At 38.6% G+C, this 144179-nt stretch overlaps 2 protein-coding genes and 1 pseudogene across 3 annotated transcripts; 2 read left to right on the top strand and 1 right to left on the bottom strand.

The window, feature by feature from the left end:
* Positions 1-38131: 38131 nt before the first annotated feature.
* ATP6V0D2 (ATPase H+ transporting V0 subunit d2) lies at positions 38132-85290 on the bottom strand. 2 transcript variants are annotated; one of them, XM_068525573.1, is made up of 9 exons: positions 85042-85290; positions 73041-73212; positions 50841-51019; positions 49559-49638; positions 47995-48072; positions 41979-42155; positions 40697-40774; positions 38909-39074; positions 38132-38296 (listed from the first exon to the last, which is right to left on the bottom strand). In XM_068525573.1, exons 1-8 carry the CDS (start codon positions 85169-85171, stop codon positions 38913-38915), a joined length of 1056 nt encoding a protein of 351 aa, XP_068381674.1. In that variant the 5' UTR covers positions 85172-85290; the 3' UTR covers positions 38132-38296; positions 38909-38912. The 2 variants fall into 2 exon arrangements, with proteins under 2 accessions (XP_068381674.1, XP_068381673.1); XM_068525572.1 differs by lacking the exon at positions 38132-38296 and having other exon boundaries at positions 38324-39074.
* A 2810-nt stretch (positions 85291-88100) lies between these two features.
* Positions 88101-95103, top strand: LOC137751032 (D-dopachrome decarboxylase-like; annotated as a pseudogene).
* Positions 95104-104337: 9234 nt separating this feature from the next.
* PSKH2 (protein serine kinase H2) lies at positions 104338-129528 on the top strand. Its single transcript, XM_068525482.1, is given in 7 exon segments — positions 104338-104468; positions 108557-108729; positions 108732-108892; positions 108894-109115; positions 109118-109225; positions 129233-129263; positions 129266-129528. Coding segments are annotated over 7 exon segments (1089 nt in total).
* Positions 129529-144179: the final 14651 nt, after the last annotated feature.

Below are 144179 nucleotides of genomic sequence, written 5' to 3'. Positions count from 1 at the left end.
ATTCCTCCTTTCTCTTATGAGGAGACCAGTCATTGGATTTAGGACCCATCTTAAATCCAGGACGATTTCATCTTGAGAACCTTAGCTTAATTACATCTGCACAGAATTTTATTCCAAATAAGGTCTCATTATGATGTTCCAGGTCTGTATGTCTTTAGGGGGCCACGGTTCAACCCACTAAGACAGGTCTTCTTAGTTATAAAATTCAACTCCCAGTTTGTGTGGTAATCTCTTCCAGCCACAGATGCTTATTCCTGAAGACCACCTTGATTTGCCATCTTTCTGTGGGTACCAACTCATGTGCATGCTAGAGTTGGAACTAAGTATGCAATCTGGAAGGATCTCAAACACTACCCCAGGAAGTAATGTGTGAGCTTCCATATTAGCAATGTCTCCTGAAAGGATGGGACCAGAACTTCAAAAGAAACTATAAATTAGACTTGAAGATAATAGCCAGGTAATCTCTAGAGCTGGATTATTATGATCCTGATGTCAGGGCGCTCCACCAGACAAAAAGAGCCCTGAGAAATCTTGACAAGCAAGAATCTTGATGTTGTTATTTACACCATGTTTTGTTGTGTTGACTAATGATGTGTCTGTGAAGGAAATAATTGTGCTTGAGTGGCCCTGCTGGTGTTTTTCCATTAGGCCTAGAAGATGGACTGGGAATCTCAGAGAGAACGTTGCTTTGGAGTTGCTGCAGATTGCAGCTTTGTTCAATTTCTTGTACATGAAGCCAATAGGAAGAAAAGAAAAATCACTTTGCTTAAGTGTCAGCTCTATGACAGTGGGTTAGGCCTGCTGGGATATTTCCCAGAATATAGAGTATCTGCTCACTTAGAAGCATGAGAAACAAACTGCCTGAATGTAGAGAAGTCACACAGTAATTTCTGCAAGGAGCAAAGTTTCAGGATTATATTTCTAAGTGCAATGTCAAAAGAACTCAATTTAGTTCTTTTAGACCATTTGAGGGCCCATTATGCTCATTCAAACTATTCTAGATAAGAGTCTAATCTCTCCATCTATTTTCACTTTTACTGACATAGCATTGATTGGACAACCCTCTTTTCTCATTTCTATATCTGAAAGTCTCTTAATTCAGTGACTCCAAAACCTGACCTATTGTTCAAATCATGAAGATTTTGAAGAACATAGATTCAAAGCCCCTGGAAAATTTAATTTAGTAGGTCTGGAGTGAACCCCACAACCTTATTAGTATCTTTTCTTAAAATTTAAATTTATTGAAAAAGTAATATATTCTTGTTGTAAAAGATCCAATTATAAATAAATGTCTACAACAAAATGAGTAAGGAATTAGGAAGTCCTCTTCTATCCAGAGGTAAAATTGGTGAAAATATGTGGCATATAAACTTATAGTTCTGTTTCTATAATTAGGCATATCTCTACATTTTTACACATATATTCAATTTTTTAAATAAAAAGGACCATATTATTTGCAATACTTTGAAACTACTTTCTAATCTAATAGTATGTTATAACATAGACATTATTTAGTGATTTGTTTGTTTTTCCTCAATTCTGAATTTTGGAGATACTTCCTTGTCTTCATATGCCACTATGCTTTATTCTTTTTAGTGGCTGCTTAATATTCTGAACTATAGTTTTTTCATTATTTTTTAATAATTTTAATTATTAAAAATAATGCTAAAATCAGCAGCATTGTACACATGTATTAGCAATTTTTGTGGTGGGATAGATTTTTAGAAGTGATGTTGCTCAAAGTATAATATTAATATTGAGATACTGCCTAATCAACTTGTAATAAGACTTTACCTACCCACTTAACTCTCATACTGATGTGCAGGTGTCTTTTTTACTCTAAAATTTAGCTACTCTGGAAATAATAAACTATCTGAATTTTGCCAAGCTAATGGCTCATATATATTTTGCATTTCTTTGTTTATTAGGGAGGATGACTATTACATATGTATACACTGCAAAGATTTCCTGCAAGTCTGTGGCTTTTTGTTTTCTTTTGTTTGGTTTTAGTTCATTGTTTGAAAAGTCTTTTCTTTATATGAATTGCTTACATTAAGTTCCTAATATTTTATGGGTCTGTTTCTGAATGATTTATTCTGTTCTATTGATCTATTGATCCATTTGCCTATTCTGTAATAGTATGCAGTTTCTAAAAATTACAAAGTTTTAGTTTCTGTACTAGGTTGAATACTGTCTCCCAAAATTCGTGTCCTTCCCTGAACCACAGAATGAGAACTTATTTGGAAATCATGTCTATGCAGATGTAGTTAGTTAAGATGAGGTCATACTAGGTATAGGATGGGCCCTTAATCCAACATGATGATGTCCTTGAAAGCAGATGAGCAGAGCCGTGCAGAGGGAAGGTGTGTGATGGCACAGAGAGAATGTCATTTAACTACCGAGGCAGCGGTTAGAGTAATGCATCTGCAAGTTGGGGAATGCCAAGGGTGGCCAGAAGCTTGAGCCTTCAGAGAAGGCATGGCCCAGCTGGACTTCTAGTCCACAGAACTGTGGGAGAATAAATTTCTGTTTTTTTAAGTCACCCAGTTTCTTGTACGTTATGGCAGTCCTAGGGAACTTACACAGTTTTTAATGCTCTTAAACAAAAACAGTGTTTGGTTATATGGTAGGGCATGTCAATTTTCATTGGTCTCATAAAAAATATGTCTTAGTTGTTATGCTTTTCATACACCATAGCAAATTCTGTTGGAATTTTTATTTTCATTACTTGGTTGTACTGATTAGTTCAGGAAGTACTCACATCTTTCCAATATTGAGCATTTCTCTTCAAGAAAATTATATTGCCATTAGGTCATCTTTATGTCTTCAAAGAAGTTTTATAATTTTCTTTATAAAGATCTTACACAGTTCTTGTTTATTCCTGTATATTTCATGTTTTCTTTCTTTTTTTGGACAGCAATTATGAATGGGATACTTTAATCCCTCATTATTTTTTCCAACTGGTCATTGTTGGCATTTAGGAAAGCCATTTTTATTGTATATTGATCTTGTATTTGGTTACTTAGTTGAATTCTCTCGTTATTCCAATTATTTTTTAGATGAACATTTCTCATTTACTAGGAAGATAATTGTCATCTTCCGAAAAAGAATTTTGTTTCTTCTACTTTAGTTTTTAGATATCATTTATATGTTTTACCTTGTGGCAATGACCAATACCTCCAGAACAAGGTTTAAAATTGTTGTGTTAGTTGCATCCTTGTTCTGATCTTAACTTCAGTGGAAATAATTCTAATGTTTTAAAACTAAAAGTGACAAATATAAGTTTATACATGTATAAAAGCACATAGGAGAATTCTTATTCTAGCATATTTTTCTTCTGCATTGCAGTTTACAGTGATCAGCTTTTGTTAAGTTGTTGGTTAAAAGAGAGACATGAGGCTTTAGTGTAACCCTTAATAGTAGGAATACATTTCTTCACTATATCATCTTTCTATCTCAAGCATTCCCATCATCACTGTGGACTCATCGAAAGAGATTATGGTTCCAGTGACTTTCACTGTGGTTATCTGTTCACTCTGGAGGATAAGATGGCTACAGATATGGGCCATTTCACTTTTCCAAAATATTTTCTAACATGATCCACCTGGGATTTCCTTTGCCAGTATTCTGGGGATTCGCTTTACCTCCCCCTGTTTCTTTTGTCCCATGTATTTCTCTTTTTCAGCTTATTCTTTTGTTTTGGAAGGGCATATTATTTTGTAACTTCATGAAAAAGGTAATGGGAGGCAAATATCATGAGTTATTGTAAGTATGTAAATGTTTATTTTATTTCCTCACTTAAATAGTTTTCAAGTAATAGAATTCTTTGGAAATAATTTTCCTTCAGAATTTTGGAGGTATTTTTCCACTGAATTCTAACTTTCAATGTTGCTGTTGAGAATTTCAAAATCATTCTCATTTTTAAAATTTATTTTTCTTGTCTAATTGCTCTGGCTAGACATTGTAGTATGTTCTAATTCCTAATCCTATATATGTGGTCAAAGACCTGTTTTTCCTCCCATCCTGAAAATTTTTAGGTTACTTTTTTGGTCTCCAGTATTTTAAAAATTTAATGGTAGTGCATTTTTATGTGTCTCTATTTTCACCTACTGTGTTGGTCCTTCAGTGAGTCCTTTCAAAATGGAAAATATTCTCATTTGGTTTGAGGAAATTTTCTTGGATCATTTCATTGATAAATTCCCCCTTTCTATTTCTGTTGCTTTTTCTGGAATTTTCATTATTTTTGTGTTGAACCTCCTGAACTCGCCTTTCGATTTTCTTATCTCTTCTCTCCTATCTTTAATCTCTATTTATTTGTTTGTTTGTTTTTACTTTTACTCACTGGAGATTTCCTTATGCCTCCCTCCTCCTTTATTTTAATTATCATGTTTTTAATTTCTAAGGCCTTATTTGTATTAATTTTTAGTACTGTATTGTTTTTGGCTCACAAATGCAATATCTTCAAGGCTATTTCTATTTTCCATGTAGGATTAGAGGCTTTCCTCAGATGTCTTGTAAGCCTTAACTGTCTGCTCATAATTAATAATAAGGGACCAAAAAGTTGATGGGAAACTCCAAATGTATGCATGAGGTTTACAGACTCTAAAATTGACTACTATATATATGGTGATGTGGGTGAACCAATTGTTAAGGAACCCTCAAAGTCAGAACCTGTAGATCTTTCATCTTGGGCTAGTCAGGTTCCCCAGAGAAGTCTTCTAAATCTCCTTAAAGGGCAGGACTCTGACTGCTGGGTACTGAGAGCTGAGCTGGGGACTGGGACTAGAGTGTGCAGTCTCGGCATTTAGTTATCAGTGTATATAAACTCATTAAATCTCTTATTTTCACATGGTACCTAGAACTTCAACTGTGTTGGTGTCTCCCAGAAATTAACCTGCAGTCTTTTGCTATGGTAGCACAGGAGCAGTTCCCTAGGGGTTAAGGGTAGAACTGGGAATCTAGAAAACATTTCCACTTATGGAGTAAAGTAATCCTCTTTACTCAAGTGCTGTAACTGCCCCTGCCCCAAATGTGCTTAATTCCATTAATTTATATGATGCTTTTGAGCATTCTGTGGAGTAAATCATCTTGCTTCTCAGCTTCTTCTACTTTTAGTTCAGAGACCCACATCTGCAATGCATCTTTAATGCATTTGCTTTCCAGTTTCCAATATTTTGTGGCTCTCCTCTTCTCCCCTTCCTCATGAGGTTATTTATTTTAAAATTTTCTTTGGTGTAATTTTACTGGGATTCCAGAAGTGGGGCTTAAATAGACATTTCTTCAGTGTGACATCTTAACCTAAGAATTTAAAAAAATGTGTTGCAAAGATTTGTTTTTACAAATATGTCAGTCAAGAAATCTGAATTGATAAGACAAATGCTGAATAAAGTTTAAAGGAAAGGCATTGAAAGAGATTTGACTTAAAAATCTTTGTCTCAGTGATTGTTTTAAAACAAAAATATAATTAGTCTACATTGTCTTGTTTCATGGTGTAGTGCAATATTTTCTTCCCTTTTAATGGCTGGCCTCATTCTCCGGCTAAATTTGGTGTCAGTAAATTTACATATGGCAGACAAGGCAAAAATCTCACAAGATGTCCTATAGTTTTATCGCTCTCCAGGTCCACATATTTAGGTTAATGGCACATTCAAAATTTCTATCTTGGTTAAAGTCTTATGGAGAATGATGTGTCTAGTGGCAAGCTAGAAAATTCTTTGTTACCTGGAATCTATGAACACTTTAATGTACAAGGGAGATCTGATAGGTTGCCCCTTTCTCCCTTGCTAATGAAAAGCTAATTTTATTCACTTAAAAGGCAAAATCATACTCATCTTCAGGGAATGAATCATAATTGATCTTGGCCAATCCCTGTAATTTCATGCTTCTTGCCTGTGATTTGTTTAGGGATGGGTGTGAGACCCTGTTTTTGCCAATGAAATGTAACGGAGAGTCTGATGGAGTTTATGAGAAAGATTGTTCTCCCTGATTAAAAAACAGAAACCAGAACAAGTTCTCTGTCCTTTCCTTTCTTGGATTTTGTCATGTAAATGTGGGATGCTTGAAGCTGTGCTGGCCATCTTGTAACCCTGAAGTGAAAGTCAGAACATGGAGAAATGGAACACTCATATGGTGAAGCTGAAAAATTAACCAGTTCTAGAACTGCTTGTCTCCAGACTTCTTTTTATGTGACTTAATTTAATACACTTATGATTTAAGACAGTTTTACCCAGTTATTCTACTTTAAGACAAAAATATTTTAACTGGCAAAAGTGGTAAAATGCAGGGTGTTTGGTGGTCATCAAATGATGAGGTGGTAATCAATATCTTTAAACCTGTTTTGTCATTTACAAATTGGAGTTAATACCCACGACTTAGGTTTTTTTATGAGAATTAAATGAGGTAGTACATTTAAAATGAGATAAGGTGATTTTTCTCGGTTACTGGCACCTGGTAAACTCTAAATAAATAGTAGTTAACATTATTTTAAATTAATTAAGACCTTTACCTCCTTTCATTTTAATAACTTTCTTAATAATACTCATTATTTGGCCTAATGAGACTATATGCTTTGGAGGCAAGCACAACCATATATGTATTTTTTCACGTCCAGTATAAGGCACATGATAAATGCTCCAAAAAATTAATAAAACAAGTGAACATAGTAGGCATATGATACATTCATTAAATTAATGAATAATTCATTAAATTAATGAATAAAAGAATAAATGGGAGTGAGTAAACTGGTGAGTGTCAATTGTTTCTAGTGACTATTGGTTGCCCTAAAATGTTAGAAGAAATGGTGACATGGTATCCAAATAAATTCTGTGAAAAATTTGATAGATACATTTCCTCTAGAGAACTTAGGATAGCACGATAATGTGAACTCTTCATAGAACACTGTGTCGTGTCTCTTACCACTGATAAAGTAGTTCATTGCATCATGGGAAATTATCCGGGAGCTCCTCATGGGAAATCTCTTTGAATTGTGTTAAGGACAGACCTTGTCTCTCACTCTATCTGGAATTTTATCAGAGAATCTTACAGGCTTATGTAGCATCAAATTTCAATTTATATAATACACATTTAGCATTTTGCCATAAACAGAACTCCTTAAAACAAATGGAATGTACCAGAGAGGTTTCCACAGAACAAGGTGTTCCTCATAAAAGCCTGTGACCTCTGTAATTCTCCTCCCTTTCTGAACTAATGGGCTCATTCTGGGCACCAAGCAGAGTTCCAACTCCAATGTCATCATCTGCTGGTCCCAATCTTATCACAACAGTTTGTATTTTTAAAGGAAATACATAAAATTGAAAGATAATATTCTTTTCTTTTGCTCACAGGAAACATGTATTGTGTTTTTCACTGAAAAATTCTGGCTCACATAATTCTTGACATCACAACTGATCTCAAAGCCCATTCTTGTTTTGGAATTTTTAAAAAGCTTGATTGCAAGTTCTGCAGAAATCATAATGTAAAAAGCAAGAACTCAAAACTTCATGATGTTTTTGATGCTGGTTCAACAGAATCCAAGGTACCACAGGTCAAAATAAAGGAAATGACTTAAACCAATGATTAAATTTGTGTAAAGTCTTCTGGAAAGAAGTAAATGATTTATGTCTAAATATTTTATGAACCTAAAGGCTGAATCTGAGAGAAATACCTTTGAAAAACCGAAGTCATCGAAGAATTAATGCTGTAGTTTCTTTGGTTGCTCTTCTGGAAAGCCATTGAAAGATTATGGGCATACATCTGTGGTTAAGGGGAAAACGCCACTAATGGGACAGTGCCATACGATTTCTTCATCTTGTAGATGAGCTGAAAGATGGCACTTGTTGAGTCTTTAAGCCCCAGTCGTTGGAAGACTCATCTTGTGGTCTGATAAGGACAAATGTCTATTCACAAACTTGTGAATCAGTAATGACAGAAAGGAGAGTGTGGTTGATTTAGGTAGAACCTGATTGCATTGAGGAAATTTTCAGCTGTGGTAAAACTAGTACAATGAGGGTTTAAACTCTAGTGTGAGAGAATATTCAGCTAAAGAGTTTGTGAAGCAGGGTATGCAAAACGTATGAGAATGACAGTTTCACTCTCTGTACTGTAGTTGGAGATTTTGTTTGCATGTTCATGATGGAGGTGTGCATGACAATATCTTATCCTCCTAAAATTATTGCAAAGATTTAAGTGAAATTATGTCTATCATAAAGACTCAGTAATTATCATTATATGTGCAGCAAAAATAGTTATTCTACAGAGGCAGTTATTTAGATTATCTTTGGATCAGACAGCTATGAAAGGAGTAATTCAGCCATTCTATCTCAGACATCGCTGATTTACTGATTCTGATTTTTATAACAAGATAGAGTGATGAAGGAATGCTGACATTTAAAGAGAGAATTATCTTTCATTCCACATCTATCAAGGCTTCTTTAAAAGCACTAGAAAATGTTCAGCAAAGTTGAAGACAATGCTGATCATTAGACTTAGAGTTCATTGCCATATAGTGTGTCTGAGATTGTGCAGAAGTTACCTGGTGGCCTAGTCTGTCTCAAAAACTCTCCCTTCCACTCTTCTCCTCCCCATTACATCTTGCCAACTTTAAATTGCATTCTTTCAAAATTTCCAACAAGGATTAGGTATGGTTGGCTACTTGAGAAAAAGTTGAATATATTAAAGGACATATTATTTTCAAAATTTGAAGGGGTGCATTTTAGACAGAACACAGAAAAACAGAAAGAAAAGAAAGTCTTTCAAAGTTGCATGGAGGGGCACAGGAAGATATGAACCCATCTTCAGAAACAGGAATATAATTAACATAGCACAAAGACAAAAGCATCGTCTGGGTCCCAAAGTCAAAAATAATACATTTTCTGAAAAAATATAAAGGTAAGTCTTTCAGGGACTCATTTAAAATTTATATTTTCTTCTTATCTTGGGAATGACTATTTTCTCAACTTGCTTTCTTAGTGGTGAAAATTAATTCCAAATGCTTGACTTTCTTTTAAAAGTTATCTATCTGATGGAGAGGACAAAATGTCAATGTGTCCCAAAGTTTTATTTTGTTTGAGCCAATCCCAAGAAGCAATTCTTTCAATCAGTATAAAATTCTCACCTGATTGTACCCTAATATTTCCATCTTCCTATCTGAGCTGTTGCATTTGGATTTTTTTACTGGTATTTCAAACTCAGCACGTACAAGATTGAACATCTTCTGTATCAAATCTTCTCTACTTTTACCTCTCAGTAAGTGGCATCAATATCTTTCCAGCAATGTAGATTCACACTTAAGAGCCATCTTTGAGCCCTTCCCCTTCCCTCCCGCATATTCAATTGGTTATCTAAATTCTATTAATTCTACCTTGACAGTGTTTCTCACATTGCTTCTTTCTTTTCCGTTGCCACATCTACTTTCCTAGTACAAGTCCTTAACTTCTGACCACCAATTCTAGGGTGTTTTCCAATAACAAATTCTTTTTTTTTTTTTTAGCAGTTGCTGCAATACGCTCTTGTGGTATAATAGACAGATATTTGGTCGTTGGCCCCCATCCCTGGCACAGAGCTCCTAAAACCCTTGGAGTTTCCTGAGTGATAAGAGTAAAAAGAAACTTCTTTTGTTCTAATGAGGTGACTCTTAGGGATTCCTAGATACCTTCAGGATGGAGTTTGGTCATCAGAAAGACCAAGCCATGATTAGAAGCTTAGAACTTTCAGCCCCACTTTCCTAGCCTCCAGGGAAGGAAGGGTCTGGAGATTGAGTTAATCACCAATGGCCGATTTTTAAATCAATCATGCTTATGTAATGAAACCCCTAATTGATGGGGTTGGGAGAACATCTGGGTTGGTGAACATATCCATATGCCAGAAGGGTGCACACTCCAACTCTAAGGTGACAGAAGCTCCTGCACTCAGGACCCTTCTGAACCTTGCTCTGTGTGCCTCTTCATCTGGCTGGTCATTTGTATCTTTATAATATCTTTTATAATAAACCAGTAAACATAAGTAAAGTGTGTTTATTTATGAATGGCAAATAATTGAACCTAAGAAGGGGGTCATGGGAAGCCCTAATTTATAGCTAGTTGGTCAGAAGTATGAGAGACCCAGAATTTGCGACTGGCATCTGAAGTGGGAGTGGTCTTGTGGGTCTTGTGGGTCATATGGATCTTCCTGCTAACACTCAGGACCCGAATGAAAGGGCACCCAATAGGGTCTACTGACCATTTCCAAATCTTTGACAAATTTTCCACATATTATCCATCTTCATTTCACATAAAATGCCAAGAACCAGCACCCTGTTAATATCAGACTGGAAAACGATATACCATTGAATATGTATTATTGCTGCTATACAGAAACAATAAAATAAATTAGAAATCTGGAAAAAAGCCATAATTAGATAACCCCTAAAAGTGTATTTATTATATATTCTACTAAATCTAGGCCATATATTGAATTCTAAGCTTGTCTGGCCTTTAACTTTTTTAGTAGCATTATTTGAAAATCCTTTTGGTTCCCTGGAATAGGCAAACTAAGATCATCTGGTTTTAATTAGCTTAGCCAAGACATAGTGAGTTAAGGTGGTCAGTGAAAATTAATACCAATTTTTAGGGAATAAAATAAATCATATTCTGGTCCTTTCCAAAATACCTTGTTTTGATAGTTATGACCCCAAACAAGCTAGTTCTCCTAAATGATTCAGTAAATAAACTTGATCTTACTCAAAGCTTCTCAAAAAATTTTAACCATGGAAATCCTTTTAATTGTACTGCTTATTAAAACAAATGATATAGAATTTGGAAACCCTACACATAAAACAATAAGTGAAAAATTTTGTCTTATAAAGTAAAGAAGAGACGGATGATTTTTTTATTCAAGGAATGTTTATATGCCCACTATTTGCCAGGCAAAAACTTTTCAGGACTTCAAATGTAATCTAAGGATGGAAATGGGAAATAATCTGATAAATAGGAAGCTACAGCATCAGAGCCCATTCAACATGATTAATCCTGTCTACACAGTGTTGCTTTCCTTGTACCTGGAGGAAATACCATGAATCAGTGTAAACTTTACATGATACAGTTTCAGTTGAGATTAAAGACAGAACTACCAAAGAGACCAGGTCAGCATTGTACATGTCATCATGTACAATGTCATGATGGTCCCATGTCATCATGTAGGACCAAACTTATCTCTATAATTGGCCCAGTTAAAAATTACTTAATCAATGAATATACTTAATATATTTATAAAAAGAGAATCCAAGGTTATTGACTTTAAGCTTAAGAGGAAAACTCAGATTAACTGGTTTTAGGTTCAAGAAACTTTTCACAACTGACTTCCTGCCAAATTGTTAATGAATATGCAGACCTGATCAGATACAAAAGTAGTGATTTTTCTGTGCAACTTGGTTTGCATTTCCCTGAATGTTAACAATGATGACATTGCACTGATTCATCTATCTTAACTAACCATTTTTTGGGCCAGAGAGCTTTTCAAGGGATGGGACCACATGTCACCTTCACAAGCAAGAGTCTTGGGAACTGTTCCTAACTGATGTTGGTGGTGGGGTTGCAGAGGTGCTCCAGCCTTGCTAGCAATCCACTTCCAAACAGCAGCTGAGGAGCTGCAGGCAGGGCCCTCCTTACAGCCCCTTATGCTGATTGGAGGAAGCTGTGGGAGAAAGCTTGGAGCAAAAGGAAGAAATGTGTAGGCTGATGAGGGGCAAATTCGACTTTGGAAGCCTTGAGATCTCATCATTGCCACTGGAATTCTGCCGTGGGGGGAAAATACATCCCTGCTGGATAAAAGAAAATGTTGAATTTAACTCATCTTAAATCCTACATTACCATTAGCATGGTCCTCATCAATGTGTAATCATTCAGTGCCTACTGGGTGCATGCCCTTTAACTAGGGAATATGCAGCTCTTATAAACCATGGAAAAATGATGGAGAATTTTTAGGAGACTTAACAGAGAAATGAGTAGTCACATATTAAGCATAAAAATTATATGTAAATACACACATCCATGTAAAATGAATGAATATTGATAGCCAAATGGCTATTTTGGCTTTGAATTAGTGTCCAGATTTGAAATGACACGTTCAAATTGAGAACAAGTAATCATCAGTTTATAGTTAAAGCAATACAATATTTTTTAAAAATTTAGTAATCTTTTTCAATAATTACTGAACTAATTACTGTTACATTAAGCTTAAGAAATAAATGCTATTTAATAAAGATGAGTTTTGAAGCTATTTTATGTCCTCATAGTGCTATGTTCTTTAAGTCCAGAGCATTATTATGACACTTTCTTCCCACCAGTGGTCCCATGAATCTCTGAGACCACTCTGATAACAGTGACAAACACAGTTGGTTAATATCTGTAGGCTCTCTGGCCTCTTACTTACAGGTAAACTCTTTGGAAATGGAAATATTAAGGGCAAAGTGAACTATACTTATGGTCCCCTCAGAATTCTGGTTCTCTAAACTTCTCGGCAATTTAACTCAAATAAGATTCAAACAAGGAGGAGGTTAGAGAAAAATTATATGCCTTTTGGGGAAGAGGAGCTGCTTTCTTTAATTTGAAATCTTGCCTCCCCTCTGTCTGGGAGTTGTCCCCTTGTAACACCCCTGCCCTCCTCTGGCTCTATCCTAGGCCTGGTTAAAGGCCGTGGGCCTCTGCCTATGGTCACCAAGGTAGGTAAGTTTAACTAAGTGCAGGCTCACTCTTCTTTACTGCCACCCACCATTCAATATAGCGAATAGTTTTCTCAAACCTTGTTACACAGCTTGGTGTAATTTAAGAATGTTGCCAAATATACACCAAATATGACTTTTCCCAAGGTCCAGAGAGATAGCACATAAGAAGCTAAAGCATTCCTGAAAGAACCCCTCTTGGACACATTCATGTTCCTCATCTGGCTCCTTCCATTCCATGTTTCATTCTTCTGACTTGTGCTTTGCAAATATATACCCTCCTTTTAGGAACCATGCCTCTTAACCACAGAGGTCGATCTCCTCCCGCAATCCATTCTTCTCTTCCACAGAAGTACATTTTTTTCAAATTTGAGACATTCATTTCAAAGTAACATTCTTGGTGGGTTGGGAGACAGAGTCAATGGTCTGTGCTGACATTTACTAAGTAGCTTGGCAACAGCCAGGATGGGCGTGAGTCCTCCAGGACCAGTCAACCTGAGAGAGCACTGTGAGTCCACGGAATGGAAGCTCCTTTTCCCAACTGTGCAGTGAAGAATATTTAAAACACTTACACACACACACACACACACACACACAACCTGCCAAAGCACATCTCAATTCTGATAGATAGTGAATTTCAATTCTACAATAAAATAAAGAAATATTTTTCTCATTCATGACCATACTTCACATTTTTTTAGGCTAAGCAAAAAATACTATTTCCCTTCTTCCATTGTTTTAATGACTAATGCCTTTTCTTCACAAAGACCCTACCAAAGCTCAGAGACTTCTTCAGATTTTCCTGGGGGTAGAGAGGAGGTTTTACTCTTCAAGTTACCTTTTATTTTTCCAGTTACATTTTTAGCACAATAACTTAGGAGATTCATTAATTCCTCACTTATTCATTGATTCATTCAACAGACATTTGTTGAGTGCCACTATGAGCTACTTGGTACTTGGGGGAAATATAAACATAAACAAGATATGCTTTCAGTCCACAAATAGCTCACAATGTAATTAACTATAATACCATGTGGAAAGTGCCAAAGAAGGTGCTAGGTGGGCATGGAGAAAGTTCCAATTAAATTTTCCTTGGAGAGTCATGGCCCTATTTCACATTTATTTTCATTTGATAATGGGAAGTAGCAATTCAGTTGTGAGAGAAACATTTCTTTTTTCATTATTATATATTCGTACTGCACTATCTCTCAGAGTTCATATCTGGATTTTGGAGAGGTATGTGTGTTCCCTTCAACAATCCTCTGTGTTCAATTGGAAGAGGAAATTGCCATGCCTTCAACTTAGAGTGATGGGTGATGCTGCAAAGGATGACTAGACTCGAAAGACCCCAGTCACCTGGGTATATTCTGAAACTTTTTCATTTCATCTTAAGGATTAATGATTCTTACATCATAAGTATCAGTTAATTTCATCAACTTCACGCTTGCAAAAAAGCTGCTTCCTGTGGTGCACATACGACCACTCTCTCATTACTGTAACTCTCCTAGGCCTCCTGCTTTTCTTCTGGATCCACAGCTTTCTCAGGTTGGGAGAGAGGAAAGGATCAAATATGGGGAAAGGTCAGTGATGGTGTGAATGTAAAATCCATTCATCCATTTATCCTTTGAATATTTGTTAAGTACTTGCTATGGAGTGGGCACGGTGGTAGGCTCTGAAGATATAATGTTCAGTAATAACAAACACAGATAATGTGGCGCACTGCTAGTTGTCCCCCTAGATTTAATCTCCCCTTCTTTCCTAGTACAGGTGGTTGCTAGCTAAAGCCTACATTTCTCAGATTCTTTTTCAATTAGTAGTGACCATGTGACTAAGTTGTGGTTGATAGGTTGTGAGCAGAAGCAAAGTCTTCTTCTTTAGGGAATCTCACCCATTAAAGTACTATTGAATGTGTGCTGCTCTGGTTCTTTTCCTCTTCTAATTGACAGAGAGATAGTAAGAAATTGGCAGCCCTTGAGTCAGAGATGGAGGCCTTGTGTTGAGGAAAGCAGAGCTATCCCACCAACTCTGGATTGCCTTCGTCTGGAATGTTATACAAAAGAGAAATAGACTTGCAACCTGTATAAGTTGCATTATTTGTGATTCTCTTTGTTAAAGCATTTTAGTCTTTTCCTTAATTAACACCATCTCTGCCTTCATGGAGTTTACAAACTACAAGGAAACTTAGACGTTAATCAAGTAATCTCAAAATAAACATATACTTACAAACTGAGATAAAAATTATGAAAGAAAAGAAAGTAGTATATAAGAGCACATAATGAGGAGATTTGACAGTCTGAGGGGGTCAGGGAAGATGCGAGAAAGATCAAGAATGGAGTGAACACAGTCTGAATATTTAAAAAATAGTGATTTTACATTAAACCAGCTTTTGAAGGTCATAACCTAAATACTTTTCTGCATGAATTTTTCTGCCTGATGTGGTCTTTGGATTTGAGGGAGCAATTACAAATGTATATAGAATAGTTAAGTAAAGTAATGCAATAAAATGAAAAATTTTTAGCGTCTTCTAAGATACTAAATTAAGATGAATTATCAAACAACAGTGTATAGGTAAGTTGTATAAGCTATGTCTTATGAAAAGGAAAAAAATTCTGAATTCTGAACAGAAAAACATTATTAGTATTTAAATTACAATGCTCCGCTTAAAAAGAAAAAGCAGAGTAAAATGTTTCTATAAGGTAAATCTACATGGGCAAACATATGAGGATGCCTGAAGTACACAGAAAATCCAATAAAAAAAACTACAAGTATTTCTCTTATTAAGGAAGAGAATGAGGTTATTTTTGGTCTAAGTTTTTGGCTTATTGTCTACAATGATCAAATGCACTGACAAACTGTGCAACTTTCTGTTCCTTTTGTGCAGACTTAGAGCCAGAGACTAATTACAACTCATAGTGTGTACAGACAGGGAAGCTGGCATCAAATTAGGACACTGCTTCATGGGAGAACAGGAAACACTTTTTGAATGACAGACACACAAACGACTTTAGTAAGGTAATGCACAGTTATGCAGTTTTACAACCAAGGGATATTGTATTGCTGGATGACATCAGACACAAAAATGAGAAAACCAGTGACCAACTCATTGATTAAGAGTTGAGCTTATCTGATTTTTCTAGTTTAATTCCATTGTGGTCTGAGAGCAGACACTGTATGATTTCTGTTCTTTTAAATTTGTTAAGATGTGTTTTATGGCCCAGAATGTGTTTTATCTTGGTAAATGTTCCATGTGAGCTTGAGATGATTATTCTATACAGATTTTTGTTTCTGTTATATCTAACATGTGGATAATTTGGACTTGGAAACAGAGGGAATTCACTAGATCCTCAATATTAATCTAGAACATGTCTGCTTAATCACATTTGGTCCCAAAATTTAAAAAAAACCACTAGTCATTATGATAAAGAGTAGCTATTTACCCTGTATTACTTTTACATATTAAACTGTTTTCCCATTTTACTCCATGATGGAGCATCTTTGTTTCACCGGATTAAGAGGTAATTGTGTAGAAGAAATAGATATGTCAAGTAAAACTGACTTTTGTAAAAGTATTGCCTTGGCTAATTAGTTCACATGCTAAATTAAATATGATTTTCCTTTAATGCTCCTGGGACAAAAGAAAATATTCATTGGGAGGAAGAGAGAAGCATGAAAAATATATGAATAGTTAAAAGTATTGATGTCGAAATAGCAATGAACATATTTATTTTCTATATAAATGGAAAATTCTACCAGTGAATATAATCTTAATAATTATGATGATGATGCAATTTTCACTTTATTAGAAGTTACTGGAAGTGTTTTCCAAGAGAGTTCTGGTCATTTAAACAAATTTCTTTTGAGAAGAAATAGTTTAACAGTAATGTTAACTAACATAAGTTTTAACTACTCCATCGTAAAAGGAGGAAGAATATGTGTTTCTGGAAAGCTAACTTTTAAAATAAGAAAGAAGAAATTTCAAAGAATTCATTGTAAATATCACCCTCATCTGTTCTGCCATAATTTTTTTATGATAGCAAAAGTCATATCAAATTCAAGTTAAGTAACATTAATATCACAGTTCAGTTATGACTATTTCATAGAAATAAAAATTCATCATTTTGAAAATGAATTGGGATACTATCTCAAGTGGAAAATAGAAAAAACTAATAAAAATAGAAAGAAATACATTTGTTCAAGAAGCAAAACATATTTTTATACACTCAGTCATATTGACATATTGTTTTATCATTTTTGAGGCATCCTTATAGACATCACATTGTTTTGAGACTTATAAAATCCATGTGAAAGCAGGTGTTTATTCAGTGGATGCTTATGGAGCACCTACTCTGTGCCAGGCACTGCTAAGCATTGAAAATATGATGTTGGGTCAACAGAGTCACTGATATCTTGGAGTTTGTAGGAAGGAAGAAGAGCCAATATATTTGCTAGTTCTTAAATCGGAGGAAGTATGACTTATTAGAGGAGCTTAAAGTTGGTCAGTGTGGTTGAAGCACAGAGTGCAGGAGGGAGTCTGAGGCTGGAGAGAGGTATAGGCAGTGGTTTGCTGGTAAACTTGTTCTCTCAGAAAAAAAAAAAAAAAGCTCTGCTTTGTAACATTAGCCAATTTCCATAGGTTACTTGTTCCTACCACATGCAACTTTAAAATACCAGTGGTTCAACAATCGGTTTGCAAAATTCCAGAAAATTTAACCATCTGCATGCTAGTGCCAGCCAGTATGAGCCAGCTCCAACACACCCCTTTTCTCATACAGGGGCAGATCTTTGAGGTCCTTGTATGCCATGATAAGGAGTTTATTGTCTTAAAAAACACATAAAGCCATAGAAGGAATTGTATTTTTTAAATGTAACTTTGGCAATAGTATGAAGAAAAGATTGGCGAGAAATAGGATAAGATGTAATGAAATAAGTTCTGAGGCTGTTGTTGCAGGGGCCCAAGTGACAGAGGATGATGGCTTGGACACGGGTGATCAGGTGATGGAAATGGAGAAAGAGAAATAGGGAAACTCAAAAATGTTTTGAAGGTAAAATCAACAGGACTTAGTGATAGATTAGGGTAGTAAAGAAGAGGATGGTGTTTAGTATAACATATAGGCTTCTGACTTGCAAAATTGGATGGGTGGTTTGGTGGTGAAATCAAGACAGAAAACCCTGGGGTAAAAGATCATGAAATCAATTTTGGATCTGTAGGTTTTGAGTTGCCTTTCAGATCTCCAAGTAAAATGTTGAGTGGGCAGTAAGATATGCATATTTGGAGATTAAGGAGAGGTGTGGGCTAAAGATAACCTTTTGGGAGTCAAGGGTTCAGTTAGATGATAATTGATACCACGTGCTTTTATTATTGCCTAGGAAGAAAATATAGAGTGAGAAAAATGAGGGCATCTAGGAATAAGCCTTGAGGACTTACAGCATTTGAAGATCAGGCAGAAGAGACTGAGCCAGCATGAGGGACCCCCATGGCCAGCAGAGTAGGAGAAAGGCAGGAGAGTGCGGTGTCACAGAAGCTGAGATAGAGACAAGGCTTCAGGATGAACGGAGGGAGCAATATTGCTGAATGTTGACTGAGGGAAAAACTTGTCCAAACTCACCCTGGGGAGTGGGAGCCAAGCATTCTCACTCTGTGTTAGCCAGGAACAAAATCTCAGTATAGTTAGGCCAAATAGAAAGAAAGATTATTACAAAGATACATAGGTTTCATTAAGAAATAAAGACAGAATCTGGAGGATTGTTGGGAAATGAAACTGGAAGCTCAACTTTTATTATATGTCATTTTATCTTATTAGAAATGTTAAATTATATTTAATATATTACATATAATTATATTAACATTAATTGTTAGTTTACTATGGGTCAGACACTGTTCCATTTTACAGATGAGAAAATTGAGTTTTAAAGAGGTAAAGTAACTTGTGCAACGTCACGCTAGTTGATAAAGAGCTAGGGCTTGAGCTTAGGTTTAAATGATTCTGAAGCTCATACTCTTGAAGAGTATACAGGTTGGCATGAATCAAGGTAGCTACTCACTCCATTGCCCTCTCTTTCAGGGGTCCACAGTCACTTCTGCTTCTCTCTGTAGGAGTCCTCCAATCTCTTCTTTTTGATGGCTGGCTTCCTCAGCATTAGCTAGCACATCACCCATCATAGTCTCAGGCCTGACTCTTCATGAACTCAGTCTCTGCACAACTAAATTACAAACCCCACAAAAGAATAAGATCAGACCAGCTCATCTAGGATATAGAAGGAAGCCAGGTGCCCTTTCATGAACCAAGCAGTGTGGCCAGGGATTGAGGTCACAGAACAGTAGGGATTTTAGGCAGGGACTGTTCCTTCAGAAGAGAGCCATGGGCAAATAGAAACAAGATTGTCATCGGAGATACATTCTCAAGTTCTCAGTCTTTTGGTATCTTCAACCTTTCTTTTGGCTTTCTTCCTGAAACATATAAGCATGATGCTCTCAGTATTAATTGAACACTTTTGATGGTAAATGACAGAAACCCAGCTAGAATTTACTTAAGCAGGAAGGGGATTTTTATTATAAGGATCTTGATAATCTCACAGATCTCAAGGGAAAGAATGTTGCTGGGTCTCAGGAACAACCAGAAGCAAGAATCTGAATGTTGCTGGTACACTGACCTTCTTTCCTTTCTTTCTGTCAATCTTTAATCTCTATATTCCTCTTAATCCTAACTTCATTTGTCTTTCTTATTGCAGGTTGCTTTTCAACGCATGATGAAAAACGTGGCTGCCAACTTATTTTACAGCTTATAGTTTCAACCGCTGGAATGAAACTGACTTGCTATTTCTCTGGTAGGAAACCTAAACCTCCCATGGTAGGGATACTGTGGCTCACTTTAGTAAATTAGCCACTCCTCATTCATACAAATGATTTGTGGGGTTGAGTTCTTTGGATCAAATTGGATTAGATTTACCCTTGACCAATTAACTCTGACCATGAAATGGGTTATATAAGAACATGACATCTCAAAAAACCCCCATAAAAACCAAACTGCTTTGGGAGGAGATGGGAAGAGGGAACAGTTTTCAGGAGAAGAAGTTTTCTCCATTGTCATGTTTCTGATGGGTGCCTCCCTCTGCTGCAGCTTGCACATGGCCCATCAAAGTCTGAGCCCTGACCCTTCATGAGCTCCATTCCCATGACAGTGCTGAGCTGACTGATTTCACCTCTCACCTTCACTTTCACAGCCCAGCTTGTTGAAAGCAAAATCTATATTCATATTCATTTCCCTTATCTAAAATCAGTTTTCTATCTACTGTAATTGGACTTATATTTTCATCACTCCAAGAAACTACGTTTGCCAAGGTTGTCACTGACTAATTCAATGAATACTTTTCAGCCCATATCTCACAAGAACTCTCTTTAGTTCATGTCATTGTTCACCAACTCCTGTGTGGCAGAAATTTCCAGTTTGCTTTCAGGATCTGTTTTCCCCTTCTTAGTAAAATAGGGCTCTATTTTCAGCTGGACTCATGGTTGCCCAGAATTTGATGTACATTTCCCAGCTTCCTTTAAAGGCAGATGTGGCCATATGGCAAAATTCTGCCAATAGATGGAAGAAGTGTAAAGTGTAGAGTAATGTCTTTCAAGGGAGTGGTGCTCCCTTCTTCAATGTGTCCTCCTTCCCCTGAGATGAATCTTGAGGAACCAAGTTGGACCATCAAGATGCTGGGCAGAATGCAGAAAGAGCTGGATTATAATGGAGCCTCCATACTGGTACCAGCTGCTTAGCTCCACACCTAGTTTATGTAAGAGAGAACTGTAACCTGCAGCTAAGTCTCTTCCTAACCAATATGTACTCTTCCTTGAAACTCTCTTCTCTTTCCTCTGTTTATTTTCTGTTATATCTGCTCTTTACTGGTCTTCCTCCTATTCTTTTTTTTTTTTTTGAATTTTAGAATTTTATTTTATTTACTTTTTTATACAGCAAGTTCTTATTAGTTATCCATCTTATACATTCCTCCCATTATTCTTGATTTTCCAATTCAGTCTTCTTTTCCTTAGTCCATCCCTTAATTATAGTCTCCAGGGTTCCATTCTGAGGTCTGTGCTTATTTGAAATATTCTATGTATGAAACCTCATCAATACCCACACTCTGAATGGCTATCTTATGCTGTTGACTCAGAAATATCAATGTCTCTCTTCTGACTCCAGACTCATGTATGCACTTGGCCTCTGAATGGCTTCAACATTCTCTTCAGTTCCTCCTCCCAGTTAGTGACCCCACCATTTAGTCTGCTGCTTGAGAAAGAAGACTGAATTTCCCTGGACCTCCCTTTTCTGCTCTATTGCAGCTTCCATGTAGCAGATCTTCTTCTCTTGTTCATACTCTTTTCCACCTACTGGAAAAGACCAAAGTGGTCATTCTGAAAACAACATTGACATGTCACTCCCCCAAATCACAACTCCTTTACTGACTCTCTGTTGCTTAAAGCATCTGGTACATAGACCTTAATATTATATAATAGGAACTTCAGGGACGTGCCTTTTCCTCCAGACTTATTTTCAGCAACTTCCCCTTCAGATTCTCAAACTCCAACAATACTGAATTATTCACATCTCCCCAGTGAGCCACACTGTCTCTTACTTCTACCCTTTGTAAGTATTGTATGCTTCAAAAATGCACTTTTTCTGTAGGGCATGCCTCTCATCTCCATTTCATAATGAATTCCCACTTATCCTTCAAGACTCAACTCATAACCTATAATGGAAAATAATCTGAAAAAAATTTATACATATAACTGAATCACTTTGCTATAAATTTGAAACTAACACAAGTAAATCAACTATACTTCAACTTTAAAAAAAAGACAACTCAAAGATTCTTTCCTCTGAAAATCTTTCCCTGACATCTTCAGGTATATGTAGATTGATACTTTTCTTCAAAGCTTCTAATAATTTCCTAAATATGCACAAGCCTGAATTATATCTGTTATGATGCTAATCATTACTTACACATCTGCAGCTCTTACTGGAGAACTTACCTTTTTATTTTTTATTTATTTTTTAATAAATTTATTTATTTATTTATTTTTGGCTGCGTTGGGTCTTTGTTGCTGTGAGCGGGCTTCTCATTTCAGTGGCTTCTCTTTGTTGTGGAGCCCGGGCTCTAGGCACATGGGCTTCAGTAATTGTGGTACGCAGGCTCAGTAGTTGTGGTTAGTTGCTTAGTTGCTCTGCGGCATGCGGGATCTTCCTGGACCAGGGCTAGAACCTGTGTCTCCTGAATTGGCAGGCGGATTCTTAACCACTGTGCCACCAGGGAAGTCCCAGAACTTATCTTTTTATACCTGGAGTTTTGTCTTCTCCCTGGCACACTGTAGGTATTTAATAAAGTGTTGAAATTATTCATTAATTTAAAAAGATAAAAATATAGGAAAACCAATTGTCTGTTTATAGCTCCATGAATGTAGAGCCTGATTATGACATCACCAATAACAGTAGATGGAATGGGGTTGCTGCTCAGTGCACAATGATTCTCTGAGTGACCTTGACCATATTCCCTTCCCTTTCACTCTCTACCCTTTATCCTTGGCAGTGGCTGTTAATCCAAGGGTAGAGATGCTAACTGTGCCTGGGCCAGTAGGATGTTCCTTCCCCAGACATTTGACAGTGAATGGAGATCTGCAGACACTGAAGCTTCTCAGAGTAGAGTCACCTGATGTGAGTCCTAAGAGAGGAATTTCGTGAGCAACCAACCTCGGTGATTTCCCTGGATCTGCTCTGATTTCTGTCCTCTGCAAGGTCTGCACTGCCCTTCCTTTGATTTTGTGAGCACCCCTTTAACACACTCTCCTAATTCATTTGGATTAGCTAGAGTAGGTTTCTTTTGCTTGAAAACGAAAGAATCTTAACCGAAGTGCCAATTATACAAGTACTGAAGGACGGCAAACATGATTGGCAGGTCCTCTGTTCCGTGGGTTAATGATTAGGTTCTTACAAACCCACACAGTGAAGCTCTTTGAGCAGACAGATTTTATAGCCCTCTAAGAGATTAGATTTAGCAGAAACAAAAGGGGATAAATACCCAATAATCTTTTCCACAAACCATAATCAACTCAATTTAAATCATTTTTTCCTTTTCAGGTGTCCTATTCTCAAGTTTTTCATAAAAAGAATATATCTTTTCCCCTTCAAGAAGCTGACTTTTCACTTCAAATTTAAAACGTCGCATCAAGTTAGTAAAGAATTTTGGCTTAAATTGTTCCTAGAGATTAGGTCTACTTTCCCTCAGTGCCAGTTAAAATGACATAGTCTGACAGAATGTAGTATCTGATGTTTCCATAGCAGCTGGCACTAAGCAGCTTTGCTTACTAATTAGCCTCACAGTACAGTCTGAAATACCCTCTACCCAAAGACCAGAGGTTAGAAGATACAGCCTTTTTGTAAACATAACTTTATATGACAGGAAACCAAAAAAACAAAATTTATCCGGACAAAACAGAAAGGGGAAATGTGCTCAGCCAAAGTGTTAAATTCAAGTGGAGAGTTGGCAGAACACTGGGAAGAAAATATCCTCTCCTGATTTGTTATCACACACATACTCAGTGGAATACTTAATAATCAGAAGGAATTAAAGGCTTGTTTTTGTAATGTAGTTTGGCAGTTGGCATCCCCAATACCCGAGGTCTTTAAATTTTGTCACAAGACATGATTTAACACTGATTTAGAGGACGTATCCGTCTGCTGGTTCAGCGACACCACTTCCTGTCAACAAGAACACTAATATTATAAAACTCTTCATGTACCCAGTGGTTATTTAACAAAGTAAGCTCAGCTCTCAGGAAATAGAAAATAATCCATCAAGCCAAAGAGCTTAGTGAGAATTCAAAGCTGCATCATAACACCCAGGTACTTAAGCTTACCCTGAGCTCTATTACATATCTTTTGGACCCAATTCTAATTGGTATAAAAGTATAGTTTTATTGCTCCCCTTAGGTGAGCAGCAAATCAGATATGATAGAAGGAAGCTAGAGAAAAGTAATAAAAAATAATTTCTATTGCACTGACAGTGAGAGAAGGGGCAAGAAAATTATAGAAAAAGCAATCATAAGACTACAAAACATGGACTTGTCTGGAGTCATTTCAAAGAAAGGCAAATGGGCTTATTCAGCTTAGTAGCTCCCAAGGCAACTCTGTATTATTATTGTTTTTGGCCTTTTTTTTTTACCCCTTTTCATATTCTGAAATTATAAGGAAAGATACTTTCTAACAATAATAATTTTAGAATGGCAGCTGTAAATTTAACTCCTGGGCATAAGTACATACTGTGCACTGAAAAAAAAAAAAAAAAAAGCAACAGCACCCAAAGAGAGGGCTATGGAGAGAATAATTGCACTTGGGTGGGCTCTGGTGTGAGGATGTGCCTATAAATATCAGGTGAGAGGGTTGGGGCACAGCAGAGCACATTCCAAATGCTGGCTGCTCTGTGGATGCCCTCACCCTTCCTGGTACAAGGAGGTGTTCTATGTCCTTGGAAACTAAGCAAGGGCAGGACTCCAGATGTCCAGGTGCCCTGGGACCTCTCTTCATCTCAGACTTTGTGACCCCACAGATACTTTCTAAAAAAGGTAAATCATTAAAATATAAATTGTGAAGACAAGACAACAAAAAAAATGGAGAAGCAGGTGGTGGAAGGAAGGATCTCAAGTCACTGAGAAGAGTTTCTATCCAGTGTGGAGGCTTCTACTTAAGAACGTAGGGACATATTTATGTAACTTTCTATTAGAATTTATTGTAAGACTGAGTTGAGGCCTGGGGAGGGAAGGAGACTAAAAAAAGAAGAGCGATGAGTCCCAGGAAACATAATAGGTGACATGACTACGGGCTAACTGGTATTGCAGCAGACATGCAGTGAAGGACTTGGAGAGCGAAGTGCAAGGAGAGCTGGAAGCAGTAACTGGAATTGCAAGACCAGAACACGAACTGCTGTAGGATTTTGGGGAAGGGAGTCCATGGACTGGAACCAGAAGAAATTACTGTACACGAGAGACCATATAGTGTTGTGCAGGTTGATATGGACGGTGACGGTCCTCACTTATTAAAATTAATTAATCTGGGCTTCGCTGGTGGCGCAGTGATTGAGAATCTGCCTGCCAATGCAGGGGACACGAGTTCGAGCCCTGGTCTGGGAAGATCCCACATGCCACGGAGCAACTAGGTCCGTGAGCCACAATTACTGAGCCTGCGCATCTGGAGTCTGTGCTCCGCAACAAGAGAGGCTGCAATAACGAGAGGCCCGCGCACCGCGATGAAGAGTGGCCCCCACTTGCTGCAACTAGAGAAAGCCCTCGCACAGAAACGAAGACCCAACACAGCCATAAATAAATAAATAAATAAATAAATAAATAAACCCAAAGTTTAAAAAAAAAATTAATTAATCCGCAGCCAACCTGGGAATTAAGTAAAATTATTTTGGTCATATATCTGTATATGTCAATATCCAGTAGCAAAGTTTGATTTTATTTAAAAGCATGTATGATTGATTTTAAGCAAACATTGTGTCGTGAACTAATGGAGACACAAAAGCAATTAAGAGATAGATGGTGTTTTCAACCTGGTGACTGGGACAGTCACATGCACAAGTCATTCAAATGCAGGTCTGTCCAAAGGAGGTACGAATAGGACATTCACTGAGCTCCTACTTTTTGCCAGGTTGTGTACTAAACATTTAAACATATTATTTAATCTAAATTCCGTAGCAATCTTAAGAAGTAGTTATAATTCTGTCACTTTCACAGATGGGGAAACAATCTTAAAAGTTCAGTAACTTGACTAAGGCCAAGAAGTTCTGGAAGCTAGGGAAGATATATTCAAATTCATGAATCTCATACTCGTTTACTCAAAGGTTTTTCTGCTCTAACCAATTAATTTCTTAGAGTCTAAGTGTGTTTGTTTGATGCCTAACAAGATTGAGACATGTATTTATGAGACTCTTGCCTGCTGTGCTCTGTCTAGCAGAGTAAAGATCTCTGTTTTGGAGGATGGCGCAATGATATAAAGAGGGAAGGACCTCCATGGAGGACAGGCCCCTCTCTGTTATCCTCAAGGGTGACTATAGAGGATGAAGCTCACCTCTGAAATCATTTAAAACTTTGGTTTTTTAAACGCTCACTGCTTGCTGCCAGAAAACTACTAGAGCTCATCACTGAATTCAGTAAAGTTGTAGGATACAAAATTAATACACAGAAACCTGTTGTATTTCTATACACTGACAATGAACTATCAGAAAAAGAATCTAAGGAAACAATCCCATTTACCATTGCATCAAAAAAGAATAAAATGCCTAGGAATAAACCTCCCTAAGGAGGCAAAAGACCTGTACTCTGTATACTATAAGACACTGATGAAAGAAATTGAAGTAACACAAAGAGATGGAAAGATATACCATGTTCTTGGATTAGAAGAATCAATATTTTTAAAATGACAATACTACCCAAGGCAATCTACAGATTCAATGCAACCCCTATCAAAATACCAATGGTATTTTCACAGAACTAGAAAAAATAATTTTAAAATCTGTATGGGAACACAAAAGACCCTGAATAACCAAACCAACCTTGAGAAAGAAGAATGGAGCTGGAGAAATCATGCTCCCTGACTTCAGACTATACTACAAGGCTACAGTAATCAAAACAGTATGGTACTGACACAAAAACAGACACATAGATCAATGGAACAGAATAGAGAGCTCAGAAATAAACCCACACACTTATGGTCAATTAATCTATGACAAAGGAGGCAAGATTATATAATGGAGAAAAGACAGCCTCTTCAACAAGTGGAGCTGGGAAAACTGGACAGCTACATATAAAAGAATGAAATTAAAATATTCTTTAACACCATGTACAAAAAAAAAACCTCAAAATGGATTAAAGATCTACTTGTAAGAACAAATACTATAAAACTCCCAAAGGAAAACACAGGTAGAACACTCTGACATAAATTGCAGCAATATTTCCTTGGATCTGTCTCCTAGAGTAACGGATATAAAAACAAAAATAAACAATTGACTTAATTAAACTTAAAAGCTTTTGCACAGCAAAGGAAACCATCAACAAAACAAAAAGGCAAGCTACAGACTGGGAGAAAATATTTGTAATGATGCTACCGACAAGGGATTGATCTCCAAAATATACAGATAGCTCATACAGCTCAATATCAAAAAAGGCAAACAATACAATCAAAAAATGGGCAGACGATCTAAAGAGACATTTCTCCAAAAAAGACATATAGTTGGCCAAAAAGCACATGAAAATATACTCAACATCACTAATTATTAGAAAAATGCAAATCCAAACTGCAATGAGATATCACCTCACACTGGTCAGAACGGCCATCATTAAAGAGTCTACAAATAACAAATGCTGGCGAGGGTGTGGAGAAAAGGGAACCCTCCTACACTGTTGGTGGGAATGTAAATTGGTACAACCACTATGGAGAACAGTATGGAAGTTCCTTAAAAAGCTAAAAATAGAGCTACCATATGATCCAGCAATCCCGTTCCTGGGCGTGTATCTGGAGAAAACCATAATTCAAAAAGATACATGCACCACAATGTTCAATGCAGCACTATTTACAATAGCCAAGACATGGAAGCAACCTAAATGTCCATCAACAGAGGAATGGATAAAGAAGATGTGGTACATATACACAATGGAATATTACCCAGCCATAAGAAAGAATGAAATGATGTCATTTGCAGCAACATGGATGGACCTAGAGATGATCATACTAAGTGAAGTAAGTCAACAGAGAAAGACAAATATCATATGATATCACTTATATATGGAATCTAAAAAAAAACCAATGTTACATATGAACTTATTTACAAAACAGAAATAGACTCACAGACATAAAAAACAAGCTTATGGTTACAAAAAGGGAAGGCGGGAGGAGGGATAAATTAAGAGTTTGAGGTTAACATATACATACTACTACATATAAAATAGATAACCAACAAGGACCTACTGTATAGCACAGGAAACTATACTCAGTATTTTGTAATAACCTATAAGGGAAAAGAAACTGAAAAAAATAGATATATATGTATGTATAACAGAATCATTTTGCTGTACACCTGAAACTAACACAATATTGTAAATCAACTATACTCCAATAAAAAATTGTTTGTTTTGAAAAAAAAAAAACCACTCCCACATAGTATCAAAGCAAATAATGCTCTTTGAGGTATCCTTGTCTTAAAATAGTTCTCCATAACGGTGAAGTAAGTTCCGGAGAAAGGACTTCAGACAGATGGTCAGAAAAGCAACTAAATAATGAACAGGATGTGCAAAATATCTTCATCTTGATTACTTTCCTTCAACTAGGGCTGTATTTCATGTCTTCCTAAGTTTCACTAAGTTCAAGTATTAGGACTGTTGAACTGGTTTATTTGGGGAGTGTCTCTTTTGGAATGACGCATTTGGGAAACATTGGCAGATCAGATTTATTGTTTAAGCACCTAGGAGGAGCAGGTGTCATTGAGGAAACACAATGCTATTCCTCAGTGAGTGCATTTTCAGCATTCCTCACCTCGAAAAAGAATTGCATAAGGACAGAGGTTTCATGAGGTTTCATAAGGTCTCACGAGATCATGCGGCTTTTAATCTGTGTTTGGGCATCGTTTACCTAACTTACACCTGAAGAAGACTGCTGTGGAACAGCCCTCCTTCTCTCCCCAAAGGTTCCACATTTAAGGAAAGAAAATTGTTTGTTTGGAACAGATGCCTAAATACCACCTAATATCAGGAAACTATACTAAGAGTATGTAATAAATGTGAACCCCCCAAAACAATTATTTCCAAAATCTCAGCTACTCCTTTAGTTGAAAGTAGCCTTCTCCGAGTGTCTTTCTGTTCTTGATGGGATGAATGGGGTGTGGCTTTGTGCCTGGTGGACAGAGAGACACTCAGTAACGTTTCAGTCATGTCGGGACTTTGCAATTAACCTTAAATTCCACCTGCAGTTGTTTGAGATAATTTCCATTCCTCTCCTTTTTCTAAATATCATTCATCTTTTTCCCTCTTAATATACCCATTAATTTTCATCACTAAAGTGGAATATTCTATGCTTTTGCTGTTATCTACATGCCTTGAACCCTTTGAAGGAGAGAGATAACATAATTAGTTGAATAAACACACAGTGCATGGCAGAGTAAACCTCGTTTGATAATTCAGTCTAATTGTTTTCTCTTTTAATATGCTGCATGAATGAGGGAAATAACCAGTTCTTTATGTATTGTAAACCCCTGTGAGTTTCAAGTTAGATGTTAAGGGTAAGAGCAGGCAGGCAAATTGGACTGAGAGTAATTACCCACATTTACCTCAGTGTTCAGGGAACACCAGGGAGCAATTTTGGTTAATTTCCCTGTTCCTCTGGTTTGTCCTTTGTGGACACCTGTGTTTGTAAGCCACAGGAGGTAGGCTCCATTTAGTTAAGCAGTTCTTGGCTGAAGTGTATTTCTGTGATTGAACTGCATTGGTTTCTGCTGTGGTTGCGCCAAATGTGACTGCAGGCAAAGATGGCAATCTGGCTGCTCTGGCTCTCAGCGCATGCTGTGCTTGGTATGGATCCTGGGTCAGTTTCTCCCCTTTTGTTGCAAGGGTCAGGGGTGGATACTGATGCAATACCTGCCCCGCATATGGGTTTATTCATCAACAAATATGTGTTAGATGCCTGCTATGTACTGAAGATCTCACTTTGGTCCAGAGGAGCCAGCAGGGTCACCACCTTCGAGTGTGTTTCTGTTTTCACTGATTGAGGAGGTGACAGTCTTTCAGACTCAGTTGTTTTGGCTTTTCTATCTTCCTGGGCACTGAAAATATCTGTGCCCCAAAGGAAATTTATGGATCCCTGGCCTAGTTATATTGTGGCTTTTCCTACTATTAAATTAAGTACACAAGGAGGACATTAGACTGAGATGGTCCTAATACCTTAGCAGCCTTTGTAAGCAAACCAAAATTTAGACGTGTAAATGCCTCATGGTTAAGAAATGAAAACCTGAGGGCAACGCATCACAAACAGCCAAATAAGCCTTCCCAAACAAGGCAGACACATAAGCTATAGCCATTCGAATAATTTCCTTCCTTTGCGTCAGCCTTTTCTCTATAAGTCTTTCTCCTTAGCTGCTGTCAGTGGAGCATGCCTAATTACTTCCAGTTTGGAGCTGCCCAAGTGAAATCGATTTTGCTTAAATAAACTCTTAAAATTTTTAATATGGCTCAGTTCGTCTTTTAGCAGTTCTTGCTTCAAATCTATGAATTTTGCAGGTGGAAGAATTCATTCATTCATTCATTAAACAAATATCTATTAAGGGCTGCCATATGCCAGCCTCTGTGCCAAATACTGAGTATACAGCAGTGATCAAAAAAATAAATATCCTGCTCTCACAGAGCACAGTTGGGTGGGGGGGGGGCCAACATTACAAAACAAACAAATACATTTATGGTTACAAATTGTGGTAAGATTTAAAGGTAATGAACAGGGTGTTTTCACAGGGACAATACAAGGTACCTCCTTAAGATTGAAAGAAGTCTTTGAGAAGCTGAATATGCATGATGGTTGTGTACTGGTGGTTTTCACAATTCCAAAGATATGAAAGGTGCCCACTGGAGCTGGGCAACATGGAAAAATATGATGCTAAAACCTGAAGGAAAGGAGCAAGCCATGTGAGAATCCAGTGGAAAAAGATTCTATGTAGAGAGAAGAACATGGTAACCCCCAAATGAGGACAAGTTCAGGGTATTGGAAATCTGAAAGAAGGCCAGTGAGCGTGGGATAGTGGACAGAAGGAAGTCAATGGGAGAAGAGAATGGTAAAGCAGCAAACGCCTGACCATTCTGGGCCTTGTAGGTCGTAGTAAAGTTTTGATTTTATTTCAAGTGCAATGAGAAACAATGGAAGAGTTTTTTGTTTGTTTCTTTGTTTGTTTTTTAAAAAGGGTGATAAGGTCTTAGGTCTCTCAGTTGTAGTGGGGATAATGACAGACTAGAGACAGTTAGAGGTTTATGGACCTAATCTATACAAAAGATGATGAGGGATTAGATTTAGGTGGTGGATTAAAGAAATATTTTTCTTAGTAGAATTGGGAGAATTTACTTACGGGCTGTATATGATGGGCGAGGGAGATTAAGATGTCATGATATAACTTAATTATTAACATTTTTATTTATTTTCTTTAATTTTTTGGCTGCATTGGGTCTTAGTTGAGGCATGCAAGATCTTCCGTTGTGGCACAGGCTCTTCATTGCAGCACGTGGGCTTCTCTCTAGTTGTGGTGCGTGGGCTCCTGAGTGCATGGGCTCTGTAGTTTGCAGTATGCAGGCTCTCTCTTTGAGGCACGTGAGCTCAGTAGTTGTGGCACTTGGGCTTAGTTGCCCCGTGACATGTGGGATCTTAGTTCCCTGACCAGGGATCGAACCCGTGTCCCCTGCATTGGAAAGCAGATTCTTTACAGCTGGACCACCAGAGAAGTCCCAATTATTAACATTTTAAATTTAAAACCTTAATAAACCAAAGCTTTCATAACTAGCATTCCAAATAATTTTACGTATTTGGCACTTAGTGTTGAACGATGGCAAAATTATTTCCAAAATTACCCTGGGCATGATATGGCCTGGTACTCAGTAAAGGCTCAGTGCTTAAACGATTAAATGATTAGATAAAATAGGTAGTGTTTCTACTATTCTAATAATTTATAAAAGTAAATAAACACATTTTAAAAAAATGCTTCCTCTTTTCTCAAATATTAGTAGAATAACAAAAATTATAATTTCAAACGTTTATGTGAAATGCCTTGGCAGGTCAGTTGCTGTCAAATCCAGAACATTTGTTGCTATTGGACTAGAGGAACAGTTTCCGCTAGGCTGGGTAGCTGGTGCAATGTGACCCAGGGCTGCTGCTGGTCACCTCTGACCCCACATGGGGAAGAGAGAGAAACAATTTTTAATGAAGTCTTTGAAGCCCTGGGTCCAGTTCCATGAGCTCTTCAAATTCCCAAAGGCATGAGATGGTAAGTTTCCTTTTTGTATTTTAAGCTAGTTTGACAGGATTTCTGTCATTTTTCACAGAACATATTTGGACCAAACAGGAACCTCAGTCTTAAACTGGAGGCTGTAACTTAAAGAGAAAATAAAAAATGAAACCACCATGAAGAAATACATATATATTTATATTAAAAATATATTTATAAGATGGAAGAGACAGGACACTTGAGACCTAGTTTTGGCTCCTCTACTCTTAGCTCTTCTGACTACACTTTCCTTACCTGGAAAACTAGTGTCCATTCTAGTTCAGTTGACTATACTTATAGGTCAGCAATTATTTTCAACCAACCTGCAGAGTTTTCACCTACTTTACTTGCAAAAACCCCAGTAGCATTATTTAATGTATTTGATGGATATGAACATCAATAGTTTTAAGTAGGGTTAGATGCTTTAGCCTATAATGAGAGCAAACTGACTGTGACCCCTGTCCCTCCGTCATCTCCACGATTGCCTTGACTGAACTTGCTGGCCAAGAGGGGAGCCCTTTCCACCACAGCACCAGTTTCCATCCCAAAGTTACTTGCTCAGCTGAACAAGATGCCCTTCTAAGAGATGAGAGGTGTACATGAGTATCTATATTTTATTCATCAAATTAAAATCCTTTCCCATCTATTACTTTCTAACCTGTCATTTTCATTCCTCAGCCTATGCAATGGAGGTTTCTAATCTGAGTTTATAGACTTCTAGGTTGCTCATGAGTGAATTTTACAGGATCCATAGTCTTTTCATATACTATGCAAATTTTTAGGTGAATGTGTAATGTCTATTATTCTAATGGAAGGCATCCACAGTGTTCATCAGATTCTTAAAGGGTTATTTGAACCCAAATGATTAAAGCCACTGTTAACAACTCATGTTAAATTCAGTGGCTCAGATAATCCTGGTGTTTCACAGAATTACCTCCAGCACAGGGAACAGTTGAACTGTGAACTGCTAATTCCTTATGATATGATTTATGTTTATTTATTTGTATGTGTGGATCTTGCATGACTTTCCTCTGATCTTTCTACTGAAAAGCCTTTCAGGCTCTGAAAGCTTTATTCAATATAAACCACTCATCACACCACCAGGGTGAATCCTTGCACACCACAATGTGATCTGGACCCTGGGAGCTGGAATTGATGGTCACCCACCCTTCCATGCCTCCACACATCTTAAGAAATATATTATTTTTTAATAGATCTTTATTGGAGTATAATTGCTTCACAATACTGTGTTAGTTTCTGTTGTACACCAAAGTGAATCAGCCATATGCATACATATGTCCCCATATCCCCTTCCTCTTGAGCCTCCCTCCCACCCTCCCTATCCCACCCCTCTAGGTCATTGCAAAGCACTGAGCTGATCTCCCTGTGCTATGCTGCTGCTTCCCACTAGCTAACTATTTTACATTCAGTAGTGTATATGTCGATGCTACTCTCACTTCGCCCTAGCTTCCCCCTGCCACCCCTTGTCTTCAAGTCCATTCTCTATGTCTATGTCTTTATTCCTGCCCTGCAACTAGGTTCATCAGTACCGTTTTTTAAAATATCTAATCATGAAGATCACTAAAATATTAGCCATACATTTCCTTTTAATTTTCACTTACATTTGGAATCTAAAGAAAAAAAAAAGTCAATCTCACTAGAAGCAGAGAGTAGAAAGTGATTACCAAGTGCAGGGAGTGGTACAAATAGGGAGAGGTTGGTAAAAAGATACAAACCGTCAGCTGTAAGATGAATAAGGTCTTAGAATCTAATGCATTACATGGTGGATATAGTTGATAACACTGTATTGTATAACTGAAGTTTGCTAAGAGAGTAAAACTTAAATGTTCTCGCACACATAAGAAAAATGGTGTTAACCTGATGGGGGAGAATCCTTTCACAATGTCTATGTCTATGTATGTCAAATCATCATATTGTACACTTTAAATATCTTACAATTTTATTTGTCATTTATACCTAAAGGAAGCTGAAAAAATAAAAGTTCCTGATGTTGCAGAAATAAACTGTAATATATTACTATTTCACTCATATTTAAATAAAAACCAGAAAATTAAAAATAAAACCCAAACTGAAACAAAGCAAAAATTTTAGAATGGTGAACATCTTACACAATGAAATATGCATCTCAGCATTAACAGTTAAATAGAGAATGAACTGCTTTAATTTAAAAAAATCCTACAAAAGAAGAATGTATAAATGATTTAAAATCTAAAACTGCTGTTTGTTCAAAAAACGACAAATGTTATAATGGCTGTCACCTCTGAAGAGCTAGATTCAGTGTCAGTGAACCTGTTGCTGCCAAATCTTATTGGAAAACAAGATGCCACATTGTCACCTGGAGTCGCTTGTTCATATCTGGCCCTGAGGATGTCATTTCTGTCTCCGAATGGCATAGAGGTAGTCCCTCCAGGCCAGAGTCAAGACTCGTTTGTAGGTGATATGTGCAGAAAACCACACCTGCCCTGACCACCTGCAAAGATGGCTGGAGAGTGGATGACTTAGGCAGGCCTTAGAAAGGACTTCAGAGAGGCCACAAAACCCTGTAGGACACATGCAATGGATGACTGCTGAGCACCATTGTTCCATTTGTACTACTGCATGAAAGTATCCCAAACTCAGTGGTTCAAAACAACTCTTTTATCAAGCTCAAGGATTCCATGGGTCAGTAATTAAGAAGGACTTGTCTAGATAGTTCTCACCTGGGATTTCTCATGCAGTTGTGGTCAGGTATTGGGCTTGGGCTTTAGTATCTGAAGGATTGACTGGGCCAGACATGGCTGCTAGTTGATACTATTGGTTGGAGCTCTCCTGGGACTGTCATATTTGTCTATACCTGGCCTCTCCATGTGGTTTGAGTGTCTAAACTTGGCCTCTCTATGTGGCTTGGCTTCCTCACAGAATGGGAGCCTCAGGGAAGCTGGACTACTTACGTTGTAGCTCAGGACTCCAAAATCCAGTAAGCAAAGGAAACTGCATTGCCTTGGAAGTCATACAGCACTGCTTTTCTGGATTTGGTTGGTTGTGAGTTAAGTCACTAAGGCCAGTTCACATTCAAGGAGGAGGGACAAAGACCCCATCTCTTGGTGGGGGAGTTTTAAAGAATGTGTAGACATGTAAAGCCACTGCAACCAGTCTCAATGATAGCCCTCTCTATTGATTGGGAGCCTAGTTCTTGCTACCTGAAATGGAGACCTAATACTTTCTTATTTCTTTATTTAGTTATTCATTTTAAAAACTTGTTTCCAACTTTGTCAATAAAGGAGCCACACTGGCTGGAATGTTAACGACATTCCCAGGGATATCAGAAGTCTGCAGAGAGCTACTGATATACTTTTACAGCCTGTCAATGATCCTAGTCTTTAAATGACATTTTGTGGATCTGGTCAGAGTGATAATTCTCTGGGGACAATTCCTTTCTAATACATTGATTGACACTAGTTTCAATGTGCATCTTCTTAACGTATCTCTTTTCTTTCCAAAGAGAATTCCAACTTGACCAGCTGGATTTCAATTAGTGATCAAGCTGGTGGTGGAAGTGGAAAATTGCAGCACAAAGTGACTGAGGAGAAAGTGGGAGGAGGGTGGAAAAGTAATTGATGGGAGGCTAGATAGAATAATGAAGATGTAAAAGAGGAAAAACAGGATGGGAAATTGCTCAGGGCAGGTGGTTTGGCCTTTATGATAGTTTCTGCATCCTATTTTCATATTTATAAAGCTTATAGATTTTGTGACTATGCAGCAATCCAAAATGTCATCAAAACTCCTAACATCAGCTCTTGTGAGACATAAGGGATGAAATCACTAAGAATGATATGGTCTGCGGAACCAGCACCTCAGGATGAGTAAGGGAGCAAACTGCAGAGCCTATGTCTGCACTGGCCTAGGCCTGGGGTTTCAAGAGGGTATTTGGGTCCATTAACAGCAGATTCAGGCAAACTAAAAGAGAGAAACTCAACACTACTACAGCCAACGCTTTCCTCCCCAAGTTCCCCACTATATCCGCTGGTGTGAGTACCAGTGAAATTTTTAATTTGCACCATTTAGCAAGATGTGGACTTCGCAGGAATGAAGCCCCTTCTCTTGTTTACCTAGGAACGATGGGCAGGAGAGGAATATTATCTTGTCAGAGTTATTTTTAGGGATTTTGAATGACCTATCAATGATGTATGAAATTTCATATTTTTAATGAGGACTTCATGGGGCAAAGGAGAGGAAGGAAATATAACAAATGAGAGAATTTCATCAGGACATTGAGGATATGTCGGTCTCTGATTTTCTATGAAATTTTATTTCACGTTGATACCCTGTTCTGATTTTGACATGGAATAAGATACCAATATTAATTTTGTACTTATTATTCTTATCTATCAAAATATTAATAAAGTTAGGAATTGGTTAATTTAAAAAAAAAAAAAGAATGATATGGTCTGATAATGTCACATATATTCCTCAGCAATTCTATTCCCCACATATTAGTATTAATGCCTCCATTTGTGGAAGGGAAGAGAAAATGACTCAAAATGACTGAAATGAATCAAACAATAAGGAGAATTTTGTCTGCTGCTGAAACTAAGACAAAACAAGGTGAAACTGCAGTCGTATCCTTCTCATATAGCTACGTCTTACCTGTGAGATCTGACATTGACAGCATTTTTCAAGTGGTAGGCTAAAAGTTACTACTAATGAAACCCCTCAAATCTGATCATCACCAAGTCTTTCTTCACTCCAAAGATGTATTTCCCTTTCTCAATGTCTTATTACATTGCTGCCATGCCAATGGTTAACTCAACTCCTCCACTATCCAGCAAGTTAGGCTTAGTCCAAACTCACCCAGATTCAAAATGGTCATTTCCACTTACTCTCAGCGTTCCTAAAGCATTGCAACAAATAAAAGGACGGCATTTTTTTTTCTCAGATATTCGCCAAATATCCTGAGAACTGCAATTGCTAATTTTGAATCCCCTAGCACCGCAAATTCTCCTGACTGCAAAACTTTCTTAGAGATTTAACGGGTTCCTGCCCACGGAGAGACTGATAAAGTACTTTCGAACCTTTGAGAATGAAGCTAAAGGGAGCTGGGTGAAGGGGAGGGCGTGGCCGGAAGTCGGCACCAGCGCACAGGCAGGATTGGCTGCAGACTGACAGCAATTTTGGGTATAGAATTCACTGGAATACAATGTTCCAAGACCAACTGCAGAAAATTATACAGGTGGAAATAGGACAGATTGATGAAATACTGCTGGGAGGAGGGTGGGAAAGGGATGGTAAGGAGCCTCAACTTCGATCACTTAGAAAAAGAAATACATTTTTGTCTCATTGTTTTCTATGTTGCTTTATGTACCTGATTTGTTGGCCTCGTTTTCTAGCATATGTAATGTTTTTCAAATGTCCATATTCTCCAGTGTGGACCAGTTGCCTGAGGTAAGACAGAGAAGTCAGATCTCAGCAACACTTAAAAGCTGTAAGTTCAAGGAAAGTTCTTCAAATTGCAGAGCGTGTATCCCCTTCTCTAATAGGGGCATATTCTGCAGTATTTGCCTCATGAGGTTATAGGAAATTCGTCTCTATTCACACAATGGTTACACTTGGTGGCTAGGGAAAGGGTTTGGGGGATTGGTGGCTTCATTACTTATATGGAGGGAACAAGAGAAGTATCATCAGCCTGTGGCCTTGTGGCACATGAAGGGCCCCCACGCATGTCATGCAGAGGTGGGTGGGAAGGGCTTAGTCTGAGAATCAACTTTCTCTAAGCTGCCTCTTTCCTATCAACATCTTTGCTCTCAACCCTTAAAGAAGCCCAGGATTTTACCCCCATACTCACCCACCCCCACTGTAGACACCATGGGTGAAAATGTAAAATGTAGATATCTTCCGGCATCCAGGCCTCAGAGTGGAAGACAGCAGCTGCATGCAGGGGCAGGAACAAGTCAGGGAGGATACTTTCCAGACCAGAGGCTGCACATGGGAAGCAGGCTCCCTGGGTCCAGCTGATGGATCTGCACCGGAGCCCTGCGCCAGCTGCGGCCTCCCTGCCATCAGAACTGGGGTGTGGCCTAGGCTTCTCGCACAGCTGAGAGGCTAGGCACTTGGCTTTCTTTCTGGCGGTATGAGCCGCTGTTTTTCCTTATGCTTAAACATTCCTATCACTAAAATTATGAAAATGTTCTACAAAAAAATTTCTGAAATTTTTCAGAAAAATTGATTTACTTCTTGGTCTTTGTGCCTCATTCTAGTTACCAGTATATGTATATTCTCTGTAAATATTCTCACTTGAAGAACTTTAAAATATGTATATATGTTTAATTTTTAAACTATAGCAAATACAGACTTTTCTATTTAGGAATTTTTTATTTTTGAAGAAAGCACTAGAGCAGTGTTTGTCACTTTTTCTTTTTCTGGGTAGCTCTCTGCACCAGTTCTACTGAAGTTTTATAGAGAATCCATATCCTGTAAACCGAACCTGTGATTTATGCTTCTGAATGAATAAAATACAACTAATGGAGTTACTTTCTTCTCAGGCAAGGTATGAAGAAACTGCAAGAAAGAGAGGTATACCTTTTATTTAAAGAAAGTTGTGAGAAAATTAGTTATAAGTGGTAGCCTTAATAACAAATTTAACACTACCTGCATCTATGGAATATGATTTGGAATTATGTAGCTTTCCCAAGCCTACCAGGTCAAAGTGTATTAGAAAAAAATAAGGTATTTTCCACCATATGTGGTCCATGCTGGCTACGTACAGCTCTGGATTTTTGTGGACCTAGGGAAGGGATGGACAGTTAAAAAATAAAGCAGACACTCAGTATTTGGGCCTGTGGAGAATCATGGGAAAGCAAAACACTTTTAAAAGATTTGATTTTTAAAAGAACAAAAATAAGAATAGGAAAAGTACCATAGGGTTAATTAAAATTAATGTCTAAAGCAAGGTGAAGAATGAGACATAAATGTGGAAGCAAGATTTAAGGCTTCTGGAAGAAAAAGAAATGCTTTGTTTCAGGGTTGGCTTGCTGCGTTTCCGGTTGGTCTGCAATTCATGAAGTGCAGTGTGGCTTAGTTTTGTGTGATCTAGATAATATAACACGACTCCTATTTCCCTCAGTAACTTCCTCTTAGCATTTATGATTTTCTGCATTTCAGGCCCCTCACCGGGTTATAAGATTGGAATGTAACTGTTAATTTTAGTTCGATGTCTTTGTGAAATGCATTCGGCTATCCACACGACATTTCTCATTTCTTGTTCCTTCAGCTTGGTGTACGCATAAAACACACCATAGTGGAATTGCCGGTTGAATGCCAGCACGTTCATCTGTACCTGGGGAAGGAAAAAAAAAACATGGACCATCAACTCTTCTGGAACATACTACTTTAATGAAATAATATTAAGCTACAGACTGATTTGTGCTTGTGTAGTGCTTATCTGTATTTAAATAGACAATTTCTAAATTGTGTCAAAGAAAGGAAAACAGTAGGAAATTCAGCAAGTCTAAAGGGAGAGCGTCACTCTGCAGAGAAAGGCAGACAACAGTAGTTTAAAAAGTAAGTTTGTAAAATCATAAGACAAGCTCCAAATCTCAGCAGCACTGCTAGCACCAAGATTCCTAGGAGGACTTTGTGGTGTGTGTGTGTGTGTGTGTGTGTGTGTGTAACTTTGTAGTGATATTTATTTGGCTTCTAGCTAGTAGGCTTGTCTCATTTAGATGAAGTATTTTTCCTTGGCCACAATTTTTAAAATTTTAAGGTGGTTTTTAGGCTATTGAACTGCATTTCAGGGTAATGTCACAGGCCTCTGGAATTTGGACCAGGTGATATTATGAGTTTCCTTAGGATGCTCTGCAGCAACTTGACATACAGTTGAATAGTTTTTTTCTGCAGAAGGCAGATCAGTAAAAGAAAATTTTCAAAAACATTTTTTTAACTGGGGTACAGTCTGAAATGGAACAATTCCTTTATTCTTTTCCATTTAGAAGAAAGGAGAAGAGGTACTGAGTCCCACATGTAATTCTGAAAACCTCAAGCAAAGCAGTCAGGAAGGGGAGGCCCCCGGCTCTTAGAAACAGGCACACATTTTTCCTGCCAAGGGCAGCTCCTTTAACAGCCGTCTTTGCAGCAGAAGGGCAATAGTGTGGAATTTTAAAACATCCCTAATATATGGGAATACTTGCATTGTTTTTACTTCTTTCTAGAGAATCGTTGGAAAATGTCTAGAGTAGGACTTACAGGAAGACCCCCCATACTGCTTTCTCAAGCCAGTCTAACCCTAAAGTGTGGGTGAATTTCAGGGTTCTCTGTTAGTTCCAATCAGACTGAGATGGAAGGACCAGTGGTTTTAGGGAAATGAATAAAGTACACTAGAAAAAAGTCACCAGATTTGGGGGACTTTACCTGGCTACCCTCCCACAAAGTCCTCTTGTTGCACAATTCAGTAGCTCAGGAATTGGCTATAAATGGATCAAGTATTCTTTTGCCTTTTCAGGGAAAGAGAATAATCTAGACAGGATGGATTTCCATGCAAATAATTCCTAAGTGTTCTAATTGTGCACAGGAGTGATAAATCCTTCTTGAAAAAGGGATGGATTCGAGTGGGATGCACTTAACAGGGTGTGCCCCCTGGGGACAGTCAATATGTGATCATGAGAACATCCTAGCTTTGTTTCTCTAGATAATTACAGAATGGCTGCCTTACTTCCAGAGCTTTGCTATGTGCACATCTGTCTGGATATGACAATCCCACAAGAAGCCATCATATGTGAACCACAGTGCCTTGACTCTCCAAGGCAGAGATACTAATTAATACACATTCAAACTATGAATGTACATGATCAATTGACCTGATCAACCGTAAAAAGAAAACCCAAGTAAAAAAAAGGAAATACTAAGACCCAGAGTATGAGAAAAAGAGTGTATAAGCTAGAAGCATTTCCATTTACATCATACCTCACGCTCATAAAATACATCCTCCAATGCCTTTCCCCCACTGCCATCACCTACAGCCTCAAACAAAGGCTTGTATACCTGAAAAACAAAGACAAGAAATTGTTTTTTTAACAAATTTTCATTTTTTATAAATATAAAAACTATATTTTTCCAGCAATATAGAAACTGTGCACCCATCTTAGAAAATCTATCCAGAAGGCCTGGATTTTTTTTGTAGGATCTTTGGCTTCTTGAGGAAATACCAAAAAATCCAAACAACGAGAGTACAGATGGCATTCCATCCTATTGGCTTGTTCAGGCCTACAGGGTAAGAGGCAAAAGCAGTTCTACTTTCAGTGTACACTGAGCTGATTTCCACATTTGATTCTTAGGGCTAGTTAGACACATTATAGAAGCTAAATGAGTGCTTGTGGTTTAATCAGTATGGCTTCATGGGTTCTTTGAGATGACAACTGATTAAAATTCATTATGGAATTTCAAATGAGGAAGGGGTGGAAATTGGGGAGAAACTCAAATTTTAATATTATGCTAAAGAACCTGTTGCAGTGACACAAGAGATGTCACAAAGGTTCACGCATTGTTTGCTGGCATATCTTTCCTGGAGGGTTTCGGAAATCCATAGGCAAAGATAAGAGGAGTGTCATTCCAGTTCTGGAAAAGCTACCTGGAGGGTCTGTATGTTACTGTCTGCAGGTCAGAAGGAACGGTACCAGGGGATGAGGTTATAACCTTGAGCTGAGAAGCTTCAGGCTCTCTAAGAGCAGTTGGGTGCTGGAGTGGGAGAGGACATAGCAGCCCTCTTTCCTTTCCCAAATCCTGGCCACTGAGCAAAGGGAGTGGTATAAAAAGTATGTCCATATTTTCCCCTGTCCTTCAAGTAGACAGTCTGTACCTAACACTGTTTGCCCAATGGGCACTTGAAAGGATGGCTGGGTCAGGCTCTTTTACATAACTGTGGCATGAGCTCACATTTCCAGAACACTGCACCAGTCCCTTGGGGAACTTGCTTTATCAAGCACTTCAGAAAAAAAGGGCTCAAATGACCGTTCCTTGGAGATTTAAACAAGTAGTTGCTTGGCAGGAACCTTAAAAAACGCCAATAGCTTGGGTTAGAAACTCAGCGTATTTCTTTGGGAGAGACATTACAGCAAGAGATACTGCTTTCTATCGCACAAACATTATAAATGTTTTAGATAAGAAGTGTAAATGTGATGTGCGGACTTCTAAAATACACGTGATGAAATCACACAAGACTTTTCAGGAACCTGGGATAAACACATACTCCATAATGGTCCGCTACTCTCTTCATTTGCTCGAAGTCCTCTGCTTGGGCCAGCAGGCGCAGTCCCTCGGGATAGAGCTTGCCACAGGTCGGGTAGAGGGTCTCGCGGTCCTCTTTGCTCAACTCGGTGCCAAAGGAGTTAAGAGTGATGATAAAAGCACGTCTGTCTGCCTCAAACTGAATTTGCAAGACATAAAATCAGTAAAATTGAACCATCTATTAAACGCTCTAGACAAATTCATTTCCAAAATGATTTGCTTTCCTTTCCTGATCTATGTCTAATTATAATACAGACATGTGTTATTAATGTTCCCATAATCTCTTCCTGTAACGGAGTAACTCTGCTTGCCAGAGAAGGATCACACAGCAGTGACAACAGCCCAGGAGCCCAGGACCTCCCACTAAACTTCAGTTCCCAGGCTCTCTGTTATTAGTTACTCATGTGTCTCTCTCATGTAGGCCACTAGAGTCTCAAATGTGTCTTCCATAATAATTGGAATAATACCTGCTTGCTGGGGTCGATTCAGAGATAGAACAAGGTAATGTAAATAGAAGGGCCTAGCAGAGTGTTTAGCACAAAATGTGCATGTCATACATGTTAAACATCCCTTTCTGCTTGATGTCAGTAGGATTTTTTACATAATGAAACTGTGCTACTTACCATTTTTTTGTACTTTCCTGGTTTTGTTTTTCTTCTTTAAAGTTCTAGGTTAGATATCAGTAAATTTAAGTCTGTAGCTAAGGATTACAGGGCTCGGGACAAGTGATCTTCCTCTCAGGGCCTCAGTTTCCTTATTTGTAAATGGTGGGGTTTGGCTACACGATCTCTCAAGTGGGTCACATGTACTCCTGGCCTGTCTTCTCTGTGTTGAGCACCACTAGGCACCCGAGCTCCCAGCCCCACGTCAGGCCTCTCTGTCTTATCTAACCACGGAGTCCTTCTTGAAATTGCCTTCTCTTCCTTTGGACTTCTCTTAGTTTTCCTTCTACCTACTCTGACCATTTCATCTCAGTCTGTCCTCCATGGGCGCCTCCTCTGCCCACCATGGGAGTTTGCCATGACATCCTTGGGCTAAGAAAGCCTTCTCCATCCACCCAAAGCAACCTGCACTTACCACATTATTTTAAAATCTGTGCATGTGTCTTTCACCCCACCACACTCTAAAATCTTTGAGAGATCATGTCTCTCTTGTTGATTGTTCATTTTTGAATATCCAGTGCCTGATACAGGAAGATCTTAACTGTTTACTAAATCCAATGGAATGGTCCACGGTGCTACTATGGTTCTACTATTTAAAAAATTCTCTAATATTCTCTACAATGTTGCTAGCCAAGGTGTGTTTCAAGGATTAGTAGCTTTGACATCACCTGGAAGCCCGTTAGAAGTTCAGAATCTTAGACTGTAGTCCAGACCTAGTAAACCAGAATCTGCATTTTAACAAGATTCCAAGCTTATTCATATGCACACGAAAGTTGAAATGAATTGCTCTACAATACTATGTTTGACTAATTAATAACAAATCCAGACTTGCAACAGATTTTACCGGAACTCTTTTGTTAGAACAGGTGTTTCCTATCAGTACAGTGAGAGTCGGTTCCTTCTGATACTTTTGATTGCTCTCATGGAAATTATGGGTGCGCCAGAAGCGAGGAGTGGGCTTATCTGGAAGCAAAGGCAGCTGCCTCTGGCTACTGAATATAACCAGTCCTTCCAGTAATTTCAGACTTTCCAGGGATAAAAGAAGAAATGCAAGAGGGAGATTTCATGGCAATAAAAAAACCTTGAAATAACAAATAGGGCAGGAGGAGCAACAATGGAGTTAATTGTCCCAGATGATCTTCAACGTCCTTCCTAGTTATAGAATGTTAGAATAATAAGGAGAGAAATAGGGCCAGGTAGGCAGCACTGCAGGCATGCAAGGCAGAGGAGGAAGCTGCATGGAGTAGAGCATGACATTTTGGAGGAATGGCCATAGATCCAACCCTGGGGAAGCAGCTGGAGAGGCAGGATTGACAGGTAGGTGGGGAGAGAATAGGAGAGGCTTCACAAGTCATGCCAAGAGGAGAGGACTTTGACTGATGCGGCCGGTTATCTGAACACGCCACACACTTTCCAACTTCTTGTCCTGGTTAATACTTGTTCCCTTTGCCTGCAGAGCACATACTCCATCCCATAACTCTCCAGGTTGAAATCCTACCTGCATTTGAGGGTTCCATCCAATGCAATCTTTTTCATAAGAAGCCCTTCTCTTTCCTCTCTAATTGGATATGATTTCCTTTGACTCCTTATTATACTTTAATTGCCCTTTTATTATAACTATCTACTTTACTACTTCTAGCCAAGAGGCTGTGTGTGTGTGTGTGTGTGTATGTGTATTCTCTTAGTGAAAAGAACTATAATTTTTGAATTGTAAAGGAGCTATTCTGTCTTTGACCATCCCTAAGCAGACAGTTTGCTATGACATCTGATTATGGAGGAGAGTAGATGGGGTGGTACTAGCTTCCTGTAAGCCCCGTATCATTTTCAGAGGGCAGCCAGCCTGTGTGGTACAGTGTACGTCGGATGTCTTTCCTTTCACTCTACCCTTCAAACACTCATGCATTTTAAAACCATAACTTATTTTTTGTTGTTGTTGCAAAAGATAACCATGCAGTGTTGATGTATTCAAAACCATTATCCGTTGCTCATGATGGAGTTGGGCTCATTGAGTCAAAAATTCTGGCCAGTTCCTTACAGGAGGAAGGGTCTCCCTGGTGGGAGCAGTGGATAGAGGGGTCGATGGCAGTGGAAGAGAGTGAAGTGAACTGGGGCCAAACCCAGCCTTATTAGCATGTGTACTGACCGAGGGAGATGAAACAAACATATTCTGTGCTTATTTTTCACTGCTTCATTAACCTTACAGACTGTCAGAAGAGCAGGAATAAGAGGCAAACAGTATACTGCAGCACATTTGTCTGGAACATAAGTCAATTTCTTTTTTTAAATATGAAGCTACAGTCTTGTGATTAGGTCACATTTTAACCTGCAAGCCTAGGTTAATGCCCTCTTCCACTGTATTCAGTCTTTTAAAGTCTCCTGTCAAATGAGATCAAATGAGAATATGGAAGAACTTCAGAAACTCTAAGTGCTCTATAGTTGCACAAATAAAAGGGGAAGTAATTACATGATCTGGTGTATTTATATAAAACTGACAAGCCTCTTCCAATCATATCATTAGAAATGTTATAACTGCATAACATACATAACTGATATTTTTATATAAATGTACAAAGATAGTTAAATGGATTTTTATTTTTAACACAGCTTGAAAAAAATCTAATCTAATAAAGTAGTATCATGGGTATAGGAAAGGGACAAAGAGAACACAGGGTATATAGTACTTTGACCAAATCCTCCTGGTGATAAGTATTCTGCTAATACCGTGCTATCCTTTTTACATTTACAAAGACAAAATTCTTATTTACTTCTGAATTTTGTAGCACGTGCAGTATGATCTTGCTTAAGAATTAGCACAGAAGAGCAGTTTTTATACAAAAGAACTGTGCAGGTGAATTTGATGTAGACGTAATTTAACATAGATAAACATATAAGAACTGGAGCCAGACTACCTGTATTCAAATCCTGACACTACCACTTACTAGCTGTTTGACATCAGGCAACTTACAAGCCTTCTCTGTGCCTCAGTTGTCCCTTCTGAAAATGAGGTACTAAACTACCCATCTCATTGTGCTATTCTGAAGTCCAAGTGAATTTGTGTATATAAAGCACTTAGGATAGTATCTGGTATATAATAAATGTTAGCTATTAATAGTGCCATTGTATACCTCTGTAAGGTTATTATTATTTTTTCTTTTTTTTATTGAATGAAAGATTATTTAAATACTAAGTGCTTTACAATTTTGAAGTTTCACATTTCATATAATCCCAGAATAACCCTTTTTTCCCCCCTACCCCTATATTACCCCTTCCCCCCCCCCCCACTGGTAACCACTAGTTTGTTCTCTATATCTGTGAGTCTGCTTTTTGTTTGTTTGTTTGTTTTATTCACTGGTTTGTTGTATTTTTTAGATTCCACATGTAAGTGATATCATACAATATTTGTCTTTCTCTGTCTTATTTCACTTAGCATAATGCCCTCCAATTCCATCCGTGTTGCTGCAAATGGCAAAATTTCATCCTTTTTTATGGCCAAGTAGTATTCCATTGTATATGTGTACCACATCTTCTTTACCCATTCATCTGTTGATGAACACTTAGGTTGCTTCCATACCTTGGCAATTGTAAGTAATATTGCTATGCACATTAGGGTGCATGTATCTTTTCAAATTAGTATTTTTGTTTCTTTTGGCTATATACCCAGTAGTGGAATTGCTGGTTTATATTGCTGGTTCTATTTTCAGTTTTTTGAGAAACCTCCATACTATTTTCCACAGTGGCTGCACGAATTTACGCTCCCAACAACAGTGTATCAGGTTTCCCTTTTCTCCACATCCTTGCCAACATTTGTTATTTGTATTCCTTTTGGTGATAGCCATTCTGACAGGTGTGAAGGTTATTAATTTTAATGTTAATCTTTTCCTACATATTTTGTAGGTATAAACTACATGAACTATTTCTAAACCACAGGAATTATGCCATGTAGAAACTACATTTTTGAGCCAGAGATAATGTGGCTTTTTATAGTGTGGCTAGTAGTTAAATTTATGAAAAGAAAGGGAGGAGCTTCATAGAGTCACTATGTTGCTTGTGTTATGTTATCAGCATGTCTGGAAGAGACTAACTCACTTTCTGACAATTAGCATGCCATGAAGAAAATGTTATTTATCGATGCCCACTCTCTGTATAATATAGATAAAGACAAAAAATATTTTTTGGAGTTCTCCAAGGAGTTCTTACTTCAAGGACTGCTTTGACCTTAAAGTTTTAACAGTATCTTTAACTGTAAAATGTTAATAATTAGATATTTGAGGGGAGCTAATTTTATCAAATGCAGTTTCAGAACATTTGGTTGAAATATATGCAGATGAGGTTATTTCAGGTTTTTTTCTCTTCTTACCCAAAGGGTAGTTCTTATCAGGCTTTTCTTGAAATCAGAAGTCACTGAACAGCTTAAATATCTACCCACCAGTGTAGAAGCCACTGTAACAGATAATCTAATGGTTAAAGATATTCTTTAGACAAAACTTTGTTTGACAGGGCAAAGCAAGAGATTTTTAAGCCCAGAATGGTTTTTTTTTTTTTTTTTAAGATCCAAGTGAAATAGGAAGCCAGCAAGAGCAATCTATGTCAAATACTCAGTGCAAACTATGCCCAGAATTCCCCTCAGACCATTCTGATCTCTGGCCTGAGTCCCTCATGCATGTGCAGATTGACATTGCAAGCAAGAGGGCCTGTGGGCACAGATGAAATCTGTGATGATAAAGAGGAATTAAAGAGAATATAACATCAATTAGAGAGGTTGGAACCAATGGTGGCATCTGACACATTGTGAGGTTTAAGTGGGCATGGCAACTGTGACTCACTACCCATAGAATCTTCTTGCCAAGAGCGGGGATGCTCAACGGTTGTTTGGGGCAACCTTTATTTTAGGATTTATATAAGGAACCATGCCCACAGTAGACTTTGTTGCCAAGTTGTGGGGGTCCCCAGCTGCCCAATTTTGGGAGGGAAGTTGGTGATTATTATAAGAGTAACTATAGTGCACCAATTGTCCAAAGCATGCTAAATTTTTAACTAATTATAATCTACTTTCTTCATACTACGTCAAAGTGAATCATGATCAAACTTCTATCAAAAGCATTCTTTTCTAATTCAAAAATAACTCTTCTATGTAGAAAACTAAGAAAATACCTCTTTTAACTGAAGACATCAAATGATATATGTATAATAAAATATACTGCTATTTTATTTCTAAATAAAAGAACTTCTAAGATTTAAAAAATTGGTAGGATTATATAAATGAAAAGTGTATAAGCACATTATTTGACATAAAAAAATTCAAGGACTCTTTCTTACCTCAAGAATGGGACACATAATTTCTGCTGTGACATCACCATGATTCTTACAGAATTTATAGAATGCCTCGATGTAAGACTTAAAAAGAAGAAAGATCATAAGGCAAGAAAATGAATATTTTTTTCTTTTGGAAATTTCTAGATCAGCTTTTCATGGGTTATTAAACTCTTTAATGGAAATTGAGTTACTTCTCTCCTAGGGAGATATTTTATAATAAATTTGGTGCAAACTTTCACCTTGAAGCACATTGCACAGCCTAAAAAAGGAACTCCATAAAAGAACAAAATTGTACTTATCATAGCTTATAATTACTCAACAAGCACTTTTTTGCATGCCTCTTGGATTATTTCACACTGTTGATTCTTGCTATTCTAACAAGAGTGCCAAACTCTCTTATGAGCTCTGCAAATAAGTCTAGATTTGGTCCTATGCTGATATTTAATGTCTCCTAGTGTTCAGGAGACACATTTGGGATGGCATTGAGCATGGAAGATACACTGGAAAGGCAGAGTCTAGGCTGTAGAGGCAGCCTGTGTTTGAATCCCAAATCTGTTACTTACTAGCTAACTGACTTCTGCCAAGTAAATTTACCTCTCCATGCTTCAGTTTTCTCATCTGAGAAATGGGGATGGCACATAGTTTTGCTGGGTGGATTAAGTGATCTAATGCCTATAAATGCTTAAAACAGTGCCTTCTGTTAGCTATATCTCAGGGATGCTTCCTCTAAGCCCGTAAGTCTTTATATAAAAAGGAAAACTGCTGCAATGCAATGCTTTTGAGAGGCCCACATGTTTCAACATAAGAAGCTAGATATACAGCATGGCAATGTATACATATATGAATATATACATATATATATATATACATATATATATATATATATATTCATTCAGGTACTCTATGAGAGTGCCCAAAGATGCTGTAGTGGTGTGAGTGAAAATGGATAGATTTTGCTCAGCCCTTATTACACAGAGTGACTCAAGTGGCGGCAGCATAGTCCAGACAGACAGCTGGTCAGGTTATACAAAGTGGTGCCTATGATGTTGTGTCCACAGATGGCCATCTTGGTATGCTGCACACTGTCAGTAGATTAAAATTGTGTGGACAGGTTAACTGTGAAATTCAGGGACTCTGTTAACAGGATTGAGGACAGAGATGGACACTACATAACACAAGGTTCACTATGTATGCTGGTTCTTCTGAAATGGATTCATATGGTTCACCGCACTCATCTATCCACCCACCCATCATCCATCCATCCATCCATCCATCCATCCATCTATCCATCCATCCATCCAATTGACACCTTTTATGTTCCAGGCACCATGTAAAGAGTTAAGGATACAGAGAAGCATGGGATCCTCTCAAGGATCTTGCTGGCTGGGAGAAGTTGACATACATGTATTTAACTAGAAGACAGGCCAGGACTAAAAGAACTTTGTCCCCAGTATGCCTAGCTTCATAATTCAGCAGCTGGCTAACAAGCAAGTAACATTTAATAAAGAACTCTGGTTATGATGTATTATGTAATAAAGAAGAACATAATATTGGGGGAAACAGTTACCTTGTACAGTTTATTGCGCAGTATTTCAATATTCAGTTCGTCTAGAGTATTTTCAGACATACAGTCTTGAAAGAACGGAGCTGAAAGCAGAAATTATTGTACAAAATAAATGAATCAAAACATGATTATAAACTGTAGAAAATGTCTCCTGAACGCACCACCCTCTGCCCACCCCTAACTAGGACACTGTGGAGTGGCAATCCACAGACTCGGTGAGGCTAACAGTGATGGTGACAAGAAGGGTGATGACTTAGGAGGCATTTGCTCTGTGCAAGCCGTCACCAAACACTGGATATACTTGAACTTATTTAAGCCTCACAACCTGGAACTACTCACTTTATGGTTTACTTTTGAAGCCCCCCTGACACCCACCTTTAGATAACAGTAATATTCACCATTTGCAACCTTACTATGTGCCAAGCACTGAGTTGTATTAAAACCGTCTTAGTTTTCAAAACTCTGTTATAGTAAGATATTATTGTTTTTAAAATGAGGAAACTGGAGTGAAATGAATTGTTCCAAGTCACCCGGTTGGTGGTGGGCAGAGCCTGTCATGCTTAGGGATATCTGCTTTCAGACTCACCCTCTTTCTGCCATGCTATGCTCCATTAGCACTGGACACTTAATAATGATGTAAGTTTTTTCTTTTTAAAATTTGTTTTAAACAGCAACTATTTTGATGAATGATCAACAGTGAATAACTATAATCCAGGTTTCCTGACAATAACTGTATAAAATTATCCCATTAGTATTTTAAATGCTCCAACTGTTGTCAGTGCCAAATTATAATGAAATTATTACTTATTTCATCATTGCTTCAGGTCGTTAGACAGACACTCTTGAACATCTCAGAAAAATGGCATTCTTAAATTTCCTAAGACAAAATGTTTCCTATATGCAGCCTTATTAAGACGGAAATTTAAAATGAAAAGATAAGGAACTAAACATATAAAACCCAACTAGAAAATTAGTTTTTTGAAAAATTACAAGTTCTATCATTTATTTGCTATGGTCAGGAACAATGTACAGGGGTTTGGAGGTTGGGAGATGAGCCCTAGCTCCTTCTCAGCTACAAATGGTTTGCATGTGATCTGGTATACTTCATTGTCTTGATCTGAAAAATAAGGGAGCTGGACCAGATGATTCTTTAATGTCCATTTCACTTCTAGGAATCCGTATAGTATGACACTATATTCATGGAGAAAATTATGAATTGAAAGTGCATTTTCTAATACTGTGATAACATACACAAGCAGCTGTGCAATTATTTATGCATTCATACCTAATGGTGTTTCAACCAGAATGGCATTAAAGAGATCAGAAGGTGTCTCTGCAATGTTGACTGCTTCCATTTCTGTGAAACGGCCCAATGGGTGGCACTTCACCAGAATTTCTTTCACAGATTTTTTTTGCAATGCACCGTTCATCAGTAGAATCACATTGTCTATCATGTAACTGCACCTGGTGTAGAAGAGGGCTCAATCATTAGGAAAACAGTTGCATGAGAATAAGAAGCATCCCTCAGGTAAAAAACAAAAAACAAAACAAAACAAAACCTCCACATTTCAGGCACACACGCTTTCATTAAGGAAATATATCTCTCCTTTTATTTTAAACTCTGGGTTTTGAGAGATGTAGGTGAGGTAAAATATCTGACTCTCAGAGGGTACCATAGTTTGAAAAACCATGTTCACAGTTATAATACCTGACTGGCGGGACCACACAGAAGATGACCCTTACACAGTAATGGCCAAATGTGGTGGGTGGGGCAGAGAGTAATGAGGGTGTTAAATTGTTTGGTTTTTCATAATGGACTATGGGCTTAAAAAGTTGAGAAACACAGAACTAAAGGGTTTCATTCTACTTCGAAAACTGACTATTTAAATCTTTGATGAAGCCCATCATTGAGTATTCAAAGTTTTAAATATTTAAAAATAAATAAAAATAAAATAAAAATATTAATTTTAATATTAAAATGTTTTATGTATTAAAAATTAAAATATTCTGGTTTTTTTTCCTCCTATGAGAGCAGATAGTCAACTTTCTAGCCTTTTCCCCTCCCAGAACACCAAGAGTCCATAGGTTGACACTTTATGTGATTTCTCTATTCAATATAAGCTCTACCCAGGATATTCCAAGCAATGAGGTCAAGAAGTAAGAGAGACACAGTCGCTTCCTTCACAGAAAATACAGTTTAAGGGAGGTACTGGTACATTGCAATGCAGCATACAGGCTGCATAAAGGAGATTACAGGGTGGTGTGGGGATTCAGAGCTGGGCACTAAACCAGTCTGGGATCAGACTTCCTAGGGAGTGACATTCAGGCTGCAACTTGCCGAATGAGAAGGAGTTGTCCAGGCAAAAGCGGTGGCTGGGAAAGAGTGCTTCCAGGCAGAAGGGAAAGCATGTGAAAAGCCCCAGAGACAAGAGGGCCAGGAACAAGGATGTTCTTTTGCCTGCCGAGCACTGGAGGTGGGGCCCAGGCTGAACGTGCAGGGTCCTGAAAGACAAGATGAGGAATTTGGATTGAGGGCAATGGGAGATGCTGAATACTTCAAGGACAGGGGGAATTATGATCTATGTAGATAGAACATGCATTAAAACAGGATAAGAGGTAAGCCAACACTTAAATAGTAAAGTGCTTTACAAAAGTTATTTTATTTAATCATGATAATTACACTGTGATGATGATAGGTACTATTATTACCTCCGTTTTACAGATGAGGAACTGGAGGCCCAGACAGGTAAAAATCTCACCCATAACGACACAGCTAACAAATGAAGAGGGCTGAGAATCAAACTCAGACAGTCTGCTTCTGAAACTTTGCTCTTACCGCTCAGATAATGCTGTGTTTAGTTGTCAAGGATGACACATAAGTTTCTAGGTTTAACAGTTAGAAGCTAGAGCCATTTATTGAGATGAGAGCACTGGAGGAAGAACAGGTTGTAGTGGGAGCTGATGTTTTGGACCGAATGAGTTTAGATGCCCAGGAGGAGATGCCAAATAGGCCTCGGACGTCTAAGCCCTGAAGAGACAGCTGTGGACCAGAGACATTTAGGGAGCGGGGGCAGGGGGTGCTAGTTTAAAGGTGGAAGCAGATGTCTTGGGAATGCTTGAGACCACATTCTAGAGTGTATGTCAAGAGTTCTGTCCTGAGAACTCTGGGGAACCCCACCATTTAAGGACCGTGATAGAACCTGAGAAGGAATGACCAGATGGTAGGAAGAAAACCAGGGAAGAGAATTCTAGGAAGAAGAGGTTAAAGGCCACAGGAAGGTCAAGGTAGACATTGAAACAAGGTGTTCTCAGGATGCAGCCACTAAGAGGTCATCTGGCATCACAAAACATGTTCAGTGGAGTTTGCTTGTGGAAGGGAAAGGGGAGAAGCCAGAAACCTGACCACTGTGTGTTTAAAATGAGCAGGAAGTACAGAGGTTTTTGGTTTAATTGTTTTGTTTTTTAAAAGAGTTTAAACTATAAAGCAGGGGAAGGTAACTGTATGGAGACCCAGGGGCCAGAGGAGCTTTGGACTTTCAGTTTTGGTGTTTTTTTCGTCTTTTTTGTTGTTTTTTAAGATGGGAGAGAAGAGAACACGTTTAAGAGCTGAGGGGAAAGAGGCAGCCAAGAGGCTGAGGTGGCGGCTCAGAAGACGGAAGCGACAGCCAAGAGATGAGACAAGGTCCTCCACGTTTGGCAGTGATGGGACTCAACCACTGCACAATTTAGGCTTGAAAAGAACACCTTTCACTGTATGAAAATGAACCTGGCCACTTAGAAGCACTGTCACTGGAGTCTGGCTGCAAGGGTTACTGACTTCCTGTGCAAGAATGCATTTCCAGCAGGATAGGAGTCTCCTGCATTGCAATTGAGCTTCTGCAATGTACCCCAATAAAATTTTTACCTAAAGAAGTTTAGAAGAAGGCAATTATCCCTTTATAAAAAGCACATGAGGGGCTTCCCTGGTGGCGCAGTGGTTGAGAATCTGCCTGCCAATGCAGGGGACACGGATTCGAGCCCTGGTCTGGGAAGATCCCACATGCCGCGGAGCACCTAGGCCCGTGAGCCACAACTACTGAGCCTGCGCGTCTGGAGCCTGTGCTCCGCAACAAGAGAGGCCGCGATAGTGAGAGGCCCGCGCACCGCGATGAAGAGTGGCCCCCGCTTGCCGCAACTAGAGAAAGCCCTCGCACAGAAACAAAGACCCAACACAGCCAAAAATAAATTAAATAAATAAATAAATAAATATTTTTTTTAAAAAAGCACATGACTATAAAGTTTCTTCACTCCCCCAAACAGCAGTACCAAATTTGGACATTATGGAATTTTAGAACCCTTTTTATCTCTTGAAAATTATATTAAAATGGAAGTGCTTATTTAACTGTCCCCTTATAGCTCAAAAGCTATTACCTGAGAGGGGAATTGCCAGCACTTAATAATCCTTAGCAGACTCCAGATGTTTAATTGTTCCCCCACAGCACCCCGGTAACGTAACAGCATATGAGCCGCCAACATTCCCAATGTGCAGAGGACTATGAGACCAACGCTGACGGGGGCAACCAAAGTCAATGCTGTGAGAATTTAGTGCACACGTAACACTCAAGCCTATGCCTGTACAGTGTGTGTGGGGATGTGCACATGTGTATGTGGGCACATGTGTGTCTGGAGTGCTTTTTTTTTTTTTTTAAAGTTAATAGAGAGGCTAGGCCCTCTATTGCAAAGAGCAAGGGCTATGGAGATTGAATTGTTTTATTTCAACTCATTTAAGTGGCCTTGTTTCTAAGATGGGACAACAGTAGCAGCTCTCATAGTTTTGTTCAGAAAATGAAGTGAGACTCAGGATTTGGCCCATGGCAGGGGAGAGGGGTATCTTTCCTGTCCCTCCCTCATCTCTGTCACATAGGCACCAGGTATATAATTATCATTGGCTGTTTGGGATGGCTGGGGGATAATGTGCCCAGAAGACAGCTTGCTCTTTCCAGAGTATGATCTTGATAGACCTCTAGGGCCCTGCCTCCAGTGGTTAGGGAGGAAATCTCTACTGGCGTTGCTTGAGTAACGTTTGAGTTTAAGGACATCTGGGTGCTCACCTAGCTCAAACTCCTCATGTTTTAAATAATTGTGCTTATCAGTAGCAACAGAGCCAAAACTAGTGCCCACTCTGTTGGGTTAATTTTTCTCCCACTCATGGTCTAGACAAACATCTTCACTTCTAGCCCCTTCTAAATATTTTCTTCTGTAACTTTGATATTGGCACCTGTGAAAATCATGAAGTCACCTGAAATTGTAAGAGTAAATGACTCTATTTCAAAAATTTTAGGTTGTAAAAATAATAATTTTTAAAAATGCCAACGCTTCTTGAGGTTGTTGCTATGTGCCAGGCATTACATGCATTACACTACATTACATTACATACATGCAATACATTATATGCATTACATGCATGTTCCCGTTCAAGCCTCTCCACAAGTCAGTGCTCTAAGGACCATTTTTACCACCACTTTACACATAAGAAACTGAGGCTTTGAGGGGTTCCATGCCTCATCCAAGGTCACACTGCTGGATAGGGGCAGGGCTGGGACCCCACAGCCAAAGCCCCAGCTCCATGCTGGATTCAGATAAAGTAGCTCCAGCCAGAAGATATTATAACGTTTCCTTTTGGAGTTAGCACTGACCTTTTTCCTTTTGCTCCCAAACTTATTTAAGGATCTTGAAGCTAACTAAATTACATTTCTTATTTGATAACTACCACATTCTGGGCTAATATAACAGTTGCTAAATGGTCAGATAATGTAGAGGCATAATTTGGTGAGTTAGAGGAACTGTTCTATGGATAAAAATTTTAAGTACTTAAGTGTCATTAGCAACAGCTGAGAAACGACCGTCATTCCCTGAGCACTTTGGCACGATATAGTTAGACAAAGAGAGAGAGGGGTCTTCTGAGAACACAGGTGACGTTAAGTGCAGAAGAAAGGTGTCAGGTCCTTTCTGAAGACACAGCTACAAAGATAGTGGGCACAGGTAAAAGCCAGAGAATTTTACAAATCCTTTTAGGATTCTCTCGTCAGATTTTGGGCTGAGCATATACCTGCACTATTTGACCCTCCCCAAACCATATTAATATTCAAGGTATACGAAAAGGAAAACATTCATCAATACAGTGACATAAGTGAAACAGATTTCAATAAATTTCTAGAAGATCTCAAACAAATAGAATCTTATTGATGGATTAGAGCAAAAGAAGTCACTGATCAGAATGTACACGTGATAAAGCAGCGCAGAGCTGGAAAGTTATCAAGAAAAGTGTCAAGCTTGGATTGGTTCAGGAACAGAGATAAGGATTGGGCTAAATGCAAGGGGTCAGGGTAATTAATTACAATGACTTTCTAGGGAAGTGACCTCTCAGGTGGGGTAAGGCAGCAAGTTTGAAGAGCATTGCCCTGGAACAACACAAAACAATTGTTGAAGCTATGCACTAACTCATTTAAGTTGATATATAAAAACTTTTATTATAAGTTTAAATACTGCAAAAATATTTCTGGTATATTGTGAATGTCAGTATTTAAAATGAACCTGTTAAATCAGTCAAATTAAATTATCCAATGAAGTATCTGAATACCCACTTGCTAAAGACAGATTTTTGTCCCCCTAAAATTCATGTTGAAGCCCTAACCCCCAATGTGATGGTATAAGGAGATGGGGCCTTTGGGGCTATTAATTAGGTTTAAGTGAGGCCATGAAGCACAGGGCCTACATGATGGGATTAGTGTCCTTATAGGAATAGACACCAGAGAGCTTGCTCTCTCTCCCTCTGCTACGTGAGGACATAATGAGAAGGCAGGTGTCTACACATGAGGAAGAGAGCCTTCACCGGGGAACCAAATTGGATGGCACCCTGATTTTGGACTTCCATGCCTCCAAAACTGTAAGAAATCAATTCCTGTTGTTCAAGCCACCCAGTCTATACCATTTTGTTACAGAAACCCGAGCTCACTAAGACACTACCACTATTCAATTACAAATACATAAACAGAAGGAAATTATGTTGTTCCTTATTTTTTTTTTTCTGGAAATGTTATTTCTATTCCAATTCTCTGATGAAATTTTACCCTAATATAGCATTTATGTCTTTATGTTGAAAGTCTTTTATGGCTCTCTATAACTCTATGTACATATAATAGAATATTAATTTATCATTTCTTGTGATCACAGGCTTCAAATGTTAGAAGAAATTTTATGAGTTATTATTACGATTACTACTACGTGGGCACAACAGCATGGTATAAATTTTTAAAGCTTTTTATCTTGAAATAATTAGATTGACAGGAAGTTGCAAAAATAATACAGAGAGGTCCTATGTACTCTTCACCCAGTTTCCACCAGGGGTTACATCTATATAGCTGTAGTGAAACATTAGAATTAGACAAGTGACATTGGTACTGTGTGTATGTGTAGTTCTGTGTTAGTTTATCCCATGTGCCTATTTGTGTAACCACCACAACAGTCAAGGTAAAGAACTATTGTATCATCCAAAGATCTCCAATGTGCTACCCCTTCACAGTCACACCCTTCTCTTCCCACCCACCATCCCCTAACCTCTGGCAAATACTAATCTGTTCTTCCTGTAACTTTGCCATTTTGTGAATAATATTTAACAGGAATTGTATATTATGTGACATTTTGAGACTGGCTGTTTTAATTCAGCTTAATTCCCTTGAGACACATGTAATACATACATGTTATTGCATGTAAATAATTTGTCCCTTTATTGGTGAGTAGTATTCCACAGTATATGTATACTTGTTTGTTTAACCACTCACCTATTTAAGGCATTTGGTTTTGGGGTTTTTTACCCCAGTTTTTGGCTATTATAAATAAAAACTGTTATGGAAACTTGTGTCAGTTTTTACATGGGAATAAATTTTAATTTATCTGGGATAAATGCCTAGAAGTGCAATTTGAGTTGCATGGTAAGGGTATGTTTAGTTTTTTAAGAAACTGCCAAACTATTTTCCAGAGTGGCTGTACAACTTTTAGAGAAGTGTATAAACCTTACCTCTTTTAAAATCTCCTTACCTTCCTTATTTATAATAGAATTGTCTTAAATATTTCCTCTGCATACAGAAAGGACCACATCAGACAAGTATTAATTTTTGCTTCAACTGTCAAATACAATTTACAAAATCAAGAGGAGAAAGTCTATTGTATTTACCCATATTTTCCTCCTTTTTTATTGTTCTTTTCCTGTTGCTTCAGACTCCTTTTATCACTTCTTTTCTGTTTCAAGAACTTTGTTCAGCCATTATTTTAGGGTAGGTCTATGGGTCACAAATTCTTAGTTTTCATTCATCTGAGACTGTTTTGAATTGCCCTTCATTCTTGAAAAATATCTTCATTGTATATAGAATTCGGAGTGGACATCTCTTTCCTTTTAGCATTAAAAAAATGTTACACCCCTTCTTTCTGAACGCCATGGTTTCTAATGAGAAATCCACCATTGTTCACGTTGCTTTTCCCCCACAAGTGTCACAGCTTTCAGGCATTTTTGTCTTTGTCTTTCAGAAGTTTGACTATGATGTGTCTTGGCTTGGATTTCATTGGGTTGTTCTGGTTTGGGGTTCACTCAGCTTCTTGAATCAGTAGGTTTGTGTTTTGCCAAATTTAGAAAAATTTTAATTACTGTTTCTTTGAATACATTTTCAGCCTTTCCCCTTTTCTCCTCTCCTCCTGGGACTCATTGCTGCTGTGTATTTTGAGTCCCAGGAGTGAGGGAGAGAATGGAGTTGGAGGAGTCTTAATCTTAAAGGATGTAGAGGGAAGAACTGGAAGCTTGAGATCCAGAAGCTTGGAGCAGGGCTCTGTGCCCACCTCACCACCCCCCCCCCCACGTCCCCAGTCACCCCTGCAGACTACTTCTGCACTTCCACAAGCTAAGCAGAAGGAGTCACTTGCATCCCATCATATCAAAGGTACATACTATTAACATAGTTTATGACTGTGCTGGTCTTGATCACCTGGCTGAGGCAGTGTTTGCCAGATTTCTCCACACTGAGAAGGTACTGCCCCCTCTTCCCATATTGTACTCTTTGGAAGAAGTCACTATGTACAGCCTACCCTTAAGAAGTAGGGAATATGGTTCCCCTCCTTGAGGATGGAGCATCTACACAAATTATTCTACTAGGGAGATTTGTCTCTTCTCCCTCATTTATTAAGTTATCCAATCATTTATTTAGACCAGGATGGTCTCATAAATATTTACTTTACATTTATTTTATATTTGGGGTGATAATTCAGTACAACTTCCTTTATTTTGTTGCTCATATTGTTCCAGCTTTAGCCACTAAGGGCTTTTGCAGTTGGCTCCTGTGTGCTCCTTTAACATACCCAACCATTGCAGGTTTTTTGTTTTGTTTGTTTCGTTTTTCATGTCCTCATATTCTGGCATTACAAGACAGTTTAAGCTCATCTTGTATATTTCTTGCCCCAGTCCTAGAATTAGCTTTTTCTCCAAGGAACGCTGATTCTCTTTATGGGAGAATGGTATTAGAAACCAAGATCTGGGCATTAGGTGGGGTATTTACTAGTGTGGTTTTTATTGTAGGCATTCTCAGCTAAGAGCAAAGAAATATACACACACCTACTAAGCAAGGATTCCATCAGAGTATTATTCTCACTCAGTAGGTCCCACTTCAAAAACCTTATCCATGGCCACACTTCCTTCTACCACGTAGAAGCAGACTATTTGCAAATCTTCAGCTCCAGGCAAAACCTCTTTCGCCAGCCTCAGATCCATATTCTTTCACTTCCTTTCTGTGAATGTGACTACCTGATTTTCTCATAGGCACCTCAGTCACACTATCTCAAAAATCTTATTGCCCCTAATCTTTCTCCTTCTTCTGGAATCTCTATCTTTATCAGCAACCTCACTACTCTTATTCCTAAAAATCTCTCAATGGCTTCCTTCTGCCTTTAGAATGAAACACAAGTTTCTCATCATTGTATGCAAGGCCCTTCATTCGTTGGTTTCTGATTACTTCTCTGGCTATTGATGTGAATGATATCATTAAAAAGAAAGTATATATTTTAGAAGAGAGAATAGAACAGACCCCAAAAAACTTTTAAAGGGTGGAAGAAGACTTTGCAAGAAGAATGAGGAAAGGCCAGGATGGTAAAAGGAGCCCAAAGAGAAAGTGTCATCACAGAATGCACAGGATGAGGACATCTACTGTGAATACTGTGCTGAGTTATGAAAAAGCTGAAAATATATCCATTAGACTTAGCAACTAGAGTGGTTTCGAGGGCCTGGTGGGGTAGAAAATAAGACTGGAGTGGGTTGAGTAAATAAGTGAGAATATAGGAGTAGAGACTATCCTTTTTAAGAAGCTTGGCATCAAGGGGTGGGAAAGGGTAGAATACCATTATCTTCATGTGGTTGCTGTGTAAATTAAATCAAATCACACATATGAAAACAGTTTGGAACTCATAACTTGTCACAGTAAAAGGAGCCCAATCTTTGAAACAGAGACGCCTAATTCTAAGCCCAGCTCTGTTACTTAAAAACCAGTTTAACAAGAGCTTCATTTCCTCATCTTAAATGGAAATATTTATTCAACTTGAATGGTTGGCACCAGGATTAGTCATACATATGAAAGCATTACTGCAGTGCCTCCTGCAAAGAAGGAGGGTCATACATCCTTAGAGGAAGTTAATTCTCTATAAACCGGACCTTGGAGGAAGAGGAGGAGAAAATTTTAAGCCACATACATAATCTTTAGAGTAAAAAATTTGCAATGTTCATACTCTTTCATCAAGTCTGAGATTTCTACATCTCTGTACTTTTACACTTAGTTCTAGTTAACAGAATCCTTTCTAAATTTACCTATTGCTCTTAGAAGATAAGGATTTAACCCCTGGTATGGCGTGGAGACAAGAAGCTGAGTGGTACAGTCATTTGGAAGACAGAACATCCACAAGACCATAAATCATAATACCTGTTGGGATATTCACCCTCAGGTCTGATTTATACCTTTCATAAAATCTGTTACCATCCTGTTCTACATCTTATAACCCTAGAATTATCCTTGTGTGGTCATTATTTTATATGATGTTTCCTTTATGATATCTGAACTTCAAAATATTTAATGTTTTCTCTTTGGAAATATAATAATTAATCTCAAAACAATGCTGGTTAACTCATCATAAATGATAGCTGCTTTTATGTATAAAAAGGTCTGAACCCCTTTGTTAAGATGGAAGCTCTTCATGACTCAGTCTGAATTCTCCTTTCGGGCACGACTGGATAGGAAATAACTTGGCGAATTTGGAGACGACAAGAGATTCATCATCTCAAAGCATTGTGACTAAGGTCTGGCTTCATCACGTGAGCCACACCCTGATGTCAGGACTGGTTCCTTCTACCTAAGTGGCTGGATCAGCATCCTTTCACCTGCAACACATAATACAGTGTTCTCAGTGATAACGATGCTGTTTTAGGTGAGCAGGACTGTGAAATGATTCAAGGTCACACTTGTACATGTGGAAAATACAAGATCAGGGACATAAAATGCACGATCAAGAGTAATTGTTCATGGAAAGTATAGGGGTGTGTGTGAAATACATTAGGTGTACTTAAGTTATTTCATTCCTGAATGAAACTCCTCAGTGAAAGGTGCCGATCCACCCTTAACAAGCCCACCAGTTATTTACTGTCACATGGGCAACAGGGCCATGTTTTTATTCCCATTTTTTAAATAGAGGAAGTGAAAATTAAAACCATTTTTAAAAGCAATTAATTTTGCTGTCGCACTCATTTTTTTTTTCCTTCCTGGAAAATAAAACACTGAGAAACTACTAAGAAGTCAGCATTGCTGTAATAGCACATTTAGAACAAAAATGCTTATCACTAAGCATTTCCCAAACCCTTAGTAGCTCTGGAATCTTTAGAAAACTCTTTTCTCTGGTACTTAAGATTCTCTACAATCTTGGTCTAACCCATTTGTTTGGATTAAAAATTCTTCAAACTTATTTGTCCTTTTCTCTATCAGTGTCTTTGTTCCTACTCTTCTCTATATGGATAAAGCATCCCTTCCCCACCAATTGCTAAAAGCTGAGATCTTTCCCATCCTTTAAGGCCAATATTCAAATATTCATTTTAAGCTTTTAAAATGTCTCTAGCTAGAAGTGGTATCATTTTTTCTCTCTCTAAATTTCTGTGTTCATATTTATCTTGGTGTGAAATTAATTTTCAATATACATTGGCAGTAGCAATGGTGAACATGAGCAACAGTTAGCTCATTCATTCACAAACAGTTATTATATATCTAAAGAGCCAAGACCTGGATTCCTGCACTAATTTTGCCACTAATCAATTGTTCTTGGGTAAGTGATTTTACATGTTCAAGTGTAATTATTTACAGACAATTCCTACTCATCTCTATTACTTATAATATCCTTATAGATAAGGACTTTGTTCAGTACATTTTTTGTACTGAGGCCTGAACCATACTTGCACAGAACAGGGACACACACTGATGATTTTTTTCAATTGATGAATAAATTTTTCTCTATGTTCAGACAAATATGTTAATTCTGATATTCCCTGAGTAAACAGAATCAAGAAGATAACTGGCATTTTTTCTAGGGGTCATAGCTGCTTATTTCTTTCTCTGCACTTTTCTACTGAGGAGAATAACATTAGTGAGATTGCTCCAGTGTTGTCCCTTCTCTAGCACTGTATGTAAATATTACAGAAATCCATAGGAACACAAATGGAGTGATACTTCTTGCTCATTAGGCAGTTAAACATGCTGAGTCTATAATAGCCTGTTCTCCACCTAGTCAAGAACAGTGACTGGTAAATCTCATCTTTATTATATTCAAAACACCAGTCACAATAAATTTTGGAGAATCTTAATTCTTCCAATGAGGAAAGAAAAAAAGAAACAGCTGAGAGGACAGGGAGAGGAACAAAATTTTCATACATTGTTGGAGCATGAGAGAGCAACCTGCTAATATCTATCAAAATCTAGAACCTGCACAGCTGTTGACAAAGCAATTTCACTTCTGGGAATCCAACGTAAGGAAATTCTGGCATGAGGAAGCAAATATATATGTACAATGATGTCTGTTGTAGCATTACTTGAAATAGCGAAGAAATAAACTATATGGACAAAAGGGGGATGATTAAATTATGGTACATCCAACACAATGCGATACAATATATGCTTTAAAATAATATATATCGGGGCTTCCCTGGTGGCGCAGTGGTTGAGAATCTGCCTGCCAATGCAGGGGACACGGGTTCGAGCCCTGGTCTGGGAAGATCCCACATGCCGCGGAGCAACTAGGCCCGTGAGCCACAACTACTGAGCCTGCGCGTCTGGAGCCTGTGCTCCGCAACAAGAGAGGCCGCGATAGTGAGAGGCCCGCGCACCGCGATGAAGAGTGGCCCCCGCTTGCCGCAACTAGAGAAAGCCCTCGCACAGAAACGAAGACCCAACACAGCCATAAATAAATAAATAAATAAATAAATAAATAAAGAGTCACTATCTGAACTGAGTGGATTTAAAAAAATAATAATAATAATATATATCTGTATATACTTATGTAGAAAAATCTTAATAGATTACATAAAAAAGACAAATTGTAGGCAATACATAGTATAATCTCACTGTTCTAAGAGAAATAAAACCAACTATGTGTATTTATATTTATTGGTTTAGATATAAACGTATGCATATATATAAAACTTCTTTCACATAGAAAGAAATTTGGAATGGCATGCATGAAACTTATGAGTGTTTGCCTCTGGGCTTTGGGAAATGGGTACTAGAATATACTCTTTGCTTAGAAAATCTCTGTTCCGTATTTCTAAAAAGCCATCTCATAGGATTGTTGTGAGAATTAAATAAATTTAATACATGTAAAGTGATTATAAAATTACTGGCTTGTAGTAAGCACTAAATAAATTTTTTAATAAAAACTCTTTAAAAAAATATGCACACGTGCCTCATTTTCAATTAAAAAAAAACAAAATAAATGAGACAAAATAAAAGACAACTAAGGCAGTGGTTATCTGGATAAGTACCACAATGGATTTCAATCTCTCCAGGTTATGGGACAGCCTTAAGTCTTTTACTAAACAATTGCTGGGGAAGGAGCAATACTCTGGAAAACAGGTTGCTGGGATCAATCATGCCCCCTGGTGGTTGATTGCTGCCTAGCCAGAAAGTTGGCAAAGCAAAGGAAAGAACCTGTCCACCTTGGCCCTGATGTATCAATATTATATGTTCTGTGGCATCCATTACCTTAACATCGTTAACCCTCAGACACCACTTTTGCTGATGTCAAGTGGCATTGGCAACCCAACAGCCATACTGGTTAAGCCTGTGCTTCTGCTCTCTCTGCTGGATTTGCCTCCTGCTCATGTACAAACAGGGTCATTCTTCAGGCCTCAGTCTGAGCATCACCTCCTTTATGCAACCTTTTCTCACTTTCACAGGTGACTAGACCCCAATGCATGAAGTTAGCTACATTTTTTGAGTATATGTGGATATGCTGTATGTGTGGATTTATTTGTGTATTATATATGTGCATATTTTTCAATCAGCCAGTTTCGTGGATGTGAGATTTGTATAGTCACACAGGATTCCACACTTAGTAGGGCCCTGTGCTTGATTTAATTCTCTGCTGTTGTTCTCCTGAAATTACTAAACATTTAAAAAAAAAAAAATCTAAACATTTTTTAACAAGGGCCCTGTATTTCATTTCACTGGGCCTCACAAAATAATGTTCTATTTTCAATTAAACTCACAACTCTAAATTTAATATAAAAATTATTATTTTAGAGGAGGAAACCAAGGTTTAGAGCGATTCAGGAACTCTTTTCAGGGTCTCACAACTGGTGTATTGTAGACAGAGAACCTACCTACTGGCTGTAAGAATTTCTCACGTGCATCAGGGTCACCTGATTGAAAGGCTCATTGAAAGTGCAGATTCCTAGATCACAGTCCAGAACCTACTAAAACATAATTTTTAGAGGAATGGTCTTGGAATCTGCACCTTAAGTAACTCTTCTACTGGCTTAGAGAACAAATATTCTATATTCAATTCATCTCTAATCTTAGAACCTAGCATAGGCCTTCACTCATAGCAGTAACTTAATAAACATTATGCTGATTAAGTATCATCCAGTTACAGATCGACCAAGCATCACTTTTGCAGAAGAGCACCAGTGTTTTTCCATTCAAGTGCTTGAGAGTTTTATACGAGGAAGGCTTTATCAGCAGCTAGAGTTGAGATATTTTTGCCCTGCACTTGTTCCCCATTGAACATTCACATGGATAGAAAGCCTTTAAGTTGGTGCAATCTTTATATTTCAGAACTTTTCTGGCCAAAGAGTCAGAATCACAAATACATAGTGCTGTCAAATAGTCAGTCTCATAATATTATTGGGAATTTGATTCTTGAAATCAGAATTTAACAAATTAAAAATTATGCAGACTTGGAGGTAAGGAAGACACAAAACATCTAGAATGTTCATGACCAGATGGAAGGCTATATAAACATTTAAAAATATTAGAGGGGGAAGGGGGTGAGGAGAGGAGAGGAGGTGGAGGAGGAGGCTTGGACTCGCGCTGCTGAAGTCCACTCACTCGCTGGCCAACTCCTGGCAAGTGGAAGGGATCCGCTGTGGACCAAGGAAAGTGGAGGAGCCTGGTGGCAGCCATCCCCTCTTCTGCGCTTCCCTGCACTCTCATCTCTCTCGGCCTTGGCCTCTGACACAATAAAGAGATGCTGGTTGCAAGTTTTGGAGATCCCTGTTTTTTATGGAACACAGTTCTGTAAAATTTTCATAAGATTCCTTGGCAATAACATACACTTGTGATGGACCCTAGAAATACTGCTATGTTAGGATTGGGTTCTGATTCCGAAGGATTTTCAAGGAAGAGTCCCTCTGCCATCAGTACTGGCACACTGGTCAGCAAGAGAGAAGTAGAGCTAGAGAACAACACAAAGGAAGAAGAGGACCTTCGCAAGTGGAATCGGGAAAGAAACATCGAAGCAGGGAAAGATGATGGTTTGACTGATGTACAGCAACAGTTTTCAGTGAAAGAAACAAACTTTACAGAGGGAAATTTAAAATTGAAAACTGGTCTTCAGGCTAAGAGAACTAAAAAACCTCCAAGGAACTTAGAGAACTATGTATGTCGACCTGCCATAAAAACAACTATCAAGCACCCAAGAAAAGCACTTAAAAATGGGAAGATGACAGATGAAAAGAATGAACATTGTCCTTTAAGTGGTGTCCTCTGATGCACAAACGTTTTCAATTTTGATGAACTCCAATTTGTCTATTTTTTCTTCTATTGCCTGTGCTTTGGTGTCATAGCCAAGATATCACTGGCAAATCTAACATCATGAAGATTTTCCCCTATGTTTTCTTCTAAGGGTTTACAGTTCTGGCTCTTATGTTTAGGTCTTTGAGAGATTTTCAGGTATCCATCTCACCCTGAACTTGCTCCCTGAATTCAGAAACTGATTAAGATAGCAAGGCATACTTTGGACATGGGAAACTGTTATAAAAAATGTAATGTATAAGCTATGGATATTGGACTAGTAACTATTATTTTGATTAGGTAATACACTACTATGATTCAGAATTTAAAAGATAAGAAAGGAAACAATAAAACATTGTTACCATCATTACCCTTTTCTCCCCTGAGTACTCAAATCCATTTCGGAATCTCCTTTTAGGCAATCATGTGATAACCCCCTACTAACTATGATAGCTAGTTAAGCAGAACAACAACAACAATTTCTCAACCAAAATGAAGAAAAGTGTTCTGTATATTGAAATTGTCTTACTTGGAAAATAAATAGAAACAAATTGTTTGGAACCAAAATTGGTGCAAAGAAACTTCCAGGAGCGTAACTCCATCAGTGCCTTTGATATCTCCCACAAATATATATATATATATATATATATATATATATATATATATATATATATATATATATATATATATATATATATACAAACAAGCAAATACATGCAAAACCCCCCCATTTAAAAATATAAATGGTACCATACTGTACAAAAAAATTAGAAAAATTTTTGACTTGAAAAAAATGCTGATAATAGATATTTTAAATTAATTAAATTATTTTTACATGATTTTCTTTTAAAATGTATAGAAAGAGTATAAAAATATGTCAAATCATGGTGAGATTAAGAATGATTAATTTATTCATATAATTTTATCTAACTTAAATGGGCTTATTCTTTTTGATTAGAAATAACAAAATCCTTTTTCTGACTTGCAAATTCTTTCTTCCCTTAGCTTAGAATTCCCAGGAATCATTGACTGTTTTCTCTCATTCGTCATAAATCAAGATACTAAATTCTGTTGTCTACCTCTCAGATGCATCTAACCACTGTCCCCTCCTTCCTAATTCTACTATCAATATTTCCACTCTAAACTTTAAAAATAGCTTCCTCTATGGTTTCTCTGCTTCAAGCCTCATTTCTTCAACACATCTTTCACAATACCAACAGAATCATTTTCCTAAAATAAGTATCAGATCATTAACCCTCACTTTTCAAGGCAAGAAGAGTTGAAAAGTAAAAACAAACAAAAAAGTAAAAGTAGCACCTTTGAAATGTTATGTGGAGAGCCCTGATGTCGCATCTTAGCATCTCTACTACTTACTAGCTACAAGGACTTAGGCACTTGAAGCATGAAATGGTAGCACCCTTTCTGAAAAGCCTTCCTTGATTGTTACTTATAAAGACTTAGGCCAGAGCCCTAAATCAGGCCAGGCTCTTGACTCTCATTCTCCAGTCCATGCTCTTGCTCTTGGGTGGGCTCCAGCCACACCTGAGATGACTTATCTCCAGATACACAATCTTATCATGCCTCACTGATGTACATGTATTCCTTTAATCAGATGCCCACTGAAATACTGGTTCAAATTCTACTTTCTCTGCAAAATCTTTTAAATCCAGATTTAGTTATTTCATCCTCCAGACTCCTCTAACTGAATGTTCAAGTCTCTATTATAGCTGTTGCTTAATTCTGTCATCTTTTCACCCTTTGTGGACACATGTGCCTGCTCCATTAGAATGTAAGTTCTTAGTGACTCAGAATTAGGTTATTTACGTTTTGACTAACAAGTGATGGGGTAACCAACTCATCCAGTTTGCTGAGGTCTTCCCTAGTTTGAGCATCAAAAGACCTCATCCTGAGAAAACCTTTAGGGCAAACCAAGGTATACAGCCTCCTAATGTACAGCACAGTTCAGAGCCTACAGAAGGGTTATAAACTGTCACTGGAATAGTCAAGAACTTTGGTTATCTTTCATAAATGAATCTTTCTTCACTGTGTGGTCCTTAACCTACAATTCTTGGTCGATGTTACTGTGAAGTATTGAATATTATATTTCCTTGGTCATCCTATATTGAGAAAATTTGATTATTTAAAAAGATTAAAACAATCTTAAAATAAAATTAGTATTTTGAATATTAAAATGTTATTCTAGTCAGATGTTTAATCTCAAAAGATAGGAGAAATTGAAATGCTGCTGGAAAGTGTTGAGTAGGAGGGAAGAAAAATAAAACAATCCAAGCCTATATTACATAGTCTCTTCATTAAAATGTTATTGGATTCATTCCTTTGTTTCACATCACTGTGTATAATTATAGTACATAAAACCTCCAGATCTTCCTGCTATTAGGCATTTAAAAATATCCATTCCAGATTTTCAAAACAAGTTTTACATATACAGTAATTATATCACATGCATGTGCAATGCTTAGATTATATTTATCATACCACCTTAAATTTAGACCATCTCTATTAGGGTTGACTTAATCATTTTCATAATGATGCCCTGGGCATTTCCTAATAGGGCAGGAAGTAATCCTATTTGATGGGAGTTCACAGGCGCTAGACAGACACTTGACTTTGCAACATGTTCTAAAAGAGAAATAAGAAAAATAGTTTCAGAACTATTGGACACCTGTCTTGCACACATAACTTTGTTACCTTTTGTTATGGTAACACATCTTTAGGCTCTGCAGAGCACAGCTGGATGCTGCCAGTGTTGGCAAGTCACACGACATGGTGGAACAAACCACGGATTGAGATTCAGAAGACCTAGGTTTCAGTGCAGTTGAGCTCTCTGGTCTCTGACAAGGAGATAATCCTATCCATGTAATTAACTGTGGTGAAAAACTCATAAGAATAATTGTGAAAGTGACTTCCAAGTCATAAAGTTGAGGCACCATAATGGGACATTTTTAATTAGGGGTGCACATCAGAATAACCTGCATGCCTTCCAAAATACAGGAGGGTCCCACTCCAAGGCCAACTGGATCAGAATCTCCTGGGATAGGGATCAGAAATATACTTATTTTTTAAAGGCCCAGAGATATTTCTGATTTACTTGCCTTTTTATAAACTATTGGGACAGTACAAGATCATTAGTTTTCTAGAATGATGGACCTGAAATCAAATCCCTTCCAAATCTCTTAATAATGTTGTGACTTTGAAATATACATTAATATGTTGAGCCTCAGTTTCTCTAGTTTGAAAACTGGAGATATAAACACTTCTTTGTGTAGAGATGTAGGTAAAACATCTAGGTCAGATGTCTGATAAGTAACCTAAATACCTGAAGATCATAAGACAAAAGGGAGTGTTGGCGACTGTGGTTAATTGGAGAATGCAAGCCTTAATTAAACATATTTTTAAAAATTACTGTAAAGACTGACCTGGTCACACAAAATGTATCTGCAGGCATGACATTTGGTTTTTACCCCTAACATACTGGCCAGTAAATAACCAATTCTCAAGTACTATATAAAATATAAAATCCTGAACTGTCTGAAAGTATGTTTCTATATGTATGTGTAAGATACTGCTAAATACAGGATTATATATTGATTCAGCAAATATTCAGTGCCCATTATGTACTTGTAAGTCCAGATAGAGATACTAAAAGAACTAATTCAAAGAGTTTACAGCCGAGAGACAGAGAGAGGCAGAAGATAAATTAAAACATGTCCATTACTAACAATACTGATACTACCAAAACGACATTTCCACGTCTTATTTTTTATTAACATTCTACCCAGGTATTTGTGACTGTCTGAATTCTTATATACAGTTTTTAAACATCGTTAATGACTAGAAATATTTGGAATTTTAAGTAATTGTTTTTAGAAACAGAGTATATTTTAACTAGATTGACATGGTAGTTTGTTGTGAAATAAGAAGGCTAATTAATGTTAAGGCTCCTTCCAGTTTTAAGATTCTATAATTAGGAAGCAATAAATTGTGGAATCATCATGTAAGAGGAACCACTGACCAAATGACTCAGAGTCATTCTTAGAGCTGGAGCATCTCTTCACATATTTGGGGAAAATTTTCATCATGTGAGATCGTCTTGCAACCTAAAATGTACAAAGCCTGGCAGCTTTCTCATTCAGTTAAAATTGGACTGTCCCCTGTCATCATCACAGGTCAGATTTTCTGAACTCAACTAAAGTCTGAGCAAAATAATTTTACAAAGCCTACTGCTAACATTTATTTCAAATCATGACTCCTCCACTTTTTAGATCTGTGACTTAGGCAAGTTAACTGCACTTAAGTTTTCATTTCCTCATCCTTAAAATGGTGATGATCAGAACTGAATAAGACTTGTCATGAGGGTTAAATGAAACAATGTTCGTAAAGCACTTAGCAGAGCCTTGGCATATAGTAATAGTTCATAAATGGTGTCTAGCATTTGGATTATCATTTTTACTGTTACACAACTATGGCCATGTTGTCTTAAAGCTCAGGAATCTTTAATGTCTTCATAATTACCCATGCCGGACATTTTTGCAGGAGGCTTCCCTGCTTGCAAATCCTCTCTCACAGGTGGCCATTCAAGATTAGATATAAAGTCAGATCTGACTCATTCCAAAGCTCAAGTGCATTCTACTTCACCTCAACTGTTATGGAGAGGAATAAATCTTGGGAACAAACCTGGCCTTTTCTTTTGTCTCTCCTACATTTGGGGTTTCTGCTAAAGATTTTATTTTTAAGGAAAGGTCTTGCAGATGCCAACAAAACACACACACACACACACACGAAAAATACTCTGATGTGATAAAGGCCAGCTTCATTAGCCTGCCACTGAAGGCTCCATAATCTGGTTGGAATTTACTTCTCTAGCCTCCCTTCCCCATTTCTCTCCTTCCCTTTTTGCACAGCCTACTCCAGCCAAAACTGACCAGTTATTCCTCATTCAGGCAGAATCCTTCCCTCTTCATGCGTCAACCCCAGATGTTCAGCCTTTTCCCGAATCTCCAAATTCTACTCCATTTCCAGGCTTGGCAACAATGTCAGCCCTTCCAGAATTCTCAAAAAAAGTGCTTGGGCTTTAGACTGAGTCAGACCCAAGTTCATATCTGATCTTCATCCCTGACTAGTTGTATATTGGTGGAGTCTTTAAAAATGTCAGCATCTGTGTCTTGACTATAAATAAAATTCTATACTACAGTGCTGATAGGAGGATTGACTGCACAAACAAGGAACATAGGCACTAACAACATGTCTCAAGGACATCAGTGGTTACTTCCTGCCTGGAATTATGATCATTTCTTCTACTTGCTTATTTACAGAAATGGTACAGAACAACTGGATCACTATGTGGGAAGAACAATTTGAGCTGGATCCCTAGTCTCATTCCTTACACCAAGATAAATTTTAGATGAATCAAAGTTTTAAATGTAAAAAATGAAACATCAACAACAACAGCAAAAAAATGGAAGAAAAGACAGGTGAGTTTATTGATGAGTTGGAGTGGAGAAGGCCTTTCTAAGCAGGACACAATAATCAAAAGATTGTACAATGAAAAGACTGCTGATTATAGCTAATTAAAATTTTTCAATGTTCCTACAGCAAACAAACAATATAAAAATAAAAATAAAATTATATCAAACTGAGAAAATAAATTTTCAACCCATATGATGAAAGGTTAACTTTCTTAATTTAAAAAGAGCTTTTATATATAAACAAAAAATGCTGAATACCCCAATTAAAAAAAAATAGACAAAGTATTTGGTCAGGTAGCAAATAAAAGTATTTGATCGGGTAGAAATACACATGACTAGTTAAGTGTGAAAAGATGTTCCCTTTTGCTAATAAAAAAATATAAATTAAAGCAAAGAGATACGGTTTTTAACCTATTGGAAGAGCAAAACTTAAAAAGGTAGTATGTGATGTTGGTAATGGTTAGGGCCGCAGGCCTTCTCATGCGCTGTTGTGGGGATGGTTCAACTTAGCAAATTTTGTTGAGATAAAAACAGGACATTCCTTTGACTCACTACTCACTCTGCTAGAAATTTAGCTTAGAAATAAATTCAAGACCTACACAGTAATAAGCTAGCTGCAAAACATTTTGTAATTAAAAAAAAGTTAGTTAGTTGTTAATAGATGCCTGATAAATGGAGTCATGATACGTACCAAACACGGACTTCCACGCAGTTATTTAAAAAAGTATGACATTGACGAGGATTATTTCTAACAAATGTTAAGTGGGAAAAAACTGATTCCGTTTGTATAAATTGAAAATGTGGGGGTAGTGTGGGTTGAGTGTGCATCAATATACATACACAATGTAAATTTTTTTAGAAAAATAATAAGACAATGAGAAGTACCTACTTTTAGAGAGCGGAACTGAGTGGGGAAGGAGGGGACATGTGGAATAAAGGGATATTTTTATTTTATGCCTTTCTCAACCAGTCGAGGGCCTGGATCTAGTAATCATAACTTTGTATATTACATCTAAGTTGTACATACATGATAAACATCTCATCTATTGTGGGCATTTGTTCCCAGTTTGTCAGCTAAGACAACTAGAGAGGCCCAAAGTTTTGAGCACTGGATATAATTTATTAACTGGATTAAGAAATACAATTTGCTATTGTGTAGAAGTTCAAACATTTTTTAAAAAGAAGGGCCTTCACACTGAAAGACTGGAACCACTGGCGACGGAGAGGGATAAAAATAAAACACATATAACTGTGATGGGAACTTCTTATGCTGTTGAAGAGGAATCAGGAAAGGGTAGGTGTGGCTTTAAGAACGATTTGTGGTATTTCAACCCCACCCTGACAAGCTATCCGAAAATGTCGCATAATATCTACCTTCACGCATCAGCAGTACTTATTTTTTAGAATGAAAACTGAAAACACTGCTTTACACGGAGGCCATAGCCACCTATCTAATCAAGTTTATAAATAAATGAAATCTATATTCTAACAGTGAAAATGCAGCTCTGTGAGCTTATCAGTTGCTCAGATTTGAATGTATTCAAACTTTCAAACAGTAGAAGGTCTTAAGCCTCATGTCAGCCTAACACCCCACCTGTTAACTGTTCAGGGTTGTTTGCACAATCACACTGGGGAGGAGTAGGGCCTCCTGCTACCACTTACGTCATGTATGTGAAAAAGGTGCTCAGGGGCTCCAGGGAATGATTCCGGAAATACTCAAATTCTCTGCATAGCTTTTTTCTCATCTCCGTGTCAATAATGGAAACAGTAAGAGGATTTGTTTGGTTAGCCAAGAAGTTGCCATAATCAGTGGTCTGGAGATGAATTTTCAGATCTGAAATTAAATGAAACCCCAAATCAGGTTAAATTTTGAACATGCATGAATAACCTTTACAACATTAATTGAAAGTATGGTAACTTTATGACAAATGCATATTTAATTATTATCTTATTAGACCTTAACATAAGGTCTACATATGATTTAGATTTGAGCATCAATCTCTAAAGCAATAAAAAATTCATGTTAACACAGATAGTCTAGTACGATATAACAATTTTTAATTACCTAAAAAATCTAGAATTATTTAGCACAGCTCAAAAGAACATAAAAAATCACCTAGTCCAGAGATTGCAAATTGGTTTTACCTGAGCCAACTTGTCATTTGAAAATAGTGCTAGGAAAACTGTTTGAGGATACTAAGCCTCCATCTCAGCTTGATAGAAAAGAAAAGTTTATTACTAATATTTACCACGGGTATGGGAGGGCAGCCACCAATATCCTTTGACTACAGATGAAGAAGTTGAGTTTCAGCGGGTCTAAATGGGAGTTATATAGTAGTGGAGCTTAAACTAGGAGATGGGTCTCCTTACTCTTGAATTCCAACATCATTTCCATGGGACCATGCTAGATGTCCTTTAAATGGCAATGTTTTTGGTTGTCAGATAATTTAATTGATTTCCAACTTCATTTACTGTCACTTCATCCTGAACAAATCATTTGTTTTCCAGCCCTACACTTCTGTTAATACTGATCCCACCTAACTCTATAGAATTGGCCCACTCCCCTTTTCAGATTGCTCATTATAATGTATCCTTCAACATTAAAATAATATTTACCAGTGATTGAGCGTTTATTGCATATCAGGCATTGTATCAAGCGTGTATTATCTCATTTACTACTCATGGCAACCCTATGAGTTAGGAATGATTTTTAGCCCCTTTTACAGGTAAGAACCCTGAAGCTCAGAGAGCTTAATAGCTTGCTCAAAATCACGTTGATAAATGGACTCAAAACCAGCCTCATATCTTAAAAATCTGTAATTTATTGCCAATCAGTTAAATCAGATTTTCAGTTGTTCTGTAAAGCCTTAATTCTGTCTGGCAGAATTATTCAATCTCACGCTGAATTTCAAAGTACTTGGATAATATTTCTAGCACAGCTCCTGTCCCAGGATATTATAAAGTCTTAATATGTTAACTCCAAAAATGCAGTTCTGCTTTCTTAGTTATATCTTTTATCTTTTGGTTCCTTGTGTAGTACCCAACATATAAGTGTTCTTAAATATCTGAATATCAAAAATGTCTTTGGCACCATCTAGCACACAACCAGAGACAATATAGCATCCTGGAGCTTACTGTATTTTTCATTCAAATATTTATTAAGCATCTGTTATGTGCTGTTACCACAGGAGGCCCAAAATGGACAAGACATATTCCTCATCTTCAAGGAAACTCACAATCTGGTGGAGGTAGAGGCACGACAAACAGATGATGCAAACAACTAAGTTCAGTGATAAAGATAAGAACCTTGATTTATGGGAACATAGAAAATAAGAGCAAGATGCATAGGGATGAGAGCAAAAAACCTAGGAGAGTTTCCAGAAGAAGGTTAAGCCAGAGGTGAGCCTTAAGGTGCTATGTAAGAGCGCAAGGAAGGCATTCCATGAATTAGTATATGTATGGTGGGTGCAAGAAACTCAAAACAGTTCAGTGTGGTTTGAAGCACTGAATGGGAGAGAAGGAGGGGTAAGAAGTGAAGACAGAGAAATAAGCAGGGGCTGTCCCCAGGAAGGCTTGGTGTGACTTCCTTGATCCTGAGGATAACAGGGAGCCCCTGTGGGCTATGAACTAATTGCTCTGGAAGCTGGGGGGAGGGTGGATTTGCAGTTAGGCACTCAAGTGGTTCTTGAGTCTCTGAGATTCAGCAAACAGGCATTCTTCCTCAGTGTCTGGAGTAGATCATGCACCAGAAATGCTCTTCATCTGATTGACTGCAGAATTTATTTGCTCAATTACCTATTTAATTAACTTAATTAAAAAAAATCATACTCTTTTGCCATGTCTTCTTTGGCTTTTATTTTGACAGTCAGATTTTTATACAATTTGACAGTTTGCATTCTCAGCACTGAGGAATATTTGCCAACAGAAGTGACACAAATGGTATTTCTTCCAGAACCATGGTATATTGCTCATGTGACATATGTTTCTTTTAAGCAAAATAACTTCCAAACCTTTCCAGCTGCCAGTGAGATTCTGAAATTAAATGCCTCAGGTGTTTCAGGGCTTCCCTGGTGGCGCAGTGGTTAAGAATCCGCCTGCCAATGCAGGGGACACGGGTTCAATCCCTTGTCCAGGAAGATCCCACGTGCTGCAGAGCAACTAAGCCCATGTGCCACAACTACTGAGCCTGCGCTCTAGAGCCCGAGAGCCACAACTACTGAAGCCCGCGTGCCTAGAGCCCGTGCTCCACAACAGAGTAGCCCCCACTCCCTGCAACTAGAGAAAGCCCGCGCGCAGCAATGAAGACCCAATGCAGCCAAAAATAAATAAGTAAAATAAATAAATTTATTAAAAAAAAAATGTCTCAAGTGTTTCAGACCCTGTAAGCAATCTTGTAATACTGTGCTTGGTGGAGAGACAGTTGAGATAGAAGGAGCCCTGTCTCACCAGCCCCAAGATGATCCAAGGGACATTTGCAATCAGATCCTAAGAAAATTTTAAGACCTGAAATATTTGCTGAGATAATATCATTATCTGTCAGTAATGACAATAATGCTTATAGTTTTTAAAATAGGATCACATATTTTTCCTTGCATTTCCCTAAATGCTTATCTAGATAGGTATGTGATGAATAGAGCTTTGTGGTCAAATACATTTGGAATAAACAGGCTTCTTAACTGTAGGAACTGAAAGCCTTTAATACATTAATTTGAATGATTTCTTTGGAGAGAGTATGGTACAGAACCTCCCAAGCCACCAGAAATCAACGGAGCCACCCACAGAGCACACTTTGGAAAATTACACTCTTTTTTTATCCAGAGTAGTGTGTCAAGTGGCATTTTTTCTTTTTTTATTCAAATGAGGAACTGTGAGATCACTACCAACTAAATCAATTTTATAGGTCCCAGATGTAATAACATAAAGGGAACAGATTGAGCTATTATAACAAATATCTGAGTATATCACCCAGAGTAGTGTATATGCAATGTGCCCGCATGTGCGTACACAGGGTCATAAAGTAAAAATGCATCTTCTGTGTGTTGCAGTCACTGGGTTCAGGGAATTATCTGAGATCTCTAGGCCAGTGAGGCAGGACAACTATCTGGTTGCTATCTCTTTATTAATTTGTTGTATAGATCTTTTTTTTTTTTCTGTGCAGCTTCCTGTTGATACTCTATAAAAATGAATGTCCAGACCTTTCACACTCCAGGTAGGTTATGCCAAGGAAGCACCTTCAGAGGTACCTGTGAAGGGTGCTATCTTTGAGCAGTCCCCTGCCTCTTCACCACACTCTGCTGGCGCTGAACTTATGAAAGTTATTTGACCTTTCTGAACTCAGTTTCCTCATCTACAAAATAGGTATAGAAACCATGCTTTTGGGTTGTTGTGGGGATTTAAAAAGATGATGTAGGTGAAGAGCCTTGTTTTTCCTCACTTGTACCCATCTACTTCCAAAGTAATTTGCTTTAGTTGGCTAAGACTTTGATTTTTATTCTCTAAACCAGAATTTTCTTAAATAATATATTGAATCTACCATCATATAATTACTCAGATTTTAATAAATATATCAGGATCTATAAAACCAGACGCTTCTTCTTCCGTTTTTGCTAATGTACTGCCATTCTCATGGTGATAAAACTTCAAGTCCTCTTTGATGCTTTATTAACTCCAAATCCCCTGCATTGTTCCTTAATATCTTCCTGGATTTCCTCTCCTTATATCCCCCGTTTAGAATGACCATATCATAAACCTAGCTCACTGTGGCAAACTCTTAATAGATTCTCCCAGGCTTGTTTCTCTTCATGTACTCCATGCCTCAAAGAATATTTCCTAAGAAATATTTTGATCTTATAATGATCCTATAAGTAGCTTGGAACTACTGAGTTTTAGGCAGATTAAAAGCAACTTGCATAATATTGGCAGAGTATTTTACCACTGACAATGATCTTAATATACATTATCTCTCAACCTTAACAATAATCCCCATTTCATAGATGAAGAAACCGATGCTCAGAGAAATAACTTGTTCATGTTTTCTATGCTTACAAGTATTTGACTGAAGATTCAAATGTACCTCCTCCTCCAATATTTTGAAGCTCCATAATTAGACTTTCAAGGGTCTTCAAAAAATTTCCCAACCTAAATTAAATTCTTGCCTTATTCTCCAAGTATGCTAGTATTGCAGCCAAACTGCTTTACTCCTCACCCATATGCTTTTGTTGTTTTCTATCTATAGTTCACTAATTCTCCCCAAGAACCTAGAATGTCTTGCCATATCAACTCCCCTCCACCCACCTCCTATTCCTTATCTAACTGGCATTTTCCCAACTTACTGTCTTTCAAGATTTGGTTCACTTTCAAATATATTTTCTATCTATAGGTTTAAACTCTTCTTATATTTTTAATTGTTTTGTTTATTTATAGAATGAATATTTCCAAAACAAACCAGTGCTTTTGAAGGTGAATAGGATCAGCTACTTAGAATCATACACCAAACACCATTAACCATAACTAAGAAATGGAAGGATTATTTTAGGAATTCCAAAGTCCAGCAGAAGAGGGTAAATTAATTCTTGTTGTATATACACTGCAGTTCATGGGGTGTTCTTATGACTTCCCAGGAATTCTTATGGTTTACAGTTTACAAAACATCTTCAGAAATTTCTAATTCCCCTGGTAACTGGGAGTTAGGCCAGGGAGATACCATCTAAGTATCAGATAAGAAAGTACCATGACTAAAAGTTAAGCAGCTGGCTTAACATCCCAGAGCCAGAAAGTAGAAGAGCCAGGACTTAAACTCAAACATGCAGACATTTCTAATGTGTATTTTCAGATTCTTACTATGTGCAAAACATAGCCTTGGGCTAGAGAAGCTAGGAGACAAAAAAGTATAAGGTGTGGTTTCTACCCTTAAAAAAAAGTCTTTTTTTAAAAAAATTCAGTTTTATTGAAGTATAACCAACAAATAAAATGGTAAGATATTTAAAGTGTACATTGTGGTGATCTGATATACATTTACATTGTGAAAGGATTCTCCCACCTAGTTAATTAACACCTCTATCACCAGACATATTTATAGTTTCTGCCCTTAAGGCTTAAATTTAGGAGGGGATAGATTCATTTATTCATTCAGGAGGTAAGCCCTTAACTGATAATTCAGGGGACTAGATAGATAAACGAGACAAATGTCCTGCCCCAGGGTGACATACTTACGCAAATATCACAGATGCTACACAGAATTAGGTCCATTACAAGGTACAATATAGCACAAAATTGAGATTAGTCAATTCTGTCCCAATAGGGATACAGTAGAAAAGGTTTTATAGAGAAATTGACTCTGAAGTGGAGACTTTAAAGAGGAATGAGTGTTCTCCAGGCAAGCAGGATGGAGAATGGAATTTGTGGCTGAAGGAATAACTGTAGAAGGGCAAAAGGGTTCTGAGGAAATGCTTACCAGGTAGAGATAGAGCAGACTGCTCCAGCTTTTAAGCTGAGTGAAGTTTATCCTGCCTGATGAAAGTATTTTTGAACAGAAAAGTGATGGTATTTTATATGCATTTTTAATACAAGGCAGAGAAAATAAGTAGTATAATTAGAGGTACTCATTAATTAGAGGTACTTATTAAATAATGTCTAAAGGAGCTTGGTGAAAGCCCTTTGAAATAAGAGTCTTCCTTCTATATGAAGTTTTTAATTTAAAAATAGGTAGCAGGGGGCTTCCCTGGTGGCACAGTCGTTGAGAGTCTGCCTGCCAATGCAGGGGACATGGGTTTGAGCCCTGGTCTGGGAAGATCCCACATGCCGTGGCGCGACTAGGCCCGTGAGCCACAATTGCTGAGCCTGCGCGTCTGCAGCCTGTGCTCCGCAACAAGAGAGGCCGGGATAGTGAGAGGCCTGCGCACCGCGATGAAGATTGGCCCCCACTTGCCGCAACTAGAGAAAGCCCTCACACAGAAATGAAGACCCAACACAGCCATAAATAAATACAATTTAAAAAAAATAGGTAGCAGGTATAAATACAGGTAAACAATGAAAGGTCTCCTACTTGTCACCTACCTATCCACCACCCCCACCACTCACTACTAGCCCCAGTAAATAACGAGTTTTAGTTTCATTTGAATCCTTTCACAGTTTCTTTGTATGGAGACAATCATATAGAAAATATATTTTAAATGTATCTGCCTTTTTCAGTAAACAGTATCCGTATGCTACACAGTTCTTCTCCTTGCTTTCCTCATTTAATACATCTCAGCTATCTTTCCATATCAGTCCTCTTAGAGTGTGTGTGTGTCCTCATGCTTTTTTCTTTTCTTTCTTTTTTTTTTCTTTTCTTTCTTTCTTTTTTTCTTTTCTTTCTTTCTTTTTGTAGCCGAAGAATATCCCATTACGTGACTGTTCCATAATTTATCTAACCAGTTCCCTGTCAATGGACATTTGATTTGTTTTTCATATTCTGCTATTTCCAACAATGCTACATGAAGTACCAGGTCAAGTGTACATGCATTTGGAATTTTGAGGCCCAATTGCTCTCATTAAGGGGTTCTTATTTTTTCAATATTTTTATTCTCTAGAGTTGGAGCCCTTCTAGGGCAGGGACTATTTCTTTTCCATCTTTACTTCCTCAGCTCTAATGAGAAAGTGCTTAATATATGAATTAATTCCCATGTGAAGGCACAGTTGGAAAGTAATGAATGACATGTCCCTTGAAAAGGAAGTAATTGTTCATGAGCTATAATCACCTCCTCTCATCCCCTTCCCATAAATGATGGCAAAGAGGATGAGGTAAAGGCTGGGTCCAGAGCGCTCTTACCACACCCTGAGAGCCAGAGATCACTTTCACCATATATTTTAGAAAAGGCTATTTCTTACTAAATTCTAAAGCTCTGAAGTATTCATTTTACCACTTTGTCCTTTTTTTGAAGAGGAAAGAATACTTACAAAAGTCTTGTTTGTAATTAAAAAAAAAAATCTGATGAAAATAGCAGTGTTGCCATGAAAAGACATGGAGGGGCTTCAAATGTATGTTACTAAGTGAAAGAAGCCAGTCTGGAAAGGCTACATACTTACTGTATGATTCCAATTATGTGACATTCTGGAAAAGGCCAAACTAGGGAAGCAGTAAAGTGATCAGTGGTTGCTGGGCTGGGGGTCAGGGAGGGGGAGAATAGAAGAGTTTTAGGGCAGTGAAAATACTCTGTATAATACAATAGTGGTGGATACACGTTATACATTTGTCCAAACCCATAGAATGTACAACACCAAGAGTGACTGAAATGTCAAATCTGGACTCCGGGTGATTACCATGTATCAGTGTAGGTTCACTGATTATAACAAATGCACCCCTCTGGTGCGGGATGTTGATAAGGGGGAGGCTATGCACGTGTGGGAGTAGGGGTTATATAGGAAATCTCTGTCTTTCCTCCTTAATTTTGTTGTGAACCTACACCTGCTCTAAAAGAAGTTTTAATTAAAATAATTAGCAGTGTTAATTTTTCTAAAGACTATTCTTTGTCCCTTTAACATTATTATTTTGGTTCAAGTTAATTTTAAAGAACTTGTTTTAAAAGTTACCTTTTAAGAACTTTCTATGTGAATATAGCCTCCAAGCAGTACCAGAGACACAGGCCATGTGAACTGGCTTCCTCTCCTGTCCCCTGGAAGGACTGAGTCACAGAGGGTCCTAGTGACTGGTTCGGGTCACTGTTAGTCAGGGTCAGGCCTTGGAGTGGATGAGTATTTCTGACCACACTCACACAGTCATAAATACTAGGATTTTTCAAAGCTTTTCTGGACAATTTTCATATTTCTCTCTTCCAAATTTACCTGAAACCTTATATGTTCCTGGTAAGTGGTTCTAAAACAACTTGTTGGTATCAGGACACTTTTCTTTTAAAGACTAGAGGACTTCAAAAGACTAAAGGCAAATATAAGCTTTGCCAAGTTAGCTTTCCTTTACAGAAAATGCCTGATTCAACACATAGTACTATCCTGACGCTGTTTTACCTACTCTTCTTTACCCATAATTTGTATGGTGCATATTATGTGAGAAAGTAAACAAATCCTAAAATCCTTAACTTCTGTCCCAATGAGTGTCCTTGAGTTCTTCTCTTCATGTCTTAAGCCAGCTCGGAAGGTGGCTGGGCTTCTCTCAGTACATTCACAGATGCAACAGTTGCACTGCTTTTCACAAGTGATTTATTTTTTATTTTTTTTAAAATTTTATTTATTTATGTATATATGTATGTATGTATGTATGTATGTATTGGCTGTGTCGGGTCTTCCTTGCTGCGCATGGGCTTTCCCTAGTTGCGGCGAGCGGGGGCTACTCTTCGTTGTGGTGCGGCGGCTTCTTTTGTTGCGGAGCACTGGCTCTAGGCGCACGGGCTTCAGTAGTTGTGGCTCGTGGGCCCTAGAGCGCAGGCTCAGTAGTTGTGGCACACGGGCTTAGTTGCTCCGCGGCATGTGGGATCTTCCCGGACCAGGGCTCGAACCCGTGTCTCCTGCATTGGCAGGCGGATTCTTAACCACTGCACCATCAGGGAAGCCCCACAAGTGATTTATTTCCCAACATCTTATAAAATAAACAGGCAGGGCAGACATTATTTTCTATATCAAAATGGAGCTGAGAACAACATGGACCTATTCATGTATCTTCCATTCATGCTCAGGAGGCAGACATTTTAGTGGAAAAGCAGATGCAGATGTCTGCATACCCCACCCCTGACAAGGTGGTTAGATTAGTCACAGCCACTCTAAGCCTCAGAGTCCTCAACTGTTAACTGAGGACATGAAACCCTTACTTTATTTAGATTGATTTTCTCATTCATCATTATAACCTATAGTTTGATGGCTCATATTTGATATTCCTAAGAGTCTCCAACAGATTGGCAACAGATTCAAACACAGTTGTAAAACGAATGGTTGAAAAAATATATATATTAATGGGAGGAAAGAAAGGTAGAAACCATGAGATACAATGACAATAAAGCAATGGTGTATATAAGAGGGTTTCTTACTCGGGGTGCAGGATGACTTCAGGTGGTCCATGACCACCTGATGTTATATGGAAAATTCTATGTGTATGCACCTGTGTGTATTTTTCTAAGAATTTCATTCTTCGGGTCTTCAAAAGGGTCTGAAACCTTTCCTTCTCCCCCAAAGTGAAGCTGAGGGTGGTTTCTCTCTGAATTCTTTAGTGAGCTGGCTAAACCTTGCTTTGTATCATGAAGATTTTTCATGTATTGTTTATGTTTAAATTTGCATTCCTCAGCCCATTTAAAAGCTTGACTGAAAACTATTGAGAATTCATTCAAATGGCTTCTCTCAGAAGCAATCACTATGCTCTGTGTTCACTAATTTTTTCTACCTTAATTTATGTTGATTTTATATATATGATTAACATTCTCCGGACACCAAACTCCTAATTAAATATGCTGAAGTGATTTAGGATTTGGGATTATATTGTAATTATTTGTAGCCAACAGAATTAGTTATCATCTACAAGATTTGTCTAGCTGTTTCCATTGCTAATGAAAGGAGAGGGTCTCCCTCAACTTGGGCAGTTCTGCCTTAACTCTGACTCTAACTGGTCAGAACCATAAACTGACCTCAGGACCATCAGCCCTACTTGAGAAGCCTGCAAAGTCACCTCCGAGTTTTTGTTTTATTTTGCCTTCTAATACTCTTCCTGGCAGTCTTGATCCTTGTTGCTTTCTTGCTTTTTCTAGAATAATCTAGAAGTTTTAAAGCACCCTATTATTGACATTATTATATTAATTTTATAAGCATGTTTCAAAGTAAACAAATGTAGTGTTTTTAATAATAAAAATACTATATATTTAAATGTGAAATCTTTGGTAAGCCTTTGAAAATACTGTAGCTTAAAGATAATTTCCAGGAACTTTCCTGGTATTCCAGTGGTTGAGAATCCATCTTGCAATGCAGGGGACGCTTGTTCAATCCCTGGTTGGGGAACTAAGGTCCCACATGCAGCGGGGCAACTAAGCCTTTGTGCTGCAACTACTGAGCCCATGTGCTCTGGAGTCTGTGCACCACAGCTAGAGAGAAACCCATGTACTGCAACTAAGACCCCACACAACCAAAAAAATAATAAATAAATAAATATTTAAAATAAATAAATTTTTTTAAGAAAACGATAATTTCCAGAGAGGAGGGGGAAATGGGGAGAAGGGTACGAAGTGTTGATTATACAAGATGAATAAGTCCTAGAGATCTACTGTAGAGCATAGAGCCTATAGTTTACACACACACACACACACATATAGTAATAACAGAGGGCAGGAGGAAACCTTTGGAGGTGATGGATTGGTTTATGGCATAGATTGTGGTGATTTCCCAGGTGTATAACTATCTCTAAACTCATCAAGTTGTATACATTAAATACGCACAGCTTTTTGCATGTCAATCATACCTCTAAAGTGGTTAAAAAAAAGAGATAATTTCCATTTGTAGAGTGCTTCACAGTTCTTAAAACATTCTCTCATGTACTGCCTTATTTATTTCTCCAAACAACTCAGCAAAGCAGGCGTTACCATCAAGTTTTACAAATAAGGAATCAGGCTCAGAGGCTTTCAGCCCGAAGTCACCTACCTATTCCTGGCAGAGGTCAAAGTCAGGACTTTTGAATCTAGGATGGCCTCACCACATACCATGTCTCTTGATTTTTTTTCTTAAGCTCCATTAAAGAAAAACCTCAAATATACATACTCTCGTGTTAATAGATACTGGTAAGTAGAATAGAATAAAATTCTCTAGACCAAGGTTTAGGGTATTTTATTTTTTTTGGCCATGGATCCCTGGACAGTTTGGTGATATCCTTCTCCAAATAATATTTATAAATATGTAGAACGAGGGACTTCCCTGGTGGTGCAGTGGCTGGGAATCCGCCTGCCAACGTAGGTAACATGGGTTTGAGCCCTTGTCCGGGATGATCCCACATGCCGTGGAGCAACTAAGCCCGTGAGCCACAACTACTGAGCCCACGTGCCACAACTACTGAAGCCCATGCGCCTGGAGCCGGGGCTCTGCAACAAGAGAAGCCACCACAATAAGAAGCCCGCGCACAGCACCCAAGAGTAGCCCCCACTCGCTGCAGCTAGAGAAAGCTTACACGCAGCAACGAAGACCCAAGGCAGCCAAAAATAAGTAAGTAAGTAAGTAAGTAAATAAATAAATAAATAAGTAGAAACGAAAATACATAGTATTACAAAGGAAACCAAATATTTTAAAATATAGCTATTATTTTTAAATGTGTAATAACGTGATTCTTTATTAAGACATTAAATATCAAGGATGAGTGCAATATCTAGTATAATTTTGAAATAGTGAAAACATAAATGATATCTCAGTGTATCTGCAAGAACAGTATGAGGATATGAAAACACTGAATTTCTGTTGGTGACAAAGTACTAACCGCCGTGATTTGTTGCCTGCATTCATAATGAAAGGAAATGCTACATTTTACTTAGAGAATACTGAAAATAGAGATGTAATTTTTTTTTCCTCGTCCAAGTTCATGGACCCCTGAAGTCTGGACCCTGGGCCTAAGAACCCGCCCTGGACTCCCAGGACCCTGGTCCGTGCTTCCAGTGGGCAGCATCAATCCCTTTTTTCCTTTTTAAACTGCGAGAAGAGCGGCGCTTACCCTCCAGGGTCTCACACTGGACCAGGTTGATGTAGTCCTGCTGGGTCAGGAGGCCGGCTTTGCATCCTCGCACCAGGCCCTCCAGGTAGCCATGGTCCGCGTTGAAGTACAGCTCGGCGCCCTCAAGCATGGGGGAAGCGGTCGCGGCCGAGAGAGGCTGAAACAGTTCTGTGTCCCGGGCAGACCCCGAGGACGTGCACCGGTCTGGAACGAGTGCTAGCAGTTCTCCGGAGTTACCGGGAAGCGACCTCTCAGCTGATAGTCGGGGTTTCGTGACTAGTTTCCTCCGCTTTCAGTGGCTTTCAACATAGCCTGCCCAGCCCTGTTTTTACATCAACAGTGAATCAGCTAGATAACCTGAGTGCACCCGGGAGCAAACCCTTGCTGGGAGAGGAGGGTCATGAGAAGGGGGGGTCAGGGCTCTTTCCCTTCGAGAGCAGCTGGCCCCTTCCCCGCTTTGCTATTGGAACCCTTGCTACAGCAGAATGTTGTGTAAACATTCCTTCCCCATCTGAGCTTCTGAGCTTTCAACTGTAAATTACACTTGTCCTAAGTGTCCTGAGGACTATCAATAAGAAGAAAGAGAGGGCTTTTTTTTTTTTTAATTAACTTATATGTAAATAGAGCAAACGTGAGCAGGCAGTTTGGAGAACCCTGAGAAGCTCATTCAGCAGCACCGTGTGTGTAAAACCAATGACTAGTAATGCCTTAACCTGGTCAAAGGTTCGTAGCTGCTTCCCTCCCCGCGCCCAGTCTTTGGGCAGAGAACAGAAAACAATCCTGGGAGTTGATACACAGTGTTGTGATTCTTAATAAGCCACTACCTTTGCAAAATCTGACCCTTTACAAGGCGCTCTTCATTTTCTTTTTCCCATTTGGATCTCAGGATACTCAGGTGAGTATCTGGACTGATAGTATTACTACTCAAATCACAAATAAGGAACCAGCTCTCAGAAGTTGGGAGGCAGCTCAAAATGCACAGCTTAATTAAGCCAGGACGTAATTGTTGTTTCATGCTCCCAAAAGGAATGCTGGTTCTCCCTTACACTGAGCTCTAAAATTCTATCAAATACCCTGAACACTATTTTACATATACATATGTAGTATTTCACTTTCATATATACTGTGTCAAATTCTTAATTGAAGTTAAGGTGCCAGAAATTCTCCAGTCTCTTCTCAGTATTTCCAAGACTGTGATCCACGTGGCAGAGCAGTTCTCCCGGGTTCCCTTACCATGCTACTCTCTGCACAGGTGCCGCTTCCCAATAAAATCTTTTGCTTTGTCAGTACGTGTGTCTCCTCAGACAATTCATTTCTGAGTATTAGACAAGAGCTCACTTTCTGGCCCTGGAAGGGGCCCGTCCCCCTTCCTGTTACAGTTACATTGTGAATTGCAAAAAATTTGAAGAAATAGTCTTTCAGTATTCGAAAAACTGTTTTATTCAGCGAAGAAGCCACGCACATTATATATGACTTCATTGTTTCATTTTTGTCCTACTCATTAATGTAAATAAAAATATCAACCAACAGTCATTGGAACTATACTTGTTTGTCAATTGCAACCATAGGTTGGCTACAGATTCTAGAGTTGAACAAAGATAAATGAAAGCATACTGTGAAAATCAATGGAGTATATGGGATTTGTAAGAAAGAGTATTATTTTATTGTTATTTGTAAATTGGGTAATATGCATCCTTTATATCATAAAATTTATGATAAACATATATACATATTTTGAGGGGAGAACCAGTTGTTAAATATTTAGAGCACAACACAAAGTCTTCATAGTTTTGCTGAGAACTAGCCCTGAATGTCCACATGCTCAAAAAAGAATGGATTTTGTGTGAATGTGTGCGAAAAACTTCAGTTTGCCATATTTTATATTTATAAGCAAAGTTCCAATGTTTCTTTAAAATGATAGACATCTAATTTCTCCACTATTATGAAATTAGTGGATGAAGCAGGCCAAGTATTTCCTTTTCTTCACATTACTCTTCTAACCTAGCAAAAGCAAAAATGTCTCATTCTTGCTAAAGGTACTTATCTAAAATGAGATCAAACTCATGGGATATGAGAGGAAACCCAGCACAGTGACAATAATCTGGAGCTTCTTTGTAAATGGGTCCTTCTGGTGGAAATGTAATAAAAATGTTCATTTCAGGGCTTCCCTGGTGGCGCAGTGGTTGAGAATCTGCCTGCCAATGCAGGGAACACGGGTTCGAGCCTTGGTCTGGGAAGATCCCACATGCTGCGGAGCAACTGGGCCCGTGAGCCACAATTACTGAGCCTGCGCGTCTGGAGCTTGTGCTCCGCAACAAGAGAGGCTGCGATAGTGAGAGGCCTGCGCACCGCGATGAAGAGTGGCCCCCGCTCGCTGCAACTAGAGAAAGCCCTCGCACAGAAACGAAGGCCCAACACAGCCAAAAATAAATAAATAAATAAATAGATTTCTTTTAAAAAAAAATGTTCATTTCAGTGTTTAAACTACCAATGATGTTTAGGAGAGTGGGCTTTGGAGTGTGACAGTGTATGAGTTTAAATGACTTCCTCTCTCTGAGTGCCAGTATTTTCATGTGTAAAATGAAGATAATAACACTCACCTCAGTTTGTTGTAAATATTAAATGAGATACAATCCTTAATATGCTTAGCAGGTGTGGGCTTATGTGCTAAGAAGCTACTGCAATGGCTTCTCTTCTTCCTCCTGTTACTACAAACTGTAATCCTAATTCATTAACTACACTGAGCTCCTGAAAGCCAGGAAGAGTATCTTATCATCTTTCTGTCTCTCAAGTGCCTAGTAGCATGCCTTGAGGGTGAGCAGAGACTCAAATAGCTGTTTGCTGGATAAAATTGCTCTTACAGAGTCTTTAGTTCCACATTTCTCTAGGAGACACTATATTTGGTAATTGTATCCAAAGAATGAAGGTATTGCGGTTTTGTAGCATGCTATACATATATATGTATATGTGTATGTATGCTTAACTATATAGAATATATAGGACTTATTACAAATTTCTGTCAGTTTTAAGAGCTCCCAAGAGTCATTAGCTTCATAGCCATGCCGAGCCAAACGGTCCCTCGGAGTGTCTTTAGAGGCAGTGTTGTGTAGGATACACCTTGGAGTGGGCCCAGGATGCCATCCTCAGTGACAAAGTCAAAGGCCAAGTCAAAGTCCTTTCCTAAAGCTATCTGCACTTCAAACAAACAAACAAACTTTAAACCTTTTTATTATGGGACATTTCAAACATATATAAATGGAAACAATACTTTATAATTAACCCTCATGTATCCATCACACTGCTTCAATAATTATTCACTCATGGCCAATCTTAGTTCAGTTTTACCAGGGATCAGGAAAGTTTTTCCCCATAGGGCCAAATAATAAATATTTTAGCCTTTGTGGGCCATACAGTCTCTGTTGCGACTACTCAACTCTGCCTTTGTAGCAAGAAAGCAGTCGTAGATCACATAAACAAAGGAGCCTGACTGTGTTCCAATAAAACTTTATTTACCAAAAACATGGGATTTCCCTGGTAGTCCAGTGGTTAAGAATCTGCCTTCCAATGCAGGGGACATGGGTTCGATCCCTGGTTGGGGAACTAATATCCCACATGCTGCGGGGCAACTAAGACCATGCACTCTGGAGCCCTCCTGCCACAACTAGAGAGAAGCCCATGCGCCGCAGCTAAGACCCGATCAGCCAAATAAATAAATAAATATTTAAAATAAACAAACAAACAAACAAAAAAACAGGTGGTGGGCCAGATTTGGTCTGGGCCATCGTTTTTGGCCCTGCTCTATAACATTGCCCACTTCCTCCCTACCCTTAATTATTTTCAAGTAAATCCAAGATATCATTTTTTATCTGTAAATATTTCAGTTATCTCTAAAAGATAAAAATCCTTTAACAATAATATAATATTGTTATATATACTGTATTATATATTATAATATAATAATGACTCCATTGTACTTGAAGTTATTCCTTAATATTAAATATCCAGTTAATGTTCAAATTTTCTCAGCGTAATTTTTTTTACACGTGGTTTGTTGGAATGAGGAGACATTATAATTGGGTTACATGTCTCTTAACTTTCTTTTAGGTATGCCTTCCCTCCCACTAGCCCTGCTTTTTGTTTAAGACACTTGGTCTCAGGTTCTGGAGAGTTTTTCACAGTTTGGAATTTGCTGATTACATCCTGAGGTGTCATTGAACTTGTTGGTCTATCTCCTGTTATTCCTATAAGCTGGTAGTTAAATCTGGCCGCTAGATCACTTTCATGTTAGATTTTTTGCAAGAACACTTCACAGCAGTATTGAATGTTTCCATCAGGATGCATGTAACATATCTCTCTTTTTTTTTAATGTCAGATGCCATTTATGATTACCATTTAGGTCCACTGTTTCATTTAGTCACAAAATGATTATATTTTAGTTTATCATTCCTTCCTCATTTATCAGCTGGAGAACTATATAAAAAGAGACTTTTCAACAACTGCTGTTGGTTACCCTAGTTTACATTTCATATAAGAAAGCAGGATAAATGCTTAACTCGTTCCATTTACTTACCAGTTTTCCAAATAACAAGTTGGCTCTCTAGCATCCTCCAAAAGTGACCAATAAGAGTTTTTTTCAAAATAAAAAATATTATTATTAACATATGGATTTAAGCATAGTCATCCTGTTTTCTGATATAACCCTAGTAGTCTTTGACAAATTCCTTGCTTTCTGTAGACAGGCTGTTCCATGCTCATTTTGTTCAATTTTTACCCTGACCTGGAATCGGCTATATCTCCAAGGAGCTCTGGTTTAACATTGTAGTTCTTAATGAGTTTTCGCAGAAAGGCAAAGTCTCCGCAGTGGAGTGGGCAGTTCAATAAGTGGTGTGATAGCCCTGCACTGCTCACTGGAAGCTAAGGTCAGTACATGCAGGTGGCTGATTTCTAAGAGCACATGTGCCCAGTAGAGACAGTGCCTTTGTAGATGGGTTTGTGGTTACCCCTCCTTAACTGTTTTCTCCAGTACTTAAGTTTTCTGATTAGAACATATCAAAACAGAACAAACCTCCCATATCAGTCCAAAAAAACACATTATGCTGAAAAATTGAGTTTTAAAGCCACATGAACTTAAATTCCGTGTACGTTCTTCAAGAATCCCAACTTGATTAAAGTGGGCTACAGTGAGAAAACCCAGCAAACATGTGACTGAATTCAGGACAAGAACACTGCAGGCAAAGCAAGACTTCTCCCTTGACATTGATTCAAAACAGCTATCACATTGCTGAGCCAGAGTGTACTCCTGGTTAACTCCTTTCTTATAAGCCAGAGTATTTGCCAACTGTCATCAGCATCACTGACTTTCTGGGCCACTTTATGCTTTGTTGGTTTTGGATAATTTAAAGTTTTAAGGGTGTTTTAATATTGTCTTCTTTTTTAATTATTTATTTTTTATTTATTTATGGCTGTGTTGGGTCTTCATTTCTGTGCGAGGGCTTTCTCTAGTTGCGGCAAGTGGGGGCCACTCTTCATCGCGGTGCGCAGGCCTCTCACTATCGTGGCCTCTCTTGTTGCGGAGCGCAAGCTCCAGACGCGCAGGCTCAGTAATTGTGGCTCACGGGCCTAGTTGCTCCGCGGCATGGGATCTTCCCAGACTAGGGCTCAAACCCGTGTCCCCTGCATTTGCAGGCAGATTCTCAACCACTGCGCCACCAGGGAAACCCTAATATTGTCTTCTTGCTAAAGAGAATACTAAAAGTACTTCACATGTTGGCTGGTGATGAAATCTGTTTTGTCAGTGATTTGTAATGTGCTGTTTGCCTTAATGATTCAGCTTTTATACTTTATCAAAATTATATTTTTGCTTTTATATGTTAATTAAGCCTGGACCTGATACAGTATGTGTCTTCCTTCATAATAGCTTATTGTTCTTCAGTGACCCTATTTAATTTCTTATCACAAAATCTGTTCTAGGGCAAAAATTTTAATCTGATTAGAAAAGTACAAAAACCAGTCATCACTCATAATACTTAGATAAAATATTTATGTTAACTATAACTCTAAAGCAAAGGTAAAAAGTTCAAAATCCTGTTTATTTAAAAAGATTAAGGGCATTAATTTACTTTAATCCAAATTCTATATTCTGGCTTGCAGAGAAACGAATATCTACCTGAGAAAGATGATTATTTTCCCTTATATTTTGTTCAGTCTTTATCATTTTCTGCTCTGCTTACCAGGGCAATGCATACTTTTTGCAAAAATTTTAACTATTACAGGAATATATGCGATGAAAGTTCCTCTAAAACCACTCTGAAGAGATAACCACTGACAATAGTTTGGGGAACATTGAAAGAATGTTATTTAAACTCCAAGATATTTGCTGCTCATGGTGCCAGGATTAATTTTTCAAAGGGTCATTTTGGTTTTGAACCACAAGGGGTCATCATAACATTATAGCAAGCACCTTTTCACTTAATTTACCTGTCAAAGAACAATTCAACAGAGTAAATCTGAAGGTATAATTGGCTTTATTCAACAATTCATGAACCAGGAAGCATCCCATCTGGTAACTACAAGAGCGCTCCCAGGAGTGGTACAGGCAGAAGGCTTTTATAGAAAGAAGGGTGGGGTGGGGGGGGAGTCATTAGTAAAAGAAAAGAAAGGATTATTTTGGGCCAGGACAACTTATTTTTGGAGAGAAGAGACCCAGAGGGTTTTATCATGCAGACTGCGTCCTCTTCCTCTGGGATGGGGGGTGGGGGTGGGTTGGGGAAAAGGCCAGCATGCTGACTAGAAAATTCCAACTGCGTGATCAAGATTACATTTCTGAGTCGGGTTGAAACTGCAGTTAGGTTAGCTATGAAATCTAGGTGGTATCATGGGCTTTAGCAAAAGTGATGCCATTTGGGGCCTGTGGTTTTTCTCTTTAACATACATTATCTATAAATTTTTCATTTAAAAAAGTCGCACTGCAGCTTACACAAGTGACTTCCTGTTGTATATGTTAGATGTTTTTGGACACCTCATTAAGCGTCAAGGTGTTCTCCTACTCCCTATCTCTTGACGGCTCACCAAACCATCACTGGTCTTCACCATAATGCAAGCCCTTCTTTTCTTCCTCCTAAATAGCAATTTTTTTTTTAATGTTTTCATCTGTTATTTCACAGTCTGGTTCCATTTACCCTACATGTTCACTGCAACTTATCTTGTTTTAAGGGTCTGTAAACAAAAAGAACAGAGTGTCTGTTATTTATCATCCAGTTACACAAAGGGATAAGTTGCAATCCACTGCAGTCACCCACCGACTGTACGCTCTGAATTCAGGGAATTCAGGATGGCAAAAACAGGATGAAGCATTCTGTGTTTTGGATTACTGTCCCTAGATAGTTAAGATGCATATCTAAGGAAGAATTTCAGTGACCCCAGATTCTTGCACCTTCCCATACGTAGAAAAGTGCTAAACTCATTGACGTGAGATATCTGCTTTTGTGATTAGCAATAATTTCTTACCAAGATGTACGCTTGATTACATGTATTCCCCAGCCCCGAATTCATATTTATACTGGCTCTTTCCCTACCGCTTCAGAGCTATCTGAGAGGCTCTCTCCAGGCTATAGTCCTCAATAAGGTTCCCAAATCAAATAAAACTGAGCTTTCTTCCCTGCTGCCCTTCGCACAGCTTCCCGCTGGACTCGGCAGTGCACACGAACTTGCCCGCCCGCCGCGTGCCCGCGGGCCTGGAGAAGCGGCTGTGCGCGGCCACTGCCGCCACCCTGGGCAAGCCTGAGGACTTGCACATGGGCCGGGGAGCACGGTGTGGGAGGAGGTTGGCTGACCTGGGTCGGGCTCTGTCCCCGCCCCGGCTCCCCCACCGTGAGCCCGACCCTTCCGCGACCGCCCGCCCCGCCGCCCGCAGAGTCTGACCTCCAGCTCTCTGTGACCTCGCGGCCCCGTCCCCCACATCCGCTCCGTGTCGCCTTGCCCAGTTAGGAGCCCGACGTGACCTCCAGTAACCCCGGCCAGTGCCCCCAGCTCTAATACCTTGGGGCCCGCGCATCTCCACCCCGCGCTCCCGCACTCCGCGCGCCCCGGTCCTCAGCACGATCCCGACGTACACCGGCTTCAGGTTAAGCTTTCGTGTCCCCGCAGCGCGTGAACGTGACGGTGCGGTCCGGCCTGGCCACAGCGGTGAACGACTTAGCGGATCCCGGCGCGCAGCCGCTCGTCTCCTCCATCGGTGTGATGGGCATCCTGCCTCTTCGAGTTCCTCACCAAGGAGCTGGAGCTGGCCCAGGACTGGTGCGTAGGGGCAGGGAGAGGACCCTCTTGGGACTGCTGTGCGGCCGGGAGCAGGGATCCCACCTCAGGCCCATCCTAAGTTTGGGGAAAAAATAAGTTTCTCACCCTGTGCAAGAATGATCTGGTGCCCCAGGGCCCATTGACCCCTTGCCCTCCCCCCCACCCGCCGTGGTGGAGCCACCTTGAGAGTGGTAGTGGAATTGAATGAATTCCTGGCTCTGCAGTGGTTCCTGTGACACCTGGGTAAGGTGTGGCCCCTTGGACCTCAGTGTTTCCATCTGTGAAGTGGGAAGGCTGTCCTTTAACCACTCCCTGGGGGCACTGCATGACACGGCACTATACCGTACCTGCCCTGGCACCTGGCAGGGTGGGATGTTGTTACCCTGACAAAACCAAAGCCACTTATCTGCCTTCAGACTTTTCCACATCTTAGGAAAACAGGAGTAATTTTCTAGAACTTCTCCAAGCAGGTCAGGAGGAATTCTGGGTATGTTCTGAGGCAGGGACCTTTGGGTCCCAGGTAAGGTTCCCAGGAGGGCCACAGAGTAGTGGAAAGAGCATTGGCCTGAATGTCTGGAGACCTGGGTTCTGGGTCCCGAGCAGCTGGGGGATCCAGACAAACCTGGAAATGAACCATCTCTGGTTTGTAGCCTTCTCTTCTGTGACTAGAGAGGCATGGATTAAATGATTCCCAAGAAGCCCCTACAGCTCCCAAACCTGGGATTCTGTGGCAAGGTTAAAATTTCTTCCTGGGTGAAAAATATTCCTGAGCCAAGTCCATGCCTACGAAGTACTAAGTGCATGAGAAGCTTGAAAGAACCTTCCAGAATGGAGCCTTCGTTGGTCCAGAAAAGCTGGTGAAGAATGGTCACTTCTGGGAGGTGCTCAGGCCTGGTCCTCAAGCTGGGGAGCGATAATAATTCTAACAATGATAAGTAATGCATAATTTACCGTGAGCCAGATACTCGATAGGTAACTCACATGCATGATTCCATTTGATCCTTAGAAGTTTTGTTCCCGTGTCCACACCCCTCATGTGGACATGCCATCCCCATGAGGTAGATACCTCCATTATGCCTATTTACAGATGGGAAAACTGAGGTTGTCACATATACCTCCTTGGCCCCAGGCTATCCCAAGTATCCTGTTTCTTCACAAAGAACTTCCTATCACTTCTGTGAGAGAGGCACACTCACTCCACAGACATTACGGGGGTGGGGGTGGGAGTGGGAGTCACCCTGTGCTTGGCCTTCTTGAGCCAGACTTTGCGAAAACAGGCGGCTGGAGCACTGCATATGTCCCCAGGGGGCCTGCAGTTTGGAAGAGCGAGGGTTTCTCTGTGAACCCACAGATAGCATACAGTGACCACGGAGGCTGCCGTGTTGAGAGTCTGTCCTGGGAGGGCGATGATGATGTGCAGTCACCATCCCATCCCTGACATTAATGGGGTGAGGCAGGCTTGCAAAATTCCCCGGGGGCTAAGGCAGGCTGGCCTGGGAGCCCATGATGGGAGTGCCTGTCTCGGGGTCTTGGAATGTGAGGCATTAGCCCAGGAGCTGATGACATCTTTTTCTCTGTTCCCTGAAGGATCATCCGCTTTCTTCCCCTGGATCCCAGGCAGATTGGCAAGAATGGGACAGCCGTGACTTTTTTGTGATTGGCATGGAGGGTGTCCAAGGCATCTGTGAGCTGGCCCCTTCCAGGGAGGCCTCCTGACAGAGTGAGGGCCTGGTGGATACTAGCTTCTGGCACCCCCATGTGCAGACATGCCTGTGACCTCACGGTCCTCTTCCCCATCCTCATGACAAATAAATGAAGAGAGCTTTGCCTCTCAAACATGAAAAAACTAAAAACTAAAATAAAATAAAACTGAAACTTACTGCTCTTAAGTTGTGTGTGTGTTTTTTCTTTTCAGTCGACAGTTTCATAAGAGATGTTCTGTGGGGTTAAAGAAAAGCTCTGTGAAAAAACAGGTTAGACAGTACATCCCACCCTGGACAAAGTGCATGTTAACATACTGAAGTCTCTGAGCAGTCCCTTGGTGATTAGAGCCACTTAACTTTAAAACAGCATTTTCCAAATAATTGATTGGACAATGACTCCCTTTGTTTGGGCAATTAATGTCTTTAACAACCTGAAGAAGTAATATTCTTTGGAATAGTATTTGAGAAATTCTGATTTATAACATTAATTTTAAAAAGTTATAAAACTCATATATCATACTATTGTATAAATATTCATGTTTCACTTGAATAAATTATATATTTTTGAATTCACATGTATTTTAAAATGTAATAACCTTACAATGTTTTCTTCTGCCCTCCAAATGTTTCTCATTTTTATTTTTTTCTGTCTATCTATTTATTTATTCATTTTCGGCTGCGTTGGGTCTTCGTTGCTGCACGCAGGCTTTCTCTAGTTGCAGCAAGTGGGGGCTACTCTTCATTGCGGTGGGCGGGCTTCTCATTGAGGTGGCTTCTCTTGGAGCACAGGCTTTAGGCGTGCAGGCTTCAGTAGTTGCGGCACCCGGGCTCAGTAGTTGTGGCTCATGGGCTCTAGAGCACAGGCTCAGTAGTTGTGGTGCACGGGCTTAGTTGCTCGGCGGCATGTGGGATCTTCCCAGACCTAGGCTCGAACCCGTGTCCCCTACATTGGCAGGTGGATTCTTAACCACTGCACCACCAGGGAAGTCCTATTTTTTTCTATCTTGATGGCAGAGATCCCAGGACCTGTCTTGCTACAGCAGTAAGCTTGTATGGTAATTACATGAACTAATGACGGAAAATTCACCAGTGGGAATAATAAATGGCATTGTTATGCTGAGAACACTGTTTCTATTAGAAAATATGAACTAAGAAAAATGAATTATTAGGTAGAAAGGTGATTTTACATTATTATAGAGGTCATTATTATACATTATACTTACATTATTAAAGATGTCACAGAAGAAAGATTTGTAATCAGAGAGAGTTTTATACAAACAAACCTTATAATCTTAGAATAGGAAGGGATATTATCAGAGATAATTTGATAGAATGTCATACCAACTGAAGAAATAAGGAGGAATTCATGGCTTTTTGTGTCTAATCATTAAAGAATCTGAAAAAGAAATTTCTTGATTTAAGAGTTCTCCAAATGCTACATATAATAGAATTGTAAAACGTATTGAAAATTATAAAGAACTTAGGAACATCAAAAACAGCCTTCTTACCTCAAAGAAAGGGAGCCCCAACTTCAAAAAGTTAAGTAATTTTTTTTTAAAACAGACGTTACAAATCAGTAATTGCAGATCTGGAGATAAAACAAAGATATTCTGACTCTAAGTTTATGATTAATTCTACTATTTAAAAAGTGATTTATAAACTATTCATATTTTTATACAAATATATGGAGCGACCTTAGAGCTGTATTCTGAAATGGGATTATTCTTTAGGGAGGAAATACCTGTACTTCTCCATTTCAACCACTAGATAGCAGGCTACTGAATAAAACACAATATGGGATTTCATAGGTCTAGAGTGGTAAATAGGGTCAATGAGAAGAATGGCAAATTGCAAAGTCACAAAAGACAGGAAGTTATAAAGATTTGGATGAGTTGGGATTTACTTGAGGAGAATGAGGCCGTAACTTTCCCCTACTTCTAACGTAGTGAGAGCCAGGTCTAATGACTCTTGAACTCTGAGATATAAGTTGCTTTGGTGATCTCAAATCAGTGTGGTGGGTAGAAAATGAGAAACTGTTCAATCAAAAGTACAGAGGCTGATTACACAGTGCATTTCAACATCACAATGTATCCAATGTAGGAGTCCTTTCTGAGTTCAATGCAAAAGGCAGAAACAATAAAGGAAAAAATTAAAAGACTTATCTCAAATATTTAAAATATCTATGTGTTGAAGGGGATGGTGGTGGCACATCCCATGTCCACAACACAATGGGACTGAATATTCAATAACAAAATAATATTTAATTAAATTGTGGAATATCTACACGATGGAATGCTGGTTAGCCACTTAAAATCATCTTTTAGATAAATTTTTGACATGGGAAATAAGGATACTGATCAGTGGGAAAAAAATTACATTGCATTATATATACCATGATATTTTTAAGAAATAACAATATACAAATATGAAAAATAAGGATATTTATATACATCCATAAATTAAAGTTATTATTAACAGTCAGCTTTCTTATAGTGTTTTCAGAAAGGTTGCGCTAATCATGTATTACCTCTGAAATTGGAAAACAACAAAACTGAACATTAACAGAAGGGTTGGTAAAGCAACTCCTTTGCCGTAATCAGTACCCGATGCTCCCCTGCTGTCCACTGTCCAAGCCATTCAGAGCTTACCCAGCGCTCTTGCTCCCTCTCTCTCTCTCCCCTTCTCCTGGAGGTGGCTATCTCATATCTGTTTTCCCTGGAGGTGATGGCATTTGGGCGGGGTCTATGAATTTACTGTTTAGGTGCCCAGTTTTGCCATTTATGAGTAATAGCACTGAATATGGTTATGATTCTTTGATTTAAATTTTAATGACTTTTAGATTTGAATGTCTAAAACAATATTTTCAAATTGTGGTTTACAGACCACTTTACACTGGTTTGTTAAAAATGCAACTTCTTGGTCTTTTTCCCAGGCTCAATGAATCTAAAATTTTGGGAATAGTGCTCTGGAATTTACATTTTTAACTAGCTGCCTGAGTTTGCTTTTTTGTTTTTTTGTGTTTTTAATTAACGTTTATTTATTTATTTATTTTTGGCTGTGTTGGATCTTTGTCGCTGTGCGTAGGCTTTCTCTAGTTGCGGCGAGCAGGGGCTACTCCTCATTGCGGTGCACAGGCTTCTCATTGCGGTGGCTTCTCTCGCTGCGGAACATGGGCTCTAGGTGCACGGGCGTCAGTAGTTGTGGCTCGCGGGCTCTAGAGCTCAGGCTCAGTAGTTATGGCGCGCGGGCCCAGTTGCTCCGCGGCATGTGGGATCTTCCCGGACGAGGGCTCGAACCCGTGTCCCCTGCATTGGCAGGCAGATTCTTAACCACTGCGCCACCAGGGAAGTCCCCTGAGTTATTTTTATGCACATTAAAGTTTGAGAACCTTTGGTAATGGCTGAGATCAAGCGTGAGAAAAATGAGAGTAAAAATATCAAACTAGTGAACGCTTTTAAAGTCTGAATATTTATCAAACTCCTCATCTGAGCTATTTTTCTAGCAGATGCTTATATATTCAATATTTTTAAAGGCACAAACATATAGGGACAAACTAATAATAATAATTTTAATAATCTAAGCACTCCCCCACCACCCATCAAAAACTTACTACTTCATGAAAGCACCCAGTATGTATGTGGCAATTGAAGTGACTAAACCAAGAAGCAATGTCTTAAAAAATAAAATGAAACAAAACAGCATTTCAGAAATAAAGCTTCACATAATGGAGGAATAAATCTGGATTTAAACATTCTCTGCTATTCCTGACGCCAAATGGCACCTGACAAATTTGGACACCAGAGGAGTTGATGACAGGGTGAAGAGATTAAGTCTTGAAAGCTTTCACAGCTGGCTTTTCAGCTTGACCATGGGCTCTGAGACTAACATTTGGAAGGAAACTGTGACCTCCAATTTCAATCCATAGCAGGTTTCTCCAAAACGTTGGAGAGAGAAAATTGGTCACAGACTAACAGTCAGAGAGAAAAGCGTTGCCAAGGATGCAGTTGATGGTGTCCTAGGAAGAGAAAGCTATTTCCCTGGAGAGAAAGGCTTGTATGGGAACAACGGATATAAGAGAAACATCAGGTTGTGGAAATGCCCTGAAACCGCAAGTCAATCAAAAACCAAGGTTCTTTTCTCTGTTAACTTTTTTTAGAGTCTTGTTTGAATTAAACATGGTAGCAGGGAAATCCAGGGCATGTTTCAGTAAATTGTAAAAAATGCTGATTTATTTAGGTTAGAAATCAGTCTCTAAGCCACTGGTTTTTGAAATGTTTATGAAAACTGTGCAAATATTTTTGGAATAAAAGTTTTGATTTCTGTTTGTTAAAATGCTCATTAAAAACTAGTTCATCTAGCTATTCAAATATGGTTTTCTTTTCATAACAATTGTCTTGATACTTGATTATCTGTGGCAGCCATGAGAATTGCACCTTGAGAACTTCTTACTAGAGGAAGCTGACTGACTGAGGGCCCAGCCAACTGTGCATTTTCGCAGAGGTAACCTCTCTGATGCCCAAGTGTGGTGGGCATACTCAGACCTATTATTGAGAGACAGGGGATGCTTCTCAGCTCACTTTGTTAAAGTTTGAAAGCTACTAAATTCAGGGGAGATTTGTTATAAAACAAGAGATAAGTAATACAACCCCTTAAAGCCATTTACTTATGTTAGTTTTTAAGTGAACTATGTAGTTATTATATATAATATATTACAATAATGATATTTATTGGGCGTTTATAATGTTCCAAGTACTGTTCTAATTGCTTTACATGAATGGAGTTATTCACAGCAACCCTATGACATTTGTGTTATTATTATTTCAAATTCATAGATAAGAAAGCTGGAGTGATGGAGAGGCTAGGCAACTTTCCTAAGGTCACAGCACTGGTAAGTGGTGCTAACGGGACTTGAACTTGGAAGTCTACTTTCAGAGCCAAGCTCTCCTGAGGTGGCAGTCAAGCTGTCATCTGGGGCTGTAGTCATCTCGAGGCTCAGCTAGTGTTGGAGAATCTGTTCCCAAGTTCAGTCACGTAGTTGTCAGCAAGTCTCTGTTCCTTGCTGTTTGATTTTTGGCCAGAGGCTTCCTTCCACACCATGGGAACTTATCTCATTAGTGAGATTACAAATGAGATCATACTATATAGAGTTTGGTTTTTTTACCCCACCCTGAAATATATTGTAAATATTTTTCCATGTAACTAAATCTATTTCTAATCATCATTTTTTTTAAGGTTTGGATGCAAATTGTCAACTTGAAAAGGCAGAATTCTTTTAGGCAAATCAGCTAAAATATCATGGAAATACTCTCACTTTATCTTCTTTGATTTATGCACAATATCAGGGAAACTTCACTCATCAGCTGGCTGTCGACTTTGAGTCATTACTATTAAAAAAAGCAAAATTTGTGTTTTTACTTGACAGCAGAGATCTTACCTGCAATTTATTATTATATACTAACATTTATCTTCTTTTTTTGCAATTATAAGATAACTTAAAAAACTTGAAATTCTACAAGAGCTAAATACTCTTTTTTTCAGTGCTAAATGTAGAGCTATGCAAATTAACAGGAATGATTCACTACTATAGTGGAGACAAAATATTTTCAGTAATTGAAAATTTCTTACTGACTTGTCTGAATTGTTATGGTTTTTTTTTTAGGTGTTATGATAATGAAAAATAGTCTGCCAAGGGTAGCAGGAACGTTTCTCTCATCTCTGAATTTCACACAAAGGCATCCTACTTAGAGGTTCTTTATTATTGGTTTATGAGAAGAAAGCTCAGAGAGGAGCTTTGCACTGTTGGTTCCACACTTCACTTTGTATGTGAAATTGGCTTAAAAGAGCCCCATGCTAGTTGTCATTACAAACACAAACCCTGCACCTTGGGGAAAAAGAAGTCAATAAGATGAACACCTACACCTTCAAACTGATGTTTCAGGCATGAGATCACTCTAGAGAAAATTAATCCCAGTAGGTGGGATCTAAAGGAAAGGAAAACTTGAAAAACAACACCAAAATTGCAGCTATTCCAAGAAGAACTCATTCCAAATGAAGCAAATTCTTCATTTTTATCTGTTAAATATGCCTTTTGGTTATATTTTTTTCTTCTTAATCTAAAGAAGAGAGTATAGAATTGTAGGGCTTCCCAGTGTATCACTCCTTGTGACCTCCCTAATTTCTTGCATTGCTCTCTTTCTTTCACTAAGTGTACTAAATACTTACAATAGAATAGAATACAAAAATTCATAATATTTTTCTGTTTTCCACCAATATTATTCATGTAAGAGAGAAATGAGTTTTCCCTAAATGATCGTCTAAGTCTTTAATGAGTTTTAGATTTGGCATAATTCTGTATATCCTTTCAGTGCAATATTCTTTAGGGACTGGATTATAATTTGTTGAGTATATCTTTCACACACCAAGTTACTTAGTTGACTCAATTTATGACATATAAGCCAGAGTGTTATTCTAGGAAGTTCCTATGGGTTCAGAATCTCTATTGCCTAGGACTCAATGTGCCCTTCTAACTCTGTTTTTTAAAAACTGGGTATAGGAGGGAACCCAGCACTGAGTGATTGGAGCTATGCGCTACATATTGTTTTGAACATTATGGCTGACTATTTAATGAGAATTTGTGACTTTGGGGTAATAAGTGGGAGCTGAGGATGAGGTAAGTTCTTTTTCTTTAGAAACTGGAGGTTCAATTTATTTAATACTCTTCAGAAAACACCACTAGAGTAAAGTTTAGCACAGAATCAGATGTTGAACACCATTTTCATTTCTTCAACTGGTGTGAGTGTTACAGGAAGCCATTTATAAGCATTAAACACAAGGACATAAAAATAAAAGTTCATTTAAAACGGGCCTTAAGTCTAAAACTTACTTGAACAATTTTATTACTTCAATTAGGATAAAATATATAATTTAAATAACTATAAATAATTAATGTGTAAATAGCATGTGGTCCCAAACAATGTTTGCGTGGTCTCCAAAACAATGAGGCAATTATGCACAATAAAGAGAAATACACACAGGAGACCCTGCAGTAGGATGCTATTCTGCACATTACTGATCCTTTTGGAGGGGTTAGTTGGGCTAAAAGAACACACTGAAGATGTGTGGTTAACATTTTAACATTTTAAAGCTTGGTGAAAACCCTTAAAAGTTTTGAATGCGTAAGTAAATTTTGTCTCCTGGAACGGAATTTATAGTCAACAACACTTCCATTTAATAGTTGGTGCTTTCCAAAAGAGAACTAATCAGTGGTTTCTATTTACTGTTTTCATTTCTAAAGAGCTTAAAAACCAGTGATTGTATTAGCCAATTTTCAAGGAAAATTCAGGCTTAGCAGGAGGCTCTTGACAAAGCTCTCCCTGCTGGACGGCCAGCTGCATAGAGGGACTGCCTCGCGGGACTGAGGCAGGCCGTCACCGCTGCCCAGGGCCAGGATTCACGGTGGACGCTTCCTATCTGCTGGGCCGCATGTATCCTCACAACCCTGTGCTCCCTGAGCAGGAGAGCTTGCTCTTTGAGCAGCACCCGAACGTTTTACTTCTCTCCATCTCCTCCCCTTTCTTCTCTTTTCCATTCTGCTTATTTTGCCTATTCTGAAAATCAGTTAAAAACTTGAGACATAAAAGCACGAATTCTTCACCTGCTTACAACCAACTTTCTTTGTTTCCCAGTACCTGGCGAATCTTGAGGGTTCTTTTTCATGAAAAGTCTATTATTTGGCACTTAAGCTCCCTTTGCAGGATGGGCTCATTTTCTCTAAGCTAAACCCAAGTCGTATTTTAAATTTTCCTTCAAAATACAGTTCTTCTGGGCAAATCCATGACTAATTGATTCATCACAGATGGTCTCTGTTAAGCCAAACTAAACATTAAACAAAATTAGAGGCCTTCCCTGGTGGCGCAGTGGTTGAGAATCTGCCTGCTAATGCAGGGGACACGGGTTCGAGCCCTGGTCTGGGAAGATCCCACATGCCACGGAGCAACTGGGCCTGTGAGCCACAATTACTGAGCCTGCGCGTCTGGAGCCTGTGCTCCGCAACAAGAGAGGCCGCGATAGTGAGAGGCCCGCGCACCGCGATGAAGAGTGGCCCCTGCTTTCCACAACTAGAGCCTGTGAGCCACAATTACTGAGCCTGCGCGTCTGGAGCCTGTGCTCCGCAACAAGAGAGGCCGCGATAGTGAGAGGCCCGCGCACCGCGATGAAGAGTGGCCCCTGCTTTCCACAACTAGAGAAAGCCCTCGCACAGAAACGAAGACCCAACACAGCCATAAATAAATAAATAAGTAAGTAAATAAATAAATAAATAAATAAATAAAATCCCAATGCTCAGTCTGAAAAAAAAAAAAAATTAGAAAGGATATGACCATTGAAAGAGCACTAGACTGGGAGACTTGGACCTCACTTCTGGCTCCACAGCCTCTGAGGGGTACCTGATCTTGACGTGCCTGGCTGGTTTTGGCTGAATTTCACTCCCCACGCATCATTTATATAAAATTTATCAATGTAAATTATACATAATCAATATGTTGATATCTGACCAATACATAAAATATCATTTACTAAAACGATACGTATAACATATATACTCATGTATAAATAATTATGAATACAAAGATGAAATAGATAAAATAGATTATATATTATATAATAATTACAATTAATAATTAATATTATACATAATTAATACTATTTTTTCCCCCACAGATTTTACCCTTGTATTTGCAAAGTGTATTGGGCTGGGTTCTAGACAGAGTTTTTCTGTCTCAGATGCATCACTCAGAGGGTGAGGCTCATGTCTCTTACAGATGTAGGAGGTAGTGGAGTGCCAGACACAGACTCGTGCGCTCAATTAAGGCAATAGAGTACAGTGATATTTTATACTTTAAATATTATAAGCTCTTAGAGTTTAAAAAATATTATATTTAATGTTCATATCATCTAGATATGAGTGCGCTCTGCCTTGGAGACATAAAAGTCCTTTAGAAGGAAGATCTCCTTTATAAACTATATAACTTTATATGTTCACGTCCTCATTTCACAGATGAGAAAACTGAGCCCTTGAGAATTAAGCCCAGGCTCCTGACTTCTCGCCCACTTTGCTTTTACCACGTCAAGCTCTACTATGGATAAGTGGTCAGTGCGGATCAAGGCGGCCGGACTGTAAGCCGGACCTTCTTCTTAACGAGGGCCCCTGGGCGGGGGGGCTCAGTTCTGCCCCCTCTGCTAGCCGGGGATAAGTGGGCACCCGCACCGGGAGCCTCGGGCCCCGCTCCCCGCCGTGGCCATGGGTTGTGGCGCCAGCAGCCCGCGCCGGCCCGGGTCGAGCGGGAGAGTCAAGGCCAAGGCCGCTCCGGAGTCTCGAAGAATGCAGGTGGCCCGCCTCCGCGCCAAGTTCGCCCCCCGGATACTCGCCAGGTAAAGCGCGGCGTGAACCGCAGGCGGAGGGGCTGGGCTGAGCAAGGTGAATCGCTGAACGAGGCGCCCTTAAAGTTCCCCTCGACTTGACCGGACCTTAGGCTTCTTTCTGATCAAAGGCCCCAGACCTCCCTAAATCGTCTCTGCCCCTTTGAGGTGTAAATCTTTTACAACCCAGGAATGTCTTTCTCAAGGACCTGGGCGCCAACCTTTTGAAATGTAATCAAAGAAAGATCGAGGCTCTATCTACCAGTCTCTGTGGGAGGGTAGGAATCTCACTTCCATGACACCCCTTCCTACCCTAATGCCCTTTAGTAATTTCCTACAAGCTCACTCCAGTCCTACAACTCTCTTGCCTCGTGTTTCAACAGTTGAGTTCAGTCTCTCCCATCGCAGTAGTTTTGACCCCTCTTGCAATAATCTGGGATAAAGTCTTCCTTGCTGTTTTTAGCAAGTGTCCAGTGCAATTTCTCTTTGAAAGAGGGGAGGAGGGCAGAAGATAGGGAAAGTTCAAGACTGAAGAAGTAGAAGGAGCCGCAGGGAGTAAAGGGAGAGAATCCCTGACCTCAGAGCCCTGGGAAGGAGGAAGACCTCCCACCCGCACAGCACCTGGCGGGGTGGAGTTGGGGGGGCTTGCCATAGATACACTGGGGCTGGGGTGTGTGAAGGATCTTCTGTTACATTCTAGAAAAGGAGATCATAATTAGTGGAATAGAAACAGGGCTTTGAATCAACCAGACCTGAGATCCATTCCTGTCTTTTCTATTGTATGTCATTGGGAATGTTCCTTAGCCTTTTTCCTTGCTCAATTTCCGCCTCTGTAAAATGGGAATAATAATAATAGCTGCCTCGTAAGAATGCTGTGAGGATGATTAAGTAATATATGTAAATGATGCTGTACAGTGCATGGTGCAGATCCTCATGTAGATACTATTATTGTCTTCATAAGATGACCATGTAAGAAATGAGCAAGGAAGGCTGGCCGGTTGGTTGGCCTGAGAAAGAATTTCCTCAGAGTGCCGCACATTGGCCAGGTGGAGGAAGGACATCATGGAATCCCCTCCACTCTGCAGCATTTGGTTGGACACAGTGGTAGGTGGCTTGACCGGATTCTCAGGGACACTTCTAGTCTTAGGATTATACACTCACCTCATCACACTGTTCTGACCATAGTCTATGCAGAGCGATTTCCTGGCATCCTTGGGAAATTCTGGTACAAGGATGACTTGAGGATTAGTCTAGTATCTGCTAAGCTTAGAGAAGAACAAAATTGGTTGATGCGACTGAACTTGAATCAGAGGGGATATGGGGTCTGGTCAAGACTGAATTGATTGGGTGGCATCTCTGTCATCTGTGGCCAGGGGGTCTGGTCTAGTCTTTATCCACCCTCATAACCTCCACCTCCGGGTTAGTCCCAGGCCCTTAGATTATGACAAAGTCATAGACGTAGAGGATCTCAATATTGGAAAGCTTTAGAGACTAGCTAAAGGCTCTTCTTTAACCAATGAGGAATTGAGCCCTAAAAGATTAAGTGACTTATCCAAGCTGGTGACAGAAATGGGTCTAGAACACAGTTGCCTTTCCTCTCCATTGTGAGCCCAAAGGATAGATGATAGAATTTAAGTCTGACTATATTCACTTTCTTCTTGGGAGTTCATTACAATTGCTTCTGTCAAACCGGTTGCAATATTATTATTGTTTCCATGTTTCATTTTTTTTAATCATGTTCAGTTTGTGGCAGCGGAGGTCAAAGTAATAATTTTGTTTCTTATAATCTCTGGGATGATGTAAAATTGCATGACCTACAAACCTGACTTTGAGGCTGCTTTGTGAGAGGGTGGGAGTGGAGGGTGGAAGTGGAGGAGGTGGATTGGCCTTGTAGATGCATACTCCCATGCCTGATTCCATTCTTAATGTTTTCAAAATAAGGCGATAATTTGGAAATAGTATTCATTCAGTGAATGATTCTCTCATTCAGCATTTATTGCTGTGCCAGGCACTACACAAGATATAGCCACCCAAGTCACAAAAATAGTCACCATCGTCATAAAAATTGTCACCATCCTCATAAAAATAGTCACCATCCATGGCCATCAAGGGCTCGCAAGCAAGGCCACAGCTTCAGGCTTTTCTTGTGGGACATTTGTTATCTGAAAGCATTTATTTGCACTACTCTAAATTTTGGCTTAAAGCTTACTGTTTCTTGCAATGCCAAATTACTGGCATTTTTTTCAAACATTTGGTTTATGAAGGCCCATAACAATGTTGAATAACACTCCTTTTATTTGAGTGAGAGTGTAGTTCCTCAGAAATGGTAATTCGTCTGATAGCTGATGATTAATCCCATGAGCAAATGAATTTTCCTGCAGTTTTGAGGGCATAGTGATAAATTAGTATTTGCAAAGTGCTTTCATCCACATTAGAGGTAATGTGTTGGTCTGCAAAGCAACAGAATTTGAAATGCCTGTGATTATCTTCAAAATCACACTGGGAGTGCATGTGAATGAAAAAAGCAGAGTTGGAAAGAGAAGAGGGGACAGAATCTATTTAAGATTACTAAATTGCTATCTATTTTGATAAGATAATTGGCCAGAAAATTAAATGCACCGTATAGAACAAAGCTATTTTCTGTAAGCTGGTACAGCCAAATGCCATTTGTATTCAGTAAGCACAGGAATATAAGGAATAAGTAAGTAGACAAATGAAAAAAAAATACAGGAAGAATAAATTCAGCAAAAAGAAGTAAGGCTGTTTAAAGTACAGATTGATATTTGCATTTGAATCTTTGGTATTCAGTATGTGACTTAAAGAATTACCTTCTCCCTGTGTCCTCCTTGAGTACATTCCATTCGCTGGCATTCTTACCTGGGAGAAGTTTTAGTAAAGTGGGAAAAGCACCAAATTATGATGCAAGTAAGGAGACCTGGGTTCTAATCCTCACTCCACAAATTAAACAACCAATCAGCTAACATGATCTTCAAATGTCTTCATTTGTAAAATGAGGGGTTGGATTAAATCATTCTCTAATATTCTTTCCAGCTTAAAATCATGATTCTAAGTCAAGCACTTTCTCAACATTTCTTAAATAAAGATAGAAGGTTAAATTTTGATAGGATTCTTAAATTTACATAGACATTAACACAGGTAACTAAAGTTTAAGATCCCTAGCCTTTGAAATCCTAGCTGACTTCCTGGTCTTTCTGAGAGATGATTACTTTACACATTACTCACATACATCCCAGGTTAAAATTTTGTTGGCTGTGTAAAATTGCAAGTGCAGTGGCATCAGGTAGGGGGAACTATGAGAGCTGCTGGCTACAAGGCGGTCCTGACACCACCGCCACCCGTCTTCTGAAAGCTGCCCTTATAATAGTGCAACCATGTTGACTTTCACAATGGTACATCTACTGAGGAGCGATTTAGGGCGATACCTTGGGTGAGATGTGAGTTATGCCTGGGACTGAGAGCTCACAGTCTAGTAACCTGAGGAAGCCTACTCTTTGTACCCTGTCTCCTGATATGGTTTCCTCCATCTTTGGAGAAGTTATAAATAAGACTAAGCTTCTTTTTTATTCTCTCCCCCTGGTTTGGTGGTTGCTGTTGCAGAATGATAAAAACAAGAGTTGGAGGGAGGAAAGAAAATGGTAGATGGAGGTCCCAAAATTCTTCAAGAAAATTTTGGAGAAATGCATTTGAAGGAATTGGATTTAAATCCCATCTATTGCAACTATCAATACAATCTGTATGGCCTTGGGAAATCACTTAACTTTTTAATATCACCCAGCAGGAATTTTATAGGATAGGATTTAAAAAAAATAAAATTCCTGGAGCATAATAAATGTGTAATAAATGGTAGCTATTGTTATTAAGATTATTTGTCTTTCTACCAACTAATTACTTTTATATCACTTGCCTCCATTTCAAAAGAGGATTTGGGGTGACTTTCAAAAATAATGAACACAGTTATGCAAGGAAATTGGATAGGGGGAATATAAAGCTAGAAAAGATGATATAAAGCATCTAATTAAATAATTTTGAAAATCATCACTTCAGAGGGTAACAGATTTATTTGGGTTTTTTTCCAACAGATATGATATCAAGGCTCTTATCGGGACAGGCAGTTTCAGCAAGTTTGTCAGAGTGGAGCAGAAGACCACCAAGAAACCTTTTGCAATAAAAGTGATAGAAACCAGAATGAGAGAAGGCAGAGAGGCGTGTGAGTCTGAGTTCTCCATCCTGCGGTGGGTTAGCTATCATTACATCCTCAGCTCCTGGAGATCTTTGAGGCCAAGATCAAGTTTACCATGGTGATGGAGTTGGCTACAGGAGGGGAATTCTTTGATGGACTCATCTTTCAGGGATACTTTACAGAGCAGGACGCTGTCAGAATCCTCCACATGGTTGCTGATGGCATGAGGTGTTTGCAATGCATTGAAAATAACTCACAGGCACCTAAAGCCCGAAAATCTCTTATGTTATCACCCAGGTGCAGAGTCAAAATTTTTTATCACAGATTTTGGTTTGGCACACTCTGGGAACAAAAGTGGTGACTGGACAGTGAGGATGCTCTGTGGGACCCCAGAATAAATAGCCTCCGAGATTTTGCTAAGGAAACCTTACACCAGTGCAGTTGACATGTGGGCTTTTAAGGCCTAATCACATATGTTTTACTTAGCAGATTCCTGCCTTTTGATGGTGAAAGCCATATGAGACTTTACAGGAAGATTCTGAAAGGCAAATATAATTATACAGGAGATGTAAGCTCTCACTTTCTTTCTATTGACTTGGTCTTGAATAGAGTTTCTCAACCTTAGCGCTATTGCCACTTAGGGCGGGATTATTCTTTATTGGGGGTGGGGTGGGAAGAGGTGATGGGGTGGGACTGTCCTGTGCATTGTAGGATGTTTAGCAGCATCCCTGGCCTCTACCAACTAGGTACCAGTAGGTATACTACTAGCAGATACTGGTAGATACTGATTTCTAGTAGCTACACTAGATACACACCTTCCCCCAGTTGTGACAATCAAAATTGTCTCCAGACACTGTTTTTTTTTAAAGAATTATTTTTATTTTTTTTATTTTTTTGGCTGCATTGGGTCTTTGTTGCTGCGTGTGGGCTTTTCTCTGGCTGCGAGCGGGGGCTACTCTTCGCTGTGGTGCGCGGGCTTCTCATTGCAGTGGCTTCTCTTGTTGCAGAGCACTGGCTCTAGGCACGTGGGCTTCAGTAGTTGTGGCACGTGGGCTCAGTAGTTGTGGCTCACAGGCTTAGTTGCTGGGATCTTCCTGGACCAGGGCTCGAACCCGTGTCCCCTGCATTGGCAGGCGGATTCTTCACCACTGTGCCACCAGGGAAGCCCTGTCTCCAGACATTGTTAAATGTCCCCAAGGGGGCAAAATCACCCCTGACTGAAAGCCACTGGTCTCAAGGTAGCAAGAGCCTCGATTACTGAGTTGTCTGTGGTTAGCACATGACATTGACAATCAAGTAGATGAGTGAGTTTGCTGTTGTTTCTTCAATCATCATGCAGAGCCTGAGCCAGCTGAGTAGATTAATGTGTACTCAGAGGCTCAGCATGCTGCCTGGGTGTTTGATGAGAGATTTTTCTGCCTTGATTCTAGATGATCCACACCCTTTTTGAGATGTAGTGTTTCCTCAGTGAAATGTTTAACTTCACAGTTTGTGTAAAATATTTATCCATTGTTTAAACTTGGAACTCCCAGTGTTTATGAATGTGTTAACTTTTTTGTTTTATTTAAGGAAGGAAAGTAACCAATACTTCTCTGTGGGAAGCCTGACAAAATAGGAAATTCACTTCATGTTGAGCAAATTTATTTTATGTTTAACTATAAAAGGGCTTTTTTTCCCTCGTAAAGAAAAGTATGGATAGTTTGATTTTAGCTACTTAAAGTGTAACATCTATATGTATAACATCTTAAGCAAAATTGAAAGCTAAATAACAAATTGAAAAATAATATTGACCATGACAGATTTAATATCTTATAGTACATGTATATGTTTTAAAAAAAAACTGATACAAATTGACAATTGAGAACTGAGACTTACATAGGGAGATAGGAAAGGATGGGAAGAATTCACAGACAATGTAAACCACTGGTTATTAAAAGCTTGAAAAAAATGTCTAGCTTCACTAATGACCAAAGAAATGCAAATGAAGACAACAATATCTTTTCTTTGTCTTTCAAACTGATAAAGATAAAAAAAAAACCAAACACTCAACTTAATTCTACTCATTGCTGCTAAGAGTACTAAGAGATTAGCCCTGTTATTCACTACTGGTAGAGGATGAATTGTAGATTTCTTGGAAAGTAGTTTGAAAGGATACATCTAGAACTTTTAAAAGTTTATGTATTAATTCCGCTTTTAAGAATCTAAGGAAATAATCTCAGATGCAGCAAAGATTTCAGTGTCAAGAGGCTCATCTGGGCTATACTACAAAAGTGGACAATTGAAAAGAACGCTAAGAGAATGTTTGAATAAATTATTGAACATTCATACGATAGTCCCTAAATTATTCATGTTTAAAAATTATAAAGGTAATGGAAAATATTTCCGATATACTGCCAAGTAAAAAAAAAAACAAAACAGAATACAATTGTGTGTACGGTATTAACACAAATCATATGCATATGCATAGGAAAAAGTCTTTGAGGAAATACAGTGTAATGCAGTATAATGTTAACAGAGCTTATCTCCCGGTTTACGGATTATGTACCATTTTGGTTTTCCTCTTTATAGTTTGAGTATATCTGTATTTCTGTTTTGGTTTTGTTTACAAAGAACATATATTTCTGTTTTGGTTATCTATTGCTGAATAACAAACCTTCCCTAAACCTAACGCCTTAAAATAACAACCATTTTATCATGACTCATGATTCTGTGGGTTGACAGGGCTCAGCTTGGTGACATTTCTGCTCCACATGATGTTGCAGCCATCTGGTTCTTGACTGGGATGGAATAGCCTTGATGACCCCTCAAATGGCTGACCTCTTGGTGGGATGGCTGGAAAGCTGGATTAACTAGGTCACTGGGACCACTCGGCCTTTTTCTCTCTCCTCTCTCTGTGCATCTCAGGCCCCTTTTCTCTTCATGGGGTTTCTCCACGTGGTCTCTTCAGCAGGGCAGTCAGACATTTTACATGGTGGTTTAGGCTTTCCAAAAGGCAGTATTCCAAGAGGGAGACAAGAAGTCGCCAGTCCTCTTCAAGGCTGGGTTGGAAATGGCACAGCATCCCTTTTGCCTCATTCTATTGGCTACTCTGAGCGCTAGGCCAACCCAGATTCCATGTGCAAGGAGACCACATAAAGTGTGGCTCCAGGGGGCCTGGTCCATTGGGGCCACATTTGGACTAGATATCACAATGTCTTTGTTAATGTGCAAAAATAATAAACAATTATTCTATTAAGAGGTCCTTTTGTCAGGTTTAATTCAGAGGATTTCTAACGTCAGGTTCCTCAGAAGGCAGCCCTGAGAAGAGGGTTCGTGTACAAGTAATTTATTAAGGATAGACTCCCATGGACACAGGTGAGGGAGTGAGGGAACCAGGATGGGTAGGGGAGGAGGCCAAGGCCATGGAGGTGAGCCTCATCCCACAGCATTGTTCCAGCCTGAGGGAGGTGAGCTGGGTCTTCATGCCCACCCCTCTCTGCTGACCCGTGGGGTGGTGATACGAATGCTGTGGCAAATACTCACTGCTCTCTGGGATCAAGGCAGAGTGACCCCCGAAGCCCAAGGGTGATGATGAAAAAGATCGAGGTGCTGCATTTCAGAAGCAAAACACTCCAAAAGAGAAGAGTATACGCACATACTGGAAAGAGGGGCTCAGCGGCAGGATGGAGCACTGATATCTCCATGATGTCATGCTCTGTTTCTTGAGGAAATGCCTGTCTGTAGCCCCAGAGTACTGAAAGCAATACCACAGAACAGAAGTGCAACTGCTTTTAATAACTTATTGGATTTATATCGCCTTGGCCTTCTTCCCCATGCTTGTCAGCTACACATGTCTACATATTAACATTTTCTTTTAATATTACCAAGTGTCTTAGTCATCTTGAGCTGCCATAACAAAATACTACAGACTGGGTGGCTTAAACAACAGAAATTTGTTTCTCACAGGTCCAGAGTCTAGGAAGTCCATGATCGAGATGCCAGCAAGGTAGGTTTCATTCTGAGGCCTCTTCTCTTGGCTCACAGGCAGCTGCCATCTCACTGTGTGCTCATTTGACCTCTTCTTTGTGTACATGCAGAGAAAGAGAGAATGAACTCTCTGGTGTTTTCTTCTTATGAGGACACTAATCCTATCAGATCAGGGCCCCACCATAATGACCTCATTTAACCATAATTACTTCCTTAGAAATTTCATCTCCAAATACAGCCACACTAGGGGTTAGGGCTTCTATATATGAATTTTGGAGGGACACAAACATTCATTCCATAACACCAAGGAAACATATGTCGATAGACTCAGATAAGGGTATCATCATGTTTTCTCTGTCATAATATTGTTGTCTATACCTATCAAGAAATCTAGTAATTTCTAAATGCACCAATTTTATTTAAAAACCGGGTGACCATCAAGTCTGGAAGCATAGGTGTGATAGACAGAATAATGCCCCCCACCCCCGCCAAAGATGTCCACATCTTAATACCCAGAATCTGTGGCTATATTACTTTACAGGTCAAAAGGAAATTTGCAGACGTGATTAAATTAAGGGTTTTGAGATGAGGAGATTATCTTGGATTATCTGGGTGGGCCCAATGTGACCACAAGCGTCTTTATATGTAACAGGGAGGAAGAAGGGTCAAAGTTAGAGGACATGTGAAGACAGAAAGATAGGTTGGATGAATGTGTTTTGAGGATGGAGGAAGTGGTCACAATGAGCCAAGAAATGTGGGTAGTCTCTAGAAGCAGGAAAAGGCAGGGAACAGATTCTCCCCTAGAACCTCTGAAAGGAACATGGCTTTGCTGACACCTTGCTTTTAGTCCGTCTCTAAGAGGAACACGGCTCTGCTGACACATTGATTTTAGTCCCTAAGACCCATCTCAGACTTTTGACCTGCAAAACTGTAAGATGATAGATTTGCATTGTCTTTTTAAAAAGTTCTGTTGTCTATAACTGAAATTCCAGGTGTGACACATTGTGTGAATCACTTCTTTTCTCTAGAAGTCAGATGGAAGAGTGAAATAAATAGGATCAGAACATCCAGAGATCTCTTATGGTGAAGAAGAGAGACATGTTTAATATAAATAGCTGATATTTTACTAGACACGTGGCAGATCTGTACTCTAGTCTCACCCATGTCTAGGCAAAAAATTAGCTATAATGTTAATGTTTAATTTTTCTTGATTTTGGTGTGAAATACATTCCTTTTCATGAAGCTTTTATGACCATTCCACTGTTGTTCTTTCCTTTTCTGAATACTGTTTAGGATTACCATAAATTTCTTTTGTTTTGACATTTAATCTATGTGTCATCTTTCTAAGATATTGTAGGCTCCTTGAAGGCTGGGATTCTGTCATATTTTTTGACCCGTCTCCAATATGATATCACAAAGAGGTAAGCATAGACAACGCATTTCTTAAAACTAAATTGCTTTTAAAAATTGAGATTCTGATTTATACCTACATGAGTAAATGGATCTTAACCATCACTGCATTGAGCATAGAATACAAATTTTAATTTATGGTATGGTAGACTATTAGACAACTCATATTTTTAGTTGCTGAATTTATTAGATTCATTCTGGAATATTCGGGTGGTTTAAAGGCTGCATTTATTTTACTGGGTTTTGCAGGATAGAGGTGGGGGTTCCCCATTCCAGGTGTTCCCGGCAATGCCTGAGGAGCAACCAGGGTAGCAAGACACAGCACATGGTGGAAAAGAGGTGGAAGAGAGCAAAGAGTTCCTCCCCACTGTGTGAGGGAGACCTTTGCTTATCTACTTGGTCACCAATGCCATCACGATGGCTTTCAGCATGGTGGCAGGGCTCGTGCTGGAGTCTCATCCGTAGTTCTCCTGGAGACCGTTTGACACATGCTTGTGTGTCTCCACCCCTTCCTTCTTCCTGGTTAGGCCTTCTTCATGTCAGGAATCAAGCTCAGCTTGGGGAATACCCACATGAAAAATGCTTAGTGTCCCTGCTCTTAGGGATCTAGTGCTCTTGTCTGACAGTCCACGTATTACTATGTATCTCTTCAAATATGAAGGCTGTGATACACATAGGAAAAAAGGCTCAAAGTCCATGGAGCAAGGGAAGAGAGCCTCTCACTGTGTAGGAAAGCTGGGTCAGATTTCCTGGAGAAGGGGACATTTGTGCTGTGACTTGGTGGAAGAGTAGGAGTTTCTGAATGGGAGATGAGCACATTCTAAGTAGACAGAACAACATATGCAAAAGCACAGGAAACGGAATAAGTTGACTAGTAAAAAATAAGACTTTTAGAGCATTTGTGTGCATGTGAATTCATGTTTATATGAGTCTTTTGTAAAGTAGTGTAGTGTAAATGTTAAGAGCGCAGTCTGGAGCGATACTGGCTGCCCTTCACTCCCAGCTCTGCCATTTACTAACTGTGTAACTCTGGGCTTGCCTCTTAATTTCTCTATATCTCAGTTTCTTCATTTGTAAAACAGAAATAATGCTAGTGTCTGCCTAACAGGGTTGTTGTGAAGATCAAATGAGCTAATAGATGTAAAGCGCTTAGAATAGATTTATATGTTAGTACATATGTAGTCAGTGCTATATATGTGTTGGCTATTTCTGTTATTATTACTATTAATATGGGAAATATTGGGACTGAAAGTTTGAATTTTGCTTAAGCAATATATATATGTACATATATATATATATAGAGAGAGAGAGAGAGAGAGAGAGAAAGATAGAGAGAGAATATATAATTATCAAGTGTACCTGTCTCACCTTTTAAATGGAATAGTGAGAAACGTGTGGTGTTAGCTTTTTAAAATTCATGATAAATCAATTACACATTCTTGCCAATGAGTTGAGAATCACATATTTTGCCTAATTATCTCCACTATATAGCAGTAATCTTTTTTTGGTGTGAAGTAAATTGATAATAAAGTGAGTCATAACCATATAAGCTAGCTGACAAGGATAAACACTGGTATTAAAAAGATATATGTATATATTTTTTTAATAAAATTATTTTATTTGTTTTTGGCTGCGTTGGATCTTCGTTGCTCTGCGCGGGCTTTCTCTAGTTGTGGCGAGTGGGGGCTACTCTTCATTGTGGTGTGCGGGCTTCTCATTGCCGTGGCTTCTCTTGTTGCGGAGTACGGGTTCCAGGCGCACGGCCTTCAGTAGTTGTGGCTCGCAGGCTCTAGAGCACAGGCTCAGTAGTTGTGGTGCATGGACTTAGCTACTCCGCGGCATGTGGGATCTTCCCAGACCAGGGCTCGAGCCTGTGTTCCCTGAATTGGCAGGCAGATTCTTAACCACTGCACCACCAGGGAAGCCCTAAAAAGATATTTTAAAAATAACCCACATGGACATTAATAGAAAGTGGTGCCCATCTGCTTAGACTCACCTATGATTGCTGTACTGTTAGGAAAAAATTTACTGATATGTTCCCTTGGAAGGAACAGATCTGATGAATTATGCTCACCAGCCATGACCCCAGTTTCTTTCTATCTCCTTATCTCCACTAGTTTCTCACATTTTTTCTTTACTGTATTTCTTCTCTACTCAGGTTATTAAGTAGGAAAAAAAGGAGAGGAGAGCAGAAGATTTGGTCCTTTAACTCACGTTCATTCTCTTTCCATCCTGACTAGAATGCCAATAATGAACATTACACTGTATCTCAGGCCATAATTCTTGCAATTTGGTTCCCATTCCTGTGTTTTAGTTCCTAAGCACTTCTGCTCACAAAAAAAGTGGTGCTCAATATTTTTTAATGATATTTTTACTTTAAGAGTTGTTTTACAGAAAATAATTTAAAGACTATAAATCTTTCAAATTGGACTTCATTTTCTGCTTGTCACTTTCTTCACCTCTTCTCTGACTTACCTAAAATTGAATGTATGGATATCTTCCTTTAAACTCAATCACAAAGAGTGAGTGTTTGTAAGAATTGAAACAGAGAGGAGCTTCAAGATGGCGGAAGAGTAAGACGCGGAGATCACCTTCCTCCCCACAAATACATCAGAAATACATCTACATGTGGAACAACTCCTACAGAACACCCACTGAACGCTGGCAGAAGACCTCAGACCTCCCAAAAGGCAAGAAACTCCCCACGTACCTGGGTAGGGTAAAAGAAAAAAGAAAAAAAGAGACAAAGAATAGGGACGGGACCTGCACCAGTGGGAGGGAGCTGTGAAGGAGGAAAGGTTTCCACACACTAGGAAGCCCCTTCGCAGGCGGAGATTGCGGGTGGCGGAGTGGGGAAGCTTCGAAGCCACGGAGGAGAGCACAGCCACAGGGGCGCGGAGGGCAAAGCGGAGAGATTCCAGCACGAAGGACAGGTGCCGGCCGGCACTCACCAGCCCGGGAGGCTTGTCTGTTCACCCGCTAGGGTGGGCGGGGGCTGGGAGCTGAGGCTTGGGCTTCGGTCGGATCCCAGGGAGACGACTGGGGTTGGCTGCGTGAACACAGCCTGAAGGGGGCTAGTGCGCCACAGCTAGCTGGGAGGGAGTCTGGGAAAAAGTCTGGAGCTGCCAAAGAGACAAGAGACTTTTTCTTGACTCTTTGTTTCCTGGTGCGCGAGGAGAGGGGATTAAGAGCGCTGCTTAAAGGAGCTCCAGAGACGGGCGGGCCGCGGCTATCAGCGCGGACCACAGAGATGGGCATGAGATGCTAAGGCTGCTGCTGCAGCCACCAAGAAGCCTGTGAGCAAGCACAGGTCACTATCCACACCTCTTCTCCCTGGAGCCGGTGCAGCCCGCCACTGCCAGGCTCCCGTGATCCAGGGACAACTTCCCCGAGAGAACGTGAGGCGCGCCTCAGGCTGATGCAACGTCATGCCAGCCTCTGCCGCCGCAGGCTCGCCCCGTACTCCATACCCCTCCCTCCCCCCGGCCTGAGCGAGCCAGAGCCCCCAAATCAGCTGCTCCTTTAACCCCGTCCTGTCTGAGTGAAGAACAGACACCCTCAGGCGACCTACACGCAGAGGCAGGTCCAAATCCAAAGCTGAAACCCCAGAGCTATGCGAACAAAGAAGAGAAAGGGAAATTTCTATTAGCAGCCTCAGGAGCAGCGGATTAAATCTCCACTATCAACTTGATGTACCCTGCACCTGCATCTGTGGAACACCTGAACAGACAACGAATCATCCCAAATTGAGGAGGTGGACTTTGGGAGCAACAATATATATATATTTTTTCCTTTTTCTCTTTTTGTGTGTATATGTATGCTTCTGTGTGTGATTTTTTCTGTATAGCTTTGCTTTTACCATTTGTCCTAGGGTTCTGTCTGTCCATGTTTTTTTTTTTTGTACTTAAAAAAATCTTTTTCTCCTTAATAATTATTTTTTATTTTAATAACTTTATTTTATTTTATTTTATCTTCTTCTTTCTTTTTTTCTCCCTTTTATTCTAAACTGTGTGGAGGACAGGCTCTTGGTGCTCCAGCCAGGTGTCAGGGCTGTGCCTCTGAGGCGGGAGAGCCAAGTTCAGGACACTGGTCCACAAGAGACCTCCAAGTTCATGTAATATCAAATGGTGAAAATCTCCCAGAGATCTCAATCTCAACGCCAAGACCCAGCTCCACTCCGTGACCAGCAAACTACAGTGCAGGACACCCTATGCCAAAAAACTAGCAAGACAGGAACACAACCCCATCCATTAGCACAGAGGCTGCCTAAAATCATAAGAAGGACACAGACACCCCAAAACACACCACCAGACGTAGACCTGCCCACCAGAAAGACAAGATCCAGCCTCATCCACCAGAACACAGGCACTAGTCCCCTACACCAGGAAGCCTACACAACCCACTGAACCAACCTTAGCCACTGGGGACAGACACCAAAAACAACGGAAACTACAAACCTGCAGCCAGCAAAAAGGAGACCCCAAACACAGTAAGTTAAGCCAAATGAGAAGACAGAGAAACACACAGCAGATGAAGGAGCAAGACAAAAACCCACCAGGCCTAACAAATGAAGAGGAAATAGGCAGTCTACCTGAAAAAGAATTCAGAATAATGATAGTAAAGATGATCCAAAATCTTGGAGATAGAATGGAAAAATACAAGAAACGTTTAACAAACTCGTTTAAAGAGCAAACAAACAGAGATGAACAACACAATAAATGAAATAAAAAATTCTCTAGAAGGGATCAATAGCAGAATAACTGAGGCAGAAGAACGGATAAGTGACCTGGAACATAAAATAGTGGAAATAACTACTGCAGAGCAGAATAAAAGAAAAAGAATGAAAAGAATTGAGGACAGTCTCAGAGACCTCTGGGACAACACTAAATTCACCAACATTTGAATTATAGGGGTCCCAGAAGAAAAAGAGAAAAAGAAAGGGACTGAGAAAATATTTGAAGAGATTATAGTTGAAAACTTCACTAATATGGGAAAGGAAAAAGTTAATCAAGCCCAAGAAGCACAGAGAGTCCCATACAGGATAAATCCAAGGTGAAACACGCCAAGACACATATTAATCAAACTATCAAAAATTAAATACAAACAGCAAATATTAAAAGCAGCAAGGGAAAAACAACAAGTAACACATAATGGAATCCCCATAAGGTTAACAGCTGATCTTTCAGCAGAAACTCTGCAAGACAGAAGGGAGTGGCAGGACATATTTAAAGTGATGAAAGAGAAAAACCTACAACCAAGATTACTCTATCCAACAAGGATCTCATTCAGATTTGACAGAGAAATTATAAGCTTTACAGACAAGCAAAAGCTAAGAGAATTCAGCACCACTAAACCAGCTTTGCAACAAATGCTAAAGGAATTTCTCCAGGCAGGAAACACAAGAGAAGGAAAGGACCTACAATAATAAACCCCAAACAATTAAGAAAATGGTAATAGGAACATACATATCGATACCCACTTCAGACCTAGGGACACATACAGACTGAAAGTGAGGGGATAGAAAAAGATATTCCATGCAAATGGAAATCAAAAGACAGCTGGAGTAGCAATTCTCATATCAGACAAAATAGACTTTAAAACAAAGACTATTACAAGAGACAAAGAAGGACACTACATAATGATGAAGGGATCAATCCAAGAAGAAGATATAACATTTGTAAATATTTATGCACCCAACGTAGGAGTACCTCAATACATAAGGCAAATACTAACAGCCATAAAAGGGGAAATCGGCAGTAACACAATCATAGTAGGGGACTTTAACACCCCACTTTCACCAATGGGCAGATCATCCAAAATGAAAATAAATAAGGAAACACAAGCTTTAAATGATACATTAAACAAGATGGACTTAATTGATATTTATAGGACATTCCATCCAAAAACAACAGAATACACATTCTTCTCAAGTGCTCGTGGAACATTCTCCAAGATAGATCATATCTTGGATAACAGATCAAGACTTGGTAAATTTAAGAAAATTGAAATCGTATCAAGTATCTTTTCTGACCACAACACTATGAGACTAGATATAAATTACATGAAAAAATCTGTAAGAGATACAAACACATGTAAGCTAAACGACACACTACTTAATAACCAAGAGATCACTGAAGAAATCCAAGAGGAAATCAAAGAATACCTAGACACAAATGACAATGAAAACACAATGACCCAAAACCTATGGGATGCAGCAAAAACAGTTCTAAGAGGGAAGTTTATAGCAATACAAACCTACCTTAAGAAACAGGAAACATCTCAAATAAACAACCTAACCTTACACCTAAAGCAATTAGAGAAAGAAGAACAAAAAACCCCAAAGTTAGCAGAAGGAAAGAAAGCATAAAGATCAGATCAGAAGTAAATGAAAAAGAAATGAAGGAAACGATAGCAAAGATAAATAAAACTAAAAGCTGGTTCTTTGAGAAGATAAACAAAATTGATAAACCATTAGCCAGACTTATCAAGAAAAAAAGGGGGAAGACGCAAATCAAAAGAATTAGAAATGAAAAAGGAGAAGTAACAACTGACACTGCAGAAATACAAAGGATCATGAGAGATTACTACAAGCAACAATATGCCAATAAAATGGACAACCTGGAAGAAATGGACAAATTCTTAGAAATGCAGAACATTACGAGACTGAATCAGGAAGAAATCGGAAATATGAACAGACCAATCACAAGCACTGAAATTGAAACTATGATTAAAAATCTTCCAACAAACAAAAGCCCAGGACCACATGGCTTCACAGGCGAATTCTATCAAACATTTAGAGAAGAGCTAACACCTATCCTTCTCAAAATCTTCCAAAATATAGCAGAGGGAGGAAAACTCCCCAACTCATTCTACGAGGCCACCATCACTCTGATACCAAAACCAGACAAAGAGGTCACAAAGAAAGAAAACTACAGGCCAATATCACTGATGAACATAGATGCAAAAATCCTCAATACTAGCAAAGAGAATTCAACCACACATTAAAAGGATCATACACTATGATCAAGTGGGGTTTATCCCAGGAATGCAAGCATTCTTCAATACACACAAATCAATCAATGTGATACACCATATTAACAAACTGAAGGAGAAAACCGTATGATCATCTCAAGAGGGGCAGAGAAACCTTTTGACAAAATTCAACACCCATTTATGATAAATACCCTCCAGAAAGTAGGTGTTCAGGGAAATGTCCTCAACATAATAAAGGCCATATATGACAAACCCACAGCCAACATTGTTCTCAATGGTGAAAAATTGAAAGCATTTCCACTAAGATCAGGAACAAGACAAGGTTCCCCACTCTCATGACTATTATTCAACATAGTTTTGGAAGTTTTAGCCACAGCAATCAGAGAAGAAAAAGAAATAAAAGGAATCCAAATCGGAAAAGAAGAAGTAAAGCTGTCACTGTTTGCAGATGACATGATACTATACATAGAGAATCCTAAAGATGCTACCAGAAAACTACTAGAGCTAATCAATGAATTTGGTAAAGCAGCAGTATACAAAATTAATGCACAGAAATCTCTTGCATTCGTATACACTAATGATGAAAAATCTGGAAGTGAAATTAAGAAAACACTCCCATTTACCTTTGCAGCAAAAAGAATAAAATATCTAGGAATAAACCTACCTAAGAAGACAAAAGACCTGTATGCAGAAAATTATAAGACACTGATGAAAGAAATTAAAGATGATACAAATAGATGGAGAGATATACCATGTTCTTGGATTGGAAGAATCAACACTGTGAAAGTGACTCTACTACCCAAAGCAATCTACAGATTCAATGCAATCCCTGTCGAACTACCACTGACAGTTTTCACAGAAGTAGAATAAGAAATTTCACCATTTGTATGGAAACACAAAAGACCCCGAATAGCCAAAGCAATCTTGAGAAAGAAAAACGGAGCTGGAGGAATCAGGCTCCCTGACTTCAGACTATACTAAAAAGCTACAGTAATCAAGACAGTATGGTACTGGCACAAAAACAGAAATATAGATCAATGGAACAGGATAGAAAGCCAGAGATAAACCCACGTGCATATGGTCACCTTATCTTTGATAAAGTAGGCAGGAATATACAGTGGAGAAGAGACAGCCACTTCAATAAGTGGTGCTGGGAAAACTGGACAGGTACATGTAAAAGAATGAAATTAGAACACTTCCTAACACCATACACAAAAATAAACTCAAAATGTATTAAAAACCTAAATATAAGGCTGGTCACCATCAACCTCTTAGAGGAAAACATAGGTAGAACACTCTATGACATAAATCACAGCAAGATCCTTTTACACCCACCTCTTAGAGAAATGGAAATAAAAACAAAAATAAACAAATGGGACCTAATGAAACTTAAAAACTTTTGCACAGCAAAGGAAACCATAAACAAGACGAAAAGACAACCCTCAGAATGGGAGACTATATTTGCAAATGAAGCAACTGACAAAGGATTAATATCCAAAACATACAAGCAACTCACGCAGCTCCATATCAAAAAAACAAACAACCCAATCCAAAAATGGGCAGAAGACCTAAATAGACATTTCTCCAAAGAAGATATACAGATTGCCAACAACACATGAAAGAATGCTCAACGTCATTAATCATTAGAGAAATGCAAATCAAAACTACAATGAGATATCATCTCACACCTGTCAGAATGGCCATCATCAAAAAATCTACAAACAGTAAATGCTGGAGAGGGTGTGGAGAAGAGGGAACCCTCTTGCAATGTTGGTGGGAATGTAAATTGATACAGCCACTATGGAGAACAGTATGGAAGTTCCTTAAAAAACTAAAAATAGAACTACCATATGACCCAGCAATCTCACTTCTAGGCATATACCCTGAGAAAACCATAATTCAAAAAGAGTTGTGTACCAAAATGTTCATTGCAGCTCAATTTACAATAGCCAAGACATGGAAGCAACCTAAGTGTCCATTGACAGATGAATGGATAAAGAAGATGTGGCACATATACACAATGGAATATTACTCAGTCATAAAAAGAAACGAAATTGAGTTATTTGTAGCGAGGTGGATGGACCTAGAGTCTGTCATACAGAGTGAAGTAAGTCAGAAAGAGCAAAACAAATGCCATATGCTAACACATATATATGGAATCTAAGGAAAAAAAAAAAAAAGGTCATGAAGAACCTAGGGGTAAGACGGGAATAAAGACACAGACCTACTAGAGAATGGACTTGAGGATATGGGGAGGGGGAAGGGTAAGCTGTGACAAAGTGAGAGAGCGGCCTGGACATATATACACTACCAAACGTAAAATAGATAGCTAGTCGGAAGCAGCCGCATAGCACAGGGAGATCAGCTCTGTGCTTTGTGACCACCTAGAGGGGTGGGATAAGGATGGTGCGAGGGAGGGAGATGCAAGAAGGAAGCGATATGCGAATAGATGTATATATATAACTGACTCATTTTGTTATAAAGCAGAAACTAACACACCACTGTAAAGCAATTATACTCCAATAAAGATGTTAAAAAAAAGAAAAGAAAAAGAAGATGTGGCACATATATACAATGGAATATTACTCAGCCATAAACAAGAACGAAACTGAGTTATTTGTAGTGAGGTGGATGGACCTAGAGACTGTCATACAGAGTGAAGTAAGTCAGAAAGAGAAAAACAAATACTGTATGCTAACACATATATATGAAATATTAAAAAATGGTCAGAAGAACCTAGGGGCAAGACGGGAATAAAGACACAGACCTACTAGAGAATGGACTTGAGGATAAGAGGAGGGGGAAGGGTAAGCTGTGGCAAAGTGAGAGAGTGGCATGGACATATATACACTACCAAATGTAAAATAGATAGCTAGTGGGAAGCAGCCGCATAGCACAGGGAGATCAGCTCGGTTCTTTGTGACCACGTAGAGGGGTGGGATAGAGAGGGTGGGAGGGAGGGAGATACAAGAGGGAAGAGATATGGGGACATATGTATATGTATAACTGATTCACTTTGTTATAAAGCAGAAACTAACACACCATTGTAAAGCAATCATACTCCAATAAAGATGTTAAAAAAAAAAAAAAAGAATTGAAACAGTGGTGCATCTCACTTTGACTGTGTAGATGTTACCCTTGGCATAAGGGATAGTGATTAGAGTGGAAAATAACTATTGGCTTCCTTGATTATGTGGCACTTCTTGACCTTGATCTTATCAATGGAATTCATGGAGTTGAGGAGAAAGAACTATTTGCATAAAGTTTTCATAAACTTAGAAATATATGGATTTAATATTATATTTATATTATTTATATTATGGTTTATGAGGCTTATAATATAGGAACTAATTCTAAATGTATGTTATGTATGGAAGAATGGGTCAACCGATGATTTAGCATTCAAAGGTCAATTCAATTTTTTGTTATTTTTCTTATCTTTTTTTGAGGATAATCTCTGCCCAATCCTTTTAAAGTTTCAGCACTTTCTTTATGAGTGAAGAACTAAAACCATCCCTCCCCCTATGTCAAGGACCTCAAAATTATCTTATTAACTTACAAAAATATATTCTTTATGAGCCTCATGTAGGATTAATTAGCTCTTTTCTATTTTTTATTAGATGTCACCTACAATAACTTGTGAATGTCTATTCACTTTTTCCAGGGTTTACAAATGTTCCAAGAGATAGAGCATTGTGACGTAATTAGTCAAATCTTGACTTTGAGCAGTTTCAGCTTTGGCAAATATGAGACGTAATTTGAAGTCTGCTTTGAATATTGGGAAGAACAAAACCTTAAATATCTATGACATAAAGATTATGTACAGAATCTCTTGCTTTTTGAAATGAAGAACAAGGATTTTGCCCAGTCTACTGCTAACAAAGTTATGGAGAGTTGTCATTACTTTGGGGCACATTTACATAAAATTTAATTGCAAAGCTTAAGTGAAATCCTACCAAGGCCATAAGGCTAAAGTTCAAAGAAGGAAGGGAAATTCTAGTCGGAGGGTAATCACCAGTAGAAATTTTAATAAAAACTACAATTTTTGAGGGGATTAATATTACTTTGAGTGCTCCTAGTCCAAGGATTTGAATGATAGCTTAACCATCTACCTAGAAAAATAGATGTTTGTAGTTTTATGAAAACTTATGATTAAATCCAACAGTAATTACACTTTACTTCTATAAGTTCTATATTTATAAAATTTCAACATTAATTAGAATCCTTAAATTTTTTTCTTCCAGTTTTATTGAGATATCATTGACATACCACACTGTATAAGTTTAAGGTATACAGCATAATGATTTGACTTATATACATCATGAAATGATTGTCACAATAAATTTAGTGAACATTCATCATCTAATAGAGATACAAAACAAAAGAAAAAAAATATTTTTCCTTGTGATGAGAACTCTTAGGATTTACTCTCTTAACAGCTTTCATATATAACATACAGCAGTGCTAATTATTAAATATTGTTGTATATTACAACCCCAATACTTATTTATCTTGTAACTGGAAGTTTCTACCTTTTAACCACCTTCATTCAATTCCTCTTCCCCCTTCCCACCTGCCTCTGGTAGCCAAAAATCTGATCTCTTTTTCTATGAGTTTTGTTTGTTTTTGAAGTACAATTGTCCTACAACATTGTGTTAATTCCTAGTGCACAACATAGTGATTCAATATTTCTATACATTAAAAAATGATCACCATTACAATGTTTAAAATTTAAGACATTGCATCCAGAATTTTAGGGACTACATCTATATTGCATGTGCATGTGCTTGTGGTGTCTAGCTTTTAATAATGATTTTTAATAATGATTCTCTGTGGGAATGCCTCAAAGGAACCAAGAAATATGAAAGCTTTGACTAGTCATATGAATATTATTCATTTTTTAAACTAGTTACGTAGTCAGTTTTTGTATATTTGGTAACCTCCTGCTCAAGCTATTACATTGCCTTTATTAATCAGTGTTCATTAAAAGAAAATAATTAACATGGGAATCTGGAATGTAAGACTCTGTTGTCTCTTGCAGGGGGAGCTGGGAATCTCTACGGGGACTTCTGGGGCTCCTGGGGAGGAGATTGAAGGAGACTATAGGATACAAAGCTGTGGGCAACCACTAGGTAAGAGAATACTGAACAAATAATTTAATTTGGGAGCTGATGCATAAAATTAGAGATGAAAGTAGGGCCTGGTTGTCAGAACGAGGAAGAAGGGCAGGAAAGGATTGGGTGGAGGACAGAGCCAGTGAATGTAATACTGCAGAGAAGACCAGGGAGCACCAGATGAAGGGCAAGCTGGAAGACTCTGCTGAGCAATAAGCCAGCAAGAGCCTCACTGGGGCAGGATCCAGAGAGCCAGACTCTTTCAAAGGCCCTGCACTTGGGTCACATTAAGAGAAAAGTATTCATCAACAAATTGGAAAGCAATAAACTACTATCATTCCCTACTTCTCTGTTTAGAGGCAAAGTAGTCAAGACATCAATAGAATATGATACCATCCTTCTAAAATTCTTTAATTCCTCCAAAGCTAATAGTGCAATTGCTAGTATTGAATTTTACTTTTATACCTTTTTTTGTTTTTGTTTTGTACAGTTTAGCTAGTTTCTATTAGAGAGGACAGAGAAATAGGCAGAGATGAACAAAGGAAGAGAGAAGAAAGTGGAAAAAGGCCCATATTGTCCACAAATATTACAATGTACTTGTAACTAATTGGATGAGCTTGGGATAAAAGAAAGTGCTGTCTTTCTTTTTACATGGTTCATTACCGCTTCACACAGAACAATTTTTTTTTTTTAAGGACACACATTTATCATGGTAATAATAAGTGGAATTAGTCTGAGAAGTTTTGGATAATTTGCATCTTCTGGTCCTCTAAATATTGTTAGTGAGGTGTCTATAGAAGTACTGAGGAGGAAGTTACATTGTGATTTAATAGTAACCACGACAAAAGCAACAACAATCTACCTAATATTTTATACTTTGAAAACCATTTTTCACATACTTTATTAATTTGGTCCTAATAGGAGATATGATGATCCCCATTTTCCTGATGAGGAAACCAAGACCTTGAGGTTTAGAGCTGAGTGTGGCCAGTCAGCCTGTCTGGTCCAGACCCACTTACCTCAATCCCCAGCTCTTTCCACATTAAGACCAGTTAACTGGCTGGCTGACAGCAGTGTCTCCCTGAGACTGTGGAGAAAAGCCAAATGGGAATTTTCAAGTCAAAGAGTGGGAGTGGCCATATCTAAGAAGAGAAATGGTGAGGAAAGCCTCATTGGACATAACGTGGATGTGAAAGCTGCTGACAGAACTGAATGATGTCATCAGGTGACAGTTGGTCCAGAGTAGGAATTTGATTCAACCTGTGGTGCCATAACCTGATTGTTTTGTGTCATATAACACTATTAGTTCAAAAATTTTGAGCATGCACACTCAGTTTTTATGCATTTCTAGAATATATACATGTATGTATATTAATCTGTTTTATACTTCATAAAACATAGACAAAAATAAATTTTGGATTAAGAAGATAAAAATACAGTAGAAGTCCTAACATTTTTTTCCTTGTACTTGTTGTCTTCTAATATGTAACATGAAATTGTCTTCTACATACTCTCTAGTTGTTCTTTGTGGCTCAGGGATTCTGTCATTTATAACCTGTGTTTGAATAATGAGCTTTGTCTGAAGAATTTTTTTCCAGGGCACTAGTTACCTTATTTTCTGCAACTGCATTTTCAATGTATATTCATTTGGTCATCTTAGTGAGCCCTCCATAAATCTCATTGCACATATTTTATATTCTTTCCAGAAAGATTCAGTTGCTTGTCTTATAATGCTCCACTGGAGACATCTAATTTAACCTTCATTTAACTAGACATGAGCCCAGATAAATAGGTCTGGATCCAGGGCCAAATAAATGTCTAGCCAGAATCAGAGGACATGCCATCATGAGTGTCAGCTACTGACATGCTTTGTCTAGACTTGCAAGGTTTATGTTTTATTTTCCCTGTGTTTGGCAAGTGTGTTCATTTATTTCAGGAATTTTAATTTTGGGATAAACGTTTCTCGAATCTCATTTATCTAAATAAACTGAAGGAAAAAAGGAAGAATAATTCCTTTACTGGTTTCTTTGATCCAGATTCTCAGAGTGCTAAGAGATTGGAGGCTGTGATGTTTATGTAAGGAGTTTGATTTTTCCTTCCACAAGGACAAAGCAATAGCTTGTAAGGATTCTCTTATTTTTCTTGAGATACACATATCAACCAGAAATTGCTGTTTGTGATATAGCAAATAATATATGGTCAGTTTTCTCAATCTCTCTCTTTTCTAGATAAGGAGGGATACAAAACCATAGTATTTTCCAGGTACGTGCTACATGTTGATAGGTAACACAGAAAACAAGTTTGAGGAAAAGCAACAGCCCTCTTGTCCCCATCCTCACAAAAGTCACTATGAATTTCTGTCATTGTACTTAAATTATGTGCTAAAGCTGTAGATTTTGCCAGAATACGTCCTCGAAACATCAAATAGCTGGTTGAACATGTCATATCTCTGCTACAGGCTGAATCCCGCTTGTAGGCAACTGACTGGGAGTCATGTGGGCCCTGTGTGCTCAGAGGAAAGGCGCTGTGAGGGATTCTTCCCCGAAGTCCTCTTTTCTCTCTAGGCTGTGGGGACGTAGGCATCGTAAGTCCAGAGTAAGTTTTCAAAGGGAGAGAAAAGTTGATGATTTCCCAGTCCATTCCACTTTCCATTCTAACTCATTCTTGGAGTCACAGGGGCTCTCTGACTTGACCACAATGGGGTAAATACTCACCTGATACTGGTGGAGTTCACCAACAACAGCTGCTTCGCCTTGTCCTGCTCACGTGAACAGGATGTGGAAACTTGCATCACTGCTGGCAGCACACTGGACAGATTTCTGGAAAAGAATTCTCATTCGTTGGACAGAGAGTTTGGAAGAGAATTTTTGTGTTTGTTTTTTTCTTTTGCTAAAGAGAGATTTTTTTTTCTTTTCAAAAGTGGAATTTTAGGTTCACTACATGTTTAATGACATAATCTCTGAATGGCTTATTTGAAGAAGTCATTTGGATTTAATAAGCATTGACCTTTATAATTAAGAACATGATTCTGTATGTGTGTGTTTTTATTTTATTTATTTTATTCTATTTTACTTATTTACTTTTCTTCTTAGCTTTGGCCAACTATTTCCCACTGGGCAAAGGACTTAACAAACTACTGATTTTGGAGGCTAAACATCAAGTGTCAGCTGGGCAGGCCCTGGACCATCCCTGGGTCATCATGACTGCAGGGTCTTCCATGAAGAATCTTTAGAGGGTCATTTCCCAGAACTTCATGCGGAGGGCATCTCCCCAACCACAGAGTCCCAGATCTGCACAATCTTCTAAGTGACGTTCTTATCATAAATCAAGGCATATGTGGAGCAAGAGAAACTTAAAGGTAGAAGAATCACCATTATCTGCACTTTAGTGAGCAGATGACTTTTAAAATCACTTTATCCAATTTTAAGCCAGATACATTAACTTCATTAATAGCATTAGGTCAGTAGGGACCATTTCATCATGATTAAGGCACCCTAAAGCTCCAAGGATCTGGGAGTATGTGGTTATTGTTGGATAATGGTGACTTTCACTTTTAACATTGTTTGATCTATAATTTGTCCCATATTTATATAGGAAATATATAAATTCTCCAAAATTACTGCTGTAAACGATGACTAATATAGTAAATACTTAGTGCATTTATGTAATAGGAAAGAGTAGATGAAGAAAGTCTCTTAATAATTGATGGATTAAATAAAATATGAGATTATAAGAATAAGGGATGAATATGTGAGGGAATGATGAATCAGAGACATAGCAAGCATTGTTAGATATGGGGAATAAATGTACTTATCCTGAAATTACTGATTTGTAGTTAAGACCAGTATATGGTGTTAATAACCACTGGGTAACACTCAAGATAGTTACAAACATCTGTTAATTTCATATTTAGTCTGCAAGTATTCATGGAAATTGTTAATTATGGGGCATATAAAAAAGCTTAGCAGGTAACAAAATAAAAATAAACCAGTGGGACTACCTCAAACTAAAATGTTTCTGTATAGCAAAGGAAACAACAAAACCAAAAGGCAACCCACAGGATGGGAAAGAATATTTGCAAACCATATACCTGATAAGAGGTTAACTCCAATATATAAGGAACTTGTATAGCTCAATAGTAAAAAACAAACAAACAAACAAAAAAACAAACTATTAACCCAATTTTTAAAATGGGCTAAGGGCTTGAATAGACATTTCTCTGAAGAAGACATATAGATGGCCATCAGGTACATCATCAGGGAAATGCAAATCAAAACCACAATGAGATATCACTTCACACCTGTCATTAACAAAACAAAAGACAACAAGTGTTGGCAAGGATGTGGAGAAAAGGGAATCCTTGTACACTGTTGATGAGAATATAAATTGGTGCAGCCACTATGGAAAACAGTATGGCAGCTTCTCAAAAAATTAAAAATAGAACTACTGTATGATCCAGCAATCTCACTTCTGGGTATTTATCCAAAAGAACTGAAATCAGGATCTGGAAGAGAGATGAACACTCCTATGTTCATTGTGCATTGTTTACAAAAACCAAGATGTGGAAACAACCTAAATGCCCATCTGCAGATAAATGCATAAGAAAATGTGATGTATACATACAACGGAATACTATTCAGCCTTAAAAAAGAAGGAAATTCTGCAGTATGTGACAACATGGATGAACCTTGAGGACATTATGCTTAATTGAATAATCCAGTCACAGAAAAATAGATACCGCATGATTCCACTTATAAGAGGTATCTAAAATATTCAAATTCATAGAATCGAAGAGTGGAATGGTTAGTTGTCAGGGCCTGAGGGGAGGAGGAAATGGGGAGTTAGTAATTAACCAGTGTAAAGTTTTAGTCAAGCAAGTTTCTAGAGATCAGCTGTACAACCTTGTATCTATAGTCAACAATACATAATATACTGTACACTTAACATTTGTTAAGAGGATAGATGTCATCTTACCACAATAAAATTAAAAACCAAACATGAATTTTAAGATGCTGTAGCTATCCATCAGAGGCTTACAATCTAATTGGACCATTATTCACTGGAAAATGGGATTTTACAGAATCAGACAATAGTGATATTTTTCTACTGTTAGCATCCATCACCCACCAGAGTTTACAAAGGAATATGTATGTGATCATCTTGCTTCATTCCTCTACTGTCAACTCTCTTTTGGTTAGCCCGGGTTTCTTCTAGAATCATTTAATCAAATACCTTGACGGCACTAAATACCCAGCATGGAATAATTATAAGTGGTGTATTAAAAGAAGTAAACTCCAAAACTCAGTTCTCCAGGCAAGGCACATATGATCTGATCCCTTGTACAGTAAATTTTTGCAAAGTGATACAAAGACTGAAATATTATTTAGTATATCACTTAATATCAGTCTTATGAATGGATAAATATAGTAAATAGTGATTTATCAGTTGACATCACTTTATTTTGTTAAGTACAATAATAAAATACTAGAGTGATGTTTAGTATAACCATAAAATCAGTCTTAGTTTTCTATTTTATTTTTCTCTTTTAGGTTATATATATGGAACAAATATATGTGATATATAAATTTGAATGTTAATTAGTGATAGAAATATTTCCAGTATAAATTGTAGTGTTGTATCATATATGGCAAACAGTGGTTAATTCCTTTACTATAGAAAAAATATAAATTCATTAAAAAATAGAAAAAAATGGGCAAATATCTTGACAGGTAGTTCATAAAAATACAAATGGATAATAAGCACGTGAAAATGCTCAATTTCACTCATAATTTAAAAATGAAAATTAAAACAACAAAGAGATAGGAATTTTTCACCTATCAGATGAATGCAGTTTAACACTTGGATAAAATGTCTGATGGAGGTTGCAGGAAAAGAGACATTGTCATGCACCCTTGAGACAGAAGAGTGCAAGCTCCTTTCCACTTCACCGGGGGAAAGTTTGGCGGCAACATCTATTCAAATTAAAAATGCAGTGGCCCTTTGACCTAATAGTGGCATTTCTAGAAATTTGCCCTATCCATATTCTTGACAAAGTGTGAAAAGATAATATGTGCAAAAGTGTATAAAGCATTGTTATTTATATAAACAAGAATCCCAAGTGAATGCCCATCAGTACAGGAACTCTTTAAATAAAGCATGGTACATCTAAGCATCCGGCAACCCCGCATTAAAAATGACGTGGTAGATCTGTATGTCATGTTATGTGATATGTTATTGTGTAAAATGAAAAGGCAAGGTGCAGAGAACTATTACAGTATGGTATCATTTGTGTGAAAAATGCATTTAGAAGCCTGAAAGTTGCAAGAATTTGATGAAGATAGTGATTATATCTGGGGGAAAAAAGAATAGGCGGTCTGGGGTGGAAGGGAAAGGTTTATTTTCATTTTATACCTATTTCTACCTTAATTGTTTTTTAAATTGATGTATTTACTTTGTCTCTAGTGAAAGAAAATCCACTTGAAAATGCAAGTGGCAGAAGTGAAAAAATCAAAAAGGGAGAAGCTTGAATAAGCAGTCTTAAAAAAATTGGGGACTGACTGACTAAGCTGTGAAAACTAGTTCTTTATATAAGTGGATATTTTATATCTTTTCCAATTGTAATTTTTCAATTGAAAAAGTACAAGCAATAGAAGTACAAGCAATAAAAATTCTAATGCTAGACATAGAAAAAAAATTTACGGTTACCAAATGGGAAAGTTGGGGAGGGAAAAATTAAGAGTTTGAGGTTAACATATACACACATATATATATACATATATAGCACAGGGAACTATATTCAATATCTTGTAATAACCTATGATGGAAAAGAATGTGAAAAAGATTATATATATATATATATATATATATATATATATATATATATATATATATATATATATATATATCTGAATCACTTTGCTGTATACCTGAAACTAACACAACTTTGTGAATCAGCTATACTCCAATACAAAATTCTAATGCTAATACTTTCAGATTTCTTAAACGATTAGAAATAGCTTTAACATGCAGCCATGTTATTCTAACATTTATCGAACACGGTATTACTCTGTGCCAAGAACTATGCCCAACACCCTTTTTTTTTTTATTTTTATTTTTTATAAAGACAGTGAAATAGAGAGAAAGTCTTATTTATTTATTTATTTATTTATGGCTGTGTTGGGTCTCCATTTCTGTGCGAGGGCTTTCTCTAGTTGTGGCAAGTGGGGGCCACTCTTCATCGCGGTGCACGGGCCTCTCACTATCACGGCCTCTCTTGTTGCGGAGCACAGGCTCCAGACGCGCAGGCTCAGTAATTGTGGCTCACGGGCCTAGTTGCTCCGCGGCATGTGGGATCTTCCCAGACCAGGGCTCGAACCCGTGTCCCCTGCATTGGCAGGCAGATTCTCAACCACTGCGCCACCAGGGAAGTCCCCAACACCTTTAATATATATTATCTTGTTTACTCTTCACAACAAATTTATGATGCATGTATTATTCCTAATTTGATTTTACACATAGCTCAGAGATGTGCAGTAACTTATTCATGATCACACAGCAGGTAAATAGCTCTGGAATTAGAAACTCAGAACTCCTCCCACAATCTCTATGTTGGATTACTTCTAGGAGATTAGGATGCAAGAGGAAGGCTCTGAGGTCTTAGATTTTGTCCATATTGGCACAAAGAAATAGTGGAATACAGTATTACCTGAAGTTATGGTATAAATATTTGTAATATACATGGATAATTTACTTTCACGTCCTTTGCTTATGCAGGTTACCCAGACTTAAAGAGCTCACCTGCAGGCATCCTCTAATCCAGGGGTCCCCAATCCCTGGCGGCAGACCGGTACTGGTCCGAGTCAGAGTCCGAGACCTGCTATGAGTCAGAGACCTGTTACGAGTCAGAGACCTGTTATGAACCAGGCCACACAGCAGGAGGTGAGAGGTAGGCTAGCGAGTGAAGCTTTATCTGCTGCTCCCCATCACTCGCATTACCGCCTGAACCATCTCCCCTGCCCAGTCTGTGGAAAAATTGTCTTCCACGAAACTGGTCCCTGGTGCCAAAAAGGTTGGGGACCGCTGCTCTAGTCCAGAGTCAGCACTGGGTTATTGTGGGGCCAACAGAGGATGTTGAATGCAGGGCACGGAGAAAGGTTTAGGAGAGGTAGGGCTAGCTAGGAAGATGGGTCGAGCCTCAGAGATGAACAATGGCAGGGAGCTTGGAATCCAGGGAGGCAGTCTGGGGCAGCAGGGACGAGAAAAGAAGGATCAGGAACCCAGGCAGAGGGAGACAATAAGAACTCAGTGCCCCAGGAGAGGAGCCTGACACTAAGTCCAGGGTTCCTCAGGGTCAGAGCGCTTGTTTACATGGTAACTCGGTACCATTAGTAAGAGAACCTATAGGATGGAAGGACCGAGAGGCAGACAGTTGCTCATGACGCCTACATTTTTAACTTCTCAAGGGCAGGGACCAGACCTTATTTATTTTTGAAACCCCAGAGCCTGGTAATGTGCACTTAGCAGGCACTCACTGTTTGAAAATGAAATGTGGACAGTTCTCCACCTGCTCTTGCCCCAAGCGTTCCCTGCTTAGCAGCCAAAGTTCCCATTGATCTAAATCTCTTAATCATTTGTAGAAGTTGGGTGGATGAGATGGGAAAGGCTCAAGATGTCTAGCGGGATATACACTATGAATTTTCATGAGCAGAAAAAACACCCTTCTTTTTCCTGCTAGCTATTTGTGGACCCTCACTAACAGTCTGGAAACCTTTAAAGGATTTTGAATGGAGGACTGTGGGTTAGGTAATGTCCCCTTCACTCCAACTTTTGTAAAGTTCTTACAAATCAGCTCACTTTGTTTTTAATTGTCTCTCTGAAAAATTCATAGTTCTTTCACAGGCTCACTTTCTTGTTATATTGATTTGATAAGGAACTTGTAGGTCATATTTAACATCCCAGGATGGAGTTCTTCCCACCCTCCTCTCTCCACCACAAAGAAACAGACTAAGGAACAAATCAACCATATTCCCGGCCGTACCATCTTCTGAAATTTTTTTTGGATTAAAAAGATTTTGACAGTTCTACAAATCACGGAACTTTGTAGTCAACTCCTGAGAGAAAAATATAAATTAGCAATTTTTTCATATGTGTCGACCCTCTTCTACCATCCTCTGGTGAAATTAGGTATTGCAAACCAATTTTAAAATATGTGGATATTCTTCACTTGAACATTGCTAATATGAACTGAGTGAAAAGAACACAGATTATTTTATAAAAGATAATTAAATCTCACATTTCCTTTTACATTTCTTTTTTTTACTTTTATGAAATCACTTCTCTCTTTCTCTAATAGAGAAAACAGTTTTATCCTGAATAATAATATCAACTTCCTCTTTCATCACTGTCTAATATCCATTTAGATTTTGTCTTGTATTATTATTTGTTCTGAATTTTCTTATCTTAGTATATTCTGTCTTACCCTTTCTCCCTGTCTCCTGGTGGTTATGTGATTGTTTACTGTTATCTTTGCGTATTTTAAAAATGTTTGTCAAAAAGATCTACTTTCCATGATATAAGGTTGATAACTATATTTTGAGGAGTTCTACGTTTGATTGACATAATCTGAATAATAGAAATCATGTGGCTTATGGTTCAAGATGGCGGAGTAGAAGGATGTGCTCTCACTCTCTCCTGTGAGAACACCAGAATCACAACTAACTGCTGAACAAGCAACGACAGGAAGACACTGGAACTGACCAAAAAAGATGCCCCACATCCAAAGACAAAGGAGAAGCCACAATGAGACGGTAGGAGGGACACAATCACAATAAAATCAAATCCCATAACTGCTGGGTGGGTGACTGACAAACTGGAGAACACTTATACCACAGAAGTCCACCCACTGGAGTGAAGGTTCTGAGCCCCACATCAGGCTTCCAAACCTGGGGGTCCGGCAATGGGAGTAGGAACTCCTAGAGAATTAGACTTTGAAGGCTAGCGGGATTTGATTGCAGGACTTTGACAGGACTGGGGGAAACAGACTCCACTCTTGGAGGGCACACACAAAGCAGTGTGCACACTGGGACCCAGGGAAAGGAGCAGTGACCCCATAGGAAACTGAACCAGACTTACCTGCTAGTGTTGGAGGGTCTCCTGCAGAGGCAGGGGGTGGCTCTGTCTCACCATGAGGACAAGGACACTGGCAGCAGAAGTTCTGGGAAGTACTCCTTAGCGTGAGCCCTCCCAGAGTCAGCCATTAGCCCCACCAAAGAGCCTAGGTAAGCTCCAGTGTTGGGACACCTCAGGGCAAACAACCAACAGGGAGGGAACCCAGCCCCACCCATCAGCAGTCAAGTAGATTAAAGTTTTACTGAGCTCTGCCCACCAGAGCAACAGCCAGCTCTACCCACCACCAGTCCCTCTGATCAGGAAACTTGCACAAGCCTCTTAGATAGCCTCATCCACCAGAGGGCAGACAGCAGAAGCAAGAACTACAATCCTGCAACCTGTGGAACAAAAACCACATTCACAGAAAGATAGACAAGATGAAAAGGCAGAGGGCTATGTACCAGATGAAGGAACAAGATAAAACCCCAGAAAAACAACTAAATGAAGTGGAGATAGGCAACCTTCCAGAAAAAGAATTCAGAATAATGATAGTGAAGATGATCCAGGACCTCGGAAAAAGAATGGAGGCAAAGATCGAGAAGATGCAAGAAATGTTTAACAAAGACCTGGAAGAATTAAAGAACAAAGAAACAGAGATGACCAATACAATAACTGAAATGAAAACTACACTAGAAGGAATCAATAGCAGAATAACTGAGGCAGAAGAACAGATAAGTGACCTGGAAGACACAATGGTGGAATTCACTGCTGCAGAACAGAATAAAGAAAAAAGAATGAAAAGAAATGAAGACAGCCTAAGAGACCTCTGGGACAACATTAAACACAACAACATTCGTATTATAGGGGTCCCAGAAGGAGAAGAGAGAGAGAAAGGACCCGAGGAAATATTTGAAGAGATTATAGTTGAAAACTTCCCTAACATGGGAAAGGAAATAGCCACCCAAGTCTAGGAAGCACAGTGAGTCCCATACAGGATAAACCCAAGGAGAAACACGCCGAGACACATAGTAATCAAATTGGCAAAAATCAAAGACAAAGAAAAATTATTGAAAGCAGCAAGGGAAAAACGACAAATAACATACAAGGGAACTCCCATAAGGTTAACAGCTGATTTCTCATCAGAAACTCTATGAGCCAGAAGGGAGTGGCATGATATACTTAAAGTGATGAAAGGGAAGAACCTACAACGAAGATTACTCTACTCAGCCAAGATCTCATTCAGATTCGATGGAGAAATCAAAAGCTTTACAGACAAGCAAAAGCTAAGAGAATTCAGCACCACCAAACCAGCTCTACAACAAATGCTAAAGGAACTTCTCTAAGTGGGAAACACAAGAGAAGAAAAGGACCTACAAAAACAAACCCAAAACAATTAAGAAAATTGTAAATAGGAACATACATATCAATAAGTACCTTAAACGTGAATGGATTAAATGCTCCAACCAAAAGACACAGGCTTGCTGAATGGATACAAAAACAAGACCCATATATATGCTGTCTACAAGAGACCCACTTCATACCTAGGGACACATACAGACTGAAAGTGAGGGGATGGGAAAAGATAATCCACGCAAATGGAAATCAAAAGAAAGCTGGAGTAGCAATACTTATATCAGATAAAGTAGACTTTAAAATAAAGAATGTTGCAAGAGACTAGGAAGGACATTACATAATGATCAAGAGATCAATCCAAGAAGAAGATATAACAATTATAAATATATAGGCACCCAACATAGGAGCACCTCAATACATAAGGCAACTGCTAACAGCTATAAAAGAGGAAATCAACAGTAACACAATAATAGTGGGGGACTTTAACACCTCACTTACACCAATGGACAGATCATCCAAACAGAAAATTAATAAGGAAACACAAGCTTTAAATGACACAATAGACCAGACAGATTTAATTGATATTTATAGGACATTCCATCCAAAAACAGCAGATTACACTTTCTTCTTAAGTGCGCACGGAACATTCTCCAGGATAGATCACATCTTGGGTCACAAATCAAGCCTCAGTAAATTTAAGAAAATTGAAATCATTTCAAGCATCTTTTCTGACCACAACGCTATGAGATTAGAAATGAATTACAGGGAAAAAAAGTAAAAAACACAAACACATGGAGGCTAAACAATACGTTACTAAATAACCAAGAGATCACTGAAGAAATCAAAGAGGAAATCAAAAAATACCTAGAGACAAATTACAATGAAAACACGATGATCCAAAACCTATGGGATGCAGAAAAGCAGTTCTGAGAGGGAAGTTTATAGCTATACAAGCCTATCTCAAGAAACAAGAAAAATCTCAAATACACAATCTAACCTTACACCTGAAGGAACTAGAGAAAGAAGAACAAACAAAACCCACAGTTAGCAGAAGGAAAGAAATCATAAAGATCAGAGCAGAAAAAAATGAAATAGAAACAAAGAAAACAATAGCAAAGATCAGTAAAACTAAAAGCTGGTTCTTTGAGAAGATAAACAAAAATTGATAAACCATTAGCCAGACTCATCAAGAAAAAGAGGGAGAGGACTCAAATCAATAAAATTAGAAATGAAAAGTGAGAAGTTACAACAGACACCACAGAAATACAAAGCATCCTAAGAGACTACTACAAGCAACTTTATGCCAATAAAATGGACAACCTGGAAGAAATGGACAAATTCTTAGAAAGGTATAAACTTCCAAGACTGAACCAGGAAGAAATAGAAAATATGAACCAATCACAAGCACTGACATTGAAACTGTGATTAAAAATCTTCCAACAAACAGAAGTGCAGGACCAGATGGCTTCACAGTTGAAATCTATCAAACATTTAGAGAAGAGCTAACACCCATCCTTCTCAAGCTCTTCCAAAAAACTGCATTGGAAGGAACACTCCCAAACTCATCCTATGAGGACACCATCACCCTGATACCAAAACCAGACAAAGATACTACAAAAAAAGAAAATTACAGAGCAATATTACTGATGAATATAGATGTAAAAATCCTCAACAAAATACTAGCAAACAGAATCTAACAACATATTAAAAGGATCATACTACTTGATCAAGAGGGATTTATCCCAGGGATGCAGGGATTCCTCAATATATGCAAATCAATCAATGTGATACACCATATTAACAAACTGAAGAAGAAAAACCATATGATCATATCGATGCAGAAAAAGCTTTTGACAAAATTCAACACCCATTTAAGATAAAAACTCTCCAGAAAGTGGGCATAGAGGGAACCTACCTCAACATAATAAAAGGCCATATACAGCAAACCCACAGCAAACATCATTCTCAGTGGTGAAAAACTGAAGGCATTTCCTCTAAGATCAGGAACCTGATGAGGATGTCCACTGTCACCACTACTATTCAGCATAGTTTTGGAAGTCCTAGCCATGGCAGTCAGAGAAGAACAAATAAAAGGAATACAAATTGGAAAAGAAGAAGTAAAACTGTCACTGTTTGCAGATGACATACTACACATAGAGAATCCTAAAGATGCTACCAGAAATCTACTAGACCTAATCAATGAATTTGGTAAAGTTGCAGGATACAGAATTAATGCACAGAAATCTCTTGCATTCCTGTGTACTAATGATGAAAAATCTGAAAAAAATTTAAGGAAGCACTCCCATTTACCATTGCAACAAAAAGAATAAAATACCTAGGTATAAACCTACATAGGGAGACAAAAGACCTGTATGCAGAAAACTATAAGACACTGATGAAAGAAATTAATGATGATACCAACAGATGGAGAGATATACCATGTTCTTGGATTGTAAGAATCAATATTGTGAAAATGACTATACTACCGAAAGCAATCTACAGATTCATTGCAATCCCTATCAAATTACCAATGGCATTTTCTTACAAAATTAGAACAAAAAATGTTAAAATTTGTTTGGAGACACAAAAGACCCCGAATAGCCAAAGCAGTCTTGAGGGGAAAAACGTGGAGCTGGAGGAATCAGACTCCCTGACTTCAGGCTATACTACAAAGCTATAGTCATCAAGACAATATGGTACTGGCACAAAAACAGAAATATAGATCAATGGAACAGGATAGAAAGCCCAGAGATAAACCCACGCACTTATGGTCAACTAGTCTATGACAAAGGAGACAAGGATATACAATGGAGAAAAGACAGTCTCTTCAATAAGTGGTGCTGGGAAAACTGGACAGCTACATGTAAAAGAATGAAATTAGAACACTCCCTAACACCATACACAAAAATAAACTCAAAATGGATTAGAGACCTAAATGTAAGACTGGACACTATAAAAAACTTAGAGGAAAACATAGGAAGAACACTCTTTGACATAAATCACAGCAAGATCTTTTTTGATCCACCTCCTAGAGTAATGGAAATAAAAACAAAAATAAACAAATGGGACCAAATGAAACTTCAAAGCTTTTGCACAGCAAAGGAAACCATAAACAAGACGAAAAGACAACCCTCAGAATGAGAGAAAATATTTGCAGACGAATCAATGGACAAAGGATTAATCTCCAAAATATATAAACAGATCATGCTGCTCAACATTAAAAAACAAACACCCCGATCCAAAAATGGGCAGAAGACCTAAGTAGACATTCTTCCAAAGAAGACATACAGATGGCCAAGAAGCACATGAAAAGCTGCTCAACATCACTAATTATTAGAGAAATGCAAATCAAAACTACAATGAGGTATCACTTCACACCAGTTAGAATAGGCATCATCAGAAAATCTACAAACAACAAATGCTGGAGAGGGTGTGGAGAAAAGGGAACCCTCTTGCACTGTAGGTGGGAATGTAAATTGATACAACCACTATGGAGAACAGTATGGAGGTTCCTTAAAAAAACTAAAAATAGAACTACCATACAACCCAGCAATCCCACTACTGGGCAGATACCCAGAGAAAACCATAATTCCAAAAGACACATACACCCCAATGTTCATTGGAGCACTATTTATAATAGCCAGGTCATGGAAGCAACCTAAATGTCCATTGACAGATGACTGGATAAAGAAGATGTGGTACATATATACAATGGAATGTTACTCAGCCATAAAAAGGAACGAAACTGGGTTATTTGTAGAGACGTGGATGTATCTAGAGACTGTCATACAGAGAGAAGTAAGTCAGAAAGAGAAAAACAAATATCGTATATTAACGCATATATGTGGAACCTAGAAATATGGTACAGAGGAACCAGTTTACAGGGCAGAAATTGAGACACAGATGTAGAGAACAAATGTATGGACACCAAGGGGGGAAAGTGGTGGTGGGGTGGGGATAGTTGTGTGCTGAATTGGGTGATTGGGATTGACATGTATACACTGATGTGTATCAAATGGATGACTAATAAGAACCTGGTGTATAAAAAAATAAATAAAATAAAATTTTTTAAAAAAGGTTAAAATTAAAAAAAAAAAAGAAATCATGCATATATGGGCTGTAGTTTTTCATTTTATTGAATATCATACCATTGTTTATTAAAATGCGTAATATAAAAATGTGATGGAGAATAGTCTTTAAGTGTACAAACTTCTGGAAAGTTAAAACGTTTAGGCTACAGTATAAACATCTTCAACTGAATATATGTTAATAATTACTGATTTGTGTTTGAAATATTTTTTCAAAGTGAAGAAGCTTCACTTTCAAAAAGTCACTTTAATCAAGAGTTAAATTCATAAAGAAAGGTTCTGAAACCTAAAACATGGATTGGTGTGAATTTGAATCTGGAGACCTAAGATGGTGCATTATTTTCCCAGGGCTGCTGGAAGAAATGATTGCAAACTGGGTGGCTTAAAACAGCAGAAATGTGTTCTGGAGACCAGAGTCTGAAATCGAGGTACCTGTGGGTTTGATTCCTTGTGGAGGCTCTGAGGGATAATCTGCTCCGTGCTTCTCTCCTGGCTTCCGGTGGTTGCTGACAATGCTTGGCACTCCTTGGCTTGTGGCTGCCCTCCAGTATCTGCATCAGTCTTCATATGGCTTTTCTCTGTGTGTCTGTGTCTCCTTCTCTGACTCTTATAAGGACACTTGTCATTGGATTTTCCACCTTAATTCAGGATGATCTCATCTCTAGATCCTTACCTTAATTATATTTTAAAAGACCCTTATTCCAAATAAAATTGCATTCTGAGGTTCTGCTTGGACATGTGTTTTAAGGTCACCATTCAACCCATTACAGATGGGAATTATCACCTATATTTGCAGCTCTGAGGTCACACTTGGCGTCCTCCTTTAGACCTGGCTTCCTAAACCGTTGTCTTCCTCTTTCTGTTGCCTGTGGCCCTGGCCTTGGGGCTCCACTTCCAATCTTTCATGAAATGGTACTCAGAGTATTAACTAGTAGATTTTTTAAAAACTATATTCCATAGAATTGTTCCAATTCTATAATTCTATTCTATTTCCTAGTATATCAGGAAAAGAGAACACTTTTATTTGCCTCTGATAAATAATTAAAGTACCAGATATTCCAGTCTTTATTTATTTATTCATTTCCCTGTTTCAAAGGTTTTAAGGTATCTTACATAAATAGATAAAAATGAGGTAAAAATCAATTTGAATTAAACAGAAGAGGAAAGCAGGAAAAATGAAAATGAGAGTAGAAGGGATAGGAAGAAGCTAGAAGGTAAAATTATTACATAAAATTTACAAATAAAAATATTAAAACCCATAAATGGTAGAAGGTGATTTGCTAAAGGTAAACATCAAATTTGACTCTCAACTTTCTAGCAGTCCATTCAAAGAAGAAAGCAGGTATGTGCTTCAAAGTGTCCATAAAATTAAAGCAAATTAATTTTAATTAGTTGCTTGGAGGAAGTACATTCATTCCTGACGATTAGAAAATTTCTTGTGGGATCTCCAGGTGAGAATGTGCCATGTAATTAGCAAGTGCAATGCAATTAGCAGCATCTTTAAACACAGTGAGAAGTTTCGACAGGTTTCTTGTTTGTAATGTCCCTCAATATAAACCTCTGGGTAATTTGGTGAAAATAGTTACAGGGAGCTCAAAAGCATTTGGTCCAGGTACAGAGCTCAGTGTTTGTCTGGAATGCTGGAGAGAGGGATTTTTAGAAAATCAAAAAGAAGGGATAGCTAACATGTCTTCCAAGTGATATTCCAAATATACTGTTTCTCATTACGATTTTGGCTTGTATTGCACAGCAGTTACATCAGGCTGTTCTAGTGAAAATAACCTGGAGGGTGGCTCCCTGCAATGTCAGCTATCATGTGCTCCAGCTGGCAGCCAGAGGGGCAGGCTGACAACCTATGTTGCAGACATGCTGACGAGAAGCTGCCCACCCTCCCCACGTGGAGGGAGGATGAGGGCACAGCCTTGGGGGCCACCAGGATTTTCTCCAGGAATTGGGGCCTGCTGCAGTGCCCTGAGGAAAGGGCAACCAGGGCCACCAAAGCTCCACAGCAAATGGTCTAGATGTTTTTTTATTTGAAAAATCTTTAAATGTCTATGGCAAAATATTTTCTTCATATGTAAAAACATTTCAATCAAGTTTCACGGAAACTTTACTGTTAAATAGTGCTTTTTCTTGGTGTAACTTCTGAAATAAACTAGCATAAAAAACTATTTCTAGGGTAACAGTAAATTAACATGTTGTGTAGACTTAATAGCTTTATGCTAGTTTAAAGTTGGGAATCATCTGACAAAAATGATGACTTTGATTCTAAAAGATCACTTGCCCTTCTTTCCAACAGATATCAGATAGGCTCACTCATCTATTGAAAGCATACCTAGTTAGTGGCAACAGAGCCTCTTATCCTGCATTTTAAAAAGTGACTACCTATGATTTTATTTTATACAGGAGTCCTTCCAAATAATTAACACATTTTCTTAATAAAATAGGTGATCTAGTTACGGATAGAAGATAATCTCCTCTCAGTGGCAAG

This window comes from Eschrichtius robustus, chromosome 17, assembly GCF_028021215.1.
Source record: "Eschrichtius robustus isolate mEscRob2 chromosome 17, mEscRob2.pri, whole genome shotgun sequence".
Taxonomy (NCBI): Eukaryota; Metazoa; Chordata; class Mammalia; order Artiodactyla; family Eschrichtiidae; genus Eschrichtius; species Eschrichtius robustus.
This window is presented reverse-complemented; position numbering and strand designations above follow the sequence as displayed.

Bases quoted from the DNA above. Each gene is read 5' to 3' on its own strand.
- ATP6V0D2 (XM_068525573.1), bottom strand. From the start codon at position 85,171: ATGCTTGAGGGCGCCGAGCTGTACTTCAACGCGGACCATGGCTACCTG. The intron at 73,213-85,041 runs GTAAGCGCCGCT...ATTTAATTTCAG, and splicing joins CCAGTGTGAGACCCTGGAGG to ATCTGAAAATTCATCTCCAG. The intron at 40,775-41,978 runs GTATGTGTTTAT...TTTGTTTTTCAG, and splicing joins GAGTAGCGGACCATTATGGA to GTATACAAGCCTTTGTTTGA.